Source organism: Narcine bancroftii, chromosome 4 (genome assembly GCF_036971445.1).
Source record: "Narcine bancroftii isolate sNarBan1 chromosome 4, sNarBan1.hap1, whole genome shotgun sequence".
NCBI classification, from domain to species: Eukaryota; Metazoa; Chordata; class Chondrichthyes; order Torpediniformes; family Narcinidae; genus Narcine; species Narcine bancroftii.
In genome coordinates this window covers 252,141,784-252,285,962 of record NC_091472.1, presented here as the reverse complement: position 1 = coordinate 252,285,962, position 144,179 = coordinate 252,141,784, and the positions used below count along the sequence as shown (strand labels likewise).

Here is a 144,179-nt window from a genome sequence, read left to right as displayed (position 1 = left end):
TGTAACCATCTTACAACATTATTGTAAAAAATATAATAATAATAACAATTATAGAGCGTGAGAAGTAAGGCAGGGTCTTTGGTTCACTGATTATTCAGGAATCTGATGGCAGTGGGGAAGAAGTTGTCCTTGTGCCGCTGAGTGCTTGTCTTTAGGCTCCTGTACCTCTTCGCCAATGGCAACAAAGTGAAGAGGGCCTGGCCTGGGTGGAGGGGGGTCTTTCAGGATAGAGGCTGCTTTTTTAAGACATCGCCTCTTGTGAAAGTCCTCAATGGAGAAAAAAGTGGTGCCTGTGATGTCACAGGCTGAGTTAACAAACCTCTGGAGTTTATTCTTGCCTTCTTCTAGGCAGTGATGCCACCAGCCAGAATGTGCTCCATGGTACACCTGTAGAAGTTTACGAGAATCTTCGGTGACATACTAAATCTGCTTAGACATCTCACACAATATAGCCACTGGTGGGGCTTTTTTGTAATTGCATCAATATAGAGACTCCAGGACAGATCCTCGGATATGTTGACAGCCAGGAATTTGAAGTTCTTGACCCTATCCACTACTGAGCCCTCGATGAGGACTGGATCATGTTCCCCTGATTTCCTCCTGAAGTCTACAATCATCTACTTGGTTTTTCTAACATTGAGTGCAAGGTTGTTGTCACTACTCCATTCAACGAGCTGATCGATCTCCCTCCTCTATGCTTCCTCATTGCTTTTTGTGATTCTGCCTACAACTGTGGTGTCATCACGAACTTGTAGATGGCATTGGAGTTGTGCCTGGTCACACAGTCATGAGTGTATAAGGAGTAGAGCAGTGGGCTAAGCGCGCATCCTTGGAGAGCACCTGTGTTTATGATCAATGAGGAGGAGACTATTTACAATTTGTACTGACTGTGGTCTTCCAATGAGAAATTTAAGGATCCATTTGCGGAGTTGGGTACAGAGACCTAGAGCTTGTAGCTTCCTGACCAGCACTGAGAGAATAATGGTACTGAAGACCAGGCTGTAGTCTATGAAGAGCAGTTGTGTATATATATATATATATTTGAGGTGATCCAGAGCTGAATGGAGAGCCAGCGATATTGCAGGTGTTGTGGAATGGTTGTGATGATAGGCGAATTGCAGAGGGTCTAGACTTTTACTTAGGTACGTGTTAATTCTGGCATTGACCTGCCTCTCAAAACATTTAATCACAGTAGAAGTTAGTGCTACTGGGCATTAGTCGCAAGTAGCCCATGCTACTTTTCTTGGGTACCGGGATAACTGATGTCTTTTTGAAGCTGGTGGGATCCACTGACTGCCACAATGAAAGATTGAAAATGTCCATGAACAATCTGACTAGCTGGTTGGTGCAGATTTTCAGTACCCTGCCATGTATGCCATCAGAGCCTGACGCCTTGCAAGGGTTCACCCTCTTGAATGATTTTCTGACGTTGCCCTCAGAGACAGATATCACAGGGTTCTCTGCCTTTTCATGGATTATAGTAGGCATTATTTGGTTCTTCTTCTCAAAGCGGGCATAGAAGGTGTTCAGATCATTGGGTAATGAAGCATCACAGCCATCTATAGTGTTCACCCTCGCTTTGTAGACTGTAATGGCCTGCTGGCGTGTATCTGTCCCTGTCTCTAGCTTCCTCCAGAATTGCTTCAGTGATGGTCTTCCGCAGGTCATACCTGGACTTCTTGTAAAGATATTGATCCCTGGCCTTAAATGCTCTTGTTCTCACCCTCTGCAGTTGCGGATTCTCTGATTCATCCATGGATTCTGGTTGAGGAATACCCGGTATTTGCATGTGGACACACATTTATCCACTCATGTCTTGATGAAGTTGGTGACACCTGTTCCATATTCATTCAAGTCTATGGATGAGTTCTTGAATATGTTCCAGTCCTGCAGACACTCCTGCGCCTCCCTCGACCATGCTTTTGCTGTCTTCATCACTGGTGCTGTGGGTCCTCAGTCTCTGCTTGTACACCGGGAGTAGGTGATCAGACTTGCCAAAGTCCGGTCGTGGTTTGGCTTGCTAGGCATTCTTCATGGTGGTGTAGCAGTGGTCAAGTGTGTTGGTTCCTCTGGTCTCACATGTGGTATGTTGGTGGTAGTTTATCAGAGAATTCTTCAGGTTGGCCTAATTGAAGTTCCCCACCATGATCGGGAAGGCATCAGGATGTGCTATCTCATGGCCATTTACCACAGTGTTCAGTTCCTCCAGTGCCAGACTGCCTGACATTAGCCTGGAGTGGAATGTACACTGTGACCAGGATGATGGCAGTGAACTCCCTTGGCAGGTAGAATGGCTGACACTTGATCGCCAGATGTTCCAGGTCGGGGAAGCAAGACTGGGATGTCTGTGTGCCATGATGAATTGATAATGGCACAAATGACTGCTCCACTAGTTTATCCAGATGCTGGTGTTTGATCAGCAAGATGGAAGGTGTAGCCTTTGGGCTGCAACGCTGTGCCTGGAATGTCCACATTTAGTCATGTTTTCATAAAGCCCATCATGCAGCACTCCCTCATGTCTCTCTAATGTTGAAGTCTTGCTCGGAGTTCAAGTTTTTTCTTCAAGGACTGTATGTTGGCCAGGAGGATGGTAGGGAGCGGAAACCTTAGGTCCCGGCATCTCAGCTTGACTTGTAGCACCCGCCACCCACTCCCATGTCCACATGGTCAGGTCTTATTTATCTGGCTCATGAGTCCATTGCTGGAATTGTGGTTGTACCTGTATACCTGCTGAAGTTGTTGTTGTACTTGCTTGAGCTGTTTAAAACTCCCACGGAGTTGTTGTTGTACTTGCATGAGCTGTTTAATGGTCCCTTGGCAGGATGGAGATTGCTGATTCTCAAAGGATGACTCTTGACCCTACAGCAAGACAACAGGCACTTTCTCACAGCTGCTGAGAAGCAAAAAAAATTTCTGCTCCCTTGCTAGTGAAAAAATGTTGAGACAAAATTTATTATGTAAATTCCATCCTTTAATTTTTCATTTTAAAGTATTTTCATTGTTTTATCAGAAAAACAAACAAAAAATCCAGTAAATCAATTGCCATGAAGCGTTGGCAGATTTACAAATAATAACATATGGTTCAGTAGCAATACTACTTAATTCTATATCCAATAAATGGTAATACATACAGTATTATGAGGTAACTAAGACAAAATGAAAAGAAAAAAATACAAACCCGCAGCAATCAAGGTTAAAATTCATATTGTATGTAGTGTTAAATCCGAAGAAGCAGCCTCAGGGGATCCAAACAATCACGCCCAGTGAGATTCATCATCGCATCTAATTAGTCAAATAATGAAAATGAGCTATAAATGGGCACCAATTCTTATCAAAAGAAATCTTGATTTTCGTGACATTATGCCTAATTTTTTCCAGATTTAAAAAAGGACAAAATATCTAACAGCCATTGACTATGTGTAGGTGGATCGCTTCTCGGCCTTTTGGCTAAGATCAAGTGTAGACTATGTGTAGGTGGGATCTCATCTTTCGATTTTAACAGAATTGCTCTTCTTGCTAATAAAGTGGAGAATATTATAACCCATCTTTGATTAGAAGATAAAATAATATATATATATATATCTTTAGAACAACCAAATAAAGTAATTGTGAGACATGGTTTTAAAGATATCCTAAATATGGTTGAAAAAGTTCTAAAAATGTCGGTCCAATATTTTTGCAAATTAGAGCGTCCAGAACTTAGGTAACAAAGAGGCCTCGAATATTTCACATTTGTCACAAAGTGAACTAATATCAGAATAAATTCGAGCAAGTTTAACTTTGGAGAAATGTACACGATGTAGCACTTTGAATTGAATAAGTCTATGCCAAGCGCACAATGATGAATCGTAACTCAAGCCCAAAATTGAAGTCCGTTCTTCTTCTGAGAAAGAGATATTCAGATTGTTCTCCCATTCAGTTTTAATTCCTCGTAAAGAAATTGCTTTTATGCTCAATAGTTTATAATATAAAGCAGATATCATGCCTTTATGAGTAAATTGTAACTTGAAGAGTTCGATAAAATTTGGTTCAGGAAGAATAGGAAATGTTGAAAGCTTAGACTGAACAAAATGTCAAATTTGATAGTATCTGATTTTGATAGGTTAACTATTGTCCCCAATGGTTGAAGAGAGATAAATTTTTGTTGTATAAAAAGATCAGTAAAACTATTAAATCCTAAAAAAAATTCCAGTCTTGATAACTGGCATCTAAAATAGCAGGTTTAAATAAATAATTAGATATTATAGGACTTGTAACTATAAATCCTGTAAGTCCAAAAGGTTTTCTGAATTGATTCCAGATCTTCAATCTATGTGTCATTATTAAATTCTTTGTCAACTTTTGAATAGAGATAGGTAAAGGTACCACCCCTAGGGATTTCTGAGGAATTTCAACTCTATCTCAATCCATTTAGGATATTCATCTGTCTTTTCACATTACAACAAAAGAAACATATTTCTTATGTTTATAGTAAAAATGGAAATTGGGGGGTAGGGCTAATCTCCCATTATTTCTAGTGTTCTGAAGATACCTTTATTCAATCCAGGTTTTTTGCTTTGCCATATCTATGACATAATAATTGATTTGAAATTGTCCAAAAAAAGGCAGGAATAAATATCGGTGCTGATTGAAAAAGGTATAAACATTTTGGTAGAATATTCATTTTAATTGAATTACTATTTCTAATCGTACTCAATGACACTGCTGACTATCTTTCAAAAATCGATTTGGTTTGGTTGACTAAAACTGCAAAGTTTTCTTTAAAAAGATTTTTTAAATTCTTAGTTATGATAATGCCTAAGTATTTAAATTTTTGAAGCCTCATAGATTCATATGTTTTGGGAGTGTCCTAAATGAGGAAGATATTGGCCGAATATTTTTCATTCTATGACAACAATTAGATCCGTGCCCTTCAACTGCCCAGTTTGATTTTTCACGTGAATGGAATAAACTTTTATCAACACTTCTAGAGAAAGTTTTAGCTTTTAGCATGTTGATAGCCAGATGAGCAGTTTTAATGAAACAGAAAGTTGAATTCTCACTGACTCATGCACAATGGTTACATGATGTAATGTCATATCTAAGCTTCTAGAAAATTAGGTATAATATTAAAGATAAAAAGTTACAGTTTGCAAAGGTATGGGGCCCATTTATAGAATACTATCACAATGGGCCGTTTTAGATGATTTGGGTGCTCTAGTGCTCATCTATCTGTCTTCTGGAGGTCGTGACTTAATACCATCTTTGAATTTCTCTTGTAACCTTGACTAAAGGGAGGGGTTAGATTAGATTTTGTTTTAGTTTTTTTCTCCTTTTTTTCTGATGGGTAATTGGATTTTTGGGGTTTAACTATGATTATCCTGGATAATATCCATTTTTTCAGATTTTGCTAAGGTATAAAGTGATATGTTATAATTGTTATATTAATATAGACAATCACATTTAATAGTTAGGGATGGAATTTAAAATTTGTCATATTGTGCATTTTCTTTAATTTCATGTTATGTATATGTTATTATTTTGTCTTGCTTTATTAATATCTTTTATATGGATTAATATGTTAAACTCAATAAAAAATATTTTAAAAAGAAAAGAAATTGTTCATTCACTATTTTGAATGCATATTTAGAATAAAGTTCTGGTGCACCCTTCAATGGTCATAATTTGGTCTTATGAAGATTGATCTTATAACCAGCAAATCTGCAAAAACAAGTAAGTAATGACAGTATATTCGATATGGAGAACTCAGGGTTGGAAATGAACCATACAAGGTCATCCACATAAAGAGATACCCTATGTGGAGTAGTTCCTTTAAACAAACCAGTAAAATCAGGATTTGCCCACAGAGCAATAGCAAGTGATTCCAGTACTAAGTCCAAAAGCAATGGGCCAAAGGACAGCATTGTGTTGTGCCTTGATATAGTTTAAAAAGCTTGGATTGCTGGGAATTGGAATGAATTGAGGCCATTGCAGATGCATATAAAAGTTTTATCCAATTTATAAAATCTGAGCCAACATTAAATTTTACTGAAGTGCCAAATAAATATTTCCATTCTACTCTGTCAAATGCTTTTTCAGCATCTAAGGATAAAATACATGTATTTTTACGACTAGAAGGTCTAAACATGATATTCAGTAATCTATGAATATCATAATAAGAATGCCTATTTTTAATGAAATCTGTTTGATCTAAGTTTATTATACCTGGTCAGACATTCTCCAATCAATATGCTAAAACTTTAGATAAAATCTTAACATCCACATTTAGTAATGAGATTCATCTGTAAGATGCACCATCCTGAGTCTTTGCCCTTTTTAAAGATCACCAAAATAGCTGCTTCATTAAAAGAAGGAGGTAATTTTCCTTCTCGAAAAAAGCTGTTTAATACCAAGTTTAGATGTGGGACTATTTGTTTAGAAAAAGTTGTGTAAAACTGTCCGGCCCCCAGAGCTTTACTTCATTGTAATGAAAATATTGCTTAATGCAATTCTTCTTGTGAAGTTGGAGCAACTAGACATTCTTAGTTTTCCTGAGAAATTATCAGTATATTTAAATGGTTTAAAAATTAATTCATTAAATTGTGCTCATTATTAAATTCAGAGGAATATAAATTAGTATAGAAATCTTTAAAAATATTATTTATTTTGGATTGATTGGTAGTCCTGTCATCAGAGAGACATACCTTATTAATTTGCTTGCTAGCCAACATGGCTTTCAATTTGGTTACCAACAGTTTATTGGACTTCTCTCCATGAATATAAAATTAGCCTTCAGTTCTTAAAATCCATTGTTCAATCAGGTGTGTAGAAAGAATGTCAATTTTAGATCTTAGTTCAGTTCTTCTTCTGAATAGATCCCAAGTCTCTATTTTGGGCAAGGTTTAAATCAACTTGCTTAATCTGATTAATCAAATCTAATCTTTATTCCCTAGCCCTTTTGTTTTTTTTGGCTGTATAAGAAATGATTTGGCCACGAAGGTAGGTTTTCATAGTATCCAGACCACTAAATTTGAAACATCTGGGGTAGAGTTGGCATCAAAGAAAAATTGAATTTGGTTCTCTAAATAGGTCAAAAACTATTTATTATTAAATAATAGGGTATTAAGCAACCATTACTTTTTAATACTCAGAATATTTTGGAATTCCAAACTTAAAAGATACTGGAGCGTGATCTGAGATGATGATACTTTGATACTCGCGAGCTTTAATGAAGTTAATTAGCTGGTTATCCATTAGAAAATAATCAAACCTGGTATAGGTTTTATGAATGATTGAGAAAAAAGAGTAATCTCTAGAGGTAGGATTCAAAAATCTCCATACCTCAGAGACTCCCATATTAGATAAGAAAGGAGTGTATTGTTAAAGCTTATTTTGAGCGATTATTCTTTTTTTCCAAAGAATGGTCTAAAATTATGTCCAAACAGCAATTAAATTCTCCACCTAAAATTAATGAGTATTGGAAAAGGTCCAGTAAAAGATCAAAAACCTTTTCAAGAAATGTTGGGTCACCACATTTGGAGCATAAATATTGGCTAAAACCATTTTATCCATTATACTATTATGCAGTAGAAATGGTACATTTGGTTAGGAGACACCCTTAATTTTGGCTTCAGAGGTTGAGACATTGACCCTTCCCCTGTAAATTTTACACCAGGACCCCTACACATTTTTATGGAGTGGCTGCAGTCTAAAATGCACACAGGCTCTCCGCGAAAATGGGCTCCTAGCCCTGACTGCCTTACTCCTAGCCCTGGCTGTCTGTTGCCCTCCTCCCCCAGCAGTCCGTTACCCCACTGCCCCATGCCAACATTGCCCCCCCCCCCGCCGCTCCCATATAACTCCAGGTGCAGCAGCAGGGGTGCTGTGCTTCTGAGTCCAGAAACCACCTGAGTGCTACACTGGCTCGCAGCAAGAACAGTTTGAACAGTCTGAAGCCCACCACCCCACTCCCCCTGACAGACCACCACCAGCCCCCAATGAATGAGAGAAGTGAGTGGTATGTGAGTGGAAAGAAAACGTTTGAAATCTACTGCTATAAATCAGTAGATCAGTAGATCTTCCCACACTCTTTTATACTTTATTAATGTATGTCTTATTATAACCATATAACCGTTTACAGCACGGAAACAGGCCATGTCGGCCCTTCAAGTCCGTACCGGTTCACTTGAACAACTCCACTAGCTCCTCCGCAAACTCCTGAGGAAGTAGAGGCTTTCTTCATGATGCCATTGGTGTGTACTTCAGAATTGATTTCACTTTTGGACAAAGAGAAATGTAAAGTACATTTATGCTTGATACTATATTGTAGCCCTTGGCCAGGTGTGGAAAATGGAGTAAAATTTGACATAAGAGACTTAGTGGATTTTTTAAGATCCCAGGAAACACCATCCAAGCAGTGAGTTTTCAACCAACTGATTGAACCTGGACATGGTGAAGGTGCTGAATAACATTAGAAAAAAATTCAGGCCAATAATGACAAGCACATTTTGAAGTAGTATTAACCAACCCAAAAATCTGGTGAAACAGTTGCATTTGTGATCATAGAATGCCCATTCAGAGCCAGCTCTTCAGCGCTTGACGTCCTGTTTTGCGGAAACTGCCAAAATGTTTGACCTGGAAGTCAGCTTGAAGAAAACTGAGGTCCTCCATCAGCCAGCTCCCCACCATGACTACCAGCCCCCCCCACATCTCCATCGGGCACACAAAACTCAAAACGGTCAACCAGTTTAGCTATATCGGCTCCACCATTTCATCAGATGCAAGGATCAACAATGAGATAGACAACAGACTCGCCAAGGCAAATAGCACCTTTGGAAGACTACACAAAAGAGTCTGGAAAAACAACCAACTGAAAAACCTCACAAAGATAAGCGTATACAGAGCCACTGACATACCCACACTCCTGTTCGGATCCAAATCATGGGTCAGCTACCGGCATCACCTACGGCTCCTAGAATGCTTCCACCAGCGTTGTCTCCGCTCCATCCTCAACATTCATTGGAGCGACTTCATCCCTAACATCGAAGTACTCGAGATGGCAGAGGCCGACAGCATCGAATCCACGCTGTTGAAGATCCAACTGCGCTGGGTAGGTCACATCTCCAGAATTGAGGACCATCGTCTTCCCAAGATCGTGTTATATGGCGAGCTCTCCACTGGCCATTGTGTCAGAGGTGCACCAAAGAAGAGGTACAAGGACTGCCTAAAGATAGCTCTTGGTGCCTGCCACATTGACCACCACCAGTGGGCTGATATCGCCTCAAACCGTGCATCTTGGCGCCTCACAGTTTGGCGGGCAGCAACCTCCTTTGAAGAAGACCGCAGAGCCCACCTCACTGACAAAAGGCAAAGGAGGAAAAACCCAACACCCAACCCCAACCAACAAATTTTCCCCTGCAACCGCTGCAACCGTGTCTGCCTGTCCCGCATCGGACTTGTCAGCCACAAACGAGCTTGCAGCTGACGTGGACATTTACCCCCTCCATAAATCTTCGTCCGCGAAGCCAAGCCAAAGAAAGAAAGAAGAATGTCAAGAGACAAGTCAGTGTAGAACTTACTGACCCCAAACATTTATCCCTGTGGCAGCCCACCAATTGCACTATGCCAACCCAAAAAGTCCATACAAGTCTCTTTTCTACCAATCTTCAATCCAGGCTAAAATATTACCCTCAATAATAAATTTTGTGAAGTAACCTTTTATGGCCACCTTATCAAATGCCTTTAGGACATCCAATAATATCTAATGGTTCTCCTTACCTCATTACATCCTTAAAGAATTGTTTGTCAAACATTAATGTCCTTTCAGAAAAATACTTTGAATAACTATATTGTTATTTTTTAACTGTTCTGTTTCCACTTCATAACATACTCCCAGCTCTTTGCCAATAAGACATGATGATTATTGCTCTATATTTCCACATTTTCCTTTTTTTCACCCCCAGTTTTCCAAACTCTTTTTGAAAACAGGGGATCTTGAAATTTCATAACCTATGCATTTCAGAATCAAAAGGATTCAGGCAATGAGACTGAGGATTTGTCATTCTTGTTCCGTTATGTCTACCCAGTTCCAGTGAAAATAAATTGTGTACGTGTTTTATTCTCGCTATGATTTTCCCATGCTCTTCTATTAATTGTTGTGTGTTAGTAAAAGTAACATTTTGATAGCAAATGCTTGTGTCTAGACTCATCTCTCATGGACCTGACACTTTCTCAACACAACAATGACCAGTGCAGGGACCGACAGTATTACTGTCGGCGTCACTCAGCATTATCACCCTAATTTCAACCTCACATACAAGACAGGGGGATTATTTTTGAGCCATTTTTTGAAAAAAAAACTGGGTCTAACATGTCATCAAATATGGTATGTTATACATGACACTAGACTCTGACATTGATGCTGTTAAGTTACATGTCGCATCTCCTTTGGTCATGGAAAGCTGGTTTGCTGTAAAAAGACACACTGACCCAGAAAAATGCCAGCTTTGTTCGCTTCAGTGTAAATGACCAAAGGCAGCTTAATGATGGGTCTTCCTTACGAAAATATTGCAGAACTTCTGTGTTAAAAAATGTAACAGACTACAAACATGTCATTGTATGCAAGGGGTATGCAACAAAGCACTAAACATGACTTACAATGGGGTTACATTCCGATAAAGTGGAAAAATATTAAGTCATGTCCTAGCCTACCTTAAATGAGCTCAAATCACTTAACGTAACTGACAACTGGGCAAATTTATTTGCCTATTTTATAATTAATGTTGAATTCCTTTTATTCCACATTAAAAAAAAACATTTAATCATAAAATATAGTGCCAGCCAAAGCATCCATCAGCTGTTGCACGATAACCAATAACAAGAGTCACACCCACACCATCGTGTGGCGAACATCGAAACTTCAAAAAATCATAAGTAGAGGAGCATCTATACTTAATATGCATAACATTGCTGTGTCCCAAATATTATGATGCCTGAAATGGGGGATTATGTATAAAAAGTGCTGTTATTCTACATGGTCAAACTGAAAGGTATACAATAATCTGGAATGCGCACTTTACTCACATAAGAATTGCTTGATTACAAATTTAAAACTGTGAAGCACAGGAGCAAATAAAGGGAAAAAGTGTCTTGGTCCCAAACATTATGGAGGGGACTGTAGTTTATATTCGATTGTGTTTGTGACAACAAACCATTGGGAAATATCATAAAATGTTCTTTGGATAAATTATTTCTATGTAAGCAGTATTCCCAGTCTTTAGCACTTAAATGTATAGGTTTGTTGTGCACTAGTTTCATTTGATTAGAGGGTTACATAGTTTGACACAAAAGATTTGATACAATGGCTTTTTTATTTCCATTAACAGAAATAAGTAAATGGTGAGGTGGGGTTGTGGGGGAGGGGGTCAAAACATTAGGCCCTTTCATGCCACGTAAAAGGGGAAGGATGATCGGTGGAGCGCAGCACTCTGCTACCTGGCTTGAATCTACAGCCACTGTTGCAATTGGTTAGGTGTGGGCTGATGTTGTCTCCGGAGGTGCTAAGAAACGCTGCTCGACATGAATGTAGTGCAGGAGCAGCCTTTTAGGGCTGCTTCATGAAAGGTAAATTCCATGTTTCCCATCCATGTTATATCCGGACTCCATGTGGAGGCCTGGCATGAAAGGGCCTATTATTGCAACAACATCTGTGCTTGGGGTGGGAAAAATCCTTGTGTAGCGTCTTGGAGAAAATCAGACATTGGTTTCCCATAAGCAATTGAAGAACTTGTTTGACTAGTCTGGATTATGCAAATTTCCACATAAGAATGATATGTAAATGATTCCCATGTAATTCACCACCAAGTCTTGAATTAATTATAGAATTTGCTATAATAAAATCTGTAACTTGTTAATGACTTGTTGACTTGAGTATACACTGTGTCTTGAATTTTATCTCCTGTTTTAAAACAGATTTGTAGTTTCATGAAGCAGGAATTGTGCTGGCCTCAGGAGAAGGAACTTCCAATCTATCAGTTAATTCATGATAGGTACAGTTATAAACTGATTTCCAGTTGTCCCTTGATAAGAACTACACTGCACAAATGCCAGATTTTAGATACTGGGGTTATTTATTTCTCTAATAATTTCCAATGGATGTCAATGTATCATCTACACAGGGTGGTGGATTTACAATGTGGCTTCTTTTAAAAAAAAACATTCTTAAAATTAAAAAGAATACTCTTGTTATATGTAGCCCTTTTATAATAAGTATTGCAGTTATATGAATGAATTTAGGCTCCTTTCGGTCTTGCTTTGAACAATGAAAGTTAAACCAATAAAAGGGAAAATTAATGTCAAGAAATAGGACTCAATTACATTTGTTTATATGCACCAATTACATGATTGTTTGTACAAGCAATCATTTAGAGTCAATTAGCAGATATAGGGCAATTTTCTGAAGCTTTTGGATAATGGGAGTAGGCATTATTATTAATAGTTGTCCATTCAGAGCCAGTTCTCCAGTGCATGACGTCCTGTTTAGCGGAAACTGCCAAAATGTTTGGCCTGGAAGTCAGCCTGAAGAAAACTGAAGAAAACACCGAGCCTTTTCGTGCCTTTTCCTCACTGCCACCCTCCGTCGGCATGTAACGCAGCAATTGGGTTCAGGTGAATTCGGGTCAGACATCTTGGGGCTGGAATTGGATCTGGTAGCGGTCAGTTCCCCACCATGACTACCAGCCCCCCCACATCTCCATCGGGCACACAGAACTCAAAACGGTCAACCAGTTTACCTACCTCGACTGTACCATTTCATCTGATGCAAGGATCGACAAAGAGATAGACAACAGATTCACCAAGGCAAATAGCACCTTTGGAAGACTACACAAAAGAGTCTGGAAAAACAACCACCAGAAGACACACACAAAGATCAGTGTGTACAGAGCCGTTGTCATACCCACGCTCCTGTTCGGCTCCGAATCCTGCGTCCTCTACCGGCATCACCTACAGCTCCTAGAACGCTTCCATCAGCGCTGTCTCTGCTCCATCCTCAACATTCATTGGAATGACTTCATCACCAACATCGAAGTACTCGAGCTGGCAGAGTCTGCAAGCATCGAATTCACGCTGCTGAAGACCCAACTGCTCTGGGTGGGTCACATCTCCAGAATGGAGGACCATCGCCTTCCCAAGATCATGTTATATGGCGAGCTCTCCACTGGCCACTGAGACAGAGGTGCACTAAAGAAGAGGTACAAGGACTGCTTAAAGAAATCTCTTGGTGCCTGCCACATTGACCACCGCCAGTGGACTGATATCGCCTCCAACTGTGCATCTTGGCGCCTCACAGTTTGGCAGGCACCAACCTCCTTTGAAGAAGACCGCAGAGCCCACCTCACTGACAAAAGACAAAGGAGGAAAAACCCAACACCCAACCCCAACCAACCAATTTTCCCTTGCAACCGCTGCAACCGTGCCTGCCTGTCCCGCATCGGATTTGTCAGTCACCAACGAGCCTGCAGCAGACGTAGACATACCCCTCCATAAATCTTCGTCCGCGAAGCCAAGCCAAAGAAGCTCTTGATATTTCCAAACCTTGTGCTTGCAACTTGTAGATATTAATGATGACAAACTTTGTAAAGCCTCATTGTTCAGTGGACAGCAAAGGGTAAGTTCTATTTGCAGTCAATGGAAAATTATTTCTCTTCCCTGAAATTTGATTAATAAGAATGATTGTTTACATAATTTAATATAAAGGTGTCCATGTGGGATTGATCGGCTTTTCGTAACTAAGCAACTGTAGTTTTGTTTTGATATGTCCAGTGTTTAGCATGCAAGCAATATTAAGTTACCTGGAAGCTTTCAATATTTGATTAAAGAGTTACATTTGTATGTTGCTTTTCCTGTCTCTTTCAACATTTTCCCATGTGCTTCATAGTCAGTGAAATACCTTTGAAGTGTGATTGTTGTGTGATAAAATTGGAAACCTGGCAGTTAACTTGCACACAGCAATCTCATAAAAACACCACAAAATCAATTTGTCATTGTTGAGCAGGGGATATTTATTTTCCCAAACAGCAAGATTATTCATCAATTTATTTGCCCCCTTCAGCCGGTTCCATTGATCAATATGATCATGGCTGATCTGACCTTGGCCTCAGCTCTACTTTCCTGCCTGTTACTCTTCAGCCTTTATTCCCCTATTGTCCATAACTGTATCTCTAGCATGAATTTATTCAATGATCACATTTCTGACAGCTGACTGACCTCGAGGAGAAGAAATTCTTCCTCATTCGCATTTTAAACAAGCAAACTGTGGTTGCCAAGCCACTGCAAGTAAAAGAAACACGCTGAGTCGAGCGGAGTTTCAGTTCAACTGCTTTACTATTCAAAATCGCGCACTTTAGAGACCCGCGCTTGTCCCAGCAATCCCTACACCCTGCGGGGCGGAAGTGAGATCAGCTTTGCCCCACACTGAGAGTCCCTGTGAATGTCACTGGTTGTGGACTCGCCTGCAACTGCTGGAGCCGGTTCACTTGCCACCACATGACCGCCACATCCCCTAAAACTGGTGCTAGGAGACGCAGTAACAGTAACCTGTACACTGTCCATTTTACGTGGCCGGCTTCGTCTCCTAGCGCGTGGCACTACATCTGGTCATTCAATGTCCAGGTGCGCCAGTTTGAGATGGCCAATGGTAAAAGTCTCCTCCTGGCCCAGTATCCAGAACACAGGTTGTCCCATTGTGGCACACCACCCTGAAGGGTCCTTCGAACGGCCACTGCAGGGATAGACTGTGTGCTCCTCGGCGAATGAAAATGTACTCACCCTTCTTCAGGTCCTTGGGCATGAAGGAGAGTCCTGTTCTGTGGTGGGACGTTGGTACCAGGACCAATGTCCCAAGTCTCTCCCGGAACTTGGTCAGGTCCTCCGTTTGGCCACAGAGAGCGGGCAAAAATTCATGGGGCATTGTGAGTGGGGAGCTCGGCTGATGATGCTGACACGTCTTCCTTGGGTGATGTGCTGATGCCCTGACGCACCCAAGGGAGCTCGTCTACCCAGACTGGCCCTTAGAGGCATGCTCTCAGGGCTGATTTCAGCTGCCCGTGGAAATGTTCCAGCAGGCCATTTGATTGTGGATGTTATGCCATCATCCTATGGAGCTAGGTTCCGAGGAGCTGCGCCAGCGTGGACCATTGAGTCAAGGTACACTGCAACCTCCTGTCCAGGCAACCTTTTTGGCTTTTTTGGACATCAAGCCAAAAATGGGGGTGCCTGATCTGAGCCACTGAGGTAGGGGAAGGTAGTCTTCAACCCATACTGTCCATCTGCCTTTAGAAGATAGAAACCTCATTAGTAATACTGAAAGGGACCCTCCAGAATTGATAGAAGCGACCGTTAGCCTCAAATGCCGTATATGGACAGTCCTCAGAACAGATTGGCAGCTGGTGATAAGCAGCTTTCAGGTCGATGGTTGAATAGACCTAATATTGAGCAATATCATTCACTATGTCCAAAATTCAAGGGAGGGGGCGTATGCGACCAGGAGAATGTACCGATTAATAGTTTGTCTATAGTCAATTATTAGGCTGGACTTGTTTTCCATTTATACTACTCCCACTCTCCACGGGCTGGTGCGAGGTTCAGTGATACCTTCATCAAGCAGACATTGCATCTCAAACTTTATAAAATCTCAGTCTGTTGTACTGTTCCTCCTGCTCTTGGTAGCAATGGGTTTGGAGTCTGAGGACAGATTCTTTAACGGGGTGGGGGGGGGGGGTTGATATTCAGTGTGGAGAGGCTGCAAATGTGTTCTGATTTTAGGGGCCCTCTGTTCTGAACCTTTATAGGGGGGAGGGGACCAGAATACTCTAAGGTCACACTTTCAAGGTGTAACAGGAAGTCCAGACCCAACAACACCAGAGCACACAATTCATCAAGTATATACAAGCAAAATTTATAGAATTCCCCCCTTCAAACAACAGATATACTACACAATGTTGTTGAACACATGTCGAATGCAAATGAGACATGAGAAATATGTGGTAATTGGAAGGATACATTTTTAGGTTGTATTTTTGCACAGTCCATGAGTCAATGAAGCTTTCAGTAGAGCCTGTGTCGATTAGGCATTTAGTGGAATGTCTGTTTAACTTCACAGTCACTATGGAGTTGCTGAGATGGTGAGATCTGTCCTGATCTAGGACCATCGAGGTTAGTTCCCTGAAGATTCCATGCTTCTCACTCGAGTGGCCCCTCCATCCTGGGTTGCCCTGCGTGGGTAAGAAGGCATTAAACTCGTGGCGTAGCAAGATGGCCACCCTCTTTCCTCCTCCGGCAATGATAGTGCCAAGTTTGAATTTGGGTTGCGGCAAGATGGACACCAAGCCTTTTCATGCCATTTCCTCACCGCCACCCTCCGTCGGCGTGTAACGCAGCAATTGGGTTCAGGTGAATTCAGGGCAGACATCTTGGGGCTGGAATTGGATCTGGGAGTGGTCAGGCTGTGGACTTCCCTGGCTTCCCCTCACACAACAAACCCTCGCCCAATGTCCTTTCTTGCCACAGCTTGCCACATACTGAGCCTTTAGCCAGGCAACGAGATCAGGGATGCTGGCTCTTGGAGCAGTGAAAGCACTCCCTAGCAAGGGAAACGGAAGCCATTAGGGCAGGGGTAGCGGAAGCAGCTGGCCCTTGGAAGGGGTCACCTAGGTGAGTGAGCTCACTGGCTTAGAGGTCGTCGTTCTTGAGCTTGGCCTGTTACAGCGATTTGGCCAGCTCGACATAGCTAGCCAGGTCCTTCTTACCTGCCTCATGTACCTCATGCAGCTAGAGTGTCCTGGATCTGTTCTTCCTCACGAATGCGGCCCGTAGCCACTTCATACCTGTACTTCTTGGCAAGTGTCCACAGATCCATCAGGTAGTTATCGAAGTTCTCTCCTGGCCACTGGCAATGTAAAGTGAGTCGGTCCCCCCCCAGGACATCGTTCTGAAACTTCAGGTACCGAGCCTTCAACACCTTGATGGCAGCATCATATGTAGAGCAGTCCCTGATGATTGCGTACCCTTTCGTCCCTACCCTTGAAACAAGTGCGGACCTCCTGAGTTCTTTGATGTGGAAGACGTCTCTGGTCGTGTTCAGGTAGGCCTGGAAGCAGTCTAGCCAGTATGTGAACTCCTCAGTCGCGTTGGGAGACAGAGGGTCTATCAGTAGCATACCTGGCTTGAGTAGTGCTTCCAGCTTTTGGAAATAAGCTAATAAAATTGTAGCGTGAATAAAACCTCTCATGACTGGACAAATGCTTTTATTAGCTTATAACTAAGGGTAGGGTCTCACGGTAGTCTTCAGAAGGGTTCTGGGTTTAGGCGGGAAACCAGGGTCATATGTGAACAGATGGGGCGAAGCTGGGAGGTGGGGCCAGCCGTCAGCACAACACCCTACCAGTGAATCCCAGTTCACTGCAAACCAGTGGTAAAAGTTAACCATCCCAACAAATTCCTGCAGACCTTTGACTGTGTTGGCCCTGGTGAATTGATGAATGGCTTCCATTTCTACCAGCAGAGGAATAACTCTTTGACGGTCAATCCGGAGTCAATGGTGGGCAGGCTGAACTGGCATTTGGTGAGGTTAATTGCCAAGCCATAGTCACTGAGGCAGCAGCAGAGCAGGTGCAGGTGGGCCAGATGTTCCAGTCTGGAATGGCTGGCTACCAGGATGTCATCTAGGTAGATAAACAGAAAGTCCAGATCCCACCCTATATGAGGTGCTGGAAGGCCTGTGCTGCATTTTTGAGGCTGAGCGGCATCGGAAGGAATTCAAATAGGCCAAACAAAGTAATGATGGCCGCCTTTGGAATACCATTTGGATGGATAGGGACTTGATGATATCCTTGAACCAGGACAATCTTTGAAAAAATGTAGGCCCCATGGAGGTTGGCCATGAATGCCTGGATGTGCGAGACCGAATATCTAATGGAGGTAGTTGCATCATTCAGCCTCCTGTAGTCACCACATGCCCTCCAATCTCCCATGGATTTGGGCACCATGTGGAGTGGGGAGACCCATGGGCTGTCTGAACGTTGCACGGTCCCCATTTCCTCCATTTTGTTAAACTCCTCTTTTGCAAGTCAGAGCTTGTCTGATAGTAACCTGCAGGCCCGGGCATGCAGGGGGTATCCGTGTGTGGGAATTAGGTGCATCACACCGTGTTTGGGGGCTATTCTGGAAAATTACGGCATGATGATGGATGAAAACTCCGACAATACCCTGGCAAACTTGTTGTCCGAATATATGACAGAGCCCAGGTGCAGAGCCAGCAATTTGGCCTTGCCGAGGGTGAAGGTCTAGAATGTCTTTTCATCAACCATCCATTGTCCCTTCTGATCCATGAGCAAACAATGTTCTCGGAGGAAGTCTGCACCCAGCAATGGTTGTGCTACCGCAGCCAGCGTAAACATTCACGTGAAGCGGCTAGAACAGAATTGCAAGGGGATAGTCCGCCTGCCGTAGGTGCTGATGGTGCTGCTTTTGGCTGCTGTGAGCTCCGGTCTGGCCCTTCTAATTGGGATTCATGGATCGAGAGGGGAAGGATGCTGATTTCTTCTCCTGTGTCTGCCAGAAATCTGCACCTGGAGTATCTGTCCCAGATGTAAAGGAGGCTGTCATGAGCATCAGTGATGGCTGGCCCTTTCATTTCCCTGCAATGAGCATGGAGGTTGGCACCATTGAGCCCCAGATCCCCTCCTTTGATGGGAAGAACACCAAGACTCAGAAATGGTGTCATCTCTTGGTGTGGGCATTGTAGGTTTTGCCACTGGGATGTGGAGTGGCTGGGCCTTCGGCCACGACACAGCACTAAACCTGATGCTAGCTCTGCCATTTAGCTTGGTGTGCCACAGAACATCCGCACGAGTAGCCACCTTCCACAGGTCAGAGAAGTTCTCATTTCCTAGTAGGGGGCAGGTGTCCTCTGGCATCTGCTCCAAAAAGGTCTGTTCTGTTGGAAGAGTAGACACAGCTTATGGCATCTGTGGTGCCAGCATATCACTCATCAGGGCTGACGGCACGTGGTTGCCCAGGCCATCCACATGTACAAACCGCCTGGCCTGTTCATGGTGTGAGAGGCTGAATGTGCCAACCAACAGTTCCTTGAGTGTTTCATACCTGCCAGCCTCTGGGGGCTGCTGCAGGAAGTCAATTACTTGGCCCATCGTTTCCTGGTTGAGAGCAGCCATCATGTAGTAGTATCTGGTCTCATTGGAGTCAATCTTCCTGAGCAGAACTGGGTCTCTTCTTGTTGAAACCAGATGAGGGGATGAGTGGTCCAGAAAGCTGGCAGTTTAAGTGAAACTGCATACTGCAGAACTGAATCATTCGCGTTGTCCATGTCAATTGTGTCGTTTGGGGTCACCAATGTGGCTGCCAAGCCACTGCAAGCAAAAGAAACACACTGATTCGAGTGGAATTTCAGTTCAACTGCTTCACTCATTCAAAATTGCATGCTTTGAGACCCGTGCTTGCCACCCATGCGGCAAGTGAAGCGGCTCCAGTAGTCACGGGAAAGTCCACAGCCAGCAGTATTCACAAGGACTCAGCCCAGAAGGCGATGTCACTTCTGGCCCGTAGGGCGCAAGGGTCACCGGGGCTCTAAAGCACGCGATTTTGAATTAGTGAAGCTGTTGAACTGAAAATCTGCTCCACTCAGTGTGTTTCTTTTGCTTGAGGTGGCTTGGCAGCCACAAATCATTGATTCTGAAACTTTTCCTTATTTTTCTGGATTCCCCCAGAACCTATACGCTCATCCTGACAATCCCACTCTGGATCTTAAAAGCTTTAATAAGATTCACTCTCAATTTTCTAAACTCCTTTGAGTACACTTCCACTCTGATTCCATTCAATTCTATGACATAGAATGTAATACTGCTAATTCACAGATCAAAGGAGCCGCATTTGATTCTCACCTTGAGTGCTGCCTCTGTGGAGTTTGCACAATCTACTTATAGCACCCATCCCCCCATTTTGGATTATTTCTGCTTTTCTCCCGCATCTCATAAGCATGGTGAACTGGCTAGAGAAGAGTGCCCCGAGTTTTGGTGGGTAGTAGGAGAATCAGATTGATATGTGAGAGAGCAATCATGGATGCTCTTGCCAGTGATGATCTTTTTCCTGGAATGAATTTCAAAGGTGGTATTGGTGTCTGCAGTGAACAGACTCTCCACCAAAGTTTCACTGATTTGTACTCTTGCACATCAGTCAAGCTAGAGTACCATGGGAAATGAAGATTCATATCTCTATTGATAGTCCATAGAAGCTAGGCCTTAAACTTAAATCATTGCTTATAATTTCCAGTGAATGGCTTCTGTGTTCCTATTATTGGATAACATAGTACAGATGGAACAGCTATGACGCAATAGCATTGGGAAAGTTTATGTTCTGCTTCATGTGTTAATAATCCAATTTGTTTTGACAAGCTGACTGTTCCAACACAAGAGCTCAAGTGGAAGAAAATATAGGCTCGTTGATAGAGCGTGTAAACTGCTTATTGGAAGTGACCCAAAATTTCAAAATTAGAAGGTAAGCTGTGCAGAGCATTTGAATGTAATTCACAGGGCAGGAAACACATGGAGTTTTGTGGAACTCCAGTTTTACAACCTATCTAACATCCTGACCACAGTGGAGAATAAAATTGGACAAGTTATCAACACGTGTTGCAACTTCTCAATAGCTATGTTAGTTTAAATGGTCCCTGAATCTCCATTTGCCCTCAGGTATGTTGTTTCATTGATGTAAGCAAGAGTAGGCCTTATGGCTCCTCCAACCTGATCCACAACTCACTAAGATCATGGGGCATAGATTTAAGGTGAGAGAGGAAAGATTTTAATAAGGGACCTTTTCCAAGGGTAGTTGGTATATGGAAGGAGCTGCTAGAGGAAATGATAGAGGTGGGTACAATTATAATGTTTAAAAGAAATTCAGACAGTGCATGGATATGGGCTGAATGCAGGCAAATGGGAGTGGCTTGGGTAGACAACTTGAGCAGGATGGGTTGAAGGTTTGTTTCTGAAATATAAAACTCTATGGTGTTGGTCATAGTTCACTTTCTTGCCTGCTCCCATTAACCATATAACCATATAACCACTTACAGCACAGAACAGGCCAGTTCGGCCTTACTAGTCCATGCCGTAACAAATCCCCACCCTCCTAGTCCCACTGACCAGCACCCGGTCCATACCCCTCCAGTCCTCTCCTCTCCATGTAACTATCCAGTCTATCCTTAAATGTAACCAATGATCCCGCCTCAACCACATCTGCCGGAAGCTCATTCCACATCCCTACCACCCTTTGCGTAACGAAATTTCCCCTCATGTTCCCCTTATAATTCTCCCCCTTCAACCTGAAACCATACCCTCTAGTTTGAATCTCCCCCACTCTGAATTGAAAAAGCCTATCCACATTTACTCTGTCTGTCCCTTTTAAAATCTTAAACACCTCTATCAAGTCCCCCCTCAATCTTCTATGCTCCAGAGAAAAAAGCCCTAGTCTGCACAACCTTCCCCTGTAACTCAAACCTTGAAATCCTGTCAACATTCTCGTGAACCTTCTCTGCACTCTCTCTATTTTGTTTATATCTTTCCTATAATTTGGTGACCAAAACTGTACACAGTACTCCAAATTTGGCCTCACCAATACCTTGTACAATTTCATCATAACCTCCCTACTCTTGATTCTACCATTGATTCTCTTATAGTCCACAGGGGTGTCCATCTTGGCCACGAATATATTCAATGATTCAACATTGCAGCATTTGAGGTAAATAATTGTAAAGGTACATGATTGAAATCCAGAGGTTTCAAATCTTTATCATCATTATCTATTGGGTTGTCACCATTGACGGAAATGAGTAGCACAAATGAAAATTATTCAAGACATTTACATGCCCCACAGGGTCCCCTGTGAATCATCTCTGATTAAACATTTTGTTTTTTCATGAGGAAACAAATTCTATTCATCTACCCTCTTCCTCATGTAGCCAGAGCCATTTTTTATTTTAGAATCAGCAGACAGCTAATCATCCTGATATGTATTTAAATTTAGCATTAAAAGAAGTCCTTCAAGTAATTTATAACGTAGTTCTGAAAAGAATGAACGGTGCTCAGAATACATATCCCAGTAATACTTTTAGCTCCCTCTAAGCCTTGGATGCTAAAATTAGGAAGTGAAAATACCCTGAGTTCAAGAATATTTAGCAATGACTGCCAATACAATATAAACTCTAAATCTGCTTGAGCTGTCATTAGAATTATTTCAGGCAGTGGGAAAAGAAGTTTGCGATTCATGGCCATTTGTTAAATTTAGATATCTTGAACCAAATAGCTTATTTTTCATTTTTTAAATCCTCGCATTCTGTGCAGATCAGATTTGAAAGTCCAGAGGTCATTTTCACAGAGCCAATAGAATCTGCAATAATTATATTATGTGAGGTGAACTCAAGGTGAAATATGATCATGGTGATGTAAAAGTGCAAATTTAAACATCACAAGTTTTATAAGATTGAGTTTTTAGAGACACAGTGACCATATCTGGTACTGAGTGCTTAATTGTACTGAATTATTGCATTAACATCAGATAAATGTTGGTAGAAGTCACAATGAAATATACAATGCTTTGGTAGAATAATAGTTCATAGATTTATTTTTAGGAATCACTGTATTTAAGATTCAACTGTCATAGTTCCAGCTGCCAGCACTCACTGGCCCCTTTGCCCATTTCTAATTGGCCTGGTATCCAAGCCTTGTTTCCCAGCCTTGTATTACCAGATAGTCCATGGGTTTGGCAGCCATTTGTGTCATTAGCATTAGAGACCGGTGGGAGGCATGTCTGTGCCTTTCTCACATCTTTTAAACAATGATAAGCCCTTAAAGACCAGTGGGCCTGTGAAACTGCAGGAAAGTATGAGCAAGAAGGCAGAAATTTTAAAATGGGAAATAGCATATTTTGAAGAGATAAAAATGTATCATCTATTTCAAGGAGATGCAAAGCTGTACATACATTGAATTTAAAATAGTTGCAGTGTGTGACTGTGGAGGAACAACAATATGTGAAAGGGTCAGGGCTTAGAGTTCCAACTATTGTAATGTATTTCTTCCTGCAAATATCTATTCAACATTTACTGATATATCATGGATTATCATATTTTAAATGGATGATCTATTGTAATACTGCACAAAATAATGCATCTAATCTAAATCATGGAAACAGAGTTTCAGAAAGATAAACAAGCATATTGATAACAGTGTGTGCGTGTGTGAGAGAGAGAGAAAGGATTTTTTTTTCTAAAAGGGACTTCTTAAACTGCAGGTCGAGGAATGTCTAGAGAATGGTTTGGTATCAGATAATCAATGGATACTCAGACTATCACCAGTTACACTGATTTTGTGGGAGTACCAAACTTAAATGCTAACAATTCCATCATTTTTTTAAGATGGTGTGTTTGTTCTTCATTCTGTGAAATCCATTTATTTCATTGCACAGCAATCAAGTTTTTAAATAGATCCACAGAGGAGTCTGAAAATCTAAAATTGTTTTAATTTTTAAAAAAATTTAAATTTAGACGTACAGCCCAGTAACAGGCCCTATTGGCACTTGACCATGTCATCCAATTGCACCCATTGACCTACAACTCCACTACATTTTTGAAGGGTGGGAGGAAACCGGAGCACCTGGAGGAAACCCATACAGGTATGGGGAGAATGTACAAAGTGCCAGATTCGAATCCCAGTTGCTAGCACTGTAATACCATTGCACTAACCACTACTCTAACCATGCTATTTACCAAGGTGTCAGAAGGCAATTTGTGTACATTTTTAATGCTCTCAATATTTAAAATTCCTTAAATTTTCCTGCCAATTTTGGCATTTGCCATTTAGTTTGCAACCCATGAAAATAACAATAACCCGGGAAATAATTTCAATTTTTTTTTTAATATCAGTATACTGCCAGCACATAATTTAGAAGAACCATTTCAACCTGCTTTCTTGTAGCTTGGTCACCAGGGATGTGTGATGTCAAGAAGGATCTGTGATAGTAAAGGAAATATTGTCGAGGCAAATTCACAAGATCAGAAGTTGGGTAAAATACAATAAGGACTCGTCTCCTAACTCCCCAACTTCTTTCCTCTTGCCCAGATTTTCATCACTCCAACCTTTAAATTCATCATCATCCAGGCCAACATTTTCCACTTGGTTGGTACTCAGTCTTCCATCCTAAATTTTCCACTGGTTAATGGGTCAGTATCCACAAGAAACAGCACAACAACTTGCTGAAACCACTTCTCAGCATGTCTCGAATGTTGACCAAGACAGGCAGGGTAGCATGCCATGGAATCATGGCCCACGTTACTTCTGTCTTCTTCCAAGGGTACCTTAGAAATATGTGGTCATTCTTCACTTTTGTTGGGTCAGAAACTGGATACCTCAAGAGCAGTATGTGAATATCCTCACTGCGAGGACTGCAGTAGCCTAAGGAGGTCTTCCAGCAACAAATTCAGATGGGCAATTATGAATGGAGAATTTGTGCTGGCCTTGCTAGGCTCAATCATAAACAATGTCTAAAATAGAAAGAGTGTTTGAGCTCTAATATAAATATTGCGCTCCATTTTCCAGATAACTTAGGGTTAAGCTTTCAAGAATGAACCTCTTACTTCCAGCTCAATCACCTGGACTTTTTTTAGGAATATAGTCAGCCAAAATAATTAAAAATATCCTGCCTCAAAGCAGAGGCACAAGACACTGCAGATGCTGAAACCTGTAGCAAAAAAAACCCCAAATCCTGGAGCAACACAGTGGGTTAAATAGCAACTTGAGGGAAAAGAATGGTCAATATTTCAGGTTGAGAAGCAAATTGGATCAGTGTTCGAAGCAAATTGAAGTCCCTTCATTAGCAGACTGTGTCACAGAAAAGATTACAAATACTTTTCTATGCGACAAATTGAAAGTGTTCTGTCTTTATTGTTCTTCATAGAGGAATAAACATCATGTAAAAATTCCTTAAATTTTCCTGCCAATTTTGGCATTTGTCATTTAGTTTGCAATCCATGAAAATAAAGCACCTGCCATGTGAAATAACATGAATAAATATATTAATGTTTCTAATTATTTTTAAACTTTATGTAATACTTTTAAAATGTTTTGATCACAGAACACTGCAGAAACACAGACCTATCATCTGATTTAGGCACACAAGCACATCATTCAGTTTGTTATGCCGAAAGCAGTCTTTTATTTAGTCCTTGACTCTCATATTCATAATCACATAAACTTATTCAATGATTTTTCTCCGTGACAAAATAAAATATTCAGCACCTGAACATGAAAACCAAAACAGCCAAAAGAAAGCCATGACATTCATACAGCAAGTGGCTGAGGAGAAAAGATAGACTTTGGTGTGGTTTTGATCTATATTTTAATGAACTTAAAAGCAGAATATTCTTTTAACTGAAATGTTATCTTGAATTTCCAATCTGTCCACTATTATCCCTTTAATTCTATTCCTACAATTAATATCAACAGCAGACACAATATGCTCCATAAAATCATTTATATTTTGTAACCATTGTGCAGCAGTTGAGAAATTTAGTGTTAGAAAGATTAATTATATATATATAAACATTTTTTTTTTAAGTTGCATATTTGCCTGGTTTTCTTTTTCCACTTAAAATTATGCTTTCATGATGTTTGATTTTGAAAGTAAATTCTGATAAGAGATAATAATGAAAGTTATAGTTTCATCGAAAGAATTCTTGTGTCCTAAGAAAACATTTTTGAGGGTAAATGAGTGGGATTTAAAAATGTGTACAAAGGAACATTAGTGTAGATGAAATGTGAAAGGAGCCATATTTGAACAGAAATGTAAACGGAAACTGACTTTAGTTGTCACACATTCTAGGGTTATGTATGGGGTTGTTGTTAAGTAGAAAAAATCCCACAGAATATCTAAACCAACCTTTAGGAAGTTGCACCACACATTTTCCTCAAAGGCATTGTCAAGGATTCTCCTCTCCCTGCACCTTTAACTTAATTGAAGTAAAACACTTAGTATAGATTCCAAGTCATGTTGAAATCTGTGAGAAACTTGGCACATGAAAAACAAAAGTTTATTCCATTTTTTGGTATATAATCTCAAACACACATTGCACATGTCAAAAATGAAATACAGTCCATACTACCAGGAAATAGCAAAATGTGAAAAGAACACCTTGCACATTTTGTTACAACTTTTACTCAACAAGCAATAAATACATTGAATTTTCACAAATCATATTTACAGGAAAAGAAGTTTTAATAGTTGAATACTATCCTATTTTCCAGCATTAAGAAATTCAAAAATTCAATACTGCAAGATAATTATGTCATAAGAATTTTATATGATTATTATAATAGCCTTTTTTTAATATAAAATATAGAAAACATGAAACTAATATATCATTAGGTCAGTGAGCCTAAACCCTGAGGGAATGTAAGAAGATTTCATTCTTCACCAGTTGAAGTTACACCAAACATAAAGATTGGAATTGATCAGCTGTATAATAATATTGGCACAAGTGAATGAGTGTACAGTAATCAGGATATTAATTCATCCACATGACAGAGACCACCGTTCGGTTTAATTAGAATCTATTATTGCACCTACCTTCACTGCCTGACAGTCTGTGGGATTATATCAGTAGGTGGTGTGAAAGACCATAATTGCAATATTTGCAAGTCTCTTATTTCATTGGGCAGAGACTCCCTTCTAACATAAACAATTGGGAAGTAACAAAATAATGGTTGATGATGAAAGTTAAGTTCCAGTGAAGACTGAACTAGATCTCCCACTAAAGTGAAATTAGAAAGTTTATGATCACTGAAATCCTCATCACTTTCAGGCAATTTTGATTTTCTTTAGGCATTTGTTTCTCCTGCTTTCACACCAATGATTTCAATGTCATGAAAACTCTTTCCGTTTGCAAATTCACTGCTGGGCTCATGACTATACAAGTTCCCATGTACTTCGGTGATAGAAGTTCCAGTGCAAGAGGTAGAGCGTAAGCCTTCTGAGTGGGTCAGACTATTCCCAAACTGAATGTTGTACTGCATCCAGTGGCGTCTTAAAATACCTTGCACCTATGATAAGAATAAAAGGGATTTGTCATTTGTTCAACCTCGTCATTTGTAATTTTTATAGAATAAATGCAAATGTTGATAAGCTAGGCTTCAAATTAGAACAGACCCTTTGAATTTTACTCACAGCCAACGGTCATATTTGAACATTATTTTTTTAATATTATGAATTATTTCATCATGACCAAATAATGGAATAATTCACTTTGGCAAAATGCAGGGATGTTAACAATCAATCACGATCCCATGACTAAATGTATTTAGACCAGGCGATGAATGACCAAGTTATCTCCATTAAGCCTCTGATAAAACCAGTTTTTCATTTCTTTTCATTTGTCCACTGGTAGAAAACATAGGCTTTTGTTTCTTTAAAATGAACCTCATATTTTGTCAAAAATCAATTTTTTAGGTTTGAACAGTTTTATGAAAAAAATGAAATCTTCTTTCTTCAAATCTGCAATCTAATCCCTGATAGATTTAAACATTTCCAGGATTTATTCAACCAGATGTTTTGATTTAATAATTAATTTTTTAAAAATGTATGTTATAATTGTGTGTGATAACATCACGATTATAAAGCAAAGAGGTCTTTGTTTCCTCCGGAAATACATTTTGATTCAGGTTTATGTAATAATGTTTCATGGGTTACTTCTGACATTTGTAAGGAGGCTACTACCCATTTTATAATTTTTGACATTTTTTTCAATTTTTTTTAAAATACGGAGACACAGAATAGTGACCTACATGCCAGTGATGTCCAAATATATCAATTAACACACAAAGGCTGAGAGGAAACCTGAGCACCCATGTAGACATGAGGAGAACATACAAACTCATTACAGACAGTGGCTGATTCAAACCTGGGTCATTGGAACTATAATTGTGGTGTGTTAACTACTATCCTAACCATGTCGCCCATCAATGGAATATTTTAATATTCCTGTGTGTGGTTGGCTTTATCAAATAACCTACAGCATTCACTGCATGAGAGAGCACATCACAACAACCATGGTTTATCCACAGAAGATGCTTAGTTACTCCTAACCAATACAGATTTTCCACAAGTTCCATATTGCCTGGATTCGCCTTAGCTCCAGGAAGCTGCCTTCAAAAATTTTTACAGATTGTAAAAGTTGGATAGCATTATGAAGGGACTGATATACAGAATTTGTGAAAGGAAGAAACTTTACATGCCCAAAAGGTCTTGCCTCAAATAACTTGGCAGAAATGACATTTAATACAGTAGAATACATCAAATTACACTACCTCTCCATTGAAGAAGCAGAATATCGTTGCAACCAATAAACCCTAAGAAAAGAAATAACATGAGTAAAATATCATGTAGTTGCCATATAGTAACTGAACAGGCTGAATTTTTAGCTTGGCTCACACACTACGAATAGTTTGCAGATTGGCATATTTCCCCAATACATGGCACAGGTGGGACAGAACTTACTCACCCACATTTTGTATAGAAAGCAGTTCCAAATGAGATCTTTCAATGGACATCACAGCATTTTCATCATCGGAATGTTGGATAGAGCAGGATGAGCTCAGTATGCAAGGTGACCAAAGCAGGTCGCCGAAAACGCAATGTTCAACGTGAGTTTGTTATCATGTACACAATCACAATGGACAGAGGCCCTGAAGTTCTGACTTGCTGCAGCCTAACAGGTACTTAAGATGCTCTAACTATAATAGTGAAACTTCAAATGACCACAAGTGCAAGAAAAATAGATTTTAAAATATCAATGGATAGGTTAATATATAGTCACAGTTGTAGTTATAACAAGAAAATAAAAGTGGTGTTTCAGCAGTAGAGATAGATCTTTTGGTGGTTCTGTGGTAGTTTCTTGTTGAGGTTAGTGTAGTACAGGGAGGTTCAGGAACCTGTTGGATAAAACCAGCTTTGAATGGAGGTGCAGTACATTGTGCCTGAAAGGAGCAGTGAGAAGAGTTAGTGACCAGGGTAGTGTTGGTAGTCCTCAGGAGACAGCACACATAGATGTTTTCAAAGGTCGGGAGATCAATACCCTGTGATGGACTTGAACTTTACCGCTTGCTCCAAACTTTTGAGTTCCTGGAAATTCAAGTTTACAAATGAGGCTGTGATGAAACCAGTTAGTGTACTTTCCACAAGTGCATTTGTAGAAGTTCAATGGTATTGGGACAACATGCTAAATATCCTCAGACTTCTTAGAAACAAGAGGCATTGGTGAGCTTTTTTCAAGGTTGCTTTGACCTGAGGTCCTCCTATATGTTGACACTGGGAAGTTCAAATTCAAGTTTATATCATCCAATTGTACAAGTACAACCTGACAAAACAGCATTCTCCAGTCCTCAAAGTCAAAGCATGCAAGTTCACGTTCAGACATAACACTGCTCTATAATACACAAGTATTACACACTAATAGACAGAGAAACAGTACTCTAATTACAACTATATATAATGGGTGTATGCAACTGCAGCCCCCACCCGTACCAGCCTGCATCACTCCAGCATCACCCACAGTTCACAACCTGGATTGGACTCTTCCCTGTCAGTCTACTGGGGTCACCTGTGACTTGCTACCTGGAATGGAGGTCAGGGATGCCTTCAGAGAACAAAGAGGGCCATCTGCTCCACATGGTGGGCTTTATGCTGTAACCAGCTAGAGGGGCTGGCTCAGGAGCGCACACGTAACCTGTGAGGACCAATGGGGTCTGGAGGGGCAGGCCCAGGTACACCCACATGACCAAATTCATGGTAGCCTTACATTTGGGTGGATCTAATGTTTGATTGGCAGGTGAGGTAAATTCTGACCTGTTTCCTGCCGGAAAGGTCAGGTGACCTTCCGTACAACACCACTCACTGCTATCCTTTCAATCAAGACATGCGGTTGGTTCCTCAGCCTCTCCTTCCAAAAACCCACAATAAGCTCCATGGTCTTTCTGAGGTTGAAAGCAATTTATTGTTCTGACACCACACAATTAGATTCCCTGTTTCCATCCTATATTCTGACTCATCATTTCCCATTATTCAGCCAACAATGGTGTTATCATCAACTAATTTCTAGATAGCCTTGGAACCATAACTGGCTAAGCAATCATAAATGTATAGGGAAGAGAGCAACCAATTAAGCACATCCCCTTTAGATGCCCCAATGCTGCTAGTCGGTGAGGAACAGGTGATGTTTCTGATTACTCTAATTGGGGTCTGCCAATTAGGGAGTACCATAACCTCGAGTTATTAATTTTACTGCTACGATGGTGTTAAACACCATGCTGCAGTCTGTGAGCAATAGCCTGATGTAGGATTTTTTTCTGGTCCAGGTGTCCTAATGCAGAGTGAAGGGCCAGCAAGATGGCATCTGCTGTTGATCAGTTATGACAATAGGTGATTTGAAGTATGTCCAGGTCGTTCCTGAGACAAGAGTTGATTTGCTCCATAACCAACCTCTCAAAGCACTTCAATATCACAAGCAAGACCGAAAGAGAGGATAGTAACTGGTCTTACATAGAAAGAAATTACTGTTATTTGTGCAAAAGAATGTCCATGAAGGTGTAAGGCAACCTGCAACATTCCCCTGCAGAATACAAGGCATGAAGTTCCCTAAGCATTCCATCAGAGTGTGAGAATCCTGTTTGGGTGCGGGACGGAAATTGTTCCTCCCAAGACCGCAAGAAACTGCAGAGGATTGTGAATGTGGCTGAGGTCATCATACATCCCCCTCCCCTTCACTGACTCCATCTTTAGCACTCGCTGCCTTGGAAAAGCAGCCAACATATTAAAAGTCTCACCCCTCCATGGCTCTGCAACCCTTTCCCATCAGTGTGAGATCATGCACCCCACCAGATTCAAGGACAGTTTCCTTCCTGCTGTTATCAGACTCCGAATCAACCACAAAATAGTGAGGTTATGGTGCTTTGTCCCTTAACAAATGATCTCTCTCTGTAACTCAGCAAATTTGCATTTTTTTTTAACTACATCTTATTTATTGTACAATATATGAGAAACCCACTGGTCTGTTTGCAAAACAACCTCTATCACTCCATCGTTACACATATTTAGTTTAGTTTCTTTTATATAGTACAGTGGTTCTCAACCTTTTCCTTTTCACTCACATACCCCTTTAAGTATTCCCTATGCCGTAGGTGCTCTGTGATTAGTAAGGGATTGCTTAAGGTGGTATGTGGTTGGAAAGAAAAAGTTTTAAACCACTGTTTTAATCATCCCTAATTGACTCATTATGTGCATGGTTTCATAACTCCAAAGGAAATGGGCCAATGACAATTTTTCTCTAGCAAAATATTTCAATAATAATTGGGTCTACAGCAGTGATTCTAAACCTTCCCTTCCCATTCACATATCACCTTAAACAATCCCTTCCTAATCACAGAGCACTGATGGCATAGGGATTACTTAAAGTGGTATGTGAATGGAAAGGAAAAGGTTGAGAACCACTGATACAGACATTTAAAACAACTTACATTGACCAAAGTGATGTACAGATCATAAATTACATCTTAACTTAAGCATATATTTAAAATGCAGTATAAAAAACATATCTTAGGTTCAGAATTGTATAGACAACATGGTAATAATCAATAACCACCTCAAAACGCTTGTGAGTAAAAATACAACATCAGCCTGGATTTAAAAGAGTTAAAGAAAGGGGCTGTTTTAATGGAGGGAGCAATATTGTTCAACAATTTGGGGGATGCTATTATGAAGCCACAATCCTCCAAGTTTGCGATTTGAGCGCAGATCAACCAAGCACCCTGAATTGGCCGATATGATGGACCTTGAAGTGGAGTAGGGCATTAGGAGATCGGTGATGCAAAAGGGGGCTAATCCATTAATGGCCTTGTAAACAAACAGGAGAACTTCAAAATCTATCCTGAGCTGCACTGGCAACCAGTGAAGGGAGGCGAGAATTGATGCAATATGCTCCCTTTTCTCGGCTCCTGTCAGGAACCTGGCTCCAGCATTCTGCACACGTTGCAGATGGGATAACAGCGACTGATTAATTCCTGCATGTAGAGAATTAGCGTAGTCTATACAAGAAAACGAGGATGTAGATAACTTTCTCGAGGTCTTTCAGTGCCAGGAATGATTTGATTTTGGCAATAGTACGGAGCTGGAAAAAGCTAACTTTTACTACTGGATTGACTTGTTTGTCAAACCTGAAGGTGGAATTGAATATCACACCAAGGGATTTGATGTATGGTTTAATGAGGGTGGCTAAGTTGCCAAGGGTATTGGAGACGATTTTGTTAGAGTTGGGGGGGAGGGGGGCAAATAGGATGATCTCAGATTTGCCTTCGTTTAGCTGCAGGAAGTTTTGAGCCTCCCAGCACTTTATGTCCTCAATACAGTCGCTGAGGCCAGTTATCTTTGCTTGGGTGTTGGGCTTCAAGGGGAGATAGAGCTGAGTGTCATCGGCATAGCAGTGGAAGGAGATGCCGTGTTTTTGGATGATATGGCTGAGGGGAAGTATGTTCAAGGAGAAGAGAATAGACCCAGAATAGGCCCAGAATAGACCCTTGAGGGAGCCCGCAGGAAAGGGTAACAGAGGAGGATGAAAATTTGCCCACATTCACTGAGAAAGTCCTATCATTAAGATAAGATTTAAACCAGTTCAGGGCTGCGCCGTCGACTGTGACCCTCTGATGGAGGCGATCTATTAAAATAGCACCATCCACAGTATCGAACTCTGTAACTAATGTGACAATAGACATGCTTGAACTTGAATATAATGACATTCCTACTAAATGACACTTAGCAAAACATTTATCAACATAAAAGCACTGAGTACAAACTGCCACCAATAAACTCAATAGATAAAATAGTTACAGATTAACATTATTTCAAATAAACTCAATCAAAACAAGTCCTTCCCAGAACGATGTCTTTCAATTCTTTAATAAATTGTGTGCATTGTCAAAGTGAAGGAGATCTTACTTACGTAGGATGTAAGTTTCAAATTACCACATTGTTAACACACCCATTATCAGAAACCTTTACGACTATCTTTACACAAAATAGATTTTAAAACTATTTGCTAAAAATTATCCTAGAAATGAAGAGTTTATTCAGTTATTCTTTAGGAAATGCAATGGTCATTGATTAATTCCCTTATATATAGTTTTTTGTACATTGCTAAGTTTGGAATCCACATCCTCAAATGGCGATTGGGTCCATCGCTGACACAAATAGGAAGAGTAAAAGTCAAAGTTGTTTGCTTAAAATTCAAATTCCATCAGATGTTGCAAACATGCAGAATAACAAAGACAAGCAATGCGCTCTGCTTTGAAACTGGCTTCACCAGCAGCTGTTATGTGTTTAGTGCTCTTGACCAAGGATACATTCCCTCCCCCCACCACCCAACCCCACCCCAGAGAACCTCACATTGGTCTAAAATGCTGTTACGCTCCTCTGAAAATTTAATGAATTTTCCAGATATTTACTCATTCCTTAACTAAGCATGGGACAAATTTCAGACGTTCCCTACCTGATAATGCATTAAAATATGCATCACATAGTCATATATTTCTTCAGTTGTTCGTCCCTCCGGCTTCCACGGGACCAGAACAAACTGGATCCCGAGCAGTGGAACTAATATCAGGGTGGCCCTCACAGCTTTCATGTACAGGTTGGATTCTGTTCGGTGTGTGACTTTTAATTTGGTTATAAGGACTCGAACGATGTTCAGTAAGAAAAACAGGTTTACCTAGAGAAACAAAGAAATTATTGTTGGGAGCCTTCAGGTGTAAATGTTTTCTTTGTAATTGAACTATCTGCATAACATGTTCTGCCTTCCTTTTCATCAGATGTGTATAAATATCGTGCACTTACCCATCATTCGAACTTACCAGCAAGGCAGCACAAATAGGACCATGAATGATGTATAGCAGATGAGTGTCAGAACTAATCCAGCAGCTGTGTGTAAGAGGTTCAATTTAAAAAGTAAGTAGATTCTTATTTTTAATCAAAGTGTAAATATAATCTTTTGCTGTTTATCGACAAACAAGTCACTTACTTATCATTGTAATAAAAGCTTCTTGCTATTGCATGTATGGTAGCAGGAATGAGTGGGAAGCCTGCAAAATAGAGCATTAATTAGTCTAAGTGGTCAATGCATTCCAAAACGTAGCTGTTTGGCTGTAACGTAGATTATTTTCACTGATACCATTCTGTAAGGGTTGCAATAGACAGCCTGAGGTTTCCTTTGTGTAATGTAAAGTTAATAGAGCACTGTCTAATGCATTAACCTTCAGGATACAAAGAGAGTGTCTCCATAGAAACAACTAATGACCCATTTCCTTGAATGTTGCAAGGATACCAATAGAAATAATGAACACTTTGACGTGTTTGATTCCTGGTGCAACAGACAAGCTCAGAACCTAAAACAGTACAACATAGGAATGGGCCCTTCAGCCTATGGGTCTGCACCAAAAATCATGCCCAAATTAAACTTAAACTCTGCTGTTTTCTTGTGATACATGTCATTCTATTCCCTGCAAATTTATGGGTCTATCTAGAAGTCTCTTAAACATCACTGTTGATTCTGTTCCCATCAACAATCCAATCCAGACACCAACCACACTGTGCAAAAAAAACTTGCCCTGAACATCTTTTTTGAAAACTCCCCTCAGAAGTCTGCAAAACAGAAGTCCTCTAATATGTGACATTTTGACTCTCGGGGAACAATTTTGACTGTTCACTCTATCAACACATCTCATGATTTTATAAACCTCTATCAGGTTTCCTATCAGACTCCTACACTCCGGAAAAAAACAACCCAAGTTTGGCCAAACTTTCCCCATAGCTCATACCCTCTAATCCAGGCAACATCGTGGTAAACCTCTTTACACTTTCCAAAGCTTCCACATCCTTCCTGTTATGTGACGACCAGAATTGCACACAATACTCTGAGCACAGCCTGGCCTAACTTTCATTGAGCAGCAATGTGACTTTCTCACTTTTATACTCAGATCTCTGGCCAATGAAGACAAACATTTCATACACATTTTTCAATTTTTTTTTAAATTTGTTTTTTTTATATTAGATACAGTACAATGAAGAAAAGGGAACGAAACTGAAAATACAATATCACATATTTATATGTGTGTGTATGTATATCAAGATCAAACAGTATAAACTCAGTCCCCCCTCCACTGCACTGGATAAAGACAGAAGAGTCATCAAAAATATTAACACACACAGAATACACCTAATCCACTATATTTAAAAAAAAACTACCAAAAAACATCTGAGCATCTTATCCTGAGGGTGACAGATATTTTGTGGCTTTTGATTTATATCATGAATCAAAAAAAAACAAAGACTATATCTCATCTAGAAGAGTGAGAACATCTAATCACATTAAAAATATTTGCATCAAATGAAAATAGACATAAAAGGTCACCATGTAACGTCAAACTTCACTGATGAATCAAATACGTGATATCTAATTTTTTTTCTAAATTTAATCATATCATAATATGAGAGAACCATTAAAACACTGTTGGAGGTCTGGACTACCTGAATAAGATGGCTCTACCTGAATAAGATGGCTCTTCAAGCCAAAATTGTAGAGAAGGCCACAACCCGTTGGGCAGGTACAGAAAGACTCCCTATGTCTGGTTCAATAACACCAAAAAGAGCAGTTATTGGATTGGGTCATAGCTCCACCTGAACTACAGTTGAAAAGAAATTAAAAATGTATTTCCAATAGATTTCTAAGGATGGACAAGACCAAAACATATGTGTCAATGTACCAATAAGAAGTACATTCAGTCAGATCTTTATCTTTTTTAGGAATCAATGAAAGTGACATTTCATAAAAAGTTGCAGGTGAGGTCCAAGAAAAAATGGAATTTTCAAATACTTTACAGAGTTGAAGGGCAAGTAAATTAGTAAATGATTTTTAAAATTCCAATGAAAAGTCATGTGAATCTGGGGCCCTCCAAGATTGAAGAGAAGAAATAGCTTGGGAAATGTCCAACTCTGAAATTGGAACTTGCAACAAGTTTTGATCTTCTGGTGAAATTTTGGGAACATTCAATTGTTGCAAGAATCTATCCATTGAAATAGAATTATCAGGAAATTCAAATTTGTATAGATCTGTATAGAATTCCTGAAACACTTCATTAATTTTAGCACGATCAAAAGTAAAGTTTCCATCCTTCTTACGAATCTTTGTAATTTGTTTTCTTTAGATGATGCAGCCTTCAGTTGACCAGTTAACAGCTTATATGATTTCTCTCCATGTAGATAAAAATGAGATTTAAGTTTAAGTAGTAAATTCTCAAAAGAGTAATTTAATAATAAATCATGCTGAATTTGAAGTTCTACTCTTTCCTTACAAAAATCCATACTAGGAATTTTAGAATATAATTTGTCGATCTCTTTAATTCAGTTCACTTTTAGTACATTTACTAAGTCCAGAAGAATAAGAAATTATTTGTCCTCATAAAAATGCTTCGAGTGCATCCCAAATGACCAGATTGGACATTACTTCAATCGAGTTTGTCCGAAAAAAAAAGAGATCTGATCTTTAATAAAGCTAATGAATTTCTCGTCCTGAAGCAGAGCGGAATTGACCTCCATTGTTGAATTCCGGAAGTGACACTGGAGATTTCAACAGAAAGCTTTAAAGGGACATAAATCAGAAACAGTAATGGCGTCATATTCACATTTCCCTATCGAAGGCACCAGTCACATATCAATAAAAAAAATCTATTCTAGAGTATTTATGGTATACATGAGAAAAGGAAGAAAATTCCTTTTCCTTCGGGTGTAAAAATTTCCATATATTGACTAAACCATAACCTAGCAGGAAAGAATTAATATAACTAGCTGATTTATTTGGAAGCAGCTGAATGGCAGAGGACCTGTTAATCAAAGAACTTAAGCAACAGTTGAAATCTCCATCCATAATCAGCATGTATTCATTCAAATTAGGTAGAGAATTAAAAACCTTTGAAAAAATTACAGGACCGTTGATATTAGGAGCATATATATTAACTATTACCACCTACTTATTTCCCATTGAACCAGTAACTATTAAAAATCTTCCAGCTACATCAGACATTGTATTAAAATGTACAAATGGAACCTTGAAATCAATAAAAAAACCGAGACACCACTAATTTTAGCTTGAGAAAGGGAGTGAAATTGTAAACCCTGCCAAAATTAAAAACCAATGTTCATCCTTTTTACAGATGTGCATCACATACACCTTCTTTACCACCCTAGCTACTTACATGGCACTTTCAAGGAGTAATGAACCTAAACTCCCAGATCTCTCTGCAGATCAATGCTTTTTCCTTAAATTTTTATTTTTCACACTGTGAACCATATTGACCAAAATGCACATAAACATTTCCCTCTTGAATATGCACAGTGTCATTTTCTCCCCTTTTTCCCCCTCCCTTCCCTCCCCACCCCTCTCCCCACCCACTCAACGTTCAGCATATACAATACATTAAACCCATTAAACAATGTCATCACACAATGAAAATAAACAAGAAAATTGTGTCATCTACTTTTACACACTGGGTCAGTTCATTTTGTCTTCTTCTCATTCTGTCATTTTAGGTGGTGGAGGTCCACGGTAGGACTTCTCTGTTGTGTTCCATGTACGGTTCCCAAATTTGTTCAAATACTGTGATGTTATTTCTTAAATTATATGTTATTTTTTTCCAATGGAATACATTTATTCATTCCTATGTACCATTGCTGTATTCTCAGGCTCTCTTCTGATTTCCAGGTTGACATTATACATTTTTTTGCTACAGCTAAGGCTATCATAATAAATCTTTTTTGTGCTTCATCCAAATCGAGTCCAAGTTCTTTACTTCTTATATTACTTAGAAGAAAGATCTCTGGATTTTTTGATATGTTGCTTTTTGTGATTTTATTTAATACCTGATTTAGATTTTCCCAAAGTTTTTCCACTTTCTCACATGCCTAAATTGCTAGATAAAATAGGGGAGAAGGTACCTGAACATATACTATATATGTGGGAGGAAAAGCTGGTGCAACATAGGAATTCACCAGTACTGCACCAGCTGCTCAACATTTGGAAGAAGATTCACGTAGAAAGGAAAAAAAACAAATTATCAACTACCAAAATTAATATTGACGCAAAATCAACTAATCCCTTTCACAATAGATAACCTTTCCTTTAGAGAATGGGAGAGGAAAGGGATCAAAAAAAATATATAAAATTGTTTTTCGAGAAATAAATTATTATCTTTGAACAAATGAAGTACAAATATGGTATAACACACGGTACAATGTTTGCATACCACCAACTGAAAACCTACTTAAAGAACAAATTGGGAAGTAGGCTGAGGTTAGCAGAAGGAAGCAGTTTTGAATGTGTGATTACAGACACAATGATAATTAAAAGATTTATAATAAACATGTACATCAAACTGCAAGAGAAAGAAAACGATGAAATAAGCTGTAAATCCAAACAAAAGTGGAAACAAGATCTAAGCATAAAGATAAAGAATGAAACATGGGAAAAGCTATGCTCCAGAACTGAGAAATACAATAAACACGAGGTTACGCATGATACAATATAATTGGTTACACAGGCTATACACCACGCCCCAAAAGTTAAATAAATGGGACCCAACAGTATCAGATAGATGTTTTCGCTGTAAGAAGGAAACGGGAACAACAGATCAATGCTTTTAAGAGCATTACCCTTACATGTAACATCCCAAAGTATAAAATCTCAAATTTGCTTGGATTAAACTCCAGCTGCCATTTTTCTTGTCCTGTCTGTAATTGATCTATATTCTGTTACTTTATTTGACATCCATCTACACTGTCCACAACTCCACCAAATTTTGTGTCAGCTGCAGACTTACAAACTTACCCATCATTTTCATCAAAGTCACTTATATCTTTATGTTCCTCCTGGGCTTCCTGAACCTTATATAACCTTCCTTTCTCATTTTGATGCAGGCATACAAACTGTGGGCCACCAATAATGCACAAATCCTCATTGGATGGTTTCTGATGCCTTTGGCCCACCAGAATATTTTCTAATGCTGCAGAAATGGTAGAAATGTACCACTGGGCCCTTGAAATATAGGAGTTAAAATAAATAACTCAGCATTATTTTATATCGGGTATCAATTCCCCATGCCTAGAGGGTGTTGAGAAGAATATGAAGTATAACCTGTGTGAAGTGGATGTGCAATGGGCAACAGCTGCAGCAGACAAAGCAAGACCACTAGTGAGCTGGTTCTTTCTCCACTAGTTCTCCCCAAAGTAGCCAGGGGTGCTCTCCCTTTTAGTTCCCAATTCCACCTCCTTCCTTTGACCAGCCCTCTTGCAGCCTGGAATTTGCTGAGCCTTTCAGTGCTGGCACACCACAAAGTCAAGGACTCTCCCAGGACTAATTGAGATTCTGATGGAAATACTTAGCAGATCAGATAGCCATTGAACAGAGAGAAACAGTCAACATTTTAGTTAATGACACCATAGATTAATGAGCTGAAATATTAACTGCTTGTTCCTGTTGAGACAAAATAGGCTTTAGATGTGGTTTCCCTGGCAAAGTTCATTTAAGGTGGGCATCCATCCCATAGTTTTAAAGTGTGAACTTTATCTCTGAAATTAATTCCTTTTCAAGAGTTGAAGAAAGAATTAATCTTGGAAAGATCTACCCAGAATTAGCAGGTGCCAAATTCTGTTTTGGGGAGAAGCACTTTTTTTATATAAAAAAAACCCAGTGGGAAACATGACCTACTCACTGCTGTCCTTCCTTTGACTCCACTGGCTATTTTCTACACAACATTTCATTCATGTTAAACTCTGCACACACCAGCTGAGGTTCTCCTACAAGAGGAAAATAAGCTCAAATAGACATCATAATTTTAAAGAGACTTAATTCAGATGCATGGAAAAAACAAGCTTTCTGTTAACAATTTGAAGCATAGCATTCCAGTGCAAAGCAATTGAATAATTTATTGACAAACTTATTGAGTGTTTCACTTCAGGTTTAAAAAATAATGATCAGAATGGCAAACTTATACTTGATAATAATTGCACTCGAATTAAAATTGTTGAACATACTCAACAAATATTTATCCAATGCAAGTAATATTTAATTAGCATGCTTAATTTCAGGGGTTAAGCAACTGACAGTACTGAGGTTTAGAAATTACATACCCCATCCAAGAAGATAATACCAGAGCAAGTGTTGTTTCTCAGCAAACACAGCAACAACGATCAGTGTGTGAAGATATATGCCTTCACATAACATCCAGAAATAATTGCAGCCCATTAAGTACAAGTGGATGAACTGTGACACTTTACAGCTGACCTGCAAAGAACAAGGAAGAGACTTGCAGTAAGACTACATGGTACACCACATTAGGCACAAAATGAAACCATGGGAACTTAGAGAAACATGGTCAGATACTCCAGTTCTAAATATAGTCCACAGTTGCAGAGAGTATTTAATTCAGGGGATGGAAAACAGCCGGTGTTATTTAAGCAATGTTATTTCCTTTAAATTATGAAATATAAAGCAGGGAAAATTATATGCAAAAGGCTGGGCAACTCAATTAAGAAAAGAGGATGACCTAAGGAAACAGCAGGGACATTTCCTTTGTATTTGCATGCAACCGTGCAATGCTTGGGGCCAATTTTTTTTTAACTGTGATGATTGAAATAAATTAAGCAATGGCATTTTAGGAATGTAGATTGTTCCCTCGAAAGAATCCTTCACCAGAAATACTTAGAGTAAAAGATTTGGTTATTAATAGAAGGTGATAATGCAGGGAATTTAAAAATACTAAGAAAATATGATGGTTCAGAGATGATGTGGTTCTTGCCCACATCAAACAGCAGAGTGCCAGTGACTGGAGAAAACTGGCCCACTTCAAAGATTTGAAAGATCACTTTCTCATGAAATTTTCTCTTCCATTACATCACAAAATATTAGCAATTGAGAGAGCAAATATGTTTTAAATAGTAAAACTACAGTTTCAAAGCAAATTGCTCCATCTAAACTAGAATGAACAAATGTGAAATTTTTAGAATCACACTTTAACTTATCACTATTTACTTACTTAACCCCCTTCTAATTCTAAGCGCACATGTATACAATGTGTGTGTAAGTTCAGAAAAGTTCTTTGGTTCACAGTCCAATCTCATTTCTCATTCCTCCAAGTTCACTGGTTGCAGGCAATTCTTATACTGTGCACAGAATTTAACATTTATAAAGTTCACCAGGTTTTGGTGCTTGAAAGGTAAAATGGTTACTGCTCAGGAAAGTTCTTGTCAGTTTAGAGAGAGATTTTTTATTCCAGGACATCCACAACTGATTCTTTTTTAATCAGCCGCTCCAGTGTCTTGCTGATGAAACTTGCCCCCTTCAGGGTTCTCCAGATGTTAACCTCTTTCTTTCGGGTCACCACAGAGTGCCTTTTTGTTTCTCTTATTCCAAGTGAAACATTAGACAGCCAGTCCTCTCCTCTTTCATGAACCACAAGGGCTTTGACCAGGCTGAACTAAGCAGTCACAACCCGTCTTCCAAATAGGGTTTTCCACAAGCTTGCTAGCTTGTCCTGTTCCAGTCCCATCTGCTGTTGCTGGCTGTAACACTGTAGAAGTGATCTCTCTCTCTCTGAGAGAAAGTCTGTTTGATTCTCTCTGCTTGCAAAACCACATGACCCTCTCAGAACAGCTCCAGGCAATCTGCAACTCCAACAAGATCTTTCATCTGTTGCCTTTTTGTAAACAACAATCCATTAGTGAAGTCTCTTGGGCTCTCTCCAAAGCTCTTGCAAAAGCCGTGGAGCCAATATGTCTAGCATTAGCAGAGCTCCAGTATTTCAAATAAGATCAGTTTTAAAGTGTTTGTATGTAACCTACTCTAACAAACCTTTCCAAATTTATCTCCCAAAAACATATCTATATACTCTGTCACAATACTAAACCCGATCACCCCACCACCTCCCTCCGGTTTCCATCAGCCCATCAACATATCACGTGAACCCCCCCCCCCCCAAATACCCGGGCTTCTCTTCCTTGGTTCATTTTTCTCCAACTGCCCATCATCCCTCTCTTATATGGTTTCACCTATCAGCCAACCAATGTCTCCACCCTTCCCCTCCCCTACTTCTTGCCATCTGCCAATTTAAAAAAAATCATGTTTCTCTTTATAACCTACCAGCCACTGTCTTAACTTCCCTTCCTCCACAGCTGCATCTGATCATCAACACCCCCCACCCCCCCACCCAGCCCTCATCGGATTCCATCTATTAGCTTCCAGCCTCTGCCTCATCCCTCCTTTTTACTTTGATATACTGACTGTCTTTCCTCTACAATCTCAGCTCGAACCAAATTCTGACCATCCTTCTGCTTCCACAGATGCTGCTTGACTGATTGAATTCCTCCACCAGTTTATCTTTTCCTTCATCAGGACTTGAAGGGTTTTGACCCAAAATATTGACTCTCCAGTTCCTACAACAGGGGTTGCCTGAACCATTGAAATGCTTTGCTCCAGAAACCAGCATCTGCAGTCTCTCGTGTCTTTATTTTGCATCATTGGTGTCATCGTCCGTTATTTTTGTTATAAGTTCATGTTTTCTCTCACTATATTTGAATTGTCAGCTAGTAGCCTTTTCAATGTATCTGCAATTACATTTTGCTTTAATGCTCTAAATTGTATTCTCAACACGGATTTGAAGACACCTACAACTGGTGCAGTTCATTCTTGTGTTCACATGTCTATTCATCTAATTATTCCATAATCCACTTCTTCAAAGCACATGGAATTGATTAAGCAAAGGAGAGTTTGGATCATACCTGGTTTTATATGAATATGGTCATCATAACCTGAAATATCTTTGTATCTTTGAAAATTCCACCATATTTCTTTGTGTGCTGTAAATTTCTGCTTAACTTTTTTAACATAGAGGGAAAGTTTTCAACCAATAGTTTATCATCTATTCTGGACTCCTTCTACCTCATCAGTTAATATAATCAGCTATAGCAACTGTTAGTTCCATTTTCTGACTGTTGTGTTGATGTTTTGTTTAATTTTAAAATGTTTCCTTTTTGGGAATGATGAAATTTAATTGAAACATTTTATTTCAATATTAGTTTTCAATACTTATTCCAATACATTTTCAAAATCACAGATTTCTCTGTTAGAAATGTCCAGTTGGACTAAAATGGTTAGTTGTCTGAAGCCATGACAACAATTAGGTACATGTCAAAGTTCATGTCACATAGGGACCATTTTTACCATATGTCATTCTGATTCATAAATTTGTCACTGTAAATAATATTAAATTCAATTCTCCACAGTTTAATTGGCTGTGCAAACGTGCATTCCAACTGCATCCCACGTGCACAAACTGAACATGTCCACATGCATAGTGAGAATAAATATAAAAATGGTCAACAGATAGTCTTATGTAAATTTAGAGTGGGTTTTTTTTAACCCACATTCAGTTTACAATTCTATGTGGGGGAAAAAATGGTAATATGAAACTTTCAAAATGATCCCTAAACTAACCACAGAAGAGTTGAAAACTTTCCCTCTATGTTAAAAAAGTTAAGCAGAAATTTACAGCACACAAAGAAAAGTTTATGTTTAAGATGACATTGACATATCATATAACTTTCTTCCCTTTAAATACCTGCATGTAATTCACCTCACACTCCTGCATTCTCTCCACTCACCAAGTAAAGAAGTTTCACTTAAATTTCAATTGATATTGACTCCATGATACTTATGGTGTCTAATTTTGCTTTCCTGAACAAGTGAGTACTGTACATCTTCTCAACATTTACCGAAGCAAAATTCTATTCTTTCAAAGCCCAATATCAAGGGCATCCCTCAATCTCATAATTACAAGAGACAAACCAGTTCTGCCTTGGTTTGCCTTATTTGCTTTCCTAACACTAAATAACAGGAGGTTCAAGGTCACTTCCATTGAATATCAATGGTGCCCCTGGATACTGCAATTGAACACAACTTGTCACCTTGATCTCCAAGCTGAAGTTAGCAATTTTGCAAATTATGTTTTATAAGTTGTTTAATATGATTGATTGTCATGGTAATGAACATGTACTATATTTAAAAAGTTTTAAAAAGGAGACTGTTAGGGGTCTCCGAACATGCAAGGGAATGAGACTAATTGTGATATGCATTCAATGACCCAAAAAAACTAAAATGATCCCAAAGGTCTTTTCATGCACTGCATAATTCTCCTAGCTCAGTGTGGAGACACATTATTCTAATTTAACACTGGTAAGATGAGAAAAACAAGATATCAATTACCAATAATACACAAGATCAGTAATAATTTTCTTCTGAAGAGAATATTATTTTCAAAGACAAATCATACCTATCAATAGTCATTATTACCTTGAGAACACAACTGGTGAGATGAGTTCTATGCACATTTGGTAATACTCTGAGCAAAACTATATAATTTTCATTCCTTTGTTGATAGCTTGAAGAATATTTGAAGAGAGCTAAAGGGAAGAAGCCTATCAGCTCCTGTGAGTGGCAACATGGATCCATTCCAATTCACCTATTGTAGCAATAGGTCTTCAGTGGATGCCATCTCACTGGGTCTACACAAAGCCCTGGAACATTTGGACAGCAAAGATGCTTACATCAGGATGCTCTTTCTCAATTACAGTTTGACAACTAACACTATCATACCCTCAAAATTGATCAGAAAACTCCAAACCCTGGGATACATCACCACACTGTGTAATCAGATTCTGGATTTCCTCACCTCATACCACAATCTGTGAGGATTGGTAAGAACATCTCCACAATCTCCATCAGTATCGGAGTACCACACGGCGGAATTCTTGGCCCTCTGCTCTACTCGCTTTATACTTATGTCTGTGTGGGTCAATACGACAGCAAAACCATCGACAAATTTGTTGATGAGGCCACAATAGTGGGTTGTAGAAAAAGGGGCGATGAGTCAGCATACAATAGGGAGAATGAAAATTTGGCTGAATGGTGCACCATCAACAACCTTGCACACAATGGCACCAAAACTAAGGAGCTGATTGTTGACTTTAGGAAGTGAAAACCAGATGTGTATGATCCAGTGATCGTTGGGGAACAGAGGTGGAGATAGTGAGCAAATTTAAGTTCTTGGGAGTCACTATCTCAAAGCATCTTTCTAGACCCAACACACAAATGGCATCATGAAGAAAGTACATCAGTGCTTCTGTTTCCTCAGGAGTTTGCATAATATCGGAAACCTTGGCAAATTTCTACAGATATGTGGTGGAAAGTGTATTGACCAGCTACATCATGGTCTGGTATAGGGACACCAATGTCCTCAGCATAAAGCCCTGGAAAAAGTAGTGGATGCAGCGCAGGACATCACGGTTAAAAACTCTCCCCAGCACTGAGAATATCTACAGGATGTGATTGGAGAGGAGCAGCAATCATCAGCGATCAACACCACCCAGCACCCACCCTGTTTAACTTTTGAAATTTAAATTTGAAATTTTGACATACAGCATGGTATCAGACCATTTAGGCCCATGAGTCCATGCTGCCCAATTACACCACAGCTCCTGATACATTTTGAACAGTGGGAGGAAATTGGAGCACCCAGAGAAAACCCATGCAAACACGGGGAGAACGTACAAACTCCTTACAGACAGCGCAGGATTCGAACCCCGGTCCTGATTGCTGACGCTGTAATGGCTTTCTGTCAACTGCAATGCCAGCTGTTCTCACTGCTACCATCAGGAAAGAGGTACAGGTGCCATTGCCACAAGACTCGCACCACCAGGTTTAGGAACAGCTGCCATCCACCCACCAAACACCCCCCCCCCCCACCCCCACCATCAGACTCCTCAACAACGAATTCAATCAGGGACTTATTTAAGGATTCTTACTTTAGCACTTTGGGTTTTAAGTTATTAAACGGACATTCTGAACAGTGATTTCTGAAAGAATGTTAGTGATTCTTTGTGTACATGGGATTCCGTAATTGTGAAAATCGTACAATTCATATATCAAAAGAGAGACTTGACAGTTTTAATCATTTGATATTCTGTCACCAAATGTTTCTATTTGAACCTAGTTCATTGGGAGTTCCAGTCTTTTACCTGCATAGCCACTGAGAAAGAAAGGGGTCAAGTCACCCCTGGGAATGAGGCGAAAGTGGGCTGATAATGGCAATTCATCTTTTGCTGACCAGATCCTGCTGGCAATATAAATAAATGGAAGCCACTTAGATGTCCATATTGGAGTGCTTGGTTTTGTAGGGCTCTGATACACACTTCTCAAGTTGATTAGTGACCCTACCCTGAATCACCTCTCTGCATTTACCTACCAATAGTAGACAGTCCAAAGACAATGCAAAAGTATAGGAACAAACATGAAAGTGAAGTCAAATGCCTGAAAATGACCCTTCAATTTTCTCTATGATCACAAACACTTTGTTGAAAAGTTCCACGTGTTTGTTCAGTAATTTCCCTGCCTTGTTATGTCCAAGTCAGTAAAACTGAAGCTGATTATTTGCAACTTACACCATTGTAACGTCATCTGACTCAGTCCTGCCTTAGTTCTTCCCTGCTGGAACCCTAACTCTTGCTATTGGCATCCTATTAAAGGAACATTTTGATTTTAAAATTTCCAATCTCATTTTTAAATCATTTTGTGTTTTTGGTCATCTGCCCATATAATCTCTTTGTGCGTCTGTGACATATTTTAGAGTCAAAGAGAGATATGAAACAGGTCCTTCATCCCATCAAATCCATGATGACCATCAACCATCCATCTATATTGATCTGGCATTCAGCCCATTTTATTTTCCTGTCAGTTCCCCTTGGATTCCATCACTCACTAATACACGAGGGCCAGTTAGTTTACCAATCCACATATATCTAGGATAGGAGAAAGCTCCATACACCTGGAGGAAACCCAGGCAGACACGGGGAGAACATGAAGCTTCACACTGACATCACCCAAGATGAGGAGTGAACTTGTGAAGCAGTGTTTCTACCGATTAAACCACTGTGCCACTCCTCTGTTTGCTTACTCTTGTTTTCTTCAGCACATGGTTGGGGGGGGGGGGGTGGAGGGAAGGGGGTGGTTTGATTTCATTAGAGGAGCAATGTAAAATGAAGATTTTTAAATTCTTCAGTACCAATATTTCCTGATCAGCAGAGGCCACGTTTTTGATGCTCGACCCACCAAATCACAAAATTGAGAGTTCAAGTCAGCACTGGGATCTGTGCTGATACATAAGTGCAGTATTGGGGCAGTGTTGCATTATCAAAGACACCATCTATAGCACCTAAACATTAAACATGGCCCTGCCAGCTTCACAAATGGACATGAAAGATCTCCCAGAACATTCATTGAAGTATGGGGGAATATTCCTCTTTTCCTGGACAATGCTTTATGTTTTAGACAGTATCATCTGTAGGTTCAACATTTACTTGTTCATGGAGGATGCTGGGTGCAAATCTGTCTTTTCTACATTACAATGATGAAGATGCTGCGGTGAAGTGTGAAGAACATTACAATATTCTAAAGCTGTAAAGCTTTTAAAAGGAAGATTTGCTTTATTTCACAATTCACTGTAATCTCTGTGCATTGTTCCAGTTATCTGATAAACTTACCGGATTACTGGCAACAAATTTTTGATTATTTGCCACAGCTGTTAGCCAGATAATGGTGATAATAGAGTTGCAAACAAACGAGAAAAATAGATTTTTGTGAAGTGTTATCCTCTGGCAACTTAAACTCCTACAAAAGAAAAATGAAAAGAAACATATTAATTCAACTATTCCCCTTGTTCTCTGAAAGTTTTCATTAAAACTCATTTTGACTCAACCTTGCTTATACCTGACAGATCCTATATTTTGGTCTGTAAATTTTAACATCAAAGAGACTAAACTGCCATGTGCAATTCTATAAAAACACTATGTCTCAACTCCGATAATATCTCCTTGTCGGAGCTGCTGGTTGACCTCGATTCCATATTTATAGCCACAGTCTTCCTGGCATTAAGTCAAGCAAGGGCAAGGAAGTTTCCTCCTGATTACCATTCGCTGTTCTCCCCCAGTGTTCTTCTATGCTGTACAATGCCTAGAAAGTCTCAAGGAGAAACCAAGCTAATGAATGCACTCTGCTTGGGGAACTTGAATCACTCTGACGTAGCGCCAACATTGATAAAGTTGAGTCCTGAATGTCACCACTGCCAAAATTATCGGTGAGAGAATCAACACAAGGAAGAAAACTACTTGTACTTTTTAACAGTGTAGATGGTCTGTGATAAGTTAAATTCAGAACAGATTTTGCAGTGAAATGCAGCCTGCCAACACCAACAATGTAATTTAATTTGATCGCATTCTGTGATTTCTTGATGGAATTAGCCGATGTTATCTATGCTTCATCTTGTATTCGTATGTGTGAGTTCTTAGAAATCACATGGATGAAGGAAAAGTTATTTACTTTAAAGTTGATGTAAAATTTTGGTCAGTATAGTTCATAGTGTGAAAAATAAAAATAAAAATTTAAAAAGAAGTTAATGTAAACAGCACCATGAGGCTGCAAGCCTCCGTTACAGATACAGCATACTGTGTGTCAGCCCGCTGCTGACTGCCAAGTCTAATCAAACAGTAAGGGATTGCTAGTTGCATTGCAACCATGATGATTACATCTCCTTTTCTTAAAACAAAAGTAGCTTATTTTAACTAACATGTTTCCTTGTATAACTCAGCAATTTAAACTTTAACACCAAGAACTTACATTTTCATTATTATCAACACTGTTAACATTTTTAAAACTTATTTTGTGTGTTCACATTTACATACACTAAAACTTGAAGAGCAAATAAGATAGGACAACTTCATTCTATAACAGGAGTCATTAAATTTGCTCAATGAGTCTCTTTGGAGGATTCACGTGTCTTGGAGATCTCCTAATTGATTGTCCTTGAATCAGAGTTGTTGCCTCAGACTATGTCTTCTTAGATGTGCATTCAGGTTGTTTAACAATATCTGTCTTTACATCTACTGTGGCTGGTCCCATTTGAAGGTCTCGCTGATTTCTTCACAGAAAAGAACCTTCATCTGTCCGTATGGTGTATGATCTTAGTTGGACTTCACTAAGGACAGTTCCCTTCTGAGTCCACAAGTTTGTTTTGTCTTTTAGCCTTACTTGATCACCAGTGTAAAGTTCCATTAGCTTTTTTGTTCCTCTGTCAAAGTAATACTTCTCCTTTTCTTCCTATTGTTCTTTGAACTTCCTCACTTTCTCCCCTTCTTTTTTTTAAGGAGGTTCTCCTGAATGGGTAGGTTTGATCTTAGCCAACGTCCCATAAGGAGTTGTCCTGGTGACATACCACACTCGAGAGGTGTTGTGTAGTACACTGTCATGCTCTGGCAGAAGTCTGTTCCACTGTCTTTTGCCTTGTACATCAGTCTTTTCATTGTCTGTACTGATTTTTCCACTAGACTATTGGACTGTGGAAAATGAGGACTTGACGTGGTGCGTACAAAGTCCCACTCTTTGGCAAACTGTTGGAACTATAAATTGCAAAACTGGGGTCCTATGTCTGTGAAGACCTCACTTGCCACACCATGACTGGAGAATTTGGCTTTCATACCTGTTATTACAGCATCTGCACTGGTGATGTTCAATTTACACACCTCTGGATACAGGGAGTAATAGTCTGTGACTACAAGATAGTCCTTCCCTTGACATTCGAATAGGTCAGTGCCTACCTTCTGGTAAGGTCTGTGGCTTTAGTGGTTCTGCAGAATTGCTTGCTTGATATTTCTGGCATATTGTACAATTTGACATTTATTTCTTTATTGATTCTTGGCCAGTACATCCCTCTCGTGCTCTTTTCCTCCACATTTCGATTCCAAGATGTCCACCATGGATCCTTTTTAGCATTTGTTTTCTCAGACTCTTTGAGATAAGGATTTTACTTCCTTTGTAGATGATGTCTTCAACCACTGATAGTTCCGCCCTGCAGTTTCAGTACTCTGAAACGTCAGGTGAGCAGTCCTGTTTCATGTTGGGCCATCCATTCAAGATGTTTTTTTTCAGTTATCTCAATGTTTCATCTTTGTTTGTCTCTGACTTTACGAGCTCCATTTTTGCATTTGATGTGGACAGTGCACTTGTGATCATGTCCATGAAGGCATTCACTTCTTTATCCATTTTGGTGTTTGCAGGCTCTCTCATGTCAATAGCTCTAGACAATGTGCCTGCTGTGTACATTAGCTTACCCGGAGTGTACCCCACATTCAGTGTATAGCGTTGCAGCCTAATCATCATTCTTTGTATTCTCAGTGGACATTCATTTAATGGCTTTTGGAACAATGCAATCAAGAGCTTATGGTCAGTCTCTACACTGATTGCTTGTCCTGACACAAACTGATGAAATCTTTCACAGGCGTATGTGATGCTGAGCAGCTCCTTCTCATTTTGAGCGTAACGCATCTTCTCGTATGTCATTGAGTGTGATGTATACGCAATGAGGTGCAAGTCATCACTAAGCCCACTATGTGATGCGTCTGATTATATCTTGATGGGTCTCACTGGGTCGTAAAACCTCAGAACTGGTTCCTCTGTGAGCAGTTTCTTTAGTTCACTCCATGACTTTTCGTGCTCGTGATCCCACTCGCATTCAATGTTATTTTCTATTCGTCTTCTCAATGGAGCCATCTTTTCTGAGAGGTTGGATATGAATTTACCCTTATAGTTGACCATTCCATTAAACCTCTGTTCATGCTTTTTTGCATTGTGGACTTGGCATATTCCCAATGGAGGACACCTTTCTGGGATCTGGTCAGATGCCATCACTGCCAATAATATCTCCTACAAATGTTAGTTTTGTCACCCTGAGCTGGCATTTCTCTCTATTCAGCTTCAGGTTTGTTATCCTTGTTGCTTCCAGCACTTTATTTAGTCTCTCATCATGTTCCATTCACATGGTTCCCCATACCATGATGTCATCCATTGAGGTTTCCACTCCGTCCAGGTGCTCATAGACCATATGAATAGTTTTGTGATACACTTCAGGAGCTGAGGCAATTCCGAATGGTCACCTTAGGAATCTGTATCTGCCAAATGGACTATTGAACGTGCACAGTCTTGAAATTGCTTCATCATCCAATTTCAACTGCCAAAATCCTGATGATGCATCTAACTTGCAGAAAAACTTGGCATTTATAAACTGTGACATGATTTTTTTCACTCATTGGAAGTTTAAAGTGTTCTCTCAATATTTCCCTGTTTAGATCTCTTGGATCCCAGCAAATTCTAAGCTTTCCATTCTTTTTGTCCACAACGACAAGTGAACTCACCCATTCTGTTGGCTCATCTATCTTTTGAATCATGTTCAGGCTTTTCATCCTGTCCAACTCTGCCTTTAGTTGCTTTTGAAGTGCAAATGGAACTTTTCTGTATGGATGTATTATCAGTAGCACATGTTTATCCACTCTGATCGTGTGTTCTCCTGGAAGGCAGCCTAGACCCTGAAATAGGTCATTGTACTCTTTCATGCATTCATCATAGACTGTCTCTCCTTCACTTTCCACCACGAGGACTCTTTTTACCAGGTTCAGTTTCTAACAGACTGTTAAACCTAGTATGGCCTGTACATCCTTTGGTACCATGATGAATGTTAGCAAATGCTCTTTGTCCTTGTGTTTCACTTTTACCATGCATTCTCCTTGCACTGGTATATTGGTACCTGAATATCCTGTCACCTTCAGTTTTGTTCCATACATCTTTGGTGTGGGTCTAATTTTTGTAAAACCAGTCTCTGATATTACATTAATTTGTGTCCCAGTATCCAATTTAAGTGAAATGTTTATGTCATTGACTTTTAATCTCAACATCCAGTCTCTGTTTTCTTTCTTGTTTTCATTTACATAGAATTCTTCTATCTCCCTTTCATCTACTGCATGAACCTTGCTTTGTTGCACTTTGTTCCTACACCAATGGGCATAATAGTTGCTTTTGTTGCACATATTGCATGTTTTACCACATACTGAGCACTTTTTTGGTAGGTTTTGTGTACCGCATCGACGTCATGGCTTTCGATTGTCCCTTTCATTTTTGTTCACTGGCCACACCTCTCTTTCCACTTTGGCGCACTTTTTGTTAAACAGTTTATGTCCATTCTTGCTCACTGCATCCACTATGCAGCTAGTTTCACTGAACAGCAATGTTACCTACAGTTTCTGTAGCCTTTTTCCAGGTCTAGATTTTGCTCTCTTAGCAGTCTTTCCCTTAGACTATTCTCTGGAATACCACACACAAGTCTGTCTTTTATCAGCGAGTCGGTCAGCCCACCAAATTCACACGTTTTCCTTCAGTTTCACAATTCAGTCACATACTGATTAATACTTTCTTCCATTTTCTGTACATGTGAAAAATCTGTGCCTCTCAAATGTCATGTTACATTTAGCTACGCAGTATGCCTCAAACTGTTCCATTATTTTTTCCAATTTCATTTTGTCTCCTTCAGCAGCAAATGTGAAGTTATTATATACCTCCAGATCTTCATCACCCACAACATGCAAGAAAATTGACGCTTTAACTTTTTCACTTTTCTCATCAGCTCCGACTGCCACTAAATACAATCCAAAATGCTGTTTAAATCTTTTCCAATTTTCAGCCACATTATCTGTCTGCTGTCTGGTGGATGTAATCCTTCCATTTTTCACCGTGTTAGCTTCTCTTCACTGATCAGTTGCTGGCTTTAGATTTTACCTTTTAAAGTGTTTCCTCCTAATTTCCTTCATCTCACTTCTGACACCATGTTTTTATCATGTATTCATATGTGTGAGTTCTTAGACAATACACAGATGAAGGAAAAGGTTCTTTACTTTAAAGTTGATAGAAGCACAATGAGGCCATGAGGCTGCAAGCCTCCATTACAGATCTGCATACTGTGTGTCAGCTCCCTGCTGGCAGCCAAGTCTAATCAAACAGTAAGGCATTGCTAGTTGCAATGCAACAATTATCTCTATCATTACAGTCTACTTGGATTTTCAGAAGACCTTCCTGACAGGGTGGCGTACATAAGGCTGCTAAACAAGATAGGAGTCCATAGTCTTATAGGAAAGGTACCAGCATGGATAGAAGATTGGCTGACTGACAGAAAGCAAAGAATGGGAATAAAGTGGGTTTTTCTACCTGGCTGCTGGTGACTAGTGTTAAATAAGATTTTTTTTTAAATTTAGACAGACAGCATTGTAATAAAGCCCTTCTGGTCCATAAGTCCAGGCTGCCTGAATACCCTAATTAACCTACAAACCCTGAATGTTTTTGAAGGCTGGGAGGAAAATGGAGCACCCAGTGGAAACTCACACAAACAAGGGGAGAACGTACAAACTCCTTACGGACCGCACTGAATCAAACCTGGTTTGCTGGCACTGTAACAGCATTGTGCTAAACACAGGAGCCAGTGTTGTGTCCACTACTTTTCATGCTGTTGGTAAATGATTTAGTTAACGCAATTTATTACTTTGTGACCATGTTTGTGGATAACACAAAGATAGGTGGAGGGTAAGATAGGGTTGAGGAAGCAATCAGCCTGCAGAAGGACGGACAGATAGGTTGGAAGAATAAACAAAGCAGTGGCAGATGGAATATAATGTACGGAAGTATGTGGTTAAGTCAGTAGTAAGGAAGGTAACTGAAATGTTAGCATTCATTTCAAGAGGACTAGAATATAAAGGCAAAGATGTAATGCTAAATCTTTACAAGGTGTTAGTCAGACCACATTTGGAGTATTGTGATCAGTTTTGGCCTGATAGAAAGGATGTGGTGGAATTGGAGAGAGTCCAGAGGAGGTTTATGAAAATGATTCCACTTAATAATGTAGGAGGAGCATTTTGGCCTGTACTCACTGGAGTTTAGGAGGGAGCTCATGGAAAGATTTCAAATACTGAGTGGGCAAGTAAGAGTGGACGTGGAAAAGATGTTTCCAGTCATGGGAGAGTCTACGACCAGAGGACACAGCCTCAGAATAAAAGGCCTTCCCTTCAGAACCGAGATAAGAGAGGTTTCTTCAGTTAGAGGGTGGCAAGTCTGTGGAATTCATTGCCACAGACAGCTGTGGAGGCCAAGTCATTGGGTATATTTAAACTAGAGGTTGATAGGTTCTTGGTTAATAAGAGTGTTAAAGGTTATGGGGAGAAGACAGAAGAATGAGGTTGAAAATAGTTCAGCCATGATTGCATTGTGGAGCAGACTCAATGGCCTGAATGATCTTATGGTTTAATGATTTACACAGCATCCCGCCATCTCAAAATGTATTTTCATTATGCTGGGCATAAACATTGGAGCTTATTATCTAATAACACTCACAGTGTTTGACACTTTCTTAAGCACAGTTAACACTGGATAGTCAATGTTCAAATTCCTAGTGACATTTACTTCCTGAAAGTCTGAGAATAAGTTATAAATTTCAAGTGCTGAAGACCATAAGCCATATCCTATCTATCATATTGCTATTTCCCTAATACCTCCTGCTTCTGGATAATTCAGCCCCATATTGTTGAAGAATTTATTGTAACTTCTCTTTCATATGTAAAGTCCAACACATCCACAGCCTAACATCTACATACTTTCCCTTTGAATATTGCTTCCCTCTTCAAAACATCTTATTTTTTGTTCTTTTTCATCTTGTGCTGAAGTCAAAACCCATCTCCTGATCATTAAAATCATTCCGTGGCCTGGTCACGATACTCTGCAAACACCTGAGGGCAAAATGACACATTGGTGTGGTCCTGAATATGTGTGAATTTGAATAAATAATGTTAAAAACTAGGCCAAAATTAGCAACTATGTCAAAAAGTTGTCAAGGCTAATATAGTGAGAACCCCTATAATCGTCTACTCTGTACAAGGTCACAAAAATGCTGGCTAAGATAGTACTTTGAATATCCAAATCTGCAACAATGGGGTTTTAAGCAGTAGTTTGGAGCAACATAACATTATAGAGCTCACATAGTATCTCTTTGCTTCAAAGCTCTGGGCTACTTGAGAATTAATTTTTTTTTCTAAAGGTATTTATTTTTCTATCTACTTAGCGTGTGCCAGAAAAAAAATCAGTGTCTAAAGTTGGCCACTGGAGTTATGCAAATGACCTGCTTGATTTCCTCTGTAGGTTTACTTCAAGGACACAAGCATCATTGTTTCCAAAGGGAGTGAATAGTAATTTCTGACCTTTCACAGAGATAAGATTATTAACAAATAACTGTGGAGTCTTGGCTCTTTTCTTTAAATTAGTAACATGCATAGATCTAACACTCTTCAATAGCTTTATTTGTGACATCCCTGCATACTATATTGCCACAGTTGAGAAGAATCTGGGTAATAATTTAAGTACAGTTTAATGTAGCTGAGAACTGAAGATGCCGTGCCACACATCTCATTCCAGTCTGATCTTGTACAGCAAATGATAGTCCCAACAAACTTTAACACTGATGCATTCCATAGGAACCAGGAAAATAAAAGCTAATTTTTTTGCATGGAGTGGCTTATTTTTAAATTTTAAAACCAAGGTAGGAGATGCCTCCTAGCTCGAAGGATCCAGAAGCAATGAACTCCAATGTTGGCTGTATGCAGTTTGCACTATTTTTAACCACATGGTTTTTCACTGGGTCCTCTGGTTTTTCCCAAAGCCCCACGAATTGGGGGCTTAACTCACTCCTGTAAATTAGCCCAAACTGGCAAAAAGAATTGAACAGAGAGTTCTCGGGCATGCGTAAAAAGAACTTGCAAGGTTACAGAAAAACATAAGGGACACAATAGTTTCCATATATATGTGTGTGTGTGTGTGTGTGTGTGTGTGTGTGTGTGTGTGTGTGTGTGTGTGTGTGTGTGTGTGTGTGTGTGTGTGTGTGTGTGTGTGTGTGTGTGTGTGTATCTATATATATGTAGATATATACACACCTTGCTACTTTATTTATTAAAACAGGAAAGTGGCAAATATTGGGGTTTATGTTAAATAAAAAATCAGTTTTGTCTTTGTATTGTCTCAATATCAAACTAAGCATGGCTACTTAAACAGAATCCATCATTTCATTACATTACACAAAGCATTTTCAGACTCAAAGAATATTACACATATTCTGTCAGTAAACTGAACAAATAACCATGAAATACTCACTTGAAGTAAAAGAATATGCCGAGAGAAATCAGCAGAGATGCCACTGATAATCCATGCCCAATCACTGCCAAGTACAATAAGTTCAATGCTGTCTGTTTAGAGAAAAGGAAGAAAAGGCATTTTAGACTTGTTGCCAAGTTATTTAATAACTATGAAATGTATTGAAACCAGACGTTCTACCTTTAGCTTTTCCTTTGTATATGCATTACACTGTGTGTAGTTTGTCCAAGTTCTGTTACTCTCTGGGTGTCGAAACCATCTCCCACTTTCATCACAAATCTTTATTGCTTTCTCTATTTGGGACACAAACAGAATAAATATCTCCTGACAATGTAATAAATATCTCAGAGTGAAAGTTTCTATCGAGTTACATTAAATGGAAATGACAGTTTTACTTGGATAGAGAATTGGAAGTAACTTTTTTTTTCCTTTTTTGGCTTGGCTTCGCGGACGAAGATTTATGGAGGGGGTAAAAGTCCACGTCAGCTGCAGGCTCGTTTGTGGCTGACAAGTCCGATGCGGGACAGGCAGACACGGTTGCAGCGGCTGCAGGGGAAAATTGGTTGGTTGGGGTTGGGTGTTGGGTTTTTTACTTTACACAGCAGGCAAGTAACGTTCAGTTTGCGGATGTAACGTGCATGCGCAGTTTGCCACGACCAGCTTATATCATATAAATATTAATCACATTCTCATTTGGCCTTTCCAGTTGCAGATATCCACCGACCAAGATCAGTTTTTATTAATCACCCGAAAATGGCCTGAATCCACAGGTTGAATTTCTCAGAGATGTACATTATTAATGGAAATGGAAAAAAAATATAATATCCCCAGTTTCCATCACATGTCAAACAATAAACAATGTTGCTATTAAGTGTGTTTCAATACCGTATGTTAAATTCACTTTTTAAGTATTGTGATTATAAATGTGATGGACAAAGAGGTAATTCATCCTTGGCCTTGCGATTCTTTGATGCTCTTTCTGCCAGAATTTGGAATGTTTTACTCATAAATGAACTTTTGTTAAAGATTGTAAGATTCCATCAATCCATTTTGATTTAACAGTATATCCAAAATAACACATGAAAAAATAAAATAAATACAATCCATTTATAAATAAATCATTGAAGTCTGATAAATGCACAAGGAATAAAACAGACATCATCATCTGACAGTGTGTCATGAAATGTAGAATATGATTAAGGCTGAAGAATAGTAATTACTACTTGAGTCCCACTTTCTCATTCTCCTTTTTCAAAATAATACAATTTAATCTTCAACGGTGCTGTGGCCTTTTAAAAAAGAGCAGAATCCATCACACTAATGAACATCTGCGTTGCTCCATCTGTTTAGAAATTCTGTCCATTATTGTATTATAATGGTTTTTGAGCTTGTGTTAGTACAGATTCCATCACCAATGTGTCTATGGACAGATGGTCGTGTAGGATGACTGCGATTGGCTGAGAGTGTAGCCACTCCTACTGGCAGGTCTTAAAGGATTGCTCCTAGCCAGACCAGGTCATTCTGGACTGGTCGACCTACTTGTGATATGCTCCAATCTTTTAGTTAATAAAAGCCTTGGTTTGGTTCAACAAGTCTTTGGTTCTTTCGACGCACTCTACAGAGTTTCTATCTGGGAATCCTTGAATCAGAATTTGAGAGTACTACACATCACTTCTACTGTCAGAAACTTAATTTTAGTCATTGGTACAATATGATCCTGAAATTCCAACAAGAAATTTGTCAGTCTGGAACTGTCGGGTCATTGAAAAGTTCAAGATAATGGATCATTTCCTTTCATGCACATCCACCTACAATGAAATGCACATAAAATAACTTGAGATATTAGCTCAACTCCTTGTGGGACGTTGGCTAAGATTATTCTGGCCCACTTATTATGTAATGGATAAAAGGGCAACCTTATTTTCAAATACTTAATGAGAAGGGAAAGAACAACATTCTGTATAACGTGAAAAATGTCACAGAAGGATATTAATGAAGTGTCTTCTTCACAAGATTTGAACTCTGATCACAGAATAGTATTACAGCTGAAACCATTTTTTACAAAAAAAGCAGATTTTAGGGGATGACTTTGAGACGGTGACAGAAGTCTTGGGGAGGGAATTTGAGAAGCTAAGGTGCAGAGCAATGAAATAAAGAATATGCAAGATGCCAGAATTTGATGAATGTAGGGGACTTGGAGAACTGTTGTGCTGGAGGGAGAGACTGTAAAGGAATGGGGCTATTGAGTTTGATAATGTTTAATATTCTAAAAGTATATATCACCAAAAGTTGTGTCTCCTCTGAAGAGTCGTATTGTTTTTATCACATTGGAAGTTCATTAATGAAGGTTCACTTCCAAGAGTCTCAAATCCACTCAGTTTAGAATAGCTATAATCATTGCAATGCTCTTTTTCCATGTGAGAGAATAGTGTGGAGGGAAAGTGGAATGCATCAAACAGTGGAACAGTAGGCAGTCATTCAACTGACTTAACTCCTGAATGCAAGGGAATGACCAGGTATACCTGGTATTGCAAAATTCAGTCCAGCTTTAAACATCTCATACAAGTTGAATCACAGATATACAAAAGCTCATTTGCTGCTACTTTATAAAAATAAGGATTATAATTAAAATTCTTTGTGACACAATGGGGTCTGAGTCTATGTGAGATGAACCATGAAAATCAAATTGCAAAAAAACATCATGAGGGGAGCTTTGATCCAACATTTCAAAATATTTAGAGAAATTCATAGGATGGATGGATGGAAACTTTGGTTTGGTGCTTTAGGATAGGAAATATGACCTATAAATGAGTGAAATTGGGAAGGATTTCAACATCCTAAAAAGGTAAGAGATATTTTTAAATTTTATTTTGTGAACAACAATTGGCACTTTGCCAGTTGATATCTTTAAATCTGAATTTTTCCTGTTGAACATTAAGCAGAAGTATTAAGAGAGTTGGGAATGAGACACGTATTTGGAGTGAAGTACAAATCGGTCTTGATCTCAATGAATGTCAGAAAAGACTCGAGAGATGGACTAGCCTATCCGGATCCCCATAATCATTGCAGCTGTTAATGTTCACATTTGGCCAAACATAGGGAGGGACGAGATCCTGAAAAGGTCACTTCACAGATGTGCCCCTGTATACTATTGGAGACTGGGAGGCAAAGCACTGGAAGGGCATTAAAGTAATAAACACTGAGGGCTGCAAACACAAGGGAAGCAAACTCATGGGTCCTCCAATATTTATGGCATTTCCCCAGTCAGAGTGGGCAAATTCATTCCCTTGGATAATAAATCAACAGGAGCTGCTTCTATCAGTTTGCCAGCTCTGAACTAAACCTGCCTGTACTGTCAAAGAAACAGCCTTCCTGTGATCCATTTGCCAATTTTTAAATGTATTTAAATAAGGTCCAGTACATTACGCCTCTGAACTTCCTTTGCTCATGCCTGTTACACATGAAGGAAAAATGTATAAAAGGAAATACAAGGCACAGCTGTTGTTGAGATTAGGCAAAACTAATGGAGATGAGCAATCACTTAGCCTGAACATGGCTAAATGTTAGCACAAAGACGACTTCAGCTTGGAATGACAAATCAATGGCTGTTCGTACCTGATGGATCAAAGTCTTGAAAATAATCTGGACATCGTTGGATAGCCACAGTCCCTGGAGGAGTATCTTCCCAGCACAGCCACCCATCCCAGGTCCTGTTGCAAGTGGTGCCTGTCGCTGGTGGGAAGGAAGTATGTTTGACTTGCAGTAGTAAATGTCTGTACTATGTTTGTAATGCATAGAGTCATTCATTGTAACCCTTTAACTATTGCACAGACTAGTGGAATTACATTCTCCATTATACAAAGCAAAGCCTTTCAAAAAACCATATCTGGCGAATTACATTACATATTTCACATAGAAATGTACTGAATTCACATCAGAGAAAGAAGACAATTTAGCAGGACTGGTTATTGGTAGGTGATCATCATTCTCTTCTTGCTTTGTTGCTGATACATAAATAAAAGGGAAGACCAATTGTGCCGAGGATATTTGGACTGCAAGCGAATGGACAGATAAGTTAAGTTATTGGGCATAGGCTTAGCAAGGAGAACTTAACATGGGGAAAATGAGAACTTATGGACTTTAGTAGGAGGAATGAAAGGCAGATTATTATCTGAATGGAGGGAGATTGCAAATGAGTGGAATTTTATTCATGAATACAAATACAGGTATATTATATTGTTGTTCAGAGGGCAAATGGGACATTAGGCGATCACACAAAAGGGATGGAGTTTAAAAATTTTGTTGCAATACTGCAGGATACTGGTGAGACGTGCCTGCCTGGCATACTGTGTAGTGCTAAGAAAGGATATTCAAGCACTGAACACAGTCCACAAGGAATCCACTGAGTTAATTATCATGGATGGACAAAAAAAAAAATCAGATATGATTCATTGGAGTTTGAAAGAATAAGATTCATTGGAGTTTGAAAGAATAAGGATGATTTTAAATTTAGACATACATACAGCATGGTAACAGGTCATTTCGGCCCAATGCCACCCAATTTACCTACATCCCCAGTACATTTTGAATGGTAGGAGGAAACCAGAGCCCCTGGGAGAAATTCATGAAGGCAGAGGGATAACTTACAGTCTCCTTACAGACAGAGCAGGATTCGAACCCCAGTCCTGATCACTGGCACTGCAAAGGCATTGTGCTAACCATTACACCAACTGTACCACCCCAAAAAAATGCATTTAATTGTATTCAATGAAGCAAAGCATTGAGGGACTAGATAGGCTATCATCTCCTATTTTCTTGTGTTCTTGTTTCTTAATCTTTTTTTAAAATTTAGATGTACAGCGCAGTAACAGGAGCCCATGTCGCCCAAATACCAATTAACCTCCAATTTTCATACATTTTGAAAAGTGGGAGGAAACCAGAGCATCTGGAGGAAACTCACTTAGACACGGGAACACCTTACAGAGACCACCAGATTCGAACATAAGCCACTGATACTGTAATAGCTTTGCCCTAACTGCTATGCTAACCGTGCCACTTATTAAATTTAAATTTTAAATTTAGACATACTGCACGGTAACAGGCCATCTTACATCCAATTAGCCTACACCTCAGTATAATTTGAATGGTTGCAGGAAACAAGATCTCCCCCCCCCCCCCCCCGGCCAGGGAAAACCCACGCAGACATGAGGAGAATGTTCAAACTCCTTACAGGTAGCATGGGATTCAAACCCCAGTCCTGATCACTGGCACTGTAAAGGCATTGTGCTAAACGTTATGCCAACCGTACTGCCCAATTATTATGCCTTTCAGCCCTTTCATCGAGATATTGCCTGGATTGGAGAACATATCTTATGAAGCAAGGTTGACCGAGCTAGAGCTTTTTTCTTTGGGGCAAGGAAGGTTGAGAGGTGACTTAATAGGAGTATATATATTTATGAAATGCGTAGATGATGTGGACATCGCAAGGTGACAATAGCGAGTGCCTGAGGACATCTGTTTAAGGCGATTGGAGGAAAGTTTAGGGGAGACAACAGAGTTAAGATTTTATACACAGAGAGTGGTGGGTACTTAGAATGCATTGCCAGGGCGATATTGGAGACTAGTACAATAGGGGCATTTAAAAGACTCTTAGATAGGCACATGGATGAAAGAAAAATAGAGGGCTTTGGATGTGTGGTAGGGAAGAGTTAGAACGTTCTGGAGTAAATTTATATGGGTTGACACAACATCATGGGCCAAAGGGCATCGTCTGTTCTTCCACTCTTTTCTCCTAAATGTATTCAACTAATTTTCTTTGAACAAACTTTAGGGCCAGTTTTTATGAGGCCTCGTGATCTAACACCTCACAAAATCTACCCAGCTGGGATATATTGCATTGAAAAATTATGGATCAGCGCTTCTCTAGTATTTTTGACACTCCCAGCAAGAATCAAAATGTGCATTATGTTCACTCTATCAAGTCTTGTAAAAAGTAAATAAAGAGGAATTATTTCAGTTGACAGTGAGATCAGTAATCACAAGAAACAGATTTAAAAGATGACACCAAAGGGCCATTCATGAGGCAAAGGGAAATGACTGAATTCAGCAAGTTGTTACAATCTGGATCACCCTTGTAGAAAGGATGGTGGATGTTGATTCAATACTTACTTGCATTTGAGAATTAGACAAATCCTTTGTGGAAAAAATATTATCTACTTTATATTATAAAATATTGAATCTAAAAACACTTTAATCAGGATCAAAACTGAATGGGAGAACAATTTTAACATGTCTCTTTCAGAAGAAGATTGGACTTCAGTTTTAGCCCTTATCTAGGATTCATCTCTGTGTGCTTGACACAGTTTGATTCAATTTAAAGTGGTACATAGAGTACACTTTTGGAAAGTTAAGCTCACTTGAATTTACCCAGATATTAACTCAATGTGTGACAAATGTAAAAGTTTGAAGCCTCTTTGATACATATGTTTTGGTTTTGTTCCAATTTGCAAGAATCTTGGACTGATATTTTCTGAACCTTTCAGCCACCTTTGGGATTGATCTACAACCATGTCATTAATTGCAATGTTTGGCTTATCCAGAGATGTAATCGTAAATTTATCGACTAACCAAAGGCAGGACTTAGCATTTTCTACATTACTGTTGAAATGGAAAGAGGACTTTTCACCCACCCATAGGCAATGGCTTCTGGATATCATGTCCTTTCTAAGATTGGAAAAGATCAGATATAATGTCTCTTTCGATAAGACATGGGGTCCATTTATGGCTTACTTTCACAATTGGAATGATCAAGGAGCAGGTATGCAGTAAAGGGGCATTAGGTCGTACGTCTGCTTAATTTAAACCTTGGTTGTGGATGGGGTCAGATTATCAGAACCAATGTTTTTTTTTTCTTTAGTTTTTCGATGTCCTTATACTACTCAATATATGTATGCATTGGAATACAAGCCCGTGTATTATTATTTCTACATAATATGATACAATCTAAATGTATAATATATTTAATTTATATGGACTTAGAATGTTCTTGATAAAATTTAATAAAAATAATTTTAAAAGAAAGAAAGAAATATATTTAGAACTTTCAGGATAAAAAAAAAATCAAGGGAGAATAATTGGATAACTACCTAAAATAGATGGCACACGTACAATTTCTGAAATGACCTCTCCTGCATGATACTGTTCAATAATTCTAACATTGCCCAAATGTGAAAAGAAAGTGCCATTACTGTATGTTAAGAAAATACATCACATTATTGTAATGAACAATCATATTATTCCCATTATTCAAACTATCACCAGCAATAAAAACTCTGTTTAATTAATATCCTCATGCCAACCACAGGTGAAAATATTTCGAAGTGAAATGAATTTTAAAATTAGCTTTAGATCTCTAAGGATTTGAAGGCAGTTCTATATTTTCCGTTCATCGACAGAAAGGGAAAACAGATACGATAAATTGATGCTGGGCTCAAAACCTGCATCCTTTTATAATTTCAACAGCGTAAACCACAACAATAGTCCTGGTCACTGCACAAGTGTTCAGTGAATTACTCTTAACAACCACAAAGAATGCCAGTAACTTCAATGGAGCACCAAATAAATGTAATAAATGGGAATTCACTAAAAAAAAATCATTATTTAATTAGATTTGAAATTGATCTTAGTTTTCAAGAAATAAAAATGAAGAAGTGATAACAAAACCATACCATCCCCTTTCCCTTTAGAGATGTTGATTGGTTTATTGATCCAGCAGCATTTTATTTTATTTCAGATTTCCAACAATGGTGCTCTTTCTGATTATAAGAAACCACAGCAGGAACGGCAACAAAATCTGGGTAATGTTCAGTCTTGAGCAGGTAATGCCATTCACATTTCGGGTAAATCAACATCTCTAACCAAAGAGACCTAATTGCTTCCACCTGGCTGTCAACTGTATTTCCATGACCCATCTCCTCACTTACAAACAAGACTCCAACAGACTTTGTTTTTGCACCTAAGATTATTTTTTACCCACCTTTGGAGACAACGATACTCAGAACCTTGAGATACGCGTTTGGCATCATTATTTTGTAAGGCCAAAAGTTTGAACTACGTCACTGGTGCACACAACAGCAACTAAGCAACAACAAAAAAAATCTGTGAGAGAAGAGATGGCTGTCCATTCAGTGGCAACCTCACACTGCTTAAAGTTTTAGTGGTTGCTTACCAAAACAAAAAAAAGGCTGCAAACAGTGCCAAAGCTATTCTTAGTCACAGAGAGGATGATTGGAGCATTCCACTGTTTGCTCAGTCTCATGAGTACCCTGCTACAAGAGACTATGAATGACTATGTGCATGGGATCTTTCTGCCACTATTCTCCAGTCTCAGCACCTTCCTGGAGAAATTATTGGGACAAGTTTCTGTGATTTCAGCCCAGTTCTATTACCTCAACTTTTTAAACTAAACTCTGCTGTGAGGACATTAATTTTGTTTGGTGCACAATCGTGTTTACAATGAACCCATGCCTCTAATTCACTGGTTGATTGTTTTGCCAACAGTTACTCTTTATTAATAAAATGCTAAAAGATAGGTTTTTACAAATGCTAACTTTACATCTCCGCTGCCACACCCAACCTCCTTGCTACAAACTCCCCCTAGCTGCTCCCTGGATTTGATTCAGACAGCCTTGCAAACAAGTTACAAAACACGGGTAAGTACTTCATATCATTATCAAGTGCATAGCAAAAATAGTCTGCCACACTAATATTAGCTCCTCTTAACTCCTCTACATGCCAGATCCCTCAAAATTTGCACATAGAGCCAACTGACCATTTGAACTGGAATAACATCCATAAATTACTCCCTTTACAGTGAAGGTAAAATTGAGAGATGTCTGTTGCATTGGTTGAGCAGAATGTTCTGCTTGTTGAGGGGGGGGGGGAGTGGGGGGGGGGGGGGGGAAAGCTGAACATAAAAGCAATCACTGGCACAACAGCATTGTTTGCAAGCAGTTACTCCTTCTATTACCATTTCCTTTGTACATGGAAGACTGCATAATCTTTTGGTAGCATTCATATTGTGCAGTCATTATTTTTTCCCTGGTAAAGCCAAGTCCACGGTATTGTTCCACTGACACACTCCCTGTACTGTTGTTCATCTGGGTTGCTGCAAACAGCTGCTGCAAAACAAATACAGTATCAGGGACATGATAGAGTAAAAATTAGTTTGTAGTTAAGAACTCAAAATACCTATAATAGCACTTGTTCCACAGCTTTTGAAATGCAATTCTATTAATTTCAATAGAATTGAACAGTTCAAGTGGAGTTGAATGTGTAGAGATAATTGGGAAGGTTGTTCCATAAATCCCTCTCTCTCTCTCTCGCTCACAATTTCTCCCTTTCTTTCTCTCAGTATGTTTGCGTCTGTTAAGATTGCAATAAGTTCAATTGTATTCCCAACAATCACACATCCCTATCAGCAAAAACATTCATTCAAAAAATTACATTCTTTGGAGATTGAGCATAAAGTCTCTTCAGTTCCAGAAAGTATGTTTTTTAGTTTAACAAAAAAATACCAGGAATGCTCTTCACACTTGACAATGAAATACCGGGTCTGTGAGCCCTTTAACAGTATCATGAAGCTAAGGGGGACCCAACCTCCAGTAGTGACGTCCTGAGTGATGTATTACATATTTGCAGGACAGTGAAATCATAGTGGGAATAAAGCCCATACACGCACAATTTATAAAAGAGCGTGGGAAAATCTCCTGCAGCGGGCTTCAGACTGTTCAGACTGAGGACAAGCACACAGACCAGCTTCCTCACAATCTGGCAGATCTAGGTCCCTGAGCCTACAGGTAGCCCTCTCATATAACAGGCCATCCTTCACGGTGCTCATTATGTGCTTGGAGAATTCCTCCTCAGCTCTTATAGAGAGGAGCTAATGCACCTCCCGGTCCCCCCAGTTGGCCACCATTATCACAACACTAACACTAAAACTACATTAACACTACACACTGATTCTAAAACTTACACTAAAAACCTTCAAAATATAACTACATAATACTGAAACTACACGTTCATGTCATGTCAATACTACACTGACACATGCACTAAAAATACCTTTGAAATCAGAACACCTTAACCACACTGAAACACTGACCTTCCCTCCAAACAACCTGGCCAGACTGACTCTGTTTCCCGCCAGGATAACGCACGCATGCAGGCAATGATAACACTAATGCTACGAGGCATAGTGAGTCGTCCGTTCACATTGGAGCCCAGTCAAAATGGCTTGGTTCTGATACAACCACTTTGATTGCATCAGTCCCGGGTCGATTTGAACCCCCTCCTCCCCCATCGGGTTCGGAGCGTCCACGCTGGCGGGCAAACCTCTAAATTCCCAGGTTCCACCCATGTTCGAAAAGGTCAGGACTTTTTGTCAAAACTGTTTATTATTTGGCTGCTTTAAACTGTAGACCACAGGCCATAGACACACAACTTTATCACCATCGTCCCATCATTCTCATTTTCTTTAAAGGATACGGTGGAAAAACTGATGTAATTCTCCCATCATGCTGTGATTTATTGCCTCTGACATTCACTCTAATAGAACTATTTGGACATGCAGCTAATGGATATTTTTCTTCCCTGAGTAGGTCAGCATTAAGCAAGAAATTCATTGATACAAAGATGTTAAATTTAGTAACCTTTTAAACAAAACCACCTTATAACAGTTTGCACCTTATAACAGTAAACTTGGCACATAAAAAGTCACCATTAACTATTCAAGCAAGGTATGCCTTTTCCACCATTTAAACAAATCTTCTGCATTATATGGAAACTTACAATGAGAATTTTGCATTGTATATACCACAGTAGAAGATTTAAAATTCAAATGATATTTGAATTATATTGCTAAATTGTATTTAAATGAAACAGCAAATTGGTTTAACTACAGGTATTTTTAGGGCCTACCTTTGAAATTGAAATAAAGAACAGAATCCGAAACATTAATTTTCTTTCCATTAAAAACATTGTCATCGAGTAATTCACCATTGAAAATGACAGCCTGTAGAAGTGGGAGCAAAAAAAATTACCCTGAGTGACAAACAGCAACTGGAATACATTAAAATAACACTCATCATAGAGTAGGGATTAGACATTTTTCCTGCTTGATATCACATATCATATATCACAGAGACTCTAAATGTTACTCCTTCATATTCACAAAAGTGATTCTGCACTTTTCTTCTCAGGTTGGTGTAGCAGTTAGCGCAATGTCTTTACAGCGCCAGTGATCAGGACTGGACTGGGGTTCAAATCTCTTGCTGTCTGTAAGAAGTTTGTATGTTCTCCTCATGTCTGCGTGGGTTTTTCTCAGGGGGCTCCAGTTTCCATCGTACAAATCGCACTGGGGGTGTAGGTTAATGTGATGTAAATTGGGCGGCATTCACTGTTACCGTCCTGTATGTTGAAATTTATTTTAAAGATTCAAAAACTTACACTAAATGCTGGACAGCAGTTAAACTGCCTGAAGTATTAGAAGTTGATCCTTATTTAAATTTAGGAAACCTACTGGAATTTCCTCATCTAAAGATACATCTACTTTACAATTTGAGGTATGAGGTGTTTTCTGTTTCGCACCAATGTAAAACTTGTGTGTGATCTTGATTTGACTCCAAAAGGAACGGTATGAAACCCTCTGGAGCAGACAATCTCATGCTAACGATGGAATGTATTTACCATGTGGCAGAGTCGATCTAGACTTTAAAACTCATCTATTGAACCCCTACCCACTTTGCTACAATCTGAGGCACTTGCTGGAGGAACTGCTGTATTTGTGGAGGCAAAGAGATGGCCAGTATTTCAGGCCAAGGCTTTGTATCACGACTTTGTGTATAGAGGAAAAGAAGCCAATAAAAACTGAGAGGGAGGGGTGAGGTAAGGCCGGTAGGTGAAGTTGGGGACGATGGGCTGATGGAGCCAAGTATGGATAGGGAGGGGGGGAATTTTGAGTGAGGTTGGTGGGCAAAGTTCTGGTAGTCCAGACTGTGGCATCTGTACCCTTCCTACTGTTAAAATTGAACAGCAAGGTGTAATTTCATGAAGTATAGAACAGAGGAAGTTTCATAACTGCTTCAGACACATGGGAGACTACAAAGCGGAAATAAATCTTTTATACTGGCTCCCCTCTGCATTCTCGGACTTGATGAAGGGTTCTGACCAGAAACGTCAAACATTCTTTTTGACCCACTGCTGCTGCTGCTCAACCCATGAAGTTCTTCCAGCTGAATGCTTCCCCGCCCAACAGGATGGTATTTGCACATGCACATGCTTGTGCACCTTTCCATTGAGGAATCACAAATTCTTTTAAACATTAGGCTTAATATTGCATATCATTAAACCCATTACATTAACCACTACCCCCAGAACTTTATATCAAATTGAATTGTTTATTGTCACATGTACAGAGATGAGACCAAGCCAAAAATGTGTACACTAGAATATTAGCATCTCTTGCTGCTTGGCAGTAAGTCACCAAAGTCTTTTATTCATTTTACTTTCAAAATCCATATGCATATTCTGGCTATATGCCAAACTAATTTTGCACATTCAAAAGAAGAATATTTGAAGCATTTATAAATGCCCATGCTTATTTTACACTGTCTCCCTCATTTAGAGAGTATTTTTAAAGATATATTTTTAAACCGTGGAGGATCGATAACATCCTTTTAAATAGGCTATAAATGTGTCAGAGACTAGACAAAATGTATGATTGATGCACCAAGGGTCAAAGATCTCCCCAAGCATGTCCACTGTAAATAAGTGGCATTATTTAGAAGGCTTCTTAAAGAAATGCAAGTGTTTTTACTCTTTGTCCTGGTGGCAATGAACTTGAATGTGCTGTGTTGATTATAATTCAAACTGAACCTAGATTCAGAAATAAGATCTGAGAAGTATGACAATTAAGAAATTCTAATACAGCCTTTCTGCTGAGAAACACCATCATCAAAAAGACCCAAGTTTCAGTTCTGTGAGAGATACAAATTTGATTCTGGTTTGCCAAATTATTTTTAGTTAAAGAGCAAGTCAGTGATCCCATTAGCCATGTTTAAAGAGTTTGATCTACAATAGCACACATATGAATCGCACTTCTTCAGCTCCCTACAGGACAGGAGGACAAACTGCATTCCATTCAAATATCTCAATATTTTTGAAAAAATGTCAAAATATTTTTTAAAGTCCATTAGATTTGACAGACAAATACTGCATTTTCTTCACCGTGAACAAATGCAAGACTAATCAAGAATACATGAGCAACAAGTCATCCAGGATTTTTAGTATAATCTAAAAAAAAGAAAAAGCAGCTGAAGGTATTTGGCCTCCCACAGATGCTCTTCCGTTCAATACTAACATGGCTGATCTTTTATCTTAGCACCAAATTTGCACACTAACCCCCAGATCTCTTGATTCACTTTGCATCCCTAAAAATCTTTTATTCTCAGTGACTGAGCCTTCATTTGTCCTCCAATGTAGACAATTTCAAAAGATTAATTTCCCCTCGAGGGAAAGAACTTGTCTCTCAACTCTGCTATGAATGCCCAACACCTTATTTTGTGACTGCGCCACCCTAGCCAGAGGAAAACGTCGGTTTAATAGGAACATCTTCAGATGCTGGGATTATAGCGCAATACACAAGTGCTGGAAGAACTCAGCAGGTCATGCAGCGCCTATAGGAAGCAAAAGGTAACCAAAATTTCAGGCCTGAGCTAGTCGTCAACATATAGACAGGTGCCTGAATAAAAAGCTGGGGTGGGAGTAGAAGGGAAGAGGTGTCCGGGAGAGGAGGACAGACCAACAGGCAAGAGGTCATAGGTCATATAGAAGGGCAAAAGAGGTAAAAGCTGAGAAGTCACCGGGTGAGGAGTAGCATTCTGAATGGAGAGAAAAAGGAGACCGAGAGGTAGGGAAAGAGAGAGAAATGGGGAAAGGGCCTCATGGAAACAGGAGATGTCAATGTTAATGCCATCTGGTTGGAGTGTGCCCAGACAGAAAACATGATCCCTGCATCTACTCACTCATTAAGTTTTTGAAGAACTTTGTATATTTCTAAATGTTTTATTGTCATTCTTCTCATCTCCATTTAACATCGGCAAGTTCCTCCACAGGACTGAGGTAAAGATTGACCAAGCCAAGGACAAAATGGTAGTTTTAAAAGAGCACCTTATAGAAAGGGGAGAAGGTGGAATATAGAATTCTGGAGCACAGTGCCTGCTCTGCTGAAGTCATAGTCAGAAAACACCAGCTTCATTTTCAATTTAAATTTAATATTAAGACGTACAGCACAGTAACAGGCCCTTTCGGCCCACAGGCCCGTGCCTCCCAATTATACCAATTGACCTGCAGCTCCATCACATTCTGAAGGGTGGGAAGAAACAAGAGTTCCCAAGGGAAACCCACTCAGACGTGGGGAGAATGTACAAACATCTTACAGACAGTGCAGGATTTGAGCCCCTGTCCAGATCGCTGGCACTGGAACAGAATTGCGCTAACTGCTACGCTTACCATGCCACCCACTTTATTGTCATATACATAGGCACAATGTACAGATTCACTCAAGTTCTTATTTACATGCTTGTAGCAGCAATAGCTGAGCAGCAATTTCAGAATTTATTTGGATGTTTGTAGCACATATAATAAATCAATCTTTGCTTCTCATGTGAGGCAACTGTATATGAAAGTTCTGAAATAATCATCGAAGACCACTTTTCTTGATCCTGTATTGCACAAAAAACAATGGATTAATATTTTCTTTTACTTTAGTCACAAATGGAATAGTTCTCCACTTATATGCCTTGCAATTAAAAAAAACTCTTAATTTTCCAGGATGCTTTTTATCATTAGACAGTCCCTCAAGATTGATGATGAGTTCCTTCCATTCTGATTTTGTTGGTTCTAACTTAGCTATGGAGTCTTAAACAGGAACCTCAGGCATTTCCATAGACAGGCAGAAGGTGTCAGATGGGTTCTTAGTCTGTGAGGTGCATTGCTGGAACAGTTATTCGCTGCACTCCTGATGCATGGTCACGAGGTTTGCAATTATACCTCTTCCACTTTGAGCAGACATGGGCCCAGAGATTAGGGGAGTCAGTGAAAGTGTTACACTTCTTAGTATATCACTGAATCTTTTTGTTTGTCTGCCTAATAACTTCTTTCCACAACAGAGCTTAAAATACTGTTCCAAAACTCTGGTGCTGGGCAGGGATTCGATGTGGACTCTGCAACAAAGCTAAGTGTAAGTAGGGCCTCAATTTTGGCCAGAGAGAGCACTTTGACATCAATTTGCATGTCCTTCCAATGAATTGGGATAATTTGTGAAGCAAGCACTGGTTGTATTTCTCCAGGGCCTTGAGATGTCTGTTGTTGGTAGTTTACATCTAAGATGGAGAGTAGGGATCACTGCTACCAGGTAGTTTTGGGTGTCAGTCCTTAGTTGAAGGTCAGTTCAACAATCGTATTTAGGGCTGAGGTATTTAGATCTGGCAGCCTTTGGGTTCATGCTTGGCTAAATGAACACAAGAGGGATTCAGCCTCCTTGAACAACAGAACAGACTCTTTCGTTTGGAGAGCAAGGCTGGGATTGGCACCTGTTAGAGAAGGAATTTGAGGCTGCCACAGCAGCACTGAATTCAGCATGTGTTCAAAAGATTTTTTTTAAGTCCAATGAAGGAATAGTTTATGGAAAGTGAGTCTGTTTATTTCAAAATTTAAAGAATCAGTACAAGTTCCAAGATCCTTCAGGTTAATGTACTCTCTGCTAAAGATTTAAGTATTTTTGGCATTGTATGTGAAATTTAGTGTTTCTGTGGTTTGTTGTCATTTTCAAAAAAAATCGAGCATCAAGCATGATAAATTAGATTTTTTAAATTAAAATGTTAGTTGATGCCTTTTGACTTCATTATTCCATATCAAAAGTTAAAGGAACTTATCTTAATAAGTAACACATGGGCTAATGCAAATTTTTCCCTTATGAGATTTAATTGCAGGATATTATAATGAGTGCATTAAGTAGAATTGTGCAAATCATATGATAAGCACAGAGGAATTTGTAGTGTGCCACTTTTGTCCCAACATCTTTTGTGCAGTTGTCAAGAGTTGGGTATTCTTATGCATATGCTGTATATCAGTGAGAATTATTAAGCTGGTTTATTTGATGCAACAGCTTACTGTCACTTGACACCCTGGAGCAGGGTGTCCAGACAACGAACATGATTTTCTGCTCTGATATTGTGGGTGCATCAAGAAAAAGCTAATCTCTTCCCACTGGATGGGATGGATAAAAGCATGGATCATGCTGGAGCAGATTAATTTTGCCCTTGACATTTTGTTCGGGATTGGCATGAGCAGAGATCGAAATTTAGATTGTTCGCCGACCAATAGAGCAGAGGAATAGTAACCAATGAAAGTGGACCAGAGACAAAATGCCATACAGCCAGTTCCCTCTGTGGCTTTTGACATTTCCTTGTGCCAAAAAGCCATGTTGAGATTTCCACAGAGTTTTTAAACAATGGAGCTGCCAATATTTCAGAAAAATATAGGATTTCAGTAATTGTTTAACATGACCCTTAAGGCTATTCTGGAATTACACCAAAGTTATTAATGGACCCCCCTTTATACCATTTGCTGGTATTTCACTCATGGTTCACCAGATTGTCCCATAACTGTCCAAAACTTGTTCTATGCGCTGATGGTTGTAAACTCATAAATGAACTTATAAAGGAAGAACTACAATTTCACTGTGCCCAAAAGACTGAATAAATCTTGCCACACTAATCCAAAAACACAGCTCGAGATTTTATTGGCAAAATTATGTAGTATTTGGAATTATTACAAAATGTACAATCATGAAATAAGTCACATTCATGAGCCTAAAATTTGCATGTAATAAATTCATTTTCATACATGTGGCAAGATTGAAATTGAAAGCTGTTCATGAACAAATTTGAATGTAAGACTATTATTCATACACTCATCACATCTTCCAGAGCTTATAAAGATACACGTTTACGATTATTGTCACGTATACTGTGAAAAGCTTTGTATTTTGTGCTATGCAACAAGTCTATCCATTCCTGAGTACAGCAGAACAGAATGCTGGGGTACAGAGAGTTTAGTTCAAATGGCGTAAGGGCAATATTATTTCAACCATATGTGGCTCATTCAGTTGTCTGACAGTCGTGAGAAACTCTTTAAATCTAGTGGACCATGATTTCACACTCTTGAATCTTCTTCCCGACAGAGGGAAGGAAAAGGGAGTGTGTCCAGTGTTGGGTGACTACATTGTCTATGCTTTACCTTCACCGTTGCCTCAGAAAAGCATGTTATTACATTAAAGCAAATTAATGCTTTAATATATAGGATCTCCCAATGGCCAACCATTTCAATTCCATATATCATTCCCACACCAGTATGTCTGTACATGGCCTCATTCACTGCCAAACCGATGCTCCCCACAAATTGGAGGAACACCTAATATTCCGTCTGACATTAACTTCTCCATGTTCTCTCCCAAGTCTCTTTCTTTCCTTGTCCCTCTCTCACCTTTCCTCCACCTCACCACACCCTTCTGTCCTTACTCCTATCAGAGCTACCCTCTCTCCCATACCTCTCCTTCTACCCTCCCACCTGTATCCATTGATGATTCATTGTTAGCCTGTGCTCCTCCCCTTGCATCTCTCTCCCTCCCTCCTCCCCTTTTCCCCCACTTTTAATTCAGGTAGCTGCCTGTTTTTCCTTATACCTGATGAAAGGCCTAGGCCGAAACATGAGGTGCTTTCAAATTGCAGCACTGGGGTAGCCCTCGTGGGACCCGAGTGAGTTACATTTAAGCAGGATGTGCCTTTCAAACCTGCATGTTAAATCACCAACCCAGTGATTTAAGGGGAATCCCGCCCCTTCGATGACATGGTAAGTGATGTGTCACGCAGTCACAGGCAGCCCCACAGGGAATCCCTTTCTGTTTAAAATAAAGTTTTCCTAAAAGTCCCCAAGTCAGTCATGCTCCCACCCCCCCCCCCCCCACCCCGGTCCCGGCCATCAGTCACCCCCCCCCATTCTCAACAATCATTCCTTCTCCCACCCACTGACATGCCATTGCCATGAACAGGGTACGGGGTGCCACCATGGTCCCACTGCCGCGAATAGGGGGAGGGGATGCTGCCATGAAGTGCCACTCTGGTTCGCGATGATGGCTCAATGCAGGGTTGGGGATTATGGGTAAGGAAGACAGCCATTGCTTCCACACTCCCGCATTGACCCGTTGCCGCGAATCAGAGCAGCACGTCACTGCAGCAACCCCTCCCCCCATTCGCGGCAGTGGCACATTGCGGCAGCCCTCTCCCCATTTGTGGCAGTGGGACATCACGACAGCACCTCCCCCTCACCCGCTCGCGGCAGTAGCACATTGCAGCACATTCAACAATCTGTAACTGTAAACATTACAAATAAAGATGTTACTTTCAGCTATAAAGTATAAATAAAGTGGCTTCCATTTTATGTTAGTTGCTTCCAGGATAGATTACATACGAGTATAAAATGAAAGCTTTGATTTTATCAAACATAATATATTTTTTTTAAATCCACTGTTGCCAAACTGTTCTATAGAAAGTTAACAGCTTCATGAAATATTAAGGAAATTTTGCTTAGAAATTCGTCGCTTCTTGAAAGCATTTGCCCTAACATGACTGTATGGGATCCATGTTCATTTAAATGGGTATTGTAGAGCACGTCGAAAGAACCAAAGACTTGTTGATCCAAACCAAGGCTTTTATTAACTAAAAGACTGGAGCGTATCACAAGTAGGTCGACCAATCCAGAAAGACCTGGTCTGGCTAGGAGCAATCCTTTAAGTAAGTGTGGCTACACTCTCAGCCAATCACAGTCATCCTACACTACAATCTGTACATAGACACATTGGTGATAGTATCTGTACTATCACAGGTATCACTGCATATATTAAGGCACTGGTGCACTCAAGCAGCATGTTTCTCCCACAGCTGCGCACACTGAATAATTTCAGGAATCATAAACCAAGTTTATGATGTGGCATTGTGGTTGGAGCTCCTAAAATGACAATGCTAAACTATTTCTAAGTCTCAATTCAGGTAAAATGAGAACTAGTGTTGGAGTGGGCACCTGCTTCTCCGTAACGGATATGGAGGCAATGGCTGAGAACGTGAATACCACTGATCTCAACTCCCCAGACCCAAAGTAATGGGTGGTTTCAGCTAAACAATGATGGGAAATGTGGCCCTTCATTTTATCCAAGCTGAACCAGCAGTTACACACTAAAAAGGATTGTTAAACTTTTCTCCGAAGTGCCACATATCTATTTTCTTCAGATCGAGCCTAATTTTCTAACCACCACTTTGTCAAGCATATATTTGATTATATTTATATAAATATCACCTGCATGTACTTATGCTGTAAACACCAAGTAAAGCGAGTTCCTTGCTGGCTCGAGTGGAATAAAGCAAACAGCTTTGTTCAAAAGCTCCCGTTTCCTGCAACTTGTATTGCAAGTAAAAATCACCAGAACCCTGTCCATGGTTTACAATCAGAGACAAGAATCAGAAAAGAAAACGAAAAGTGGGGATAAAAGCAATTGTGCCGTTATTAGTTCATTATTTCAATTATTATTTCAAGGGCTCAATGAAAATTCCAAGGCTGCCAGCAACAATGGCAAAGCCAGGGAATTTGTGGAAGTCATTTGGGTCTGCACAAAATTGTTTTTCCCTGTAAGAGAGGAACAATTATTCTCCATGCTACACTGACTCGCCAAAACAAAATTAAGTAAGAAATGCAAAGCAAGTCTGCATTTGTGAAACAAACTGAAATGAGAGATGCAAATGCACACGAGGCTTGAGTGCTGTAGTACTGTTCTTTTTTGTGGGAAAGAGAAGTTAATACCAACCCCAGAACAAGTAGGCTTAATGGGCAGAACAAAGTGCATGAGTCATGCAGGAGAGGAGGGACATGTTGCTTTATGACCCAAAATATTTTCAAGTTGGAAGGAAAGGCAAAGCTGGAAATGTGCAGACATTAGTGGAGAAAAGGAAAAAAAAAGACATCAATATTATTTCCAGAAATTAGTCCCAAAAAATCTGTTGCACATTCATTAATTTTGTAGCTCCTGGGAACTGTTATTTGCAGAAATGGTCCAAAACAATCCAATCTGTTTGAGAGTTCAGAGAGCTGCAAATACAACGGATGCAATCAAAAGCTGACTTGGGGGAAATCAGGGACGAAAATATATGGTTGCTCAATTTGCAGATGATGCACAAGAAGAACATAGGAAAATAATGAAGGGATATCGAACAGGGGACTAGGTAGATATTATGTGGAAAAACATGAAAAAGTAAATGGATGTTATCTAAATAGTGAGAGTTTGCAGAGCTCCAAGATGCAAAGAGGTCTGGTTAACCTCTTGCATGATTTACAAAAGGTTAATGAGCAGGTAAAGCAAGTAATTAAGAAAGCCAACAGAATGTTATCATTTACTGCTAAGGGAATTGAATGCATTAGAAGTAGGTCTAATATACTGATCTCATTATTTCAGGAGGGAATTGTTGGTTAGAATCATGAAGCCTCTGCAATTCCCAAACAGGAGAGAATTTGTAATGAAATATTGCATTTATTTTGCAGTTCTATATGTTTCAATTATGTAGGCCATTTATAAGTACTGCACACTGTACTGATCTCCTCGTTTAAGGAGTGATGTTAATGTTTTGGAAGACTTACTAGAATAAAATCGTGACATTACATTGACTAATGGGGAATGTTTGGAAAGGGTAAGCTTGTATCCACCAGAACATAAAAAGTCAACTCAACTTGATTGAAATGAATGATACTGAGGGGTAATTTCAGGGGATGGAGATGGAATGCTTCCTCTTCTCACTGAATCTAGAACTAGGGTGCCTATTTAAGATAGAAATGGAGTGAAAGTTCCCCTTGGGTCATCAAACTTTTGAACTCTGTTTCAAAACATGGTGGAGTCATTGAATATATTTAAGGCAAATGTAGATAAATACATAACAAAAGAGAAGGTCTAAGATTGCCATAGATGGATGCAATGCAGAGAAGTTACATTCAGATCAGACATGCTTAAGGGCTCAATGGCATACACCTGCTCCTATTTTGTACCTTCATGTATGAATCTCAGAAAAATAGAAGATACTTGTGTTTAAAATTTTTTTGGCTGATTCACACAGAAAGAAATCCATGTGCGGTCAAACATGCAAAAAAAAATCCATTATGGTAGTTGCAATAAAACACATCAAATCAAATCTAAAACAAAAAGGCCTTGCATTAGATTTGACGTATTGAATTAAGACTCACATGGAAAAAGCAGCCCAGAATGCTTGGGTATTATCATACCAGAGGCATACAGTACAATCACAGAATGACACCCAAAGCTTGGGTCCAGTCACAATAAATAGCAGTCTGCAAAAGGCATGTATCATCGTTATGGATGTATCAGAGGTCAGCCTCAGATAACCATTCTTTTAAAGAGTCTAGTAGCCACTCATCAAAAAAATACATAGTACTAAAATGTCATTTAAAACACTGGGCAAAAAAGTAGTGTAGCAATTTATCTTTCTTTAGCAACAACAATGTAGAAAGAACTAGTTTCTCAAAAATTATAATAATGGAATGTGTCATCTGCACAATATTATAATCTCTGCAGTCATACAAAACTCACTTTTCATTTGACTTTGTCAATAATACCAGAAAACTTTAAGATTGTAAGTATTGTTTGATAGAAGGCATCGACAGAAGCATATTGTCACAGCGACACACAGTTCTGTTATCGGAAAGGTCACACTTGATGAAAAGTTACAAGCGCTAAACCCAAGTCAGTAACAAGAACAATTTTGAATCTTAGACTTGATAACATTTGTAAGTCTTAAGGCAGATGCATGAATGGAATGCCAGCAGAATTAGTGCCTGAACATGAAAGACAGTTTAATTTAGATTTATTTTACTATTTTAACAATATACACTGGTAGCTATTTATTATCCTTTATCCAATAAATAGTTTTACAAAAACCTTGAAGAAATGGGTTACTCCTGCTTTATTGTTATCTTAAAATCCACCAGCTACTGAGTATGTGATTGATTTTTTTTTAATTTTTAAAATTTTTCCCACTATGAACCATATCAACCAAAATACACACAAACATTTCCCTCTTGAATATACACAGTGTCATTTTCTCCCCTTTTTCCCCCCTCCCTCCTTCCCACCCCCCTCCAAACCCACTAAACGTTCAACATATACAATACAATAAACCTAATAAACAATGTCGTCACACAATGAAAATAAACAAGAAAATTGTGTCATCTACTTTTACACACTGGGTCAGTTCATTTCATCTTCTTCTCATTCGATCATTTTAGGGGGTGGAGGTCCACGGTAGGCCCTCTCTGTTGTGTTCCATGTACGGATCCCAAATTTGTTCGAATAATTTAAAAAATAAAGTCACAGTATATGTAATTTTTTTCCAGTGGAATACATTTATTCATTCCTATGTACTATTGCTGTACTCTCAGGCTCTCTTCTAAGTATGTGATTGATATTGAGCCAAGTTGATCTATTTATACAAGGACCTCATCTCCACTCTGTGGTAGGTGCTTTAACTCTGCCACCATGTTATGATCTACTGAGAGAAGAAACTCCTCCTTGTCTCTGTTTTTAATAGGCAGCTCTTTATTCTGAAACTGTGTCTCCAAGTTCTAAATATAAGCACCTGACAATTTGACATTTTTGACAATTTGAAATCTGACAATTTCCTGCACACTCACTTAATGCTTTGCATCATTTTTCTCTCCTTACTACAGTCCAATCCACCTAACTTTGTATCATTAGGCACATATGGCAATAGTGGACTTGGTCCCTTTATCCAGCCCGTAGAACACATTGTAAATAGTTGAGGCCCTAACATTATGGCTTCTGACTAACTTCTGTTTGCTAATCCAAAAATTGCTAATTTATTTCAAATTTGTTTCCTGTTAGTTAATCATTTCCCTACCCATGCCAATAGATTAACCACAACTCATGTCCTGAATTCTTATGCAACAATGTGACACTAAATCAAACATTTTGCACATGGATCAACATCACTGCACAGCAAGACTCTTATAGAGAATTGGTGACAAGGATGAAAACAAAATATTCTACACTCCAGCCAACAGAATCTATGGGATTTTGAGTATAGAGGATGTCAGAGGTGAGAATTATGAGGTGAAAATGATGACTGGGATGAATTTGAGCTGCAACAGAACAAAACCACGTGTTTGTCCGCAGTGAGAAAAGGAAGAAACTCAAGAAAACGACAACAAAAGAGTGAGAATAAGCAGCACGGGCGGAGTGGATTTACTTTGTTTCTAAATAATACGTAATAAAAATTGCACAAGGATGTATTGGGGAATATAGAGAAACTGAAGACTGATATGATGATGTAGATAGGTTCAATATGTACTGCATTGCCCATGTGAGGGATACTGACACCTGCAATAAAAACAGGTACTGTTTTTAAAGAAAGATGGGGAGTAGAACATAGTCTGATCAAGAGACTATTGGTAAAAAAACCAAGTACCACGTCTTATAGTTATGTGACCATGTTGGAAATCATCTGTCCCCAGAACCCATAGTAATAGCTGAAAGATACAAATTCTATAACCAGAAAGCAAAAGGGTGCTGAAACAGTTAGCTGATATTTGGCTGAATTGCATACGTTGTCTGAGACATATAGTTTTGGTAACTACTTGGACGAGGCTTTGAGAGACAGATTGGTGATCGGTTTGGTGGACCATCCCAACAAAAATTGCCAAGTTAAAAAAATTTGGACATCAAGTCCACCTATGAGATAGCATTGGGTTTCAAAATGGCCACTCATAACACTGATATTATACAAGAGGAGCACATGGTGAACAGAATGGATTAACAAGATTACAAAAGTGACTCCAAGGTTGACGGGGCATTGGGATTAAAGTACATCTGTAGTGCATTTGATCACAGGTCAGAAATTCTTTAAAAATTAACAATGAATCGGTCCAAAAGATCTGAAAGAAAAATTACTGCCCAAACTTAAAAATGAGATAGTCTGACACTGTGTTAAAGACGATTACAGGAGAGAAAGTTAAAGTGCTAGGGAAATTTAACATGGACATCAAGTATAAGGGACAGATAAAGAAAGGATTGCCTCTCTACATTATAGATACAAAGGACCCATCTTGTTTGGAAGGGATTGGTTGGTACACATCCAACTTGATTGGAAGGCATTTGGTGCAGTGAAGAATGTACAAACTTGATAATTTTAAAAAAATCAAAGCTGCAACAGGTGCTTCAGAAGTACCAGACAGTGTTTGGGAAAAATTCAGGGAGTCCAGGTCAAATTTCAAATGAAACCAGAAGCAAAGCCCATGTTCTTTAAGCCAAGGGCAGTACCTTTTGCTCTCAAAAAGGGAATTGAGACTGAACTCACAGATTAGAAAGTGAAGGAATAACCTAGAAACTTAATACAGTGATTGGGCAGCTCATATTGTACCGGTCAGAAAACCCAGTGGTGAAATATGAATTTGTGATGATTATAAAGGTCACAATTAACCAAGTGCAACATTTCATGAAAATTCATTTTCCGTGTTCTTCCCTGCTGATCTTGGTGCAGTCAGTGACGAACATGGTGAAAGGTTTCACCTGGACATTATGACCATGGAAAAGTGGTATCAGGGCAACTGGAACCCATCAATGATGGCCGACTATTGTTGGACATTGACACAAGAGGAATCGGATGCTGAGCAAACATCAGTTGAACTAACGCAATGTGTCAGCGTCATTATGTGATTAAACATGCTAAAATCAATAAAAATTAATTTAATGTTTCTCCAACCCTACATGATACAGCAAATCTGAAATTATCTTTGTGTCTAGCTTGAAGTTGTCTATTATAATTCCCTTTTTTTTTCAGCAAGGAAACATTTTGAAAAAATTTGTTGTCCAGTGTTATTGCATAAAGTCATGATCTCTCCTACCATTTTCCCATTCAAAATGAAGATCAAACTGAGATTCTTTTGATATTTCCCTTCTCTTGGAATTAGAACGATGAAAGTTTTCTCCAAAATGTAGCTGTGCTTATTTACCTGGTATTTTGTGGTAACTTTGCAAAAATAATGTGAATGATCACACACACTAAGTTTCAGAGTTTCTGTGATTTCCTCCCCCCCCCCCCCCCCACAGATGTTGTTTCAAAGGATGGAGAAATGCCTTTTCCCCTGTCTTAAAGGGTTACTCAACATAATTTTCAATTAAACTGAATATCATAAACAAAGTTCAACTCACATATGTTTGTTCATTGCGATTTTTGCACAATGAGCACTTGATGTAATTTCATCTGCTCAATTTTGTCACCCCCTTATATTATAAACTTCGAGACTGTCTTCAAAATTCTCATAGATTAGCTGTAGCAGACTTTCTCCATTAGTAAACCTAGATCCCACTTTCAGGCAATTATAATCCATAAATTCAATGCATGATGACATAGTTCAGGGGGAGGAACACATGTAATAACAAGATCTTCTTGAACTATATGAAGAGAATATCTTAATCCTTCCATGTATTCCTCCCATATTCCTCACTGCAGGGTGATTAATAAATAAGCCCATTGCGCAAATTGTCGATGATCCAGGTACTATTATTTTAGGGTCTTTTATTTTACAATCAATACATCAGAGTCTTGCTTTCATCTTCCTTAACTTCTTGCTTTTGCTGTAAACAAGAAAAATAATAAATCATAATACAGCAATTCCTTTTGCAGACTAAAAGAATGCCCCTTTTTCTTGCACAATCTTTCCCTATAAAAATGACCACCCAAGCTATGAAGAAAGCACACTTTCTCCCTGTAACTCCACAGCCTTTGTTAGAACTCGAATTAAGCTAATGTTTATTCCTTTTGTTTCTTATAATTGACAGAAAATGGCAGCAAATTCTCCTGGAACAGCTCTCTCCTTATATGGAATACCACCTCCTCTGCAAATATGGGCTTCTTGACATTATTATTTGAGTGACCTTTGCTAAGCACACTGTGACAAGAAAGCAGCTTCAATCATCTTCAGTCATCAGTGGCTTTCACCATCCACACAGGAGCCTGAAGATGAACACCCAACAGTACAAAAACAACTTCTTCCCCTCTACCATCAGATTTCTGAAAGGACAATGAATCATGTTATTTTGCCCTAATTTTTTTATTTGTAAAAATGCAATTTATACCAATTTTTGCACCTGTAATGCTGCTACAAAACAATCAATTTTGTGACATGTTCATAATAATAAGTTATTCTGACAATAGTTACTCATTTAATGTCCCTTTATTATTGTATCAATTTCTTGTTACAACAGTTCCAGAACATCATTACTTGTCTATTAACTGGCCAAGTCATTAAACATTTCAATTTATTTAGTGTTTCTTTTTGTCAAACTAACATAAATATTTTTCATGAGAATTTCAGCCTTACACAAACAAATACGATTTTCATATGTTATTCAGTGTAGTTGAGAGCTAATGTATAACAAGTCAGATACTGGTGTTCGGAGAGAATATAGAAAGACCTCCAAAACCACATGGGGAGTCACGTGATGTTGAGAGAGTAGGAGCAAAAAAAAATAAAAGCTCCAGGGAAAACAAAGTGAATCCAAATAGCCAATAAAGATTTCAAAAGTGAAAAAAAAAGTACCAGAAGAATCAAATAAACACTGAAGCAATGGGGAAGAAGGATAAGAAGATTACCTTAAAAGAAATCCCGAATCCAGTCCCCACGATGATCAAGAGTAGTGGCCTCACAGCAGTGAAGATTGCAGAGCCTGCCCGAGGTATTTGAAGGTGGAGAAGAGGACGGAGTCACGGCCCACCCCACAAGCAGACAGGCCACCTAGATCACCTGCCTGAGACCCTGGTCTCATGGCAGTGAAGATGGGAGAGCCTGCCCAAGGTATCCAAAGGTGGAGAAGAGGACAGAATCGCAACCCACCCCACAAGCAGACAGGCCACCTAGATCATCTGCATGAGACCCTGAAGGTTCACTTTCATGGCCCTAGGAAAGAGCACAAGCACCGCCGCAGAGAAGATTATGCCTGCACTGCAAGGTGATCCCCGTGCTCAGAGGGAAAGTAAGGCTGAAAGCAGCATCGGCACCTGAAGCAATGGAGGGTGAAGGGAGGCATGGGTGACATCGACCCTGCACCGAAATACCAGAGAGCAGAGAAAAGGTGCCGGCAACACCACAAAAGTGACCCTACTTGTAAAATGGGATGAATCCCATGAACAGCGGCAATGGTGCAGTGGAAGTGCAGATGACTCCAAGCCAACAGTGGAGGTGTTGGGAAGCAGCAATGTGGAAAGCAACACAGATGAAGAGGATGGCCTGACACCACCAATAGAGAAGAGAAGATAAGCAGGACAGAAAGAAAGAGGGATTGGAGCCTTTCATGAAGAACATTAAAGAAATTATGGAGACTGTGGTGGAGGCTTCAGAAAGTAGAATAAAGTTTTAAAATATCTGTCAATGGAAATGGGAGAAGTCAGGAAAGATGAGGGAGAATTGTCATGGAGGGTGACTATGGTAGGAGAAAGGGTGGAGGACAATATGCAAATATTGGAAAGTGACAGGATGCTTGGGTAATGGAGAAAGAAAAATATGGGAAAGAAAACAGACTCACTTGAAAATCTACGTAAAAGAAATAATATAAAAATTGTAGGGGTAAAAGAGGAGGTAGAAGGGAGGGACCCAATAACGTTCTTCAGGGAATGGATCCTGGAGATATTGGGGTAAGAAAGAATTGTGGGGGGGGACCTTCAGATAGAAAGGACTCATCGATCTCCCTTCCCAAAGCCAGATCTGGGACAGAGACCTTGCTCTGCCTTGATTAGACTCACAAATTATCAGGATAGGGAAAAAGTCATAAGCACGACAGCTTTGGGGGCAAGAGAAAGAGAGGTGATGCTGCAGAATTTGAAGGGGTAAAATCCTCATTTACCCAGATAAAAGCAAGGCGCCTTTAAAAAAGCACACAGAGTTTGACCCAGTTAGAAATAAATCTTAAGAAATAAAGGAATTGGAACTACTTTATTGTATCCAGCAACCCTGAAGATATTTTTATCCAGGGGTGGAAAGAATTTTTATTTTAATCGAGGCCAAAGAGGTACTAAAAATGCAAATATTCTGGTTGCCACCTGAAAAAAACCCTAAGGGAAATGGCAAGAGAAAGGCAAAAGACCTTGTAAATAATTGGTTGTAAATAATGTAAATATAATAGAAATAAGTATTACACTTTGTTTATCAAAAATGTTAAAACATTTTAAAAAAGAGAAAATGTTTGTTGCAAGCTCCTGAATGACCGAGGACGAGGTGAGATGGAAAGAAGGGTGCAATGAGCACGCTCCAAGACGAGAAGAAAGGTGGTGCCAAAAGTTCTTGAGCTGGTTCATGGGGAAGGGAAGAATAGATGCTAGGGAAAAGATGTAAAAATTATATGTTATTTGTTTGTTTGTTTTTTAGCCTTTTTTAAAGTTTTCTAGAACTTATTTTGAATATGGTCAGCAGAGCCAAAAGGACAAGCATCACGGACTGGGTAAAGGGTAAAAATCTTGAGAGAGAGGTAAAGGGAAGGAATCAGGGGAAGAGCACTGGGGCGATAGATGAAACAGTTACATTTTTAAGCTTCAATGTCAATGGCATAAATGGAACAGTGAAGAGGAAACATCTTTGCTCACATTTAGAAAAAGAAGGCAGGTGGATGTGGCCTTTATACAAGACCCACCTTACAAGGAACAAACATCAAAAATTAAAAAGCGGTTTGGTGGAACATTGATAATGTCCTCCTTTAACTCTAAGGCTAGGGGAGTAGCTATTTTAATAGGGAAAAACATTCCAGTAAAGGTGGAAGATATGGTCATAGGCCCAGTGGGAAGATTCATAATTATACACTGTCAAATATATTCAGAACCCACGATGCTAATGAATATATATGCCCCCAATTTTGACAATTAAAAATTTATACAAAATGTTTTTTTACACTTGGCAGAATGACAGGAAAATGTCATAATTGGAGGGATTTTAATTTTTTTTTGCCTGGATCCAGTATTGGATAAATCAGCAAAGAAAGTGACAAGAGCAAAACAACTCTAGACCTCATGAAAGAGTTAAATCTGGTGGACACTTGTAGACAATGGCATCCAAGAGAGAGAGGTTACTCCTTTTACTTGAAACAACATGATTCTTACAGCAGAATTGACTTGTTTCTTGCCTCCGCTCAGCTCGAAGGTATAATTGTAGAAAATGAGTACAGAGGAAAGCTATTATCAGATCATTTGCCTTTCACTTTAACCATTGTCACACCAGACAATCAAGCTACAGCATATAGGTGGCACCTTATCCCATTGCTTTTTAAAAAATAATGGAATTTTGTAGTTATATTAGACTCCAAATAGAAATATTTTGAGACACAAACTGTACCTCTACTGTCAACAAATTTTTGATATGGTATACATTAAAAGCCCATCTGAGAGGTCAAATAATTGGATATACTAAAGGCATTAAAAATAATACATGAGGGAGGTCAATGAATTTGGACAAGAGATAACTCATTTGGAAAAGGACTACTGAAAATCAGGCTCTGAGGAAAATATAGAATGTTAATAAATTTAAAAATCCTTAATTACAATACCATGCAAACATAGAAGATGGAAAAAGTGATATTAAGATCCAAACAAAGGCACTATGAGCTAGGGGAAAGAGCTCATAAGATACAGTCTTGGCACTTGATGGTGGAGGAAACCGTAAGGACAATTATTGCAATTCAAAATGAAGCAGACTGAATTTCTTATTAACCAAAAGAAATAAACAAAGCATTTAGGCAGTTTTATATGCAATTATATAAATTTGAATCAACAGGTAACTTTGATAAAATAGAGGAATTCCTTCTAATTTGGAATGATCAAATTTAGAGCCTGAGGTGTGGGAAGGATTAGATACTCCCTTCTCTGAGGAATAAATAGTAAAAGCATTGAACTCACTTCAAATTAGCAGGTCTCCGGGAGAGGATGGTTTCCCTCCAGAATTGTACACAGAATTCAAGAACCTTTTGATACCACTGTTTATGAATGTGGAGGAACAGGCAGCTGGGACTCACAACTCTCTGGAGACTTTCTCAATGGCAATAATTACAGTAATTCCCAAAAAGGATAAAGATTCACTAAAGCTGTCTTCTTATAAACCAATCTCACTTCTGAACACAGATTATAAAATAATAGCCAAAGTTCTGGCAAACAGATTGGCTCAGTATTTACCAAAATTAATAAATCCAGATCAGGTAGGGTTCATGCAGAAAAGGCAATCGGCAGATAATATAAGTACGCTACTTAATATAATACACCTGGCACAGTCAAGGGCAGACCCAAGTATAGCCATGGCACTGGACATGGAAAAAGCTTTTGATTGACTGGAGTGCTGGAAAAATTTATGTTGGGACAATCATTCATAAATTGAGTCAAGATGTTATACCATAAAACCAGGGCCAAAATTGTCACTAATGGGCAAATATCTCCAACCTTCCCACTGACCAGATCTGGTAGACAGGGTTGTTGGCTATCTATTCATATTAGCTATTATTAGCAGAAGCCATTTGCTGGGATCCAGGCATCAAATGATTTAGAGTGGGCCAAGAAGAACATAAAATTAATTTATTTGCAGATCATGTGTTGATATATTTGACAGAACAAGTAGTGTCATTGACCATATTACAGACTATACTGGAGGACTATCATAAAATAGCAGGGTACAAAATCAATTGTGATACTAACAAATGGGGATTATGAGGAATATCAACAAGATTAAGTTTAAGTTGTCACAAAAGTATATCAGGATAAGGGTGGCCAAAATTTATATAAACTGAATTATCTTCCCCTGCTTAGAAAGATTGAGGAGGACCTACACAGATGGGTAAACCTGCCCATAACATTGATGGGCAGGATTAATTGCTTTAAAATGAAGGTGATGCCAAATGAAGGTAGTTTTCAATCGTTGTCGATGTCACTGCCCAGAGTTTTTTTAAGACACTTAGCAAATGTGTCAGACAGTTTCTTTGGAGGAATAAGGTAGCTAGAGTCTCCATGGAGATATTAACAGGATTATACTCTGGGAGGAATGATCTATAAAAAGGGAGGATTGATCTCCTATAATGTTTGTAAAGTACAAGTCTGTAAAATTATAAATAACATTTTCCAAATAAAAGAAAAAACACATGGAAGAACCACTGGGAAAGTCATTAATTTTCCATGGCCTCAAAATATCAAAGAAATACCCATGAAAGCACAATTCCTTCATGTAGGTGTTTATAGCATTTTTAGATATATTTTAGGACAATTTTGCATGATTTCTGAATTATGCACACAGTGATTTGATGACTTATATGTTATACCAGCTTACAGAAAATTCACATAAAAAATACCTGTGCCTAAGCATTAGAAGTGCTAACCTATATTTTGTAGGTAAAGAGCAGAAGTTCCACACAGAAATTCCAGCATTCTTTAAAAGCAAGTTGAATTTACTGGTCAATCATCACGGCTCATCTCTTAGCTGCAGATCACTAAGAGATTCTCCATGGACACTAGACAGAGTGAATCTTGGTGAAATTCTACTGCCTGCTTGGGAACTTGCTTTCAGATGTGGGTAGCATAGCTGGCGTAGCAGTTAGCGCAATGCCATTACTGGGCCAGCGATCAGGACCTGGGATCGAATCCCATGCTGTCTGTAAGGAGTTTGCAAGTTCTCCCTGTGTCTACGTGGGTTTTCCCTGGGGACTCCATTTTCTTCCTACCATTCAAAATGTACCACGGGATGTAGGTAAATTGGGTGGCACGGACTCGTGGGCCGAAGTGGCCTGTTACCGTGCTGTATATCCAAATTTAAATTTAAAATTTACAGACCCAGGTAAGACCCATAGAGGATGCACAAGTTCGTTGATGTCATTGAGGATAATTAGCATATGTTCAAAATGATTTGCATTTGTTTTATGCTTTTAACTTATTAATGCTTTGAAATGCTTAAAATTTTATAAGCTTTTACATTATATATTTCAATTTAATTCTTAAATATGCTGTAGACAAATTTAAGATTAATTCAGAAATTTCAGATTTATTGTCAGAGTACATATATGACATCACATACAACCTTTTATCTGCAAGCAAAGTAGGATTACCATTTGGTGGTGCAATAAAAGCGTACACATGTAAACAGCGTATACTGTATACAGATGAAGAATATACACAACCTGGCTGCAATACAGGAAGAATTTTAAAAATTCAATAAAGTGCACAATTACAACCCCTTAGACAGGTCCTGGAATGACTTTGTTATTGAGGAGTCTGATGGTGGAGAGGTAGGAGTTGTTCCTGAACCCACTGGTATGAGTCTTGTGGCAGCTATACATCTTTCCTGATGGCAGCAGCAAGAACAGAGCATGTGCTAGGTGGTGTGGGTCCTTGATGATTGCTGCTGCTCTGCAATGGCAATGCTCCGAATGGCGGGGAATTTTTGCCTGTGATATCCTGGGTTATGTCCACTACCTTTTGCAGGGATTTATGCTCAGGGATATTGGTGCCCCCATATCAGACCATGATGGAGCTGGTCAGCACACTTTCCATCATACATCTGTCGAAATTTGCCAGGGTTTCTGTTGTCACACCAAATCTCTGTAAACTCCTGAGGAAGTAGAGATGCTGATGTGATTTCTTCATGAAGTCATTAGTGTGTTGGGTCCAGGAATGGTCCTCCGAGATAGTGACTCCCAAGAACTTAAATTTGTTCAGCCTCTCCACCTTTGATCCCCCAATTATCCCTGGATTGTATACCTCTGGCTTTCCTTTCCTGAAGTCAACAATCAGCTCCTTCATTTTGGTGACATTGAGTGTGAGTTTTGTAAGGTAAAACATCATGAGATGGGAATGTGCAGGGCTGTAACAAGATGTGAATGCATCCTTGTACTTACAAGATAAGAGAGACATTGATGGATTGAGAGGCAGGAAGCTAGCAGAGAAAGGATAGCAACAGTTTTAGTCATTGGACAAGTAATGATATGATGATGTTCTAAGCACATATCCAAGGGTATAAAAAATCACCATTTTGCTGATAACGGCAGAATGCATTCTCCGACTAACATGGTTAGTCGCAAGTGTTACAATCCGGTAATAAAGAACAAAGAACCCTGATTTCGACTCAGCCTGGTGTTTGTCTCACTCATTCATGAACAAAGCAGACCTAACAGTTTGTTGTTGGTGCACCATTCAGCCAAGTTTTCAATCTCCATTCTATATGCTGACTCAGTGCCTTTTTTTAAACAAACCACTACAGTGGTATAATCAGCAAATTGTAGGTACGTAATTGTTGTACCATGCCACACAGTCATTGGTGCAAAGTGAGTAGAGCAGGGGGTTAAGAACACATCTCTGTAGTGATTTGGTATTGATGAAGATTGTGGAGGAGATATTCTTACTGATTGAGGTCTGAAGATGATGAAATCCATGCTCCAATTACACTGTGGGGTGTTAGGTCCCAGGTCCTGGAGTTTGCTGATCAGATTTGAGGGGATGATGGTGTTAAATATATAAGTTTATTCTACCTGACAGCCAGCAAAATTTGAACAGGTTTCAACAGTCAACAAAGACTTTTTAAACTTAAATTATGCATTTCTCAGGATGCAAGCATTGATGGCAAGGCCAGCTTTTATTACTCTCCCCACCTGCCATAGAAAAAGTAATAGTGAAACATATTTTGAACAATTGTAATCAATGCTGAGAGTATTTACGTGGAGAGGCTTCAGGATTTTAACCCAGTGACATCTCCAACGATGGTGGATACATCTCCAACGAAGAAAGAGGGTGACTTGTGTTCTTTCTGTTGATAGAGATAACCCAGTTCTCAGGTGTTCATGAGGGAGGACCTCAAGGTCGACTAATTTGGAAACAAACTTATCTTCTCTGTGTTCAATCATCCTATCTGTTTTACACATTAATTCATTTCAGAACAAGAATTTATTATCATGAACATGTGTCACAAAATTTGTTGTTTAGCAAGAGCATTTCAGGTGCAAAATAAGAGAAAATTAGTGCAAAATAAGAGAAAATTGAGGAACTCTGTGGTTCATTGTCCATTCAGAAATTTGATGCGGAGTGCAAGAGGCTGTTTTTATATCATTGGGTGTACGCCTTCAGGCTCCTGTACCTCCTTCCCGATGATAGAAGTAAGAAAAGGGCACGGCCTGGGTGGTGACAAGCCTTGATGATACCAGTTTCTTTCTTGAGACACTGCCTCTTGTAGATGTCTTCAATGGAGTAAAGAGTATTGCTCAATGGTGCTGGCTGTGTTCACAATTCTCTGTAACCTTTTCTTGTCTTGTTCATTGGCACCTCCATTCTTGAGAGTGCTGCAACCAGTTAAAATGCTCTTCATGGGACACCTTTAGAAATTTGCCAGAAATGTTGGTGACATACCAAATATCCTCAAATGCCTAATGAAGTATAACTGCTGGCAAGGCCCCAGGATTAATTTTCAGAGATGTCGACACTCAGGAATTTGAAGTCCTTTACCCTTTCCATTACTGCACCTCAATGAAGGCTGGTTTGTCTCTTCTGATTTCTCCCTCCTGAAGTCCACAGTCATTTCCTTAGTTTTGCTAATGTTGACTGCAGGTTGTTGTGACACCACTCACCAGCTGATCTATCTCATTCCTGTACGCTTCCTCCTTGCAGTCTCTGATTCTGCCGATGAGTGTCTTGTCATTGGCAAATTTGTTGATTGCATTTAAATTGTGCCTAGCCACAGTCATGGGTATAGAGGCAGTAGAGCAGTGGGATAAGCTCGCATCCACAAGTTGTGCATGTGTTGATTGTCCATGAGAAGATGTTGTTTCTGACTGTAGTTTTCTGATGAGAAAGTCAAGGATCCTGATGCAGAGGGAGGAATGGAGGTGTAGGCAGCTGCCTGCAGCCAGCCTCTCACTACATGCGCAACATGTGCAGGACACTGTAAAGGACGGACGCCCTGAGCATGCGCGAGGAGGGAACTGATAAAATCCCAGTTGAGAGTGGAGCTCGGGAGGAGCAGCTGTTTCCCCTCCCCAGGACCTGTGGTTTATTGAATTTACTTTTATTTAATAACGTGTTTGGTTATTTAGTAGCTCTGGCCTCCTCTGTCCTCACTGAGCACCAAACACATACAGGAGGCCCAAGTATTGAAGCTTTACATGTTAATTTTTATGTTATATTGCAATAGTATGAGTTATGATATAAATAAAGCCCATGTGGGTGGCTTGTAGATGGGGGACCCGCATTGGCTGTGGGTGGCTTGGGACTGGCTCATGGGAACCGGTTGTCAGAACTGGGATTCAAAAGGGTGCTGAGGGCATGAAGGGTTCCTGTAAGGCCTCAGGCACTGAAGGCTTCTTGATCATATCGGAGATTTTAATCTAGAGCTCAGGTTGTCAATGAATCAAATAGGAGTCTGTGCAGCCACAGAGGCTATGGGAGCGCTGGAGGCGAACCCATGGACAATCAGTGACTCTGAAGAGACCCATTTTTGCCTCTCTTTCTCTCTTAACGTGAGGGACGTCAAGCGACACTAATGGCAAATCTTTTTCTTCAAAAAAAAGACTGCAATGTCTGGAAAATCTGTGAAAAAAATTAACAAAATTACTGCCCGTGTGGTCATTCGCACTGGGCACCTTTTTAGACTGCACCATTTCATCGGATGCAAGGATCGACAACGAGATAGACAACAGACTCGCCAAGGCAAATAGCGCTTTTGGAAGACTACACAAAAGAGTCTGGAAAAACAACCAACTGAAAAACCTCACAAAGATTAGCGTATACAGAGCCGTTGTCATACCCACACTCCTGTTTGGCTACGAATCATGCGTCCTCTACCGGCATCACCTACGGCTCCTAGAACGCTTCCACCTGCGTTGTCTCCGCTCCATCCTCAACATTCACTGGAGCGACTTCATCTCCAACATCGAAGTACTCGAGATGGCAGAGGCCGACAGCATCGAAGCCTCGCTGCTGAAGATCCAACTGCGCTGGGTAGGTCACGTCTCCAGAATGGAGGTCCATTGCCTTCCCAAGATCATGTTATATGGTGAGCTCTCCACTGGCCACCGAGACAGAGGTGTACCAAAGAAGAGGTACAAGGACTGCCTAAAGAAATCTCATGGTGCCTGCCACATTGACCACCGCCAGTGGGATGATATCGCCTCAAACCGTGCATCTTGGTGCCTCACAGTTCGGCGGGCAGCAACCTCCTTTGAAGAAGACCGCAGAGCCCACCTCACTGACAAAAGACAAAGGAGGAAAAACTCAACACCCAAACCCAACCAACCAATTTTCCCTTGCAACCGCTGCAACCGTGTCTGCCTGTCCCGCATCGGACTTGTCAGCCACAAACGAGCCTGCAGCTGACGTGGACATTACCCCTCCATAAATCTTCATCCGCGAAGTCAAGCCAAAGAAGGAGAATGAAGAACCTGAGTGCAACAGTTGCTGTGGTTGGAGGTGAAACAGAATTTTTCCAGTACAATTTACACTGCCGGCTTCCCCAAAAAGTTGTAGGTGTCCTGCAGGGTAAATCATGGTGCAAGAATTGACTCAAAATTCCTGCCCATTCCTTTTTAGACTGCCCATGTAATGGCAAAATTCCTTGATTGTGCTATGACATACCTGCAGTCTAAAAAAACAGTATTGTCTGCCTTACGGCAAGCAGAAAGTAATTTCATGTAATATTGAATGTTCCGTACTAATACGTGACAATAAAGTAATCTTGAATCTTAATTCATCTTTGTGTACCTGCTGACTCCATTCTCCCAAATGTCCCCCGAAATATGAAAAATACTCCTCAAAACTTGAATTTCGACATCTACCTCAAAACTGTCCTTTCCTGACTCTACATCTATTTCCTTGAGCAATCAAAGAGAACCTGGAGGAACTCTGCAGATCAGGCAGTGTGGATCAAAATGGTCACATTTCAGGTTAGGATCCTTCATCATGACTCATTTATATCCTTGTGTCTATTTGTACAGCATGATGAGCTGCTTCTTTAAGAAAATGTGCACAACTTGTTGTTTCAAATTTAAGCTATCCTGTATGTTCATAACCACATTCTTTTTACCCACAATACATCACCCAGAAGATCTGGTTGTGAATAAACAGTACAAATTATAGCATTTGAGCAGATCTGTTGTTTAGATTTTATATGTCCCATCCAAGTGTTGTTTATCTTAATTCAAATGTTGCATTCTAAGCACAGAAGTTTTACATCTGTTGGATCTAATAGCTGGTAAGCAGCTCACATGCATGGTTTAGAGTCAGTCAATCTCATCAGGGTAAATCACTTCTGCACTTGAAGTGGAGATTATATTCTACATCAAATAAAACAATGGCTCTAAAACACGTAATTCTGTCACCTTTCCCAGATCAACACGAAAACCAAATGGATTTTAAACTTTGAGTCAATTTTGTTTTTATATTGCAAAGTTATTTTTTGATGTCAGTAAAACAAAAGAGAAGAGCAAGAAAGGTGAACATTTTCAAAAGTACAAATTAAAAGAAAAAAACTCCAGGCAAATTAAAACAAATAAAAATAAAAATAAAAATAGAACCAACTGGAAATGCTCTGCAGATTCACAGGTCAGAATTGAGAATCGGCAGTTATCAGCCATGCTCGCTGCTGACTTAGGAATTGATGACAAACTTGGGCTATCAAGACAGCAACAATGTGGAGTAGAAAGCTGGATCTTTTAAGCTGATGTCAGAAATAGCAAACCTGTCTTTCACATGGTCGGACAGAACTCATGGGTAGAAATGGTCAGTCAATATTTCAGATCTGGACTCTTTCTCAAGACAAAGATTTCACTCCCGAAGCACTGACTGACCATTTCTATCCTGTAGTTTTTTTGTTTGCTTACAATTACAGGATCTGCAGCTTTTAAGTTTGTCTTCCACATGGTGATGAGGTCAAATAATTGAGGACCGAGAGGAGGTCAGACAAGCCTCATCCATAATAATGGCAAAATAAATCTTGTCAACTGGCTCAACTTGCCCCTTCACTAAGCCAAAATTATCAAGAATTGAGTGTTTCTGATGTTCACAATCAAAAACTATTTCAAAGATAAAAATGACAATTTTTTTAAACAATTTTTTTTTAAAAGATCCAATTTGCTTAAATTTTTTTGTAAACACTCAGATAATTAAAAAATATCAAAATGTACAAATACTTACCTCAGTCTCCTGTGGTCATTGATCTTATTGAAATGGATGGAGAATTCCTGGTCTAATTTCCTGCAGCAGGATCCCACTCCACAGTGAAATCTGCAAAGAGTCTGATGGTACAACGTGATCAGAAAGATCACCAAAAAGAGCTGACTAACTTAGAGATGTCCACTTTCATATGTGCATGCACAATCCCAACATCATTGACAATTCCCTCAAGAAATGTTGACAATTTTGCTCACATGTCATTACAACATTCTAATTAAGTCATCAAAATTAAATATTAACCACCCCTGCTTCTCCAGGGCTTGACCTGTTGACCGCCATTTCTGTTTACTGTGGAGAAAATTCACATACCTAACTGTTTAATCTTCAACCTGTATTTTACAATAGAAAAACTTATGTTACTCAAAATTGATTTCAACAGAATCTTTTTAGATTGACAATTATTCTTTCCTGTGAAGTAACCTGTATTTTCTCTTAGATTTCCGAATAATTACAAAATGGAGAGTGAAACATAGTACAGACCATTTTATTCTGAGATGCCCTGGGTTGAAATGGCATTCTTAATCGATTAACTTGAGATTATTATTATGTGACAAGGTAGTTAGCATTGATTTGGAAGTCTTCACTTAAAATTTCTATCTCTAATTTTAAAGAAGCCACTGAATTTCTAATACTCTATTCAGTTTTCGCTAAAGGCCTTTTAAATACATTGGCTGTAATTTCGATATTGCATACCTGTGATTATTGATCATCAACAGAATATAAGTTTTTCAGCCTGATTAACATGTTATTTACTTCTGTTGAATAGATCTGACAATTTTCAATCATTTCAAGTGATTCCTACTTATCTTGGCTGAAATATTCATGATATTTCACGGTTTCATCTAAAAATACTCTAATCTCCAAAATGCTCTTGATTCCACTACATGGAATAGAAGCTGAATATTACCATTGAATTGTTGGAAAGGCAATATTGAAATGGCCTATTACAGAATGGGATGCAGAATAAGATTCCTATCTATTGCCTTTTAACATCATCCCAAGGTGTCTTGTAGCCAATGGATCACATTTAAAAGTGGAGTATTATATCATTTGGGGAAGTTAATCTGTGTATAGCATAGTCCAATGAACAAACATAACAAAATATTGAGTGATGGATAAATATTGAGCAGAATATTGTGGGCAACTCCCCTGCTCTTCTTCTGAATAAAGCCAATGACAACCTTTAGTGGGCATTGACTTAATGTTTCATCTGACACCATGGACTGTGGACCCTGATACCATTCTGCTATGGCAGTTAACAATGACTGAGACCGCCCAGTTAATTCTCAACTGAGATACATTTTCAGCAGTAGTAGTCTTACAAACTTGCCATTTTGATCATATTTCCAACTTACAACTATTGTCCTATGGTTTATGATGAATATCATTTTACAAAATGCAATCAAACCATATAAATTCAATAAAATAGAGCAGCTGGCTTAACCTCTTTTTTTTAAACCCTAATTTCTTCCCCATGTAAAGTTCAGCTAGAATCATAGAAACGTCAAATGATACAGCACAGAAATAGGTCCTTTGTCCATTTTAGTCCATGCCAAACTATAATTCTCATTAGTCTCACTGACCTGCACACAGGCCCTCCATCTACATATTGGTTCAAATTCTTCTTAAAAATTAAAATTCAGCCCTCATTCATCACTTCAGCTGGCAGCTCATTTCACACTACCAGCACTCTCTGAGTGAAGAAGTTCCCCCCCCCCCTAAGCTTTTTCCCTTTCACCTTTAACCCATGTCCTCTGGTTTGTATCTCACACACCCACTGTGGAAAAAGCCTACCCATATTCACTCTGTCTATTACCCTCAATTTTAAATACCTCTATCAAATCTCCCCTCATTCTTCTACTGAGCCAACTGAGTAGTTTGAAAACAAATTTGAAAATGCACTTAATTAATGTTATTACCAATTTTGATGAAGTAATTCTGTCCATTCAACACAAACATCGTATTAACTTTAATTAGGTTTCCTAATGTACCAGTTCATTGCATTTTTGGTGCTAGCCTTTAATTGAACAGTTTGACACAACAGTGGCAAGAATGACCTTCTACACATAATGTTGTTAAATATGTGTCAAATGTGGTCAGATTAAATGTGGTTGCTAAACTACATGCTCCATAGAATCAGAATTTATTGTCATGAACAAGTCGTGAAATTCGGTGTTTCATGGCAGCATCCTAGAGCAAATATACATATTATAACCATATTACGACATTACTATAAAGAATAAAATAACAGTAAAAATGCAAGAAAAGCAAGGCCGTGTCTTTGGTTGATTGATTATGCAGGAATCTGATGGCAGCAGGGAAGAAGCTGTCCTTCTGCCACTGAATGCTTATCTTAGGCTCCTGTACCTTTTCCCCCAATGGTAGCAGAGTGAAGGGGGCATGACCTGGGTGATGGGGGTCATTGAGGATAGAGGCTGTTTTTTTTTAATAATACTGTAATAATTGTAATAATTGAGATGTATAATTTTTACTAGATTTGCTGTATGCTGCAATATGTTAAAATGCTGCTTCAGATTAATCAGCGACCAGGGAAAAACAGATCCCACTGACATCTGCAAGCCAGTGAATATTTAATAGCTGCAAACAGACAAGTTTAAGCATTCCCCTGATAGTCGTTAGGATTACAGTTATTCTCTCTGATGTGAAACTACCTTTGAATTATCTTTTGCCACTTGCTAACACATTGTGAGAGACTCACCAATCAGTTACTGTGCACAGTTTGTATTGACATCAATAGCATATCAACACAGATCACAAAGTGTGGATGAGGTTTTATCCTTGTGTTATTAGAAATCAGATTCAATACACTGATACCAGGATAGCAGGATATATATGACAAAATCGTAAAGAATCTGCAGTTCCAAAACAGAATGAAATTTGTAATAAAAGATTATTTATATAGCAGTTCATTGCACATTGAAAAGGACCTCCTGACAATTCAATGAAATAAGGCATAAAGTTATCATATTTAGAGTAAGATATTACAGTCCTCGTTTACAAAAATTATGAATGCATTTTAAACAGTCCGGTGAGCAGCTTTTAGAATGATAGTGGATCTGGGGTTGGGATTATTGTCACATGATGAAAGATTGGAGGGGTGAGGAGTTTTGACACAGAGGATGTAGAGAGAATTTTTCCTATTTACAACAGTTTACAAGAGGATCTAGACGAACTGGGAAAATAGGTCAAGGAATGGCAGATAGAATTTAACTCTGTTAAGTGTGAGAGCTCAGTGAATAATTCAGGACCCTTACCATCCAGCAGCAGTATCTTTGAAATACTACCTTTAAGGAAGAGATGCAGGAGCATTAAAAACCAGAATTGTCAGGTTGGGATACAGCTTCTTCCCTCAGGTGGTGATACTGTTGAACCATCCTGTGTATATATTTACTTTGGATCGCTATGTATATATGTCATTTGTGTGTAATATGTACTGTATGCCTGTGTGAATCCACTGTGGTCTGGAGGTGTCCTGTTCTGTCAGGTTGTATATGTACAATCAGATGACAGTAAATAAACTTGAGGTCTGTTACCAAGACTGGGAGGTTTGAATTATAATGTGAACCTGTATAGGCTGTGACTTTTCTCCCTAGGGCATAGAAGGCTAAGCAGGGAACTTTTAGGTTTATAAGATCATGAGGGGCATAGCTAAGGTAAATAGCTATCATTTTTGTTCCCAGGATGGGATGTCTAAAATTAGAGAGCATGTATTTAGACCATAAGACATAGGATGGCACAGAGAACATAGTGGTTTGTGCAACGCTGTTACAATGCCAGCGATCAGGACCAGGGTTCAAATCTTGCCTTGTCTGTAAGGTATTTGTATGTTCTCTCCACGTCTGTGTGGATTTATTCTGGGGGCTCCAGTTTCCTCCCACCGTTCGAAACCTATCAGGGGTTGAGGGTTAATTGGGCAGCATGGGCTCGTATGTCGTGTCTGTCCCGCCATTCAACCATGAGCTGATCCATTTCCCACCCAGCCCACAGCCCGGACTTTCCCTCATAACCTATGATGCCCTGGCTAATCAAGTACCTTTAAAGTGAGGGAAAAGGTTTGAGAGAGACCTGGGAGACACCTTTTCCACACAGTAAATGGTGGGTATATGGAACGAGGTGCTGGAGGAAGTGGGAGAACCAGGTACAGTTGGAACATTTAAAATACATTTAATAGAATGATTCATGTATGGGAAAGGTTGGAAGAGATATGGGCCAAAGTGAAACATGGTTGGTTGGCATGTACAAGTTGAGTCAAAGGTCTGTTTCATGAACTATATGGCTCTTTTAAGAGAAACTAGAAAGTGGCTTGGTAATAGAGGGCCATTTTGTGATGGTAAGCCTACAACCAAAGATGTTGTTCAAAGATCAAAGCAAGCAACCTTGCTACTTGTTAAATACTTTCACAATTCAGATGTTCGTAACTTTAGTAAGTTTGCAAATGGCATGAATGTTGCTGGAATTGTTGAAAGTGAAGTCAGTAGTCTTGGGTTACAGAATAATAATGATTAGCTGGTAAAAGTTGGGCAGAATAATGGCAGATAGAACAACAGAACATGTTAGAAACAATTAGCAGGTTGGGCAGCATCTGTGGAAAAGTGAAACCACTCACATTTCAGTCAGAGACACTTTGTCAGAACTAGAAAAAAAAGAGATAAAAATAAAAATGTTATGTGAAAGCAAGGGGGGAAGGAATGGATGAAAGAAAAGGAATATCTGTAAAAGGATGAGACTAAGTCAGATGAGCAAATGAGGCAGTTGGAGGGTAACAAAGAGAGAAAACCAAGATGAATCTCTTTAGAATGGGCCGTTTCTAGTACAGACAAAAAGAGAAACTGACCTACATTTGGAGAGTTCGATATTGAGTCAAGAAGACTGTAATGTGTTCAGAGGAAGACGAGGCATTGCTCTTCTAAACTTCCATTGGGCCTCATTCTAATGGTACAGGAGGTGACAGACGAGTCAGAGTGAAAATAGGATGAAGAATAACATAACAATTACAGCACGGAAACAGGCCATTAGGCCCTTCTAGTCCGCATGCAGGTGTGCTGCAAAGAAGTCCTCTATTCTGTGATTGGACGTTTCAATATAGGAACAGTAAATCAAGTTGATAGAAGTGTAATTGAATCATTAATTCACCTGCAAGGATTGTTTGGTTCTGTCGATGGTGGGAAGGGAAGGGGTGAAAGGGCAGGAACTGCATCTCCTTCCAGGGTTTGGTGAGACTTAAAACAGGGCTGGGGGGTTTGCGAGAGGAACAATTCCTTCAGAATTGTGGAATCCTGTTGAAGCCATCTGAAATAGTGTAAAAAGGGAACTGTTTCACTGGAGTTGGCATTACATATACCAATCTGATGCTTGTTATCATATTATTAATGCAAAATAAATGAAATCTAAGACAATGCAGATATCCACTGCATTATGAGGGGGGATACTTTCATAGAAAGCAGTTGACATCAGTATTTTTCAGAATGCAAATCCATATTATCAATGTGAGTTGGAAAGAATTTCTATTTATTTTATATTTTCTTACATATATTCTGCGAGAGTGAATTTTATTCCGTATTTCAAATTTCCGGGCAAAAATTTGTGTATTTTGAAAAGGTGAACTTCCATCAGCTGGACAGTCAATCTGACAGGAGTTTGGAATCCCAAGAGTTTGCAAAGAGAATAGCTGTTAATGTAACTTGACCCCAATTACTGAATGGAAAAGTGGCCCATTCTCATGACCTTGGTCATCACATGAAAAAAATAAATCAATAAATAATCTGCGAGGCTCTAAAGGAAACTGCATTTAAATGTGATTATTGCTTTGCAGAAAACACATCTGTGGCATGCACTGCATTTTCCAAAGTCACAATCATTTTAAAGTTGAATGGCAAATGAAACTAATTTCTGCAAATCATTTCAACGTGTAACTATTTTGCAGACATGCAAGATTCAGTGGTGTGGCACAAAGTGCACTATTTTAACCAACCAGTATCCGCCTCTGTTCACCTTTAATCCCTGCAGACATCCCAGGTCTACCGTACATGTTTGAAAATCTAAATCCTGGTTTTCACTCCTGAGGTGAACACCTGTTTATCATTACAGTTTAATTAAGTTGTAGTGTGATAATATAGTATATATAATGAGATTTTAAATATTGAGAGATTGAAGTTAAAATGCATTATGATTTGATTTATTCAATTGGATGTGCTTCTGTAGGTCTGATGTAATGTAAAAGTCAACTTCTAATTAATTTCTCATGTCCAACATTTAAAGCCAGATGCCTGTTGCAAGCGAAGCTTTCTCCTTCACTGCACGTGGTTTTCATTAGTACATGGGTGGTGAAAGCAGCTGGCGCTGGCATATAAATAAACTGCTGCAAAATGTCATCCCTGTTAACCTGTTAATAACTTTCAAAAACCTAGAAGCTAAACCTATTGCAAAATTTAACTAATTCAACCAATCACTGATGGACATCGTCAACAACAAAAAAAAAGCAAAAGAAAATCTTGTCCCTAGGAACTCGGACAATTTGCACTCCAGCTTGCACATATCAGCTTTGAAGTGGAATTTTACTTCTGAGACAGATGGAGGCGAGAAGCACATAATCCAGGCTGATACTTCATGGCAGAACTGGGCAACTCTGATCCTAAACTGTTGTAAGACTATCATTTTGGATGAGGATAAAAAATGCTATCTCAGGTAGATCTTTAAAAATCTAAGAGAATGTTCTCTAGTATCTTGATTTGTATTTTTCTTTCTATTTGCATCAGTGTAAAAGATTTGGTTATTGTTGATATTTGTTAAACCATGTTATGTGTAATTTGACTGTTGTGTTTCTTGAAATTACAAAATGACCTCACTTCAAAAGTACTTCAATGTGCTTTGGAACACCCAAAGGTCATAAAACACACTATTTAAATCTATCCTCTTCTCTGTTTCCCTTTCTGCTTTTCTCTTTTCCCTTTCTCTTCCCTCTTTCTCTTTCCCTCTGGATATCTGCTTCAGAGCACTTGATTTTGTGATTTCAATAAGCATATCTTTGCTATTGCCTCCTTGATAAATGATGCGAATAATCCATGAAAACTAAAATGAAGTGACTTTCAGCATATGTCTGTATTCTGTCACAACTGTCAAAGTATTTTTGTTGTGCTATTATCCAAACTTAACAGTGATATTCAGAATAGCTGAAAATCTCCAGGAGACACGCAGGAGACGGGAGATACTGAATTTGAAGCTGAACAGAAATTGCTGGAGGAACTAACGGGTCGAGCAACATCAAGGGAGAAAAAAAGGTCAACATTTCGAGCTGAAACTCTTTCTTGAGAATGGTTAAATATAGCAGAGAAACGAACACAAAGATGACAGACTTTTGGCTTGAAACTATTCTTTTCCTCAACTAATTCTGTTTGACCTCTGTTATGGGTTATATTTATATAAATATGTTATATTTATATTTATATAAATATGTCTTTAAAAGAGATATATTGTGAGGGTTTAGTGTTGGCCATTTCACAAACAGACTAACATTTCACAAAAAGACATCTCATTTAAAATGCAAGAGCTTTGCTGTAAGAGAGACTTCATGTCCACAGTGATTTTATAAAAACTTTGAAAAATGCCCAACAAGAAGGTGTTAAATAGATTGATGCTGTGGAGTAAGTGGATTATCCTTTCTAAAGCAACAGATGGCCAGACTCGGGTAGGTAACTGATTCTGGTGCCAGCAATCTGTCTGGTTTTCTAAAAGGGTAGATCATGCCTGACCAACCCATTAGAGTTTTTTGAAGAAATCTCAAGTAGGATAGGCAAAGGAGAGGCTGTGGATGTTATCTATTTTGATTTTCAAAAGGCTTTCGATAAGGTGCCGCATATTAGGCTGCTAAATGAGATGAGGGCCCATGGAGTTACAGGGAAGAGGCGCCTGCAAGCTCACACCAAGACACAAGAGAAACTTGTCCGTGAACTACTCTTTGCAGATGATGCCGCTTTAGTTGCCCATTCAGAGCCAGCTCTTCAGCGCTTGACGTCCTGCTTTGCGGAAACTGCCAAAATGTTTGGCCTGGAAGTCAGCCTGAAGAAAACTGAGGTCCTCCATCAGCCAGCTCCCCACCATGACTACCAGCCCCCCCACATCTCCATCGGGCACACAAAACTCAAAACGGTCAACCAGTTTACCTATCTCGGCTGCACCATTTCATCAGATGCAAGGATCGACAATGAGATAGACAACAGACTCGCCAGGGCAAATAGCGCCTTTGGAAGACTACACAAAAGAGTCTGGAAAAACAACCAACTGAAAAACCTCACAAAGATAAGCGTATACAGAGCCGTTGCCATACCCACACTCCTGTTCGGCTCCGAATCATGGGTCCTCTACCGGCACCACCTACAGCTCCTAGAACGCTTCCACCAGCGTTGTCTCCGCTCCATCCTCAACATTCATTGGAGCGCTTACACCCCTAACGTCGAAGTACTCGAGATGGCAGAGGTCGACAGCATCGAGTCCACGCTGCTGAAGATCCAGCTGCGCTGGATGGGTCACGTCTCCAGAATGGAGGACCATCGCCTTCCCAAGATCGTGTTATATGGCGAGCTCTCCACTGGCCACTGTGACAGAGGTGCACCAAAGAAAAGGTACAAGGACTGCCTAAAGAAATCTCTTGGTGCCTGCCACATTGACCACCGCCAGTGGGCTGATAACGCCTCAAACCGTGCATCTTGGCGCCTCACAGTTTGGCGGGCAGCAACCTCCTTTGAAGAAGACCGCAGAGCCCACCTCACTGACAAAAGGCAAAGGAGGAAAAACCCAACACCCAACCCCAACCAACCAATTTTCCCCTGCAACCGCTGCAATCGTGTCTGCCTGTCCCGCATCGGACTTGTCAGCCACAAACGAGCCTGCAGCTGACGTGGACTTTTTACCCCCTCCATAAATCTTCGTCCACGAAGCCAAGCCAAAGAAAGATTATACTGGATAGAAAAGTGGCTGATAGGCAGGAAGCAAAGGATTGAAATTAAGGGTCCCGTTCTGGATGGATGCCTGTAACTAGTGGTGCTCCACAGGGGTCGGTATTGGGGTTGCTGCTGTTTACAATTTATACTAATGCTTTGGATTGTGGTATGAATAGTTTTGTGGCCAAATTTGCAGATGACACCGAGATAGGTGGCAGAGTAGGAAGTGTAGTAGAAACCGTAAAGTTGCAGTAGGATCTAGACAGATTGGGAGACTGGGCAAAATTATGGCAGACGAGATTTAACAAAGAGAAGTGTACCGTTGTACATTTTGGCAGTGAAATAAACAGGCAGAATATTATTTGGATGGGGTGAAAATTCAGACCTCGGATGTGCAAAGGGACCTGGGTGTCCTCCTGCAGGGCAACCTAAAAGTTAATGACCAGGTGAAATTGGTAGTGAAGAAAGTGGAATAGTGTATAAGAGTAAAGAGGCATTGATGAGGCTATGTGGGGGACTGGTGAGACCTCATTTGGAGTACTGTGTTTTGGGTCCCTTATCTTAGAAAGAATGTGATTTTGTTGGAGAAGATGCAGAGGAGATATACTAGGTTGATTCCCGAAATTCAAGGTCTAGTGTACGAGGAGTGTTTGGCAGTTCTTGGGTTGTATTCATTGGAGTATAGGAGAATGTGAGGAGATCTCATAGAGGCATTTTGTATTTTGAAAGGTTTAGATAGGGTGGATGCAGGTAAGATGCTTCCCTTGATGGGTGAATCAAGGACAAGGGGTCATAGTCTGAAAATTAGTTATCCACATAAAACAGAGATTAGGAAGAACTTCTTTAGCCAGAGGGTCATGGATCTGTGGAACTCTCTGCCGCATACACCAGTGGAAGCCAGATCATTGGGAGTATTTAAACAAGAAATAGACAAGTATCTCATTAGTGAGGGCATCAAGGGATATGGGGAAAAGGCCAGAAATTGGAACTAGTGTAGAGTAGCTTAGTGTAGTTTTACAGAACAGACTAGATGGGCCTAGTGGTCTGCTTCTGTTTCTTTGTCTTGTGATCTTGTAGTTTTGCAACCAGAGGGGGGGGGAGAGAGAGAAAGAGAGAGAGAGAGAGAGAGAGAGAGAGAGAGAGAGAGAGAGAGAGAGAGAGAAAGGACCAAACAGGATTTCTTTTTTTGAGAGAGAGAACTGAGTTCTACAGTGGCTTTTGTAAGCTGCAACATGGCAAGCTGGCAGGCTTGTTGAAGACCCCATTTTGAAGATCCATTGTGAGTTCTGAGTTCAGCCTGTTGAAAACCCTTAAAGTCCTTACAATAGGAAATGGCTGAAATAAGGAAAATAAGAGCAACTCTGTGGTGACCTGGAAGAAGTGGTTATCATTTGGAAGGCCCATGATAGGGCAAGTTTTTTTGGCAAGAGACTGAAGTGGCTGATCGGAGGAAATCAGTTTGTGCATATCCAACAAGCAACAAATCTCTCTCTGAAACCAACTAGAACCTTCCTGAGCGATAGCCATTTACCTTTAAGAATGAAAGCCTGGTGAAAATTCATGAATGTTAAATTCTGTGCACAGTATAAGAATTACCTTGAAGGAGTGAGAAGTGAGATTGGACTGTGAATCAAAGAACTTTTCTGAACTTACACACATTACATACACGTGCACTTAGAATTAGAAGGGGCTTATGTTAGGTTAAGTTAAGAGTAATAAATTAAAGTTTGATCCTGTTTTTAATGTTTAAAGAAAATTAAAAGCAACTTTTGTTTAAGTAACCATTTGTCTTGGTGGATATGTATTGCTGCTGGGTTTTGGGGACCTCTGCATTCATAACATTATTCTAGCAGATTGTGTTTAGCTAAAATATGCAGTTCCCTCTGTTCATTATTTTTATCTTCAAAGCATCTACAAAACACAGCCATAAAGAAAGCAATCAAGTTTAAACTTATCCAGTGGATTTGTAAAATATTAAAACTCATCTAATATCATTGGGGAAAGAGGAAGGAACATTTTTAGAGCCATTCCACAAAAGTCATTTAAGAGACATTTTAAAAGAGTAAGGTCAACCAGATGGATCACTTTTGCTGCCTAGACTGGATCACATTCCCAAAGGAACAACAATATTGATGGGAAAGGATCATTTTTAACATTGTATTAAAATAGAGCATAAAGGTGTGATGCCTATGCATCATTCAGGATGCAATAATAGGTTTCAACAATAAAATATTAATTTTTAAACAAATGGGCACATACAGTAAAACAATTATCTTGAAATTATTGAATACTTTATTATTCCTACCTCAAAAGCTGGTTACAATTTTTTAGCGATACATTTTGTAAGATGGTTCAACTAAATTAGGCGTGATAAGATACAAAAATTTACGTATCTATATAATCCCCAAAACCATTTAGCCCTGGGGTTACAGCAAAACAAAACTCAATTTGATTTAAAGTTCATAATAAATTTCTGAGTTTTCCATCAGTCTCTTCTTTCTTTTCTTTGGCTTGGCTTCGCGGACGAAGATTTATGGAGGGGGTAAAAAAGTCCACGTCAGCTGCAGGCTCGTTTGTGGCTGACCAGTCCGATGCGGGACAGGCAGACACGATTGCAGCGGTTGCAAGGGAAAATTGGTTGGTTGGGGTTGGGTGTTGGGTTTTTCCTCCTTTGCCTTTTGTCAGTGAGGTGGGCTCTGCGGTCTTCTTCAAAGGAGGCTGCTGCCCGCCAAACTGTGAGGCGCCAGGATGCACGGTTTGAGGCGTTATCAGCCCACTGGCGGTGGTCAATGTGGCAGGCACCAAGAGATTTCTTTAGGCAGTCCTTGTACCTTTTCTTTGGTGCACCTCTGTCACGGTGGCCAGTGGAGAGCTCGCCATATAATACGATCTTGGGAAGGCGATGGTCCTCCATTCTGGAGACGTGACCCATCCAGCGCAGCTGGATCTTCAGCAGCGTGGACTCGATGCTGTCGACCTCTGCCATCTCGAGTACCTCGACGTTAGGGGTGTGAGCGCTCCAATGGATGTTGAGGATGGAGCGGAGACAACGCTGGTGGAAGCGTTCTAGGAGCCGTAGGTGGTGCCGGTAGAGGACCCATGATTCGGAGCCGAACAGGAGTGTGGGTATGACAACGGCTCTGTATACGCTTATCTTTGTGAGGTTTTTCAGTTGGTTGTTTTTCCAGACTCTTTTGTGTAGTCTTCCAAAGGCGCTATTTGCCTTGGCGAGTCTGTTGTCTATCTCATTGTCGATCCTTGCATCTGATGAAATGGTGCAGCCGAGATAGGTAAACTGGTTGACCGTTTTGAGTTTTCCATCAGTCTACATAGGCATAAATTAACCAAGACAAATGTAACAACAAATGAAAATGCAAATAGAACAACATAAACTTCAAAGCACAGTCACGATTAAGGACAATGTTTGCCAAAATAGTGTTGAAGTTTGTGGTACCCAAAATTAATCGCAATCAAAGATTGTGCTAGGTCACCTTTGTTATTTTATATGTTTCTAAAAGCCCAGCATTCTGTGAGCTCCAACTAACAAACCATTTCCAATCTCCTCAATTGAAAGCCTTCCCACCATCCAGTTACTAGAAAGCACCTCATGGAGAATTTAGAAAGGAAAAACTATAATAAAAGACAGAAACTAAGGGTCGCCTTCTTCTCCACCCTCTTTCTCATATTCCAGCCCCTACCCCAATTTCCCTTCTCTCTGATGCAATCCTCCTCTTTTCCTTTATCCTCTGCCTGCCATCCTGCCAGAGTGTGTCTTTCTCAGCCCTCTGCCCCTTCACCTCTTGGCTCCTTTTTTTCCTTCCCCCTCCCTCCTGTATTCACCTACCAGCCTGTGCTCCTACCCCTCTACACCCCCCCCCCAAAAAAAAAACACTTTTATTTGGGCACCCACCTGGTTCTTGCTATTCCTAATGAAGGGCTTTGGTCCGAAACCCCATCTGCCTATTGCTTTCCTGTTTTTTCAGCATCTTGTTTGTTGCCCCCATTTTCCAGCTTCTTATTTTCCCCTGAAATCAAGGGAATTAGTTCAACTTTATATGCATTATGATTGAATTTATTACATTAGATTGCAATTGACTTTTACTGATGGCTTTCAACTTTTCAGAATAATGACATCACTAAAAGAAAAGAGTGTTCCTGGAACCAACACACCAATGGCATCATGAAGAAAGCCTCTACTTCCTCAGGGGTTTGCAGAGGAGCTAGTGGAGTTGTTCAAGTGAACCGGTACGGACTTGAAGGGCCAACATGGCCTGTTTCCGTGCTGTAAACGGTTATATGGTTATATATGATAAGGCCATCAGTCATTGGAGCACTGGAATGAAGTTACTGAATAATTGTCATAAATAATTCAATCACAAAAGAAGACCACAGGGTTAGTGGTCCACCAGTTCCTGTTTCTCCATTTCTAGTAGCACTTCCTCATTCATTTTCTACTTCCTTCCTTCCCTTCCTCTTTATCCTACATACATAAGGAACATGCACGATGAGGCCATCTGCCCTGCTGCGTCAGTCAATGAGATAATGTTCTGAATATTGTGGTCTTGTTTTTAGGGTGGCAATAGTTAGCAAAGCAATTAGTGTCATGGTATTCAATGCCAGCAACCGGGATTCAAATCGAGAACTGTCTGCAAGGAGTTTGTGCATTCTCCTTGTGTCCACATGGGTTTCCTCTGGGGGCTCCAGTTTTCTCCCATGTTCCAAAGACATGGAGAATCAGTAGGACAATTGGCCATGTGGTTGTACTTGGATGGCACAGGCTCATGGGCCAGAAGAGCCAGTTACTGTGATATATCACTAAATTAAATTTAAAATTAAATTCTATTACAGTTTGATGGATTCTGAGTTTCTAATGAGGCTGATGTGGGGCCTGAAAGTAACTGTCAGGATGGGCGAGTGTGTAGATTGGAAGGCAAGGTTTTGTGTGCTCCTGATACACGTGTTCTCAGGATGCTCCTTTCATGGGTCAGGGCGAGTCAGGTGTTAATGGGGATGTTGCATTTCAGAATATCCTTGAATTTGTTCCTTCTTCCATGACAGAGCTCAGAATTGTGCATCTACCAAGGGAATCCAAGTCAGACAAGCAAATGACATGGCCTGCTGGGTGGAACCAATTCTGTGTCATTATGGCCTGAAGTGCTGGTGATGTTGGTTTTGGAGAGGACCGTCATCCATCCAGTTGATGTACTAGATTTGTGGAAGTAACATTTCCTTCTGTCGCTGGAAATTCCTGCTGAGATTTTGTCCCAATCCTTAGAATATGATAGGAGGTCAAGATTCACTCCCATTCAGTGGACCATGAGACCTGTACCAGATACCAGGACTGTATCTGTTGCCACTCTTTTCCTCAAATGGCCAAAGGCTGCGCTGGTCTAATGAAAGTCATGACAAATTTAGTCTTTGCTTAGAGGTGGCCCCTGATGAATGGGCCACAAAACAGTCTAATTTTTAAATCGGACATTGAAGTCATACTGTTGGGCAAGCTGGTAGAAGACCTTCATTTTAAAAATGGATGAGTACAAAAACCCATTCTCTCCTATGTTTCAGTGAATGTCAGTGAATAGTAGAACTAGATCCAGTGGCCCAATTTCAACACTGACCTTTGGAACTGTCTATGTGGATTTTGCACATTCTCCCCATGACTGTGTGAGTTTCTTCTGGGCAGTCTGGGGTATTTTTCTCCCACATCCTAAAGCTGAGTGGGTGGGTAGATTAATTAGCCACTATAAGTTACCCATAACATATAGATGAATAGTAGAATAAAATGGGGGAGGAGGAATTAGTTGATGGAATTGTGCGGAGAACGAAAAGGGATTGGAGCAGGCTGCAAGTAAAATGGGCCTTTCATGCTCCGTGTTGTACGACTCCATGAAATCAGCCTTGAAATGCATGCAAACATAACCATCGTCTTCAGGCTACATCTGGATGACTGAGGATGGATGATATTAGAGACATATAAATTGAAGTTTACTTTGATCACGCAGATTCAGTGCTGGTTAGAGGCGAGGTATCATAGTTCAGCAAGAAAGCGTGAAGAAAGCATCAAGGCAATGACCCAGCCTTGCTTGAAACCAGTGTGCATCGAGATTGGCACCTGTGGAACTGTTGGTTGGCAGAGCACAAGATGGAAGCATGTTTCTGGGTCAGCTGACTGCCTTTTTCATTGCCCCTACACAGTGCTGGTGCCAACGTAAATGATGCATAGGCAATTTCAAATCCCAATTTAAAATTTAAAGCTGCCAGTTGGTGAATCATACAATTGTTTGGAGACTGCAGTATGTACAATTTACAGATAGTTTGGCTGAATCATTTGTTGGTTAATTGAATAAGTGCCTACTTTGTTACCTTGCACAGTAGTTTGTAAACAAAAAACAGTGTTGCTAAATTAATGGAGCATCATGACTGAGAAAGAAAAATTCACTTAATCATAATGTAACATTCAGCTTTCCAGCTTGTTTTATCCACAGGAAGACAAAAAGAAAGCAGTCACTCAACAAATTGACTTCTACAACTTTTGTGGTTGCAAATTCCACAATTTACCACCCTCTTGAGTGAAGTCTCTCTTCACTTGTGTTCTAACGCTTTTATCCTCCTAATTCAAGACAGTGAGACCTCATTCTTAGACATCCTGGCCAGAAGAAATGTTCTCCCCATAACCAGCCAGTTCAGCTCTGCCAGAATGTTGTTTGTTTCCATCAGACCGCTGAGAACCTAGTCAAATTGTAATTCCAGAGCTCAACCTAGTGAATCTTTGTTACATTCCCTTGATAACAAAAAGATCTTTTCATCAATAATAAGACCAAAACCACATGCAATATTCCAAGTATGATCCCACCAACAGACTATAAACTTATTTATAAACAACTTTGCTCCTTTACTCAAATCCAATTAATGAATATCATAATACCATTTACCTTCTTAACTGCTGACTTCTAGTGCATGGTAATTTTCAGTGACTGGTACACAAGAACATCAAAGTCTTCTTGTATATCAACTCTTACCAATCTAACAGCACCTGATATTTCTTGTATTCCCATCAAAGTGGATATCTTCACATTTATCCATGTTTTACTGCATCTTCCACAGAAGGCAGAGTGGTGAAGAGATGCTTATCTGACTGGAGGCCTGTGACCAGCAGTGTTCCATTATGCTTGCAATATGTGTAAATAATGGGCAAAAACATGGATGAGCTCATTACTAAGTTTGCAGATGACAGGAAAATTAGCAGAGTTGATTTTATTTGCCAAAATCGAATCTGCTTCCAATCTTCAGATCTGCCACTTTATCTACCAATCTGAAATGATTCTCCTCGTATGATAATCTGACTATCCTGGGTTGTAATATATACTTTGATGCATCCTAAACATTGGTTTAGCAGTAAGGAAAAATCAATTCAGGTTCTGAGTTACAATTGTATGATTCAAGTGAACATACTAATTTTACAGGTGAATATGGGTGCCTAAGTTCATTGTGAATCATCATCAGGCTGGTGGGAGAAGAAAGGATGATTTATAGCTTGTATTCTTCAGAGAGCATTAGCCGCTAAGGGAACAGTTCAGCTGTGCAAGCATTTTCGAATGATTCCAGCCAAAATATCTCGACATTTAGCATTGTTTCCTGATCTCCATGTAAAATTTAATTGCTTTTTGGGTGTAGATTTAGATTTAAACATAGTTAGATTGATTGTGCAAAATCTTAGCAAATAAAGTTTATGAAGTCAACCATTTCCAGAGGAGGAATGAAAGGGTAAATTCTTATTCACAAGAAGAGGGTGAAAGACACTGAAGCACAGAGGGATCTAGATGTTCTCGTGCATCAATCACAAAAATGTGACAGCAAAAATCTAGTAAATAAGAAGGCATTTTGCCCTTGATTGCTAAGGGTTTGGAGTTTAATAAAGTAGGGAAGATTTGTTATAATTGTACAAGCTGTTGATGAGGCCACATTTTTAGTACTACAGTTTTGGTACCTTTGTTGTTAATTTAAACACCTGTACAAAGGAGATTCACCAGTCTAATTCATGGAAGGAGATGACTGTCCTCTCAAAGATATATAGTTTAGATCAGTATTTTTTGGAGTTTAGGAAGTGTGATAAATTGAAGTTGCTGATATATTGACATTTATGTTAACCTCCATCCATCCTATTCAGATCCTGAATTGATTACCATTACTGAATATTTAATAATTAATTAGTAGCTACAAAACATATTCAGCCAACAAGTTCCTGGGAATTCATATATCAGAAGACCTCTGCTGGAGGCAACACATCGATGCAACTGTGAAGGAGGGACACCAAACCCCTTTCCTTTCTATCAAGTCTGAAGAGATTTAGCATGTCGTCAAATACTCTTATCAACCTTTGGCAGCAGTACTGTACAGTACAGTATATTGGCTGGTTGCATCACAGAGTTGTTTGGTAATTCAAGTGCCCATGAATACAGAAAGTAGCAAATGTAGCCAGGTCCATCACAAGCTCTGACCTCCCATCCATTGAAGACATCAATGTCAGGTGCTACCTCATAAGAAGGCAGCCAACATCCTAAGGGTTCGCATTACTCTGGTCACAGCCTCTTCTCACTGCAACCTTTAGGCAAAAAATACAAAAACCTGTAAAGGAGCTCCTCTATATTCAAGACCAGTTTTTCTCCAAACTCATGAACCTTCCTTTATACATGCCCCTGGCACCACAAAAAAAACTCTCGGCATTACTGAAATTTTTCTCTTGCATCATGGTAAATGCACATGCTTATTATCTATCTCTTGGATGTATTATCCCTTTATAATTTAATGTATACTATTGTCATTTTTCTTTCTTTATGGAGTATCTATTTGTTGCAACAATTAATAATTTTGGGGCATTTGTACAATGTACATGACAATAAACTCATTCTCATACCAATTTTCATCAAAATTCAATAATCATTATTGAAAGTGGATTTGCTGGCTGTGGAGGAAATATTGGTGCAAAACCCAAAACTAGAGCCAAAGGAAAGTGTAGCGGAAATTAATTATGAAGTTACATCAAATAACACTTAGCCAACATTTCTGAGCCTTTGTATCACAAAGAAGGCTTCCTAACAATGCAACATGAGCAAGTTGCAAATGACAGCACAAAATTTCTGCTCTTAATACTCAGGGTGTACATTGTTAGTCCATTCACAAATCAGTGAACAATATCTATCTGATTTTCATTGTGTTTTATACAAAGGTTTTCAAGGTATAAGGATGCACTTTCGCATTGGTTTAATATAGTTATATGTGTTAATTCCCATTATTTGCCTTCAAAGGAAAGTGAATAAAGAGATATTTGAGAAAGAAATTGTTCTCTATTAGATTTAATGAAGCAGTGGAAGATTAGCAAAGACCAAATTATTTTTATCCATCCTGTGCATTCTGTATGATATCCTGATGCAGGATACGGTTCAGTTCGGAGTAAGGTTGCTCTCTCCAAGATCAAGGTGGTGATTGCAACTCAGAACATCTTACTCCCTCTCCTCCACCCAATCAATCTACACTTCCCGCTGCCACAGAAAAGGAACCATTATCCTACTGATCCTATTGAGAAAGAAAGTTCAAGAGGGTGAAGTTGCAAACCAATAGGCTTGAAGTCAGTTTCTTCTCTATAGCCATCAGGCTCCTGAATGAACCACACTATAGTGCTCTCAGGCTGCCCTTGATATGCACCAATTGATCTTTCTCATTGTATCTCCATACTCTGTAATTGTACTCATCTATGTATGGCGTATGCATGTTAGAGTCAACTGGCTAGAATGCTTGCAGAGGAATTCTTCTCAGGACCAGGTATAATGTGACAATAAGCTTGAATTTCAACCTGAAAATAATGCTCTCCTGAGACTTCACTGCCAAAAGTGCTGCAAAATGTTCTATTCAGATATCATCGCAGATGGAAGAAAGGCAGAGTTAAGGCTGTGAGGACTGCAAACCCAAAACTCTGCTGTGGTTTCATCCCTTGATCCAAAATATGACAGACACTTCCATCTAGAGAAATACAGTCCTCCAACTGTCCAGGTGAACTGAATAGAGTTTAACTACAAATGGGGTTGGAGCAAAAAGTTGCAACGTTATCATGTTTTTGAACTCTTACATCATTGCTACTATAATAAACATTGTTAAGATATTCATAATTGTTCTACTGAAACTAAGAAATGTGTTGGAATTAAGATGTTTGTAGAGCATGGGAGTGCTTAGGAGTCTTGAAATTTTAACACAAAGGCCGTTGATTTAAATTGCATGGATCACACTAATGATTGCAGATGTTAAGGTACTCTAATTCCATCAGATATTGTTCAAGACTTCCCACATCAGTTTGCCTTTGAGGTCTTTCCCAGCAGTTGTAGTGACCTTCCTGTGCCCTCTGTATGTCCAACTTCTTCAGCCCCAAGGACCTCGGCTTCTGAATCTGCTTACGTCTCAAGAATCTCAAATTGTTCTATTGAGTACAACTGTGCATACTTTGCACAGGAACATACTTTGGTAGCCCTCAAATCTGACTGAAAGCAAATTATTCCTTTTACGTATTCCAATGACATCTCGTACTTAATTCTGAGTGTAAATAGACTTTGAGATACCTTATCTGAAAGAAATTTTTGCTTCTGGAGTGCTGAAGGATGAATAAATTGTGTCAGTTTCCCGTAAACTGGGCAGCAATTGTCACATTCTCTTGGTTTGGGGCATTTAGTTGTGTTGCAATCACTTGTAAACTCAGCAATCCTACTCACTCATTCATCCTATTCTGACATAAATTGAGCCTGATAGTACCGTCTGCTATGAAATTGGGTGATAGTAGTTACACAGTGCAGTTAACAATTACCACTTGCTTGGCCACGGCACACGAACCATGGGTGTAAAGGGTGGGGCCAGTACTGCGCGCACTGCACTCCACCTAAAAGCTCCTTTGCGCAGGCCCGAGGACAGGTCCACGTCCTCCCCCTCCACGTCCTCCCCCTCCATGTCCTCCCCCTCCACGTCCTCCCCCTCCAAGTCCTCCCCCTCAAAAGATGCTCACAAACTCAAGCTAGCATGCTGGAACATCAGAACCATGCTAGACAAGGCTGACAGCCACCGACCTGAACGTCGGTCTGCCCTCATTGCACATGAACTCCTCAGACTTGACATCGACATAGCCGCTCTCAGTGAAGTCCGCCTGGCAGATGTAGGCAGCCTCCAAGAACGCAGCGCGGGCTACACACTCTACTGGTCTGGCAAGCCTTCGGATGAACGACACCTATCTGGTGTAGGCTTCATGGTCAAGAGCTTCATTGCCTCCAAACTCGAAAACCTTCCGACAGGCCTCTCGGACCGAATCATGTCCATGCGACTCCCCCTTCAAAACAAGCGTCACATCACCCTCATCAGTGTCTATGCTCCAACCCTCCAGGCGGAACCAGCAGAAAAGGACAAGTTCTACACCGACCTGCGCAACCTCATCCAACGCACCCCTACAGCCGACAAGGTTGTCATCCTGGGCGACTTCAACGCTCGTGTCGGCAAAGACTCAGAAACCTGGCCAGGAATCCTGGGCAAGCATGGCGTCGGCAAGTGCAACGACAATGGGCGCCTCCTGTTGGAGCTCTGCACAGAACAGCGGCTTGTCATTACAAACACCCTTTTTCAGCAGAGGGACAGCCTTAAGACCACCTGGATGCACCCCCGATCCAAACACTGGCACCTCCTGGACTACATCCTGGTGCGAGAAAGTGACAAACGAGATGTGCTCCACACCAGGGTCATGCCTAGCGCGGAATGCCACACTGACCACCGGCTGGTTCGCTGCAAGCTCAACCTTCACTTCAAACCAAAGTCCAGGAACAATAAAGCCCCCAGAAAGAGGTTCAATGTTGGAAACCTGCAGTCAGACGAAGCGAGAGGAAACTTCCAGGCAAACCTCAAAGCAAAGCTCGACGATGCAACCCGCCTCACGGACCCGTCCCCTGAAACCCTCTGGGATCAGTTGAAGACTACCATACTGCAATCCACTGAAGAGGTACTGGGCTTCTCCTCCAGGAAAAACAAGGACTGGTTTGACGAAAACAGCCAGGAAATCCAGGAGCTACTGGCAAAGAAGCGAGCTGCCCACCAGGCTCACCTTACAAAGCCGTCCTGTCCAGAGAAGAAACAAGCCTTCCGTCGCGCATGCAGCCATCTTCAGCGCAAACTCCGGGAGATCCAAAATGAGTGGTGGACTAGCCTCGCCAAATGAACCCAGCTCAGCGCGGACATTGGCGACTTCAGGGGTTTCTACGAGGCTCTAAAGGCTGTGTACGGCCCCTCACCCCAAGTCCAAAGCCCGCTGCGCAGCTCAGACGGCAAAGTCCTCCTCAGCGACAAGATCTCCATCCTCAACCGATGGTCAGAACACTTCCAATCTCTTTTCAGTGCCAACCGCTCAGTCCAAGATTCCGCCCTGCTCCAGCTCCCTCAACAGCCCCTAAGGCTAGAGCTGGATGAGGTTCCCACCCTGGATGAGACATATAAGGCAATCGAACAACTGAAAAGTGGTAACAATTACCATGTTAGAAAGATTTGCTTACAGGAGAAAATAGGAAGGATGGATTGATGGGCCTTTCTGAGAGACAAATTACCTCCTTTACTTTTTTATCAAATTGCCTCTTTCAATTCTGTAATAGGAGTTGGGTGAATGGAGATCAGAGCTTGGACTAGAGCTGTTGGCAATATGTAGTTGTGATGTAAAGAAAGGAAGCAAAAGTCAGTCGGATGGCAATACATAATGAGGATACAGTTGACAGAGATAGTGATAGACTAAACGTTCATAGTAGCAAACCAACGAGCATTACGAAAAATAATAGGAGGACAGATGCTAATTGGAAGACAAATTAAATGCTCTATTTTATTTCAAGGTGTTTGGATTATAAAATTAAGCAAGTCTTACTACATTCAGAGTACTGTGAACAGTTCTGACCCCTTTATTTAATGAAAGATATATTGATTAAAATTAGTTTGGAGAACGTTAACAAGGATGAATCTGGGTATCAGGAGATTGCCTTTTGAGGGAAGGTTAACAGGTTGGATCTGTGCACATTGAAGCTTTGTAGAATAGGATGGATTTTATGGAAATATACATGGTTCTTTGGGGCTTGACAGGTTAAATGCTCAAGGGAGGGTCTATGACGAGAGGAATAAGGGGACCCATTTCAGACTGAGATAGGAAGAATTAAACCTCTCAAAGGCAGTGTGTCTTTTGAATTAATTGCCCTAAAAGCTGCACAGGCTCAATCCCTGAATGCCTTCAAGGTTGAAATGAATATTAATACAGTAAGGAGTCAGGAGTTGAAGAAATAGAAAGGGAAGTGGACTTGAGGAAAGTTGGTTAAGCCACAAAACAGACTCAAAAGGTGAGGAGACAACTCCTGTTCCTATCTCTTATTTACAAAATCAAGTTGAAACGAGTCCAATTACAATAATTAGCTTTTGCAAGTACATTTATTTTAAACTAATCACTTTAACAATTTGTGTCTAATCTCATTTATTTGTTTTCTTTTTCTCCCTCAGTATAGCATTGGAAAGATTGGAAGACGCTCTGTATAGGTGTCCAAATAGCTGGTTCAAAACATATGACCATGGTACTGCTTCACCCTTGGGCTTCACTATAATTAGATATTTGGCAAAGTAAGTTTACTCTGCCACTTGCATAAGGCAAGTGATTCAAATGAACACAAAAGAATGTCTAAGGCATGACCCAAGGGTTGCAACAGCCATAAAATGTTATGATTCCAATCAGGACTAAGGCTTTATAATTAAATGTAAAGATCAAAATGAATGTATTAAAATAAAAACAGATCTCTAAACATTTTAAGCAGTTTCTGGTGAATAATTAAGCTCCTCAAAATATCATACTGGTGTCAGCTTCTTGATGCTTATCAACCATTACAGTTTTTTAATATTTTGAATGATTATTTAACAGCAGCATAATTCTTCTCTCATCATTTCAAATTCATAAGGAAGAGAAATTTGTGAAATAATAGGCACAAATTTTCAAGAGCCATCTATGTCCAGCTCAGTCAGTGCTTTACATACAGTAATCTGCAACCCATATTAAGAGTAAAATACCAAGGTCTGCAGACATTGTGATTAAAGTAGAAAACGCAATGCTCAACAAACTCAGCAGGTCAAATTGTGTACTTTATAGCAAAGACAAAGATACATTATCAATGTTTTGGGCTTGAGCCCTTCCTCAAGGTATGAGTAAAGGTTAGAGGGAAGGGTAAGGGAGAGGAGCAGAGGCCCACAGACAGGAGGCAATAGGTGGATAAGAGAGGGAGGGCACGCTAGCAAACAGGAGGGAGATGGCTCTGTGAATGGAGAGAGAGAAAAGAGGACAGGAATGGAGCAGAGAGGGAGAACAGGGAGTGGTTTAGCAGAAATCAGATAAGTCAATGTTAATGCCATCATGTTGGAGATTGTCCAGATACAATATTAGTTGTTAACTCATATTAGGCGTGATTGTAGATGCTGTGATTGTAGTAAAAACACACCGACATGCTGGAAGAACTCAGCCGATCTTTTCAGCATCTATCGAAGACAAAGATTATATTGCCAATGTTTCGGGGCTGAGCCCCTCGTCTAGGAATAAGCAGAAAAAGCCAGAAGCAGGAAATCTCAGAATTCAAACAATGGGGGAGGAATCCAGACAAACAAAAGGTGATCATTGGATGTGATAAGGGACAACATAAGAATTTATCATTTTGTGCAAAAGGAGGCAGAATGGAGACAGATAGGGAAAAGTGACAGGGGAAAAAGGGGATGGGAGAAGAGGTTTAGTGAAAGCCAGAGGTCAATATTAATGCCATCCAGTTGGAGGGTGCCCAGTTGGAATATGAGGTGGACTCTGTCCACCACAATAGTGTGTAGCTCCCAGTGACCCCATATTTTAATTCTCCATCCCATTCATTGCTGACATATTTGCCCATGGTCTCATGCACTGCCAGAATGAGACCACCCATAAATTGGAGGAACAACTCCTCATCTTCTGACTTGACCCCCTCGAACTGGATAGCATTAATATAGACTTCTCTGACTTTCAATACCCTCCCCCCCCCATTCCTTTTCCCTATCTGTCTCTCCATTCCATCACCTTTTGCACAAACATGATCAATTCTTACCTCATTCCTTATCTTGTCCATTTAACACCTTTTGTTGGTCTGGATTCCTCCCCCATTGTTTGAATTCTAAGACTTACTGAGATTTCCTGCTTCTGGCTTTTTCGGCTTATTCCTTGAAGAAGGGCCCAAGTCTGAAACGTTGGTAATATATTTGTCTCTCATAGACGCTGAGAAGTCCAGCCGAGTTCCTCCAGCAGTGCGGTGTGTTTTTACCCCATATTGGGATTTTGCTATCAAATTCTGCCCAAGGGGAGGAAAATGTGCATGACAATGTTGCACTCATTCTTTCCCGGAGGATTTTGGTTCAAAGAGGTTGGTGAAGAGTGCCATTAAACAGATGTTAATATTTGTTTCAACTTACCTGATGAAGAAGCAGGAAGGCTCTGCACAATTCCACATCATTATCATGGTCAGTACTGACACACTCACAGACTTCAGACCTGAGACCTGATTTGCAGGAAACTTAATTCACACCACACCCTGGAGTCCAATTCACAGCAAGTCTCTGCCTGACATCTTTTAGGTAAGCACTGCAACGGCTCCAACTTTTCTCACTGCTTGAACAAGCCACTAACTTCACAGATCCCATTTCCAGAGACCCTTTCAAATATCTTTCGCATCCTCTGCTGAGCGAAGTAGACATTCAGAGGAAAACATTTCATTGATTGGGCATGTGGTTTCCTTTTGCTTCCCTTCTTGCCCGTTTCGGGGAGAATCTGATTCTCCGAGATGCCTCGCAAAATATTCTCACACTGCTCCTGCACCAATCCTGCCCAACCATTAACCCGAATTCTGATCTATTCAGGATCCAATTCCCTCAGCACGCAGCACCCTCCGGCCCTCTCAAGTTTCAAGGTCCACTCGCACCTTCTGACAATATTCCAATAACCTCCGTCGCCCTCTTCCTGGCTCGGATCTTCCACCCAGCATCCCCTTTCTTCCACTGCCTGTTGCGCTGTGATCTCCCTCGACTGGACTCCACACCTTCCTTAAAGCCCCACCCTCCATCTAATTTGTTTCCATGTCTTGACTAATTTCTTCACGGGCTTGACAATCACTTTGTGTTACGCTGTGAAGTGCTTGGGGGCATTTTCTTACAGTTAATGCAAAAACATACAACTCTTCGACGTGTTTCTACACTCCAGTGCCTTGCTTTACAAATGGTGCATCGTCGTTTCCAGATTGCAAAATTAATTTAATTACATTAAGCATCACGACAGGACCCATGTCATTGATATTATCCGATATACAATGGGGTTTTTTAAAACAAATACATCGTTGTCTCCCTGCTGTTGTTAGGTTAAAACACCATTTCCCAATCAGCCTTTTAGATGGGAACTCTCATTAAGAACCGGTGTGAATGTCCTCATTTCGGAGCGAAGACTGCAATAGCAAACAAGTATTTTCTTTGTCTGCGGAGACTTCGGCGAACGGCCTGAAAGAATATCTCTGCAGTATTTTTTTTAAACCCAGACCTGGTGGGTCCCCCTTAGGGGTGCAGGTTGTATTGCAACACAACCCAGAATGGATGGCAGCAAAGAGTTAAATTGCTATCCCAAACAAAGCTGCTGCAGACTTCTCTCATTTGAAACAAGTCAACAATGGCATCTACTACGAGGCATTCATATGGCTTTGTTGAGTGGAGTCCCTCATTTCTTTCTGCAAAAAGACGGGCTATGATTGTGAGAATTGCCCCCCCCCCCACCCACCGAACTAATCTTTTATTTTCTCCCCGATAGCCTTAATATTTAATTTTACTTCAAACATGCAATAAGAAACCTCCTAAAGTGGCACTCCTCATAACATAACTCCGATGATTATTATAAACACAATAGATTCCAGTAACCACAGTTCCAGTCTATCCGCCAAAATTCTTAAAGAATACTGATGTTCCCATTGTACTTGGACTGCGACATTTCAGAATGTTACACCCCGATCCCTTTCTTGGCATCTTCCATTCTATTTGCTCGACAGTTAACAACTTAATTCGAGTTTCTAAGTATTGAGCCCGGAGACAGGGTAGTAAATGCTTCGCCCTTGGTTTTAAAGGATGCCCCGTTGACATCGCACCAGCTAGTTAAACACTACTGTTCGTTCCTGTCCGCGTTATTAACGCGTCAAATTTAATATGTTATATTTACATAAATATTTAATTCCACGTAAAGCTTGTCGCCGTCACCCGAGCAGTCGCTTCTACATGAACAAATGCCTGCACAGAGATGTTAATATATTATTAGATCAATTTAATGACTATATTTAGTGGAACCAGCTTTGGCTTTTCTGCAGTGTTGTTATGAGCGGACGGGGTGGGAGCTCGCTGCAAGTTGCTAGAGGTTGTTAACATCTTAATTCTGCCAGAACAGAGGGACAGGAGATCTGCGATCCAAAATAGAAAGGCATGCAACAATCTCAACCGCTTTCAACAGTTAGCTCTCGTTTCCATTTATATATTAAAAAAAACTCAAATGTGCAAAACGTTTACTCCATATCCTGAAGAAAACAGACAAACGATAGAATCTGTCCCCTCGAAGTCAAGCCCGAAAGGTGAGGAAACAGCTTGCAAGGACGGCGGCGAGTTACGAGAACGCGATTTACTTTCCCAACACTGGCGACGGCTGTTATTTTTACAGATGCCAATTCCGCTGTGGAAGATCAGCTCACCCTACTCTACATAATATATCAGGACGTGGCTTTCGTAGGAGATCCGGGATCTCCGGCTCGATCTGGTTTGAGGTGACAAAACAAACAAGGGTGACTGTGTTGCACTTACCAACCGGAGCAGGACTGGGTCCTCAAGAATGGGGGAGTTGGGGAAGGGGCGGGGAAATCTCTGTGCTCCTTCCCAGGCTTAAAAAAGCTGGTCCTTCTGTTGAGGATGTTGAATTGAAGGGGTGCCAAGGGGGTAATCCAGGACAGAGACTGCCAGGCACCGTGCTAACTCTCTGAGTGTGGCAGATCCTCTTAGGCTGCCTTAAGGTTCATGCTGGAAACACTGTCAGGAGAATGAGTGATCAGGACAAGGGCATCATCATGAGCATGCAAGCCTCCGGCTTCCTGTTACATCACGTTCACCCCGCCTTCAGCTCTCAGTCAGGCTCCTGGGGAAGAAGCCCTAGCTTTATTCTGGGAGCCCCTCTGCAAGCGACGCGTAGCCTACAAACCCGAACCCAACGCGGACACCGATGTAAACAGACGAGGATAAGGCGTGACTTGCGTCAACTATAGATCCGTGGCAATAAACTTTACTGAAAACATTTAGTGCTAAGCAGTAAAAGCCTGATCGCAACCTGAAGCCTTTTGGTGGGGCTTAACCCATGAGCGCACGGACACAGATTAAGTTGTGCAGAAAGTGGAACATAACTTGGAATCGCCGCCATCCCATCGCTGGGAATTTTAATTTCAAAGCATTAAGGCAAAATTACAATTAGTTGGGGGGGGGGGGGGGAGAAGTCAGCCACCGTTCACCTACTCACAAAGAGTACAAATGTGCCTTTAGCATAAGAGTGCTGAATACAATAAAATAGACAGAAGCCGAGGACGGCGACTCGGTAACATCTGTCGTGATCCCCCACTGTTTGATCACGGCGGTGGCCCGACTCCTCAGCCAGTGGTCGCCACGGTAGAGAGTAGTCTCGGTACCGTCACTATGTGATAGGTCGACGGGCATTTGGGGCACCGAGTCCAGGGATCAGTTTCTCTGACAAGAGCCACAAGAGGGGCATTTGCCACGGATGATGGCGCCGTGCAATGCACTGACGTCGAGGAACCATCCCTGACTATTGGAAAGCTAGTAAATCAAGGCGATGCATGTTTCAAAATCAGTCCTTCGAGTCTCCATCGTCTCGCAATGTTCGTGGTAATAGGAACGCACGCGGAGTTGGGAATGTTCTGTCGCGTCTACCCGGGCCGAAAGGGACCCTAGTGCTCTGCTCGTGTCCATCTCTGCTAGCTTCCATGTTTCTTAGTTTCTCTCTCTGCTGGTGTTCACTTCTGCTTGTATCAGCTTTGTTATCGTCTTTCTTTTTTGGTATCCACTTCCTGATGTCCAACTCCACTGGTGATTCCCCTCATCCCATCTCTGCTGGTGGCCGTATCTCCTGGTGTCCGACTCCATTGGTAATTCCCCTCATCCCATCTCTGCTGGTGGCCGTATCTCCTGGTGTCCAACTCCACTGGTGATTCCCCTCATCCCATCACTCCTGGTGTCCAACTCCACTGGTGATTCCCCTCATCCCATCTCTCCTGGTGTCCAACTCCACTGGTGATTCCCCTCATCTCATCTAATGTCCAACTCCACTGGTGATTCCCCTCATCTCATCGCTCCTGGTGTCCAACTCCACTGGTGATTCCCCTCATCCCATCTTTGCTGGTGGCCGTATCTCCTGGTGTCCGACTCCACTGGTGATTCCCCTAATCCTATCTCTGCTGGTGACCGAATCTCCTGGTGTCCGACTCCACTGGTAATTCCCCTCATCCCATCTCTGCTGGTGGCCGTATCTCCTGATGTCCAACTCCACTGGTGATTCCCCTCATCCCATCTCTGCTGGTGTCCAACTCCACTGGTGATTCCCCTCATCCCATCTCTCCTGGTGTCCAACTCCACTGGTGATTCCCCTCATCTCATCTCTTCTGATGTCCAACTCCACTGGTGATACCCCTCATCTCATCTCTCCTGGTGTCCAACTCCACTGGTGTTCCCTTCAACCCATGTCTGACTGCATCCTTTTCTCCTGCTGTCCAACTCCAGAATTCAGATTTATTGTCAGAGTACATACATGCCCATTCAGAGCCAGCTCTTCAGCGCTTGACGTCCTGCTTTGCGGAAACTGCCAAAATGTTTGGCCTGGAAGTCAGCCTGAAGAAAACTGAGGTCCTCCATCAGCCAGCTCCCCACCATGACTACCAGCCCCCCCACATCTCCATCGGGCACACAAAACTCAAAACGGTCAACCAGTTTACCTATCTCGGCTGCACCATTTCATCAGATGCAAGGATCGACAATGAGATAGACAACAGACTCGCCAAGGCAAATAGCGCCTTTGGAAGACTACACAAAAGAGTCTGGAAAAACAACCAACTGAAAAACCTCACAAAGATAAGCGTATACAGAGCCGTTGTCATACCCACACTCCTGTTCGGCTCCGAATCATGGGTCATCTACCGGCACCACCTACGGCTCCTAGAACGCTTCCACCAGCGTTGTCTCCGCTCCATCCTCAACATCCATTGGAGCGCTTACACCCCTAACGTCGAAGTACTCGAGATGGCAGAGGTCGACAGCATCGAGTCCACTCTGCTGAAGATCCAGCTGCGCTGGGTGGGTCATGTCTCCAGAATGGAGGACCATCGCCTTCCCAAGATCGTGTTATATGGCGAGCTCTCCACTGGCCACCGTGACAGAGGTGCACCAAAGAAGAGGTACAAGGACTGCCTAAAGAAATCTCTTGGTGCCTGCCACATTGACCACCGCCAGTGGGCTGATATCGCCTCAAACCGTGCATCTTGGCGCCTCACAGTTTGGCGGGCAGCAACCTCCTTTAAAGAAGACCGCAGAGCCCACCTCACTGACAAAAGGCAAAGGAGGAAAAACCCAACACCCAACCCCAACCAACCAATTTTCCCTTGCAACCGCTGCAATCGTGTCTGCCTGTCCCGCATCGGACTTGTCAGCCACAAACGAGCCTGCAGCTGACGTGGACTTTTTACCCCCTCCATAAATCTTCGTCCGCGAAGCCAAGCCAAAGAGACATACATGATATCCCATACAACCCTGAGACTCTTTTTCCTGCAGGTCTGGCAGAAAAACTTATTGGTAGCGCAAAAAATACCCCGGACTCAACGTACAAATGAAAAGAAATAAAGTGTAAACAAACTGGCTGTGCAATAGAGAGGAAGAGGAAAAAAATCAATAAAGGGAAAAGTCTCTAAGTCCCTGATTGAGTTTGTTGTTGACCAGTCTGATGGTGGAGTCCCTTTCATTCCATCTCTGCTGGTGTCCAACTCCACCCGTGTCCCCTGCTGCGGATCGCCATTTCTGCAGTTTTTAAAGAATTTCTGCTGGCGCCTATCTCTGTGCTGGTGACTCTTTCCATTGGTGGGTGGGGGGAATCGCAGTCCGCCAGGCAACATCTTCAGAGACAAAGAGACGGTACCGTGGACGTTTCAGATCGAGATCCCGATTCAAGACAAGATTCCAGCATCCACAATCTCTCGTGTCTCCCTTTCTGTTGAGCTGATCGTTAAGGCCATGCTTGCCCCTCAACGAAGGGCGCTGGACTTCTCTAAACGGGCATTGTCCTTAGTTTAAACTCAATTTTATGCTGAAGAGAACATGGACCAGAATCGGTAAACGAAAGTTCAGATCATGAAGGACTGGGGTGGTGCAAACATTCAAATAAGGCATGTATTGTGAAGACTAACCCACCCAAACAGCCTGCAATATTTAAAACGTGTCGGGATGGGCTCACTCACGTCGGACAGGAAACAAGGTATCACAAGTAAAACCTTATCCATTCCATAGTACATGTCTGACAGAGGTTTGAGGGGTTCATCTGATCTATGTTCAGTGTATGAGCTGCTCCCTCCATGCCGGCACCTACTTCTCTTTCTATATATTTAATAACACAAGGACTGTACCATTATCTGCTCGAAATTCACCACCAGCGGCAGTTTTCAAACACCGACGGGCCCTTCGCAGACCGATCGAGAACCGCTTGGGAGGATGCGATCGGAAATGCTTCTCATTGCAACATTTGTTTCAATACCTCTGATTCAGCCCTGACGCCAAAGCATAACTCCCATTCGCCAAAACGGTGCAAATATATATTGGTCCTTTTTATCGAGGAGTTGCATTGGCCGTATTCCAATGTTGTTTTTTAAAGCATTGCGTTCATTTGGTGGGAAGTAATGCGCCGTCGATTGATATTGAATTGCATAATCCTCTCACAGAGTGGGGCTTGACAACTTTCGAACAGGTGGAAATGTCATGAAACACCACCAACCCCTGCACCCCGCAACTCGGTGGAATCCAGGCGCCTCCCAGTGTCATTTGCTGGGAGGTCAAGCCTGTCACCGTGTGTCCAAAGCTCGCCACATTCTCTGATTTCTCGCTGCTGTTTCGAATTGTTTTGTGAACAATATACTTGGAAATTTCACCGAAAATAATCACCAATTATTTAACTGGAGTTCACATTTACCAGGCATTGATTGTTTATATCTTATCATTGACTTTTCGCGAACAGTTAAAGAGGACCCGAGCAAAGTGTTACAGATTTTGGATACCTTTATAAACTAAATGGGGTTAGTGTGGGCAGGGGGAATAACTTGATTGAACTGAAACATGTCCAGACCGTTTGTAATTCACGGCGAGTTTTCAAACAAAGACGACAACGGGAGAGAAAGGTTGGGAGAGGAAAGCCCCACCACAGAAGAAATGCTGACCCAGCTTCTTTAGGATCGTCTGAACAAAAGGGGGAGGGGGAACCGCAGGAAGGAGGGGAGAGAGAGGAGTTTTTTTTTTGTTCAGACATCTCTCTCTCTCTCTCATGTTCCCCCACACCTTAGAGGAGTATTTTTTTGTTCAGACATTTCTCTCTCTCTCATGTTCCCCCACACCTTAGAGGAGTATTTTTTTGTTCAGACATTTCTCTCTCTCTCATGTTCCCCCACACCTTGATGAAGGGCTCAAACCCGAAACGTTGGTGATGTGCCCTCACCTTTGCTACATAAAGGCACTGTTTGACCTGTTGAGTTTCTCCAGCATTTGTGTGATTTTTCACTTAACCACTGGTGTCAACAGAATCCTGTGTTTTACTAGCTTAATTAGGACTAGTTTTAACTCCAATTAGTTCTCCTTGAATTATAATGTATCGGCCACTTGTAAAGTTTTTTTTTGTTGCATTGACATATTGAAGTAAAATTCTTCCATCTCTAGTTTTTGTGAAAACCCAGTCAACTGAGTTATTTATATTCGAAGTCGCTGAGTTATATTAAACCCCTCTACCTCCCGTGTTTTGCCCTTGCTTCCAGAATATCTTTGTTCACATACTCTTCTTTATATTGAAATCTCCCTGATTGATTTAAGTCGCATTAAATCAATGTTTTCTTTACCCAAATACCTCCAGCTCATATCATAGGCCTGTGTTCCTCTGAGTGCCTCTCCTGGCTCTTTAGGATCATGAGAGTTTAATTTTAGACTAAAATTTGTCCTCTTCCCAATTCTGAGTGTGATGTTAAATCCTGGCAAATATTGGGAAGAAAATGTCATCAACCATATTGTACATATTTTTCCTGAATCCATCTTCTACTGAAAACATCAAGATAATCACACGCAATCTCAAAAATTTCAAATACCTCCAGTTGACAATGATCATCGGCCATCTTCTGAAGATCTCTATTTATCTAAAACTGCCTTATAGCTGGTACCATCTTTTTAACCACACTGCCGACCTCCATAAACTCCAGTGAACCCTGGATTTAAAATTGTTATTTCCAAATTCTACAATGGTTTTGATCCATCCCCATCTTGGCAACCTCCACCAATCCACAATATCCTATTTTCTGTATTTTATAGGAGTTATGACAAGTGGAATAAGCTCAGAACATATATGGAAACTGAAAACCAAGCATCTATGAACTGCAATGGACAATCAACAACAGAAGTGTTCACCACCATAATTTATAAGATCATGATCTGGCATATCCTTCACTCTCACACCAGTATCAAGCTAGGTGATCAACCTGTTTCAATGTGCAATGCAGAAGGGCATGCTGGGAGCAGTGCCACTATACCCAAAGAATGTGAGGTAGCAGTTTAGCGACTGCATGATGTCCTTCAAGTCTGCAAGAGGCGGCTCAGCAGTGATTCACTGCTTCCCCACCCAGTAGAATGAACACAATTCCTTACATTGTGGAGTTAGCATGGATGAAGAGTAGAAAGACTCAGTCAAATCGGAATAACACTGAACATGAACATAAAGAATTATACTCACATGTAAAAGACATTTCTGCCCATAAGAAATGGCAATGGTAAAAAGACAATCTTGGCTGTTATATACAGACCACCATGCTGTGAACAACAGATTGCAACAGCAGATAGAAAAGGCATGTCATGAGCAATTTTATGATAACCATAAGGATTTTAACATGCAACAAAGTTGCAACTGGATCTCAAGAGAGAGAATTTGTAGAAAGGCTACAAATGGCTTTTAAGAGCAGCTTGTTGATGAGCTCACAGGAGAATCAGTTGCACTAGATTGGGTATTGTGTAATGCTCCAGAGAAAAATTGGAGAGATTAGAATAAAGGAACAATTAGGGGGCAATGATCACAATAGGACTGAGTTCAAGTTGAGATTTAACAAAGGAAAACTAAAGTCAGATGTGTTAGTATTTCAGAGGAAATAAAAAGAATTACAGTGGCATGAGAGAGGAACTGGCCAAAGTAGATTGGAAGACAGCAGAGCAGCAATGGATGGAATTTCTGCAAGAAATGGGGAAGGTGCAGGATAAATACTTCACATAAAAGAGGAAATATTCTAATGGAAAAAAAGGTCACAATTGCTGCTGACAAGGGAAGTCAAAGCCAACTTGAAAACAAAAAAGAGGATATACAAGGAAGGAAAAGTAAGTGGAAGTTTAACAGAATTTACACAAAGTAACTAAAAAGCCCATAAGGAGGGAAAAGATGAAGTACAAAAGTAGGCTTGCAAATGTTATCAAAAGGTTTCTTCAAATATATGAACGATAAAAGAGAGGCAAGAGCAGGTGTAGGATTATTTGAAAATGACACAGGAGAAATAATAATGGGAGACAAGGAGATGGCAGAGGCTAAATGAGTATTTTGCATACTCTTCGCTGTGGAAGACTCTAGCAGTATACCAGATGCCGAAGGGTATCAGGGAAGGAAAGTGAGTGCAGTTACTATTTCAAGGGAGAAGGTGCTCAGAAAGCTGAATGGTCTACGGTTGGTTAAGTCTCCCGGACCAGATGGATTGCACCCTTGAGTCCTGAAAGAGGTAGGGTTAGAGATTGTGGAGGCATTGGTAATGATCTTTCAGGAATCAAATGATTCAGACATGATCTTGGAGGACTAGGAAATTGCAAATGTCACCCCACTATTCAAAAAGGTGGGATGGATGAAGATGGTTATGGGAGGCAACAGAAAGGAAATTATAGACCAGTTAGCCTGACGTCAATGGTTGGGAAGATGTTGGAGTTGATTGTAAAGGATGAGGGTATGGTTTGAAAACACATGGCACAATAGGCCAATCCCATCATAGTTTCCTCCAGGGAAAATCTTGCCTAACAAACCTAATTGGTATTCTTTGAGGAGATAACAAGCAGGCTGGATAAGGGAGATTCAATTGATATTGTGAATTTTGATTTTTTTCAGAAAGCATTTGACAAGGTGCCGCACTTGAGGCTACATAACAAGATAAGAGTCTGTGGTTTAAGAGGAAACATACTAGAGCATTGGCTGATTGGCAGGAAGCAGAGAATTTGAGCGCAAGGACCATATTCTGATTGGCTGCTAGTTACTAGTGGTGTTTCACAGGTGTCGGAGTTGGAGCCACTTCTTTTTATGTTGTATGTTAATGATTTTGATTATGGAATGAATGGCTTTGTTGTCAAGTTTTCAGCTGATACGAAGGTAGATGAAGGAGCATGTAGTGTAGAGGGAAGATGAAGGCTGCAGAAGGACTTTGAGAAATTAGGAGAATGGACAGAGAAATGGGAAATGAAATATAATGTCAGAAAGTTCATGGTCAAGCACTTTGGTTGAAAAATAAATGAGGATTGATTTTTAAATGGGGAGAAAATTGAAAATACCGATGTAAAGGGATGTGGGATCCTTCATGCAGGATAGCCTGAAGGTAAACTTGCAGTTTGAGATAGAAGTGAAGAAGACAAATGCAATGCTAGCATTCATTTCAAGAGGAATAGAATATAAGAGCAGGGATGTGACGTTAAGGCTCAATAGGCACTGGTGAGACCTCACTATATGTATTGTGAGAAGTTATGGGCTCCTCATTTAGGAAAGTATGTACTGACAGTGGGAAGGTTTCAAAGGAGATTCATGGAGATTCCAGGAATGAAAGGGTGATCATACAAGGAGCATTTGACTGCTCTTGGCCTGTATTCCTTGAAATTTAGGAGAATAAGGTGGGTGGGGAAATCTCATGGAAACATTTTGAAGGTGGAAGAGTGTGGACAGATTAGAAGATGAAAGGTTGTTTCCCATGGTGGGAGAGTCGAGGACAAGAGGACACAACTTCAGGATTAAAAGGCCTCTGTTTAGAACAGAGATTTGTAGGAATTTCTTCAGCCAGAAGGTGGTAAATCTTTGGAATTTGTTGCCATAGGTGGTTATGAATACCAGGCCATTGAATGTATTTAAGGCAATGATTGATAGGTCTTGATTAGTCAGGGCATCATCAGTCCATGAGGCTGAGTGATCAGCTCATGATTGAATGGTGGGGCAGACTCAATGGGCTAAATAGCCTATTTCTGCTCCTATATCTTATGGTCTTATAATCTTTATGATCAAGAAATTCCCAGTTCTTGTGAGTTAAAGTATTCAATTTAGTTGCAGATAGACAATTATTTGTCATTATGATATTGAAATCTGCCTTTTGCAAATGATTTCTTCTAGAATGCAGATTGTTCCATTACGTGCTTTCTGGAAAAAAAATTGGGGGTTTGATAGACAACTTCAAGATGAACACAAAGATAATTCCGTATTTGCAGTACATTGTAGGAAGTTGGAGATGCGTTAAATTAATTTCTATTAGGTTTACCATGTTTAATCACATAATGATGCTGATATATTAGTTAGTTAGTTCAACTGACCTAAAAAATGATTTGCCGCTGATTTTCATTTGTACTCAGCATCTGATGCCTCTCGTGTCAGAGCCCAACAGTAGTCAGCCAGCACTGATGGACCCATGTTGCTCTGATGCCACTTTTCCATGGCCATAATGTCCTGGTGAAACATTTTGCCATGTATGACACTGACTCCATCAAGATGAACAGGGAAGAAGTCCCAGTGCGAATGGAGAAAATGAATTTTCAATGATGTTACACTTCATTGTGTTGTATGCTTGAAATAGATTTAAAATATGACAGGAAATCACAAAAATAAGTCATATCTTTAAAAAAAAGGTACATGATAGGACACCAAAATCCATAAAATACACTCAAAATTGTTCAGAAAGCAAAATCTTTGTGGTGCATTTTTATTATTAACCATTTGGCATGTTGGTACATTTGACAATAATCATTATCATCATCATAATCGAGTCACTAAACAGAGTGCCATGTCATGAACGTTATCATAGTTCCCTATCACCTCCTTACAAATAAGTTTCCCATCAAGTTTTAATGTTCGCCTCACAATGAAAATTTTCCATTTGTAGTCATGGACAATAAGCTTGCATAGAAAATAGAACATTGCAGCCCAATACAGGCCCTTCAGCCCAAAAGGTGGTGGTGACCTATATAAGTCTAATCAACAGCCTAAACCTTCCTTCCCTCACACACATAACCCTCTATTGCTACCCCTGGCAATGCATTCCAGGCACCCACTACTTTCTGTGTGTAAAAGAAGCAAAAACTTACCACTGATGTCTCCTGATGGGGGGGCACAGAAAGCAGTTAGCGCAACACTGTTGTAAGTGGGTGGCATAGGCTCAGGGCTGAAAGGGCCTGTTATCTTGCTTTATGCCTAAATTTATTTTAAAACATAAAAAATTAAACTTTCCTCCCCTCACATTGTACAGATATGATTTGCTATTTGCTACTGTTGCCCTAGGAAAGCAAGGTGATGGCTGTCCACCCTATTTATGCTTCTCAAAATCTCATAGACTTCTATTAATCATCTCTCCTCATCAATCTGTGCAGAAACCTTGAAAGAACTATGGATTTTAACCCCAGAATCCTCTCTTCCACACTGTTAAGATTCCTGCCATTAACTATGTTCACCATCTGTAATGGAGGATTTAGACTAGCTTATGAAAGAAGGGATGCAGTTGCATCAGAAGACATCTAAATTCCACTATGAGGCCCAGGATGCAGTTGAATCGGAAGACATTATCTAAATTTACACTATGGGCCCAGGGATGCATATGAATCAGTAGACATTATCCAACTTCCACCATAAGGCCAAGAGATGCAGTTGTATTTTGTTGGTCGCAGACTGTCAGGAGATCTTGAAGATAATTAAATCATTTGTTCAAAGAGATAAGATCTGAAGTAAACAACTTTTGGGTAATATAAGCCATGGTCCCACTGCTGAAGTTTGAGACTCTCCAAGAGGTGGCAACATCTCTCAGCAAGAAGAAGAACTTCAAGAGTCCAGCTAATGTCCCGGTCAAGGGAGGTGGAGAAGCTGCTACCGGTGCCCCGACAACCTACTATGAGTGTGCAGTCGTTGCCTCGCTTCGGCAGTTGGGACTAGTCCAGGCGTTGATAAGTATAATTGGGAAGGGCTTGCATGTTGTAGTGTGAATTCAGCTTTAGATTTAGTAATAAAGACTTGTATAAACTGAACTGCTCTCGGTGTGTGCCTATTTTCTTTCGGCAGCTCGAACACTGTGACCAATCTAAAACTAACAAAGTGAGAGGTACAAGTTTACCCAAGACACCATCTTTAAGTTCAACCTTCCAAATTTATCACTTCACGCTTATCTGGATTGAACTCCATCTGCCACTTCTCAGCCCAACTCTGAATCCAGTCTAAATCCTGTTGTTACTTACACCACAATATTCTATGCTAATCCGCAACACCTCCAACTTTTGTGTCATCTGCAAACTCACTAACCCACTTCCATTTCTTAATCTAGGTCATTTATATAAAAAAAAAGCCCAAAACAGATCCCTGCCAAAACACCACTAGTCACTGGCATCCAGGCAAAATATGTTCCATTTACCACTAACCTCTGCTTTTTGCAGGCAAGCTCATTTGGAATCCACACAGCCAAGGTTCCATGATTTCTTTTGTCACTTCCTCAAAAAAACTCAATTAAATTTGTGAGGCACAATCTTCCCCTCACAAACCCATGCTGATGATCTCTGAGAAGACAATGCTTGTGAATCTTGTTCCTAAGAATCCTCTCCAATAGTTTTCCTATCACTGATGTGAGACTCATTGGTCCATAATTCCCAAGATTCTCCCCATTAACTTCTTTAAACAAGGAAACTACATTTGCCATTCTCCAATCCATTGGTACCTTCTCTATGGCCAGGGTGGACACAAAGATCATGGCCAATACCTCAGCAATCTGTTCCCTCATTTCCCATAGTTACCTGGGGTATATATCATCTGGTCTTGGGGATTTGCCAATCTGAATGTTGCAATGCATAAGGATGCAGTAATCTCACAAATGAATGCATTTTCTGCAAGTGAACTGATGTTGAACATTGCCCTTAACAAAATTTTCAGCTGATTCTCAACATCTAATTTCAGCTTTCAGTTCGGCGTGTTGACATGGGTCCTTTACGTCAAAAGAATCACTGCCTCAGTGAACACAAAAGCCAACATAAGAGGCTTTGTCAAGTCAAGTCACGTTTATTGTCATCTGCTTGCACAAGAATAACCCAACAAAACAGCCCTGAGGTTTACGAGCGTGATGGGTACTCGACGTTTTGCTTCCAACTTGGAAAGACTGTGGGTCTTTCTGTTAGGAAGTACAGAATTCAGGTACAAAGTGGGATGTTGAGTCCCAGTGAGCCACCTTCTCCATCAGCCTCTGAGAATGATCATATTAAATGCAGAGATGAAGTCGATGAACAGCAGCCTAATGTATGAGGTGTCATTCTCCAGGTGGGTCAGGATGGAATGAAGGGACATGGCTATATCATCGTCAGTGTAACGATTTATTCTTTTGATGAATTGAAATGGGCCCAGCATCTCTTGGAGGTGTATTTTATGCATTCCATCACCAGACACTTGAAGCATTTCATTGGTAGAAGTCATTGAGGCCTGTTATTGTTACCCTCTTGGGAAAACGGTAGGGATGATGGACTGCTGAAGTGTGGTATTGATGATGTCTGTGAAGGTATGTTGTCAGGACCTGCTGCCTTGCGTGGGTTCACCTTGGATATGGTTCTTCTCATCTTGGCTGTGGCTATGCAGGGAGCTATTCATCAGGAAGACATGTAGCTTTCTTCAGTTTCATCTATTCTTCTCATCAAAAAGTACATAGAAGATGATCAGTTTGATTGGATGGGAGGCATTGTTGCCTTTAACTCGTAAGGATGATTTGTGAACCATTATAGTCTTGATATCTTGCCACATGCGCCTCGTTTCGCCGGATCCTCTGTGCGTATGCACACTTCCGGATTCTATGGGAGAGGTTTCGCCTTGGCTGATCTTAGTGCCATCTTGTCCCCTGTCCTGAAGGCACCATCACGATGCTGAAAAGTGCCTGGATCTCTGCATCCAACCATGGCTTCTGGTTAGTCCTTTATCTACTGACCTTATATAGAGCATAACTTGGAAACTTTAACAGCCAGCTTCAGCAGTGAGTGCCTTCAACCCCAGTGACAATGGCTAACCAGACTATTTCAACATCTACACATTGATTATTACCAGAGATATGTTCAACATTTTTTGTCTTGATTAACTCTGTTTCAAAAGGCTGGATGTCAACCAATGGGAAGCTGGTCAATGGCTCAAAGAACGATCTCACTGCTCATACTTAATCATGGGTGAAATTAAATTAAATTTCTTCCTGATATATTGCATCACAAATATCACACCTTATTTTGTGGCCCCATTTTGGCCTTTTGTCATAATTTTACAGCACCTTTGATTAACAAGCTAGTATTGATCAGGTAAAGCACATCTTACATCCCTGGGATTTGGATGAAAATATCCCCTCTACAAGGACTCAGATTGAAATTCACACAAATTGGGATGGAATAAATGTATAAATCGCAATATAAATAATTAGTTAATTCCAAATCTGTGCCAATGTTTTTCAGGTGATTGTGTTGCACTTTGAAAAAGATAAAACATTACCCATTGTCTTATCAGAATGTGTTTAATGAGCACTTATTTGCAGGAACTTATCTGAAATAAAACACTTGTGTGAGGGTGCCATCTGGTGTATAAACGCATGAAGAACACTTGCAGCAAATACAAGCTAAACTTCATATTCAGTGAACAACTATTTGAATCCAGGTTTTATTCTGTGCTTACATATTGATGCTAGCCACTCCATATCAGAAAATGTATCTCACTAATCTCAGATGTTTTATTTCACAAACTTTAATAGAATTCATAGAAATGTAATATTGAAAAAAAAAAGACAGAAAATAGTTGAAGTTTCAGGTTCAAGGTCATTCATCATGGCTGTTCTGATAGAGTTTTGACCTGAACTGTTAACTCTGTTTACAATTCCACAGCTTAGTTTGTTGTGTTTCAACATTTTCTGATGTAGTGGCTGTGTAGCGGACCGAGCGGGCGCTCAGTGCGGTAATGCAAACCGCCACCGACAGCACAGTGCACGGATTTACCTAAGGGCTGGCATGCTAGCGGTACTGAGTGCCGAGGGACGGCACGTTGATCAGCTGGGTCTCCTGCTGAAAGGCACGGGACGTTAACAAGTCTAAACATGGACCAGCAGCCGTCCCTTAACAAGGTCCCACCTTGTCCCGTGGAGCCTGGGACAGGCAGGGAATAAAAACCACTTGTAAAGCTTCAATAAATCATTCTTGAGTTGACTACTCTGGCGTGTGTTTGTATTTCTTTAGTAGATCTACTGTAGTAGCCGCTACATGATTGTAATTTAATTTTATATTGTGAAATACCTACAACTTTACTTCTTTTGAGTCTTTGGACCAGATTTGATTAATTAGTGTACAAGCACAAAGAACACATCTTAAAGCTTGATGGAGAAAAGAAATTCTTTGGCCTCGGCATTGTTCAAGAAATTGAAATGCAATTAAAATCATTTTTCAAATAATAAAATGCTTTGCTTTATCTGCATTTTTGATTTAAAGAAGCATTATTACTGGCAGATATTCTTCCTTTAAAATGTTGCCTTGATCCAGAATTTAACTGCTGTTGAATCATTATTAAGGAAATCAACACGACTGAAGTTAAAAAGAAAATGGAATATCCACTATAAAAATTGGGATAAATTGTTTGCAAAATCTGGTTTCTGAAACATTGTGTTAGATGCTGCTTTATGAGTATCACAGTATCGGCGGGCAGCAACCTCCTTTGAAGAAGACCGCAGAGCCCACCTCACTGACAAAAGACAAAGGAGGAAAAACCCAACACCCAACCCCAACCAACAAATTTTCCGCTGCAACCGCTGCAACCGTGTCTGCCTGTCCCGCATCGGACTTGTCAGCCACAAACGAGCCTGCAGCTGACGTGGACATTTACCCCTCCATAAATCTTCGTCCACGAAGCCAAGCCAAAGAAAGAGATGAGTATGGTGCTGTGGTCATAGTATTGCCTGTACAGAGGAAGGACCAATACAAATCATGTTTTTTTTCTTATAAATAAAATGAATGAAATCTTTCCTCCCAGGTTACGTAAACTGTAATTAAGAGAGAAGTAATTGTGAGTCAGTGGCTTTCAAATAGATCTATCGGAAAAAAAATCTCCCAGCAATTGATGACTGGATTTTGTGAGCCATGACTGAGGCAACAATGTTTACCATATTGGCATCTGCCCACAAACGTTAAACAAAAGAAACAAGACAAAACTGCCCAGAATAAACAGACCAGTATAAAAGCAGCAACGATTAAACAAGTATTTAAAAACTGTTAACAATATGAGCGTTGGTCACAAAAGTGAGCTTGAGAAATTAATTGGTTTGATAAGAAGAACAGGATGATGCTAAAGAAAGCACCATGTCCCCTGATGAACGGGACCCCTGCATAGGTGTGGCCGAGGTGAGGAGAACCCTATCCAAGGTGAACCCACAGAAGGCAGTGAGGCCAGACAACATACCTAGTCTGTTACTGAAGGATTACACAGACCAATTGACAGAGGTCTTCAGGGACATCTTCAACACCTCACTGCAGTAGTCCATCATTCCTGAGGGGATTGAGACAAACACCATTAACCCAGTACCCAAGAGGACAACAATAATAGGCCTCAATGACCACCGCCCTGTGGCATTGACCTCCAGAGTGTCTGGCGATGGAGCGCATCAAAGCACACCTCCCAGAGATGCTGGACCAATTTCACTTCGTCTATAAAAGAAACCGTTCCTCAGACAATGCAATAACCTTGTTGCTTCACTCCATCCTGGCCCACATGGAGAATGGCACTTCATATGCCAGGCTGCTGATCATTTAATATCATCATTCTCCAGAGGCTGGTGGATAAGCTGTCCTTGCTAGGACTCAACACCCCTCTTTGTAATTGGATACTGGACTTCCGAACAGAAGGTCCATGGTATGTCCAGGTTGGAGGGAGAATGTAGAGAACTGTCATGCTGAGTACTTGCACATCTTCAGGACTGTGTGCTCAGCCTGCTCCAGTTCACACTACTGACCCACGACTGCATCTCCAGATCCAGCTCTGACAGTGTCATCAAATTTGCAGATGACACATCAGTAGTTGGCCTCATCAGTGACAGCAATGATTCGCACTACAGAGAAGAGGCGTAAAATCTCATGAAATGGTGTGGGAGTAACAACCTGAGTCTCAATGTGGACAAGATAAAGGAGATGATCATGGACTTCAGGAGGACCAGGAGTGGAGTATCCACCATCCACTACACATTAATAACTGTAGATGAGAGAGTGGAGAGCACCAAGATCCTTGGAGTTCATTTAAGTAGTGACCTATTGTGGACACTCATCATCTCCTCACTTGCCAGGAAGGCACAACAGCGACTGCATTTCCTCAGAAGAATGAAGCAGGCAAAGCTATCGGCCATTATTATTTCAATTTTCAGTTGGAGCTCTATCTGCAGAGAAATGGATTGGAGGTCAATCCACAGGACCATAAAAGTGGCAGAGAGGATCACAGGAGTTTTGTTCCACCTCCCATCGACAAGTTCTACTAGGATCATTGTTTGAAGAGGGTGCGCAAAATTATTGAGGGCCCCTTCCACTCTGCACACAGCATCTTTCAACTGCTCTCATTGGGGAAGAGATGCAGGAGTATCAGAACCAGCTGAAGATTAGCTTCTTCTCATGGACAGTGAGAACGCTGAACGACCAAGGGAACTGTTCACACTAACCATCCAAGACTCTCATTTGTACAAAACAAAATTTATTTATTTATTTGTATAGCAAAATACTTTTCCTGCATTCATATTATTTGTCTGTATGTGTGTCTGAATGAGGACCAGAGAACACTGTTTCGCCGGGTGTTATTTGTATAATCAGATGGCAATAAACTTGACTTGACTCGACTTAATAATGAAAAGCAAGAATGCAGATGAATTTTAACAGATTATTAGTTATCATTGTGGAGGATGTGAACAGTATCCAGAATAACTGTAATTCAGGAATTGTAAGGAGAGTTTAGGGATTTAGGTGCAAGGTTGAAGGACAGATCCTCCAGGTTATCGATCTCAGGATCATTACCCAAGTCACATGCTAGTGAGATTAGAAATAGGATGATAATGTGGCTAAAGACATGATGCAGGAGGGAGGGCTTCAGGTTTCTGGATCATTGGGCTCTCTTCAAGGGAAGGTGGGGTCTGTTCCAATGGGAGAATTTGCATCTGAACTAAAATCTTGTGGGAAGGTTTGCTAGTGCTGCTCTGGTGGATTTAAACTAGATTTTCAGAGGGAGGGGAACCAGATTGCAGAGAAGATAAAGGAGAAGAAGGTGGAAAAGATGATGTTAAAAATGCATGTGCTGTTAGAAGTCAATGGGTTGAAAAGAATGTGGTGGAAATGATCTCAGGTTCATCTATTTCAATGCAAGGAGTATTGTAGGAAAGGCAGACGAGCTTAGAGTGTGGATTGGCATGTGAAATTATGACATTATGGCCATTAGTGAAATTTGGTTGCAGGAAGGGCGGGACTAGCAACCCAATGATCCAGGTTTCTGTTGGTTTAGATGTGATAGAATAGGAAGGATAAAAGGGGGATTACTCATCAGGGAAAATATCACGTGTGCTCAGGCAGGACAGAAAAGCGGGCTCGTCTATGAGGCTAAATGGGTGGAGGTGAGGAACTGGAAAGGTAGGATCACACTCATGGGGCTGTATTGTAGTCTGCCCAATAGTCAGTGAGAATTGGAAGAGCAAATTTGTAGAGAGAAAGCAGACAGCTGCAGGAAGCATAAGGTTGTGAGAGTAGGAGATTTTAACTTTCCACATATTGACTGGGACTCCCATATTGTAGAAGGGCTGGATGGCTTGGAGTTTTTCAAATGATTTCAGGAAAGTTTTCTAAATCAATATATAGAGGTACCAACTGGAGAGAGTGCAATACTGGATCTCCTATTAGGGAACAAGACAGGACAGATGACAGAAGTATGTGTAGGGGAATATTTTTGGTCCAGTGAGCACAATGCCATTAGTTTCAAGTTAATTATGGAGAAGGATAGGTCTGGGTCTCAGGTTGAGATTCTAAATTGGAGAAAGGCCAATTTTGAGGAATGAGAAAAGATCTAGAATGCGTGGATTGGGTAAATTGTTTCGGGCAAGGATGTGCGAGGTAAGTTGGGGACCTTGAAAGGAGAAATTTTGAGAGATCTGAGTTTATATGTTCCCTTCAGGATTAAAGGCAAGGTTATAAGGCATAGAGAACCTTGGTTTGAGGGACATTTGAGATCTGGTTCAGAAGAAGGGAGAGGTGTATAACAGGTATAGGCAACATGGAGCAAATGAGGTATTTGACGAGTATTATAAAAATGCAAGAAAAACCTCAAGAAAGAAATCAGGAGACTAAGAGGACATGGGGTTGCTTTGGCAGACAATGAAGGAAGATCCTAATGGTTTCTATAGGTATATTAAGAGCAAAGGGTTAGTAAGGGACAAAGCTGATTCCCTTGAAGATCAGAGGGGTGGGAAAACAAGCGGTGAGTTCTTGGAACCTATACAAATGAAAGAGGAGGAAGTGCTTGCTGTCTTTAAGCAAATAAGGATGGATAAATCCCCAAAGCCTGACAAGATGTTCCCTCAGACCTTGAGGATGGTTAGTGTAGAAAATGCAGGGGCTCTGGCAAAATATTTAAAATGTCCTTAGCCATGTGTGTTGATCCAGACAATTGGAGTGTAGCTCACATTGTTCTGTTGTTTAAAAAAGGATCCAAAAGTAACCCTGTAAATTATATGCTGGTGATCCTGATGTCAGAAGTAGATAAATTATTGGAAGGTTTTCTAAGAGATTAGATATACAATTGTTTGGATAGCCATGGACTGATCAGGGATAGTCAACATGGCTTTGTGCATGGTAGGTCATGTTTAATCAGTCTTATAGAGTTTTTTGAGGAGGTTACCAGGAAAGTTGATGAAGGAAAGGCTGTGGATGTTGTCTATTTGGGTTTTAGTAAGGCCTTTTACAAGGTCCTGCATGAAACCTTAGTCAGGAAGGTTCAGACACTCTGTATTCATGGTGAAGCAGTGAACTGGATTTGACATGGCTGAACGGAGAAGCCAGAGAGTAGTGGTGGGTGATTGATTCTCAGAATGGAAGCCTATGGCTAGTGATGTGCCTCAGGGTTCAGTGCTGGGACCATTGTTGTTTGTCATCGATATCAATGATCTGGATGATAATTGGTAAATTGGATCAACAAGTTTGCAGATGACACAAAGTTTGAAGGTGTTGTTGACAGCAAAGAAGGTTTTCAAAGCTTGTAGAGGAATCTTGACCAGCTGGAAAAATAGGCTGAAAAATGGCAGATGGAATTTAATGTGAGTTGTTGGATTTTTGAAGGACAACCCAAGAAAGGACATACACAGTAAATGATGGGGAACTAAGGGGTATGGTAGAACAGAGGGAATTCAGAATACAGATACATAATTTCCTGAAAGTTGTGTCACAGGTGGATAGGATTGTAAAGAAAGCCTATTGGCCTTCATAAATCAAAGTACTGAGTGTAGGAGTTGAGATGTTATGTTAAAGTTGTGGAAGACATTGGTGAGGCCAGTTTTGGTCACCTAATTACAGAAAGGATGTCAATAAGATAGAGAGAATGCAGAGATTTACGAGGATGTTGTCCAGACTTCAGGAACTGAGTTACAGGGAAAGGTTTAACAGTTTAGGACTTTATTTCCTGGAGCATAGAAGAATGACGTGAGATTTGAAAGATGTATTTAAAATTATGAAGGATATAGACAGAGTAAATGTAGGTCGGCTTTTTCCACTGAGGATAGGTGAGATACAAACCAGAAGACTTTGGTTAAGAGTAAAAGGGGAAAAGTTTAGGGGGAACATAAGGGAAACTTCTTCACCAGAGAGTGGTGGGGGTGTGGAATGTGCTTGCAGCTGAAGTGGTGAATGTGGGCTTAATTTTAACATTTAAGAGGAATTTGGGTAGGTACATGGATGGGAGAGGTATGGAAGGCTATGGATTGGGTGCAGGTCAGTGAGACAAGGCACAAAAAAAATGGTTGGCACAGTCTAGAAGGGCCAAAGAGGCTTGTTTCTGTCCTGTAGTGTTCTATGGCTCTATGGAAAGGAGGGAAGAACTAAAAAAAAATCTCCAGTGGCAGTATACTCTGGAATTTGTAGCAAAAGGCAAACTGCTGGAGTAAATCCACAGTTCAAACAGCATCAGTGGGAAGTTTGGTTGAGAGTGGGAGGATTTATTTTTAATATATATTTCAAAATAAACTATTCAAATAAAATTATATACAATGTGCAATGACTTTTTACATTGTTAGTGTCATACACACTAAGCATTCCTATTAAAATTTAGTTTATATATTCAGATTCTGTGCATTGTACTACAAGCCAATTATCATACAAGATGGCACCATTGCCATTCATGTGGTCACCTGGGGAAGTATCTCATTCATTTGTTTGAGGGGGGGTTCCCATTTGGGTCTCAGCCCCTCAGTTTTGTGGGGAAGGACCCCCAGATTGTGGTTCTTTCACACAGAACTCTTGCATTGGCTGCACCAAAATTCAGAGTGCGCCTCAGCACGAAATCATGCAGTCTGGAGAGTGGAAATCAGCAGCATTCCCTCATTGACCAGTTTTGGGCAGAACAAAGAGAGCCTTTCACCAAATTACAGACCCGAGAGTGCCTTTCACCAAATGACAGACCCGGGAGTGCCTTTCACCAAATGACGGACCCGGGAGTGCCTTTCACCAAATGACGGACCCGGGAGTGCCTTTCACCAAATGACGGACCCGGGAGTGCCTTTCACCAAATGACGGACCCGGGAGTGCCTTTCACCAAATGACGGACCCGGGAGTGCCTTTCACCAAATGACGGACCCGGGAGTGCCTTTCACCAAATGACGGACCCGGGAGTGCCTTTCACCAAATGACGGACCCGGGAGTGCCTTTCACCAAATGACGGACCCGGGAGTGCCTTTCACCAAATGACGGACCCGGGAGTGCCTTTCACCAAATGACGGACCCGGGAGTGCCTTTCACCAAATGACGGACCCGGGAGTGCCTTTCACCAAATGACGGACCCGGGAGTGCCTTTCACCAAATGACGGACCCGGGAGTGCCTTTCACCAAATGACGGACCCGGGAGTGCCTTTCACCAAATGACGGACCCGGGAGTGCCTTTCACCAAATGACGGACCCGGGAGTGCCTTTCACCAAATGACGGACCCGGGAGTGCCTTTCACCAAATGACGGACCCGGGAGTGCCTTTCACCAAATGACGGACCCGGGAGTGCCTTTCACCAAATGACGGACCCGGGAGTGCCTTTCACCAAATGACGGACCCGGGAGTGCCTTTCACCAAATGACGGACCCGGGAGTGCCTTTCACCAAATGACGGACCCGGGAGTGCCTTTCACCAAATGACGGACCCGGGAGTGCCTTTCATCAAATGACGGACCAGGGAGTGCCTTTCACCAAATTACAGTCCAGAGTGCCTTTCACCAAATTACAGACCAAAGAGTGCCTTTCACCAAATTACAGACCAAAGAGTGCCTTTCACCAAATTACAGTCCAGAGTGCCTTTCACCAAATTACAGACCAACGAGTGCCTTTCACCAAATTACAGACTAAAGAGTGCCTTTCACCAAATTACAGACCTTCTGTAGAGCTCGTCGAAAGAATCAAAGACTTGTTGATCCAAACCAAGGCTTTTATTAGCAAAAGACAGGTGCTCTTCACAGGAAGCCGATCAGTCCGGAATTATCCGACCTGGCTAGGGACACAACCCTTTAAGGCCCAGACAGTAGGCGTGGCTAAGCTCTCAGCCAATCGCTGTAAGCACAGTCTAGATACTGTAACTATATACACTATATACATTGGTGATAGATCTGTACTATCACACCTTCCAGCAGCTGCTTGTCTGTCTCTGCGTGCGTCTCCGGGAAGAGCCTTATATCCTCTGTTATGCAGCAGCTTAGGGTGAACAGGAGGGTGACAGGTAATGTGCATTTAGTTGCAGAGGAAGGATTTGACTGGAAGGGCTTCTCTTAATGCCGGTCAGTTGAGGTCCCAGTGTTGTATGGAATGCTTTGATGATAGGATATTTTGCCTAAGGAACCATCCCATAATATCCATTGAGTCCTTGTCCCTCAGTGTCTGCAGAGATGATGATCATTACCTGATAGATGTGGTCAAAAGTATACAGATAAACTGTTGCACAAAGTATAGGCAGTGTGGCAATGTCCAATTGACTAGAACATTGTGTGTCAGTGGATCTATCCTTCACAGATAGGACAGACAGAACATCAGCAGGTAATGGTTCCATGTTTGTAGCCCGTCACAAGGGTTGTCATTGGCTTTTATTTCAGGTTAAATCCTACATCAAGACTTATTGTGGAGAGAGCAGATGGGAGGGGTGACATAGGAGACAGTAATGGATTAGTCAACCAGGAGGGACTGATGGATGATGAACAGATGGGGAATTGGAGGTGTGGAGCTGAGTCACAGTTGTTTATCAAATAGACAGCACAGTTAGCTTAAGAATCGCGCAATGTTATGAATCACCAGTGACCTGGGTTTGAATCCACTGCTGTCTGCAAGGAGTTTGTATGCACTCTCTATGACCTAATGAGTTTTCTCCACGTGCTCTGGTTTTATCCTGCCCCCCAAAATGTATGGGGTTCAGTAGGTTAATTGGGTGTCATCAGGCTGCACGTGTTTCATGGGCTGTGCTGTATCATTAATACTTTTAATGCATAATTTCTAACAGGTGCTAGACAAAGTGAAAGATAAAAGAGAAAAAGTGGGTCGTTGGAGCAAGTGGGTAAAAGTGGAGATAGCTGGGGGAGGGGAACA

General features: G+C 40.3%; 1 protein-coding gene across 7 annotated transcripts; it reads right to left on the bottom strand.

Moving 5' to 3' along the window:
- Positions 1 to 26,106: 26,106 nt before the first annotated feature.
- On the bottom strand, positions 26,107 to 121,868 carry LOC138761862 (calcitonin gene-related peptide type 1 receptor-like). Of its 7 annotated transcripts, none has more exons than XM_069934753.1 (15): positions 121,602 to 121,868; positions 94,678 to 94,778; positions 70,934 to 71,079; positions 67,277 to 67,370; positions 65,328 to 65,478; positions 59,915 to 60,031; positions 56,480 to 56,592; positions 56,300 to 56,391; positions 47,776 to 47,902; positions 40,315 to 40,468; positions 34,157 to 34,217; positions 33,990 to 34,056; positions 33,629 to 33,847; positions 28,401 to 28,442; positions 26,107 to 27,137 (listed from the first exon to the last, which is right to left on the bottom strand). In XM_069934753.1, coding segments are annotated over exons 3-15 (1,461 nt in total). In that variant the 5' UTR covers positions 70,936 to 71,079; positions 94,678 to 94,778; positions 121,602 to 121,868; the 3' UTR covers positions 26,107 to 26,915. The 7 variants fall into 7 exon arrangements, with proteins under 7 accessions (XP_069790854.1, XP_069790855.1, XP_069790857.1 ...); XM_069934754.1 differs by lacking the exon at positions 121,602 to 121,868 and adding an exon at positions 121,314 to 121,484; XM_069934756.1 differs by lacking the exon at positions 70,934 to 71,079.
- Positions 121,869 to 144,179: the final 22,311 nt, after the last annotated feature.

Excerpts from the sequence above, each read along its gene's own strand:
- LOC138761862 (XM_069934752.1), bottom strand. Across the intron at positions 40,469-47,775 it reads AATTTGTTGCCAGTAATCCG|GTCAGCTGTAAAGTGTCACA; the intron begins GTAAGTTTATCA and ends TGTTCTTTGCAG. Across the intron at positions 27,138-28,400 it reads TCTGCTTCTTCAATGGAGAG|GTGCAAGGTATTTTAAGACG; the intron begins GTAGTGTAATTT and ends TTCTTATCATAG.